Here is a 127,134-nt window from a genome sequence, read left to right as displayed (position 1 = left end):
GGCAGTGTAGGATTTGAGTCCCTGGCGGCGCATTGTGTTACTTATAGTAGCCTTTGTTACTGTGGTCCCAGCTCTCTGTAGGTCATTCACTAGGTCCCCCAGTGTGTTTCTGGGATTTTTGGTCACCGTTCTTGTCATCATTTTGACGCCACGGGGTAAGGAGGGATTTGAAAGTCTGTGTTGCCCAACGACAGCCCCAAAATATCACTACTCTAGAGGAGATCTGCATGGAGGAATGGGCCAAAACACCAGCAACAGTGTGTGAAAAGCTTGTGAAGAGTTACAAAAAATGTTTGGCCTCTGTTATTGCCAACAAAGGGTACATAACAAAGTATTGAGATAAACTTTTGGTATCGACCAAATACTTTTTTCCACCATGATTTGCAAATAAATTCTTTAAAAATCAAGCAATTAGATTGTTTGTTTGTGTTTTTTTCCCACATTCTGTCTCTCATGGTTGAGGTTTACCCATGATGACAATTACAGGCCTCTCTAATATTTTCAAATGGGAGAACTTGCACAATTAGTGGTTGACTAAATACTTATTTGCCCCACTGAATTCCATTTCATTCTGCATAATATAAGTAATTTGTACTTATTTTTTCAAAATGTATGTTACTTTTATCTTTATTATTTAAAAAAAAAAAAGTAAATGTTTACATTAACTTCAATTTTAATATATATCCTATGTTCTTAAGTAGTTAAAATTGAGATTTGGCATTTAATATGTGTGGAAATGAGGGAAAATAAAAATTAGGAGATGGAGGTTGGGGTTATTGCTGTTTTTGTTAACTTTTATTTTGCAAATCATTGAAAAAATACAATTTTGAATGAAAATCAGTTTTTGTACGAGTTATAGAAATAACTGCTCAAACCGTTTTCTTTGCATTTCAGTAGTTTAAGAGGTTTGACCACCCCCACACCCCCCAAAAAAATGAAAGAAAAAAAATAATAAATACAATTTCTGGCTCCGTGGCGACCTTCACGTCGGGGAGTTCCGGCAAGAAATTCTGGCCACTTTCACTCCTGACCTGAACCAATACATATGCACAGAAAAAACCCACCTCTTTCAACCGAAAGACCCAAAAAAACTTAAATTCCCTTGTTTTCAGTGTAAATCTACTAGAAATAAGTGAAATTATCTGCCAGTGCTTCAAGTAAATTTCTCAGATTTCTTGAAATAAAAATTGCTATCTGTTTTAGATGTATGGGCCTAATAGGAACGAATGGTAATACTAAAAGTAAGGGGAAGAATCTGATGCATTTATCTGTTAACTAGCCTTTAAAACTGAAAACAAGATAAAAAAATTACTCAACTAGATTTAAGAAAAAATATCAGATTAAGACATTATACTGTTAAATTTGCAGTGTGAAAGTTATAGTGCTGCAACGATGAATCGATTAACTCGAGTATTCGATTAGAAAAAAAAGATTTGAATTAAATTTTGCTGCTTCGAGTATTCGTTTAATTAAAGTGGTATTGTAATGGTTTGTTTTGAAAGTGTTTGCATTTAGTTTTATTGATTTGGGTGGATACACAGCCCTCTAGTCTACCTCATTTCACATGGCTGAATCCATCTGCTTCCTGTTAAGACAAACAGAAGCATTTGTTTGAGCTAATGATTTTTTTGAACGCAATCCTATTTTACTTTAAAGGTATATTTAGCCATTTTTTTGTCGGAATATGTATCTGAGCAATTTGTTAAGAGCATTGTAAAAAAGCATTAGCATTTTATAGCATTTAAGCTAGTGGACTTTTGCTATGTTAGTTAGCCAATTGTTCTTTTGTTGTTTATAGATCCTCTTTTTCTTTTTTTTTTTTGTTATATACCGTGTGAGGCTCAGCTCAGGTATTTTAATTTTTTATGTTCCTTATCGGATTACTCGATTACTCGAACTAAATAGTTCATCGATTAATCGACTACTAAAATAATCGATAGCTGCAGCCCTAGAAAGTTAGTACACGTCAATACAGATTTATTTATCATTAATCATTTAGCCTATCAATTAATTAGGTTATTACTGGTGAGAAATGTAGCCCTGGCCGCCGTTCACCTAATCTGTTTGGGCTTATTAATGTACTGTCCCCAGCAAAAAGTGTACATGCAGTTTATGCTATTATATCGTCCCTACCAATATTGAGACCAAACCTACGCCCTTGGGTATACGTACTGTAAATGATGTTACAAAATTGTTGAGGTAATTATCGAGGTTTGATTGATTAAATATTTGCTTGATTGATTGATTGAATATTTGCTTGTGCTCATATATACCACAAATAATACATATTGCCATATTTTTCTCACTAATATAACCAGTAAATGATTATTGCTTGCTATACCAGGTTGTAGTATAATGCTTAAGTGTTACAAAGAGTAAAAGAGGGTCAGGATGACAACTGCCTTGCTTCATGGCCGCATCATTGCGTAACTAGACCTTCCGAGGCATCTTCAGCACCTGACGTCTGGACTTTCGTCTAGACCTTCGAGGACAATTTTCCATCCGAGGACATCTTCCATGGCCGCAGCGTTGCATAACTGAAGTGTCTGGGTCATTTTGACTGTTTACATGATTGTTTTGACTGTTTACATGATTGTTTACATGAGCTCTTGCTTACACACATGTATTTACTTAGTTCCACCTACATGCACACACATATCCAATCGAAAACCACATGGGTGTCTCCAGCTTGCTCTCCCCTCCCTCAGGGCGGCATCCATTTTTTTAGGACAAACCCCTAAATAAAATACCAAGGAGGATTTTTTTCTTGAGATCAATTTTGGTGACTGTCACTAGTCACTCTTTTGCTCTCCTTGGCCAAGAAAACTGAGTGTCTTCTCTCCTTATTTTTGGGTAATTTTACAATGTCTACCTAAGGATCTATTTTTGAACTTGACAAAAATGGTCATCGTATATTGCATTTTTATGTTATAGCTATGTATTTCTAATAATTGAGATTTAAATTATGTTTTTTAACAGTTTGACTGCTGAAGTCCTTTTGACGATTCAAGACCATATAAATAAACAACATTTCAAATAAATATCACATATATCGTGTGCACACATAGCAACTGGGTGGTGCTTAAGCACCTGTCCCTTTACCCTGCATCAGGGGTGTCCAAACTTTTTGCAAAGGGGGCCAGATTTGGTGTGGTAAAAATGTGGAGGGCTGACCTTGGCTGACGTCCTTTACGTAGAACAATATATTTAAGCAAATTTTAGCAAGCCATTCTGTGTGTCACATTTGCTTTATTATTTTTTTAAAAATTAATTTAGGGCTGTCAAAATTATCGCGTTAACGGGTGGTAATTAATTTCTTAAATGAATCATGTTAAAATATTTGACGCAATCAACGCACATGCCCCGCTCAAACAGATTAAAATGACAGCACAGTGTCATGTCTACTTGTTACTTGTGTTTTTTTGGTGTTTTGTCGCCCTCTGCTGGTGCTTGGGTGCGACTGATTTTATGGGTTTCAGCACCATGAGCATTGTGTAATTATTGACATCAACAATGGCGAGCTACTAGTTTATTTTTTGATTGAAAATTTTACAAATGTTATTAAAACGAAAACATTAAGAGGGGTTTTAATATAAGATTTCTATAACTTGTACTAACATTTATCTTTTAATAACTACAAGTCTTTCTATCCATGGATCGCTTTAACAGAATGTTAATGTTAATGCCATCTTGTTGATTTATTGTTGTAATAAACAAATGCAGTACTTATGTACAGTATGTTGAATGTATATATCCGTCTTGCGTCTTATCTTTCCATTCTAACAATAATTTACTGAAAAATATGGCATATTTTATAGATGGTTTGAATTGCGATTAATCACCATTAATTAATTTTTAAGCTGTGATTAACTCGATTAAAAATTTTAATCGTTTGACAGACCTAAATTAATTATTTCAACAATCTCGCCACTAGCCTATTTACTACTATTTCGTGGGATGGTAAAAAAAAAAACCAACTTGTGATCACTACGAAATCTGAGTGTCAAAAATTGTTAATCGATATTTTCTGCGTCCTATATGGTATACTGGGGGTGGGTTTCAATAAGTTTCGGCTTCTCCCGTCTGCCCTTTTCTTTTCGGGTTGAATTAATAGTAAACACATATAAATTCTGTATGTTTGTTCGAATTTGTCATGCCTGAAGGGAAAATAAATAAAAATAAATTAATTTTAAAAAAGTGATTTTTTAATGTTTTTTTTCCCCACATTCTGTCTCTCGTGGTTGAGGTTTACCCATGTTGACAATTACAGGCCTCTCTAATATTTTCAAGTGGGAGGACTTGCAGAATTAGTGGTTGACTAAATACTTATTTGCCCCACTGTTTGCACTGCAAAAACACACCTCCTTAAAACTAGTTAAATTCCCTAGTTTACAGTGTAAATCTACTAGAACATTGTTTTTCAACTGGTGGCACACTAGTGTGCCGTGAGAGATCGTCAGGTGTGCCACAAGAAATGATCCAATATTGCATTTTTGTTTTTGTTTTTTTTACATCGTCGGGTGGAGTTGCAGTAGGAAGGAAGCAGTAGGTAGAAGGTTTCGGTTGTGTGCAGATGAGCGAAGTATTTCTCGTGTCACATTCAAGAACTGCTCGGATTTCTAGCAATCAGCCACCTTGCTGTCCAAGACAATGTGGACACCAGCAAGTCTACTGTACATGTCCTTTCCATTTTATCCATATGTGACGACCGTCAACCCTCCTGTTTTATTCCAACACATTGTCAAGGACAGCAAGGTGGCTGATGGCTAGAAAACCAAGATCTTCTTGAATGCGACACGAGCAGCTATCCAACAGCGCCATGGTGCCAAGCAAGCTTAAACGTCATTTCCAAACAAAACACCCGTCGCTTCAAAACAAGTCGATGGATTATTTTGTTCGCCTTTGTGAAAACACAGACAAACAGGCTAATTTTTTTTTTAGAAAAACTACAAAGGTAAATGAGAAAGCCCTCAAGCCAGTTACCTTGTTACTGAACTTGTTGCTAAATGCAAAAAGTCCCACGCTGTGGCAGAGACATTAATACTATCTGCCTGAAAAACAATTATCTGCGAGATGCTCAGCCCCGATGCAGTTAAAGACATTGCTAAAATCCCCGTCTGATAATTCTGAGCTTTTCAAGCCTAACTGCTATTTTAAAAATAAATAAATAAAGACAGAGAGAAACTGAAAGCTGTTGAAGAAGAGCTTTGTGCGTGTGTTTCTTCAATTCCTGCCAGGATATCGGCTTTGTGTTCATCTAAACAGGTTTCACACTGAGTAAGTATAAATATCGGGAAATTATTTTATAAATACTAGGGCTGTCAAAATTATCGCGTTAACGGGCGGTAATTAATTTTTTAAATGAATCACGTTAAAATATTTGACGCAACTAACGCACATGCCCTGCTCAGACAGATTTAAATGACAGTACAGTGAAATGCCCACTTGTTAATTGTGTTTTATGGAGTTTTGCCACCCTCTGCTGGCGCTTGGGTGCGACTGATTTTATAGGCTTCAGCACCCACGAGCATTGTGTAAGTAATTATTGACATCAACAATGGTGGGCTACTAGTTTATTTTTTGATTGAAAATTTTACAAATTTTGTTAAAACGAAAACATTAAGAGGGGTTTTAACATTTATCTTTTAAGAACTACAAGTCTTTCTATCCATGGATTGCTTTAACAATTAAGAGGGGTTTTAATATCAAATTTCTATAACTTGTACTAGCATTTATCTTTTAAGAACTACAAGTCTTTCCATACATGGATCGCTTTAACAGAATGTTAATAATGTTAATGCCATCTTGTTGATTTATTGTTATAATAAACAAATAAAGTCCTTATGTACCGTATGTTGAATGTATATATCCATCTTGTGTCTTGTCTTTCCATTCCAACAATAATTTACAGAAAAATATGGCATATTTTATAGATGGTTTAAATTGCAATTAATTGCGATTAATTACGATTAATTAATTTTTAAGCTGTAATTAACTCGATTAAAATTTTTAATCGTTTGACAGCCTTTATAGTTACATATTCTGTATCGAAAGTAATTTTGAAACATTTTTGGTTTGTGGTGTGCCACGAGATTTTTTCTAATGTAAAAAAGTGCCGTGACTCAGAAAAGGTTGAAAAACACTGTACTAGAAATAGGTGAAATGATCTGCCAGTACTTCAAGTAAATTTTACTCAGATTGCTTGAAAATAGTCTTTAACACTCAAAACAAGAAGGAAAAAATTATTCGACTAGACTTAAGAAAAATTATCAGACTAAGACGTTATAAATTTGCAGTGTGAAAGTTAGTATAATACAGAGTTATTTTGCATTGATCATTTAGCCCAGGGGTCCCCAAACTACGGCCCGCGGGCCGGATACGGCCCGCCTCCACATTTGGTCCGGCCCCTTGAACCCCCCCCCCACCCCACCCAATTTTTTTTTTTTTGTCCTCAATTGTGTTATTTATTTCCTGGCTTTTTTTCTGTGAAGAACCCAGAGAGGGTTATTTGGTTATTATCGATTTAATTAATAGTGTTATTATTATATTATATTATATTATTAATAGTGTTATTATATTATATTATATTATATTATATTATATTATATTATATTATATTATAATTTATTATTAGGGCTGTCAAACAATTAAAATTTTTAATCGAGTTAATCACAGCTTAAAAATGAATTCATCGTCATTAATCGTAATTCAAACCATCTATAAAATATGCCATATTTTTCTGTAAATTATTGTTGGAATGGAAAGATAAGACAGAAGACGGATATATACATTCAACATACAGTACATTAGTACTGTATTTGTTTATTATAACAATAAATCAACAAGATAGCAATAACATTATTAACTGATAAAGCGATCCATGGATAGAAAGACTTGTAGTTCTTAAAAGATAAATGTTAGTACAAGTTATAGAAATTGTATATTAAAACCCCTCTTAATGTTTTCGTTTTAATAAAATTTGTAAAACTTTCAATCAAAAATAAACTAGTAGCTCGCCATTGTTGATGTCAATAATTACACAATGGTGCTGAAACCCATAAAATCAGTCGCACCCAAGCGCCAGCAGAGGGCGACAAAACACCCAAAAACACAAGTAACAAGTGCAGATGACACTGTGCTGTCATTTTAATCTGTTTGAGCGGGGCATGTGTGTTAAATGCGTCAAATATTTTAACGTGATTAATTTTTTAAAAATTAATTACCGCCCGTTAACACGATAATTTTGACAGCCCTATATATTATATTGTATTATATTGTTATTATTATTATTTTAATTTTATTTGCTTTTGTTCCGTCAAGAATCCAGAAAGGGTTATTTGATTGTGGCTTTCTGAAAAACAATAAATGTTTACATTTAGGCACTCCTGCAATCGTCACACCTTTTCTGTTGCAAACTGACCCCGGCCCCTCATCAGAGAAGGGAAAAGTTATGTGGCCCTCACAGGAAAAAGTTTGGGGACCCCTGATTTAGCCTATCAATTAAAAATTCCTATTTGTGACAAATGTAACTCTGACCCCGGTTCACCCAATCTGTGTGGTCTTGTTATTGTCCCATCCCCAGCAAAAAGTGTACATCCAGGCTATGTTGTTATATCTTCCCTACCAATATTAAGACAAAACCTATGCCCTTGGTTTCAGTACTTAACAGTTCAAATGGAAGGGACAAAAAAGTTTGCTTTGACATAAAGTGTGGCAACATCCATATTTTAGTTCATTTTTCAAGTTCTTGTTGCAGACAAAGGGTTAACTCGGGAATCTTCCGCTTTTATGGGTGTGCCTGTCCCGTTCTTGTGAGCGCGCACTTTTTTGCTATTGACTTCCAGTCGGTTGTTCTCCTGTGTAGACCATCATAATTCAAGGGTTATCCGAGGTGACTTCAAGTCCAAAGATCATGTCAAGACCGTTCCTCTTTTTTCTACTGTCAGCTGGACTTCTGAGTTGTGGTGGGATTTCTTCCTCTCATTTTATTTTTTGCCTAATATGCGTTCAAAAAATTGATTGTCATGTTTAGAAATTATATGTCTAGTTGAGGTTTAGTGGGGTGGACCTGAACTGAATTCTTGTCTTTTATTGATGTTTTCCAGTGAAGCCCGTTGTGTGCGCGGGGGCCAAGAAGTCAAAATCCCTCCAGGTGGGACAGTCCTCTACTCTTTTTTTTCCCCTTCTTTTTGTCAGACTGTAAAGTGTACGCTGACGTCAAGGGCGTAGGTTGCATAGGGACGGTAGGGACATAACAACATAACAACAACATAACTTTTCAGGATGCTCAAATTTTCCCCACCAACTTTTAAGCTACCTTTACTGCATCATATAATAACTTCAGATATATAGGAAATATGGATTGTCTTCCCATATTTTGTAAGGATAGAATTGATCCCACCATTATTAAGTTAATTATTAATTAATTATTTTCATTATGTTCAGACTTACATGTACACTTTTTCATTTGCTGAATGTGCCGGTCCATTTTTTTCCCCCTCCTTAATGCACATTTCATTGGCTATTGACTTGATTGCCCCCCCCCCTCGCCCTCACACACACACATTAGAGCTATTAGTGATTATAGAAGTTTTTTTTTTTTTCCCCAGCCAGCAGCAGCCACTATAAGAAATGTAAAAAGAGGGTCGGTAGATGGGCGTGCGGGTGGCCCAGTGGACCACCCTGTATTCGGGGGGGGGGGGACGAGGGCTCCTTTGCTGGGTAGCGGGAGGAGGGATGGGCTGCGCCCCCCCCCCCCCGGGGCCTGTGTCGGCGCTCGTCTGCGTGGCTGCTGCGTGCCCAGCAGTGCCCGCGTGCGGCTGGATGTTATTTGGCGCGCTCGGGCGGGGGGTCCCGGTGTCGGGATTGGTGACGGGGCGGCGTAGGGTCGGTCGCCAACGGGCTTACACTCACTAGGGATTCACACGATCACTGGGTTCTAAATCACAGAGATGATTTGTGTACACTCTACCCCTTTCTATCACTTAGCTTATAGACTCCCCCACTTCTCCCCCCTCTTTCCCTGGTCAACAGGGCCCCCACATGGTGTCAACCGGAAATACATTTAGCTGACGATAGCACCAACATATTAGTAGTTAGTGTAGTTAGGCGTTTAATGTATTTCTTCTTGTTGTTTGTGTTTCTTCCCTTTCTTCTCTTGTGTTTCTTTTCTTCTGTTCCCCCTTCCTGTTCGCTGTTTTGTCATAATAAATGAGGTATGTTGAATGATCACAAAGGGAGTATATCAGACTCTCAATGTGAAACATTAAAACTGTTCAGACTATCCGGGCACTTAGACTTCCATTCTCCGTGTCAAACAACTGAACAGGACAGGTTTAAAAAAAAAAAAAAAAAAAGAAATGTAAAAAGACGACAATGTTGTGGAAGTGGGGAACACACCACAAATTTTGCCACTGAATGTCGACCTGCATCAGAGTTAGCATAATATTAAACTGCGTGAACTTGCCAACCTGCAAAACTGGAGTAAGAAGCTGCTCAGAGAGAAGTGCCCTCCTGTATGTGTTTTCAAAAGTGTGAGAAATGTTGTGAACCGAGGTTTACCCCCATTTCCTCAATTTTATTTTTTATTTATGTGGTCTTAAATCAGCACACAGGAGCTTTCATTTTTTGTTGAGTTTGGCCTATTGTGAACAAAAGTGGTAGTATTTTACCTGAAGGACGGCCCCCTTTTTATTTATTTTTGTTATTCCCTGACAACGAAGTTTTTTCAGTTATATTTAATTTCTTTATTTAAACCAAAGTGGTCTTAAGACAAATGTTTATTTTTTGCATTCATATACAGTTAAGAGATGATTAACACGCTTGTATTTATTGTATATGTTAATATAAATTATGTTCAAATAATGTCATTTAAATTTGATCATAAAATCCTGACATTTTTTCTGGAACTTTTCAAAAGCTTGAAAGCAAAGGTTTGAATTGAACGGTGTAGGCTGAACCAATACACATAAAAGTTAGTATAAGTCAATACAGTTTTTTTTTTGTTTTTTTTTTGCATTGATCATTATTAAATATGTCCCGATCGATCGGCATCTCGATCGGGTCCGATCACGTCATTTTCAAAGTATCGGAATCAGCAAAAAAATATCGGACATGCCTTTTTTTAATATGTATATATATATTTTTTAATTTAAATCGTTTTCTAATTGTTTTTAACGTTACAGACAAAATGTCTTACACTAATTCGGAATAGTTTTGGCTTAAAGTAGGGCTATCATATTTATTGCGTTAACGGCGGTAATTAATTTTTTAAAATTAATCACGTTAAATAATTAACGCATGCGCTGCACGACCCACTCACGCATGTCGCGTTCAATCTATAAAGACGCCGTTTTACCTATAGATAGTGCTAAAAGGCAGCGTATAATGAGTAGAGAGAAATTTGACAGCCTTTAGAGCTATTTTTTTATGTGGCTAAAGCCTTACAATATCTCTCTCAGCAATTAAAAATAATGTGGGAGGCAATGTAGGGAAGAAAGGTAGTAATTGATAATTTTCTTAACACTCTATGTTCTTTCCCAACGCAGAGAAGATATATCAATTGGTGCCCCTACGCAGTCATGGTTGCACTTCCCATCATGCATTTGGGCAGAAGTTAAACGGCTGCAGTATCATTTACTGAAAGCTCAACAAATACACTAGATGGCAATATTTAGTCACAATATACAAAGTCACATTTATCCTTTAAGAATTACAAGTCTTTCTATCTGTGGATCCCTCTCACAGAAAGAATGTTAATAATGTAAATGCCATCTTGAGGATTTATTGTCATAATAAACAAATACAGTACTTATGTACTGTATGTTGAATGTATATATTCGTCCGAGTTGTATTCATTTTCTTCTTAATGCTTAATGATAATTGTAACAAAAATAATAACAAAACACAAGAAGCCGAGCGTTTTTGTGTCCCACCCCCATTTCACTCCAAAAATTCCATAGGAATGCAGTCACTTCCCTACAACAGCTGTACTAACCACGATACTGTACTGTCCGATCACGTCATTTTCAAAGTATCGGAATCGGCAAAAAAATATCGGCCATGCTTTTTTCATTATATTTTATATATATATATATATATATATATATATATATATATATATATTTTTTTTTATTATTATTAAATCGTTTTCTAATTGTATTTTACGTTACAGACAAAATGTCTTACACTCATCCAGAGTCTTTAGTTTTGGCTTAAAGTAGGGCTGTCAAATTTATCGTGTCAACTGCGGTAATAACATTAAAATATTTAACGCAATTAACGCATGCGCTGCACTACCCACTCACGCATTGTCGCGTGCAATCTATAATGGCACCGTATTACGCATACATTGAACTAAAAGGCAACGTACTTGAGTAGAGAGAACTTTGGCAGCCTTTGAAGCCTTTTTTTAATTGGCTAAAGCCTTACAATCCCTCTCTCAACAACCAGAAATATCGTGGGAAGCAATGTGGGGAAGAAAGGTATTAGTTAATCTTTTTCTTAACACCCTATTTTTTTCCCCAATGCTGAGAAGATATATCAATTGGTACCATTATGCACAGTCATGGTTGCACTTCCCATCATGCATTTGGGCAGAAGTTAAATGGCTGAATTATCATTTGCTGAAAGCTCATAAAAATCCACTAGATGGCAATATTTAGTCACAATATACAAAGTCACATTTGTCCTTTAAGAATTACAAGTCTTTCTATCCGTGGATCCCTCTCACAGAAAGAATGTTAATAATGTAAATGCCATCTTGAGGATTTATTGTCATAATAAACAAATATAGTATTTATGTACTGTATGTTGAATGCATATATTCGTCCGAGTTTTATTCATTTTTTTTTTTTATGCATTGCCAAAATGTATATGATCGGGAAAAATTATCGGGAATGATTGGAATTGAATGTATAATCCGAATTGCTCGCTTCTGTAATGTAACTAATGGATATAATGCACTTTGGTAAGCGTTCCCCCATACTTCGACACAATATGAAAAGTATAGGAGTACCAAAGTGCAGTATAAAATCCAAAGTGCATTTACATCAAGGTATTGTTTTGCTTTATTTATGATTGACAGACATTTGGAGATTTTGTTTTTCGTGTGTCTGATATGGGGTCTCCATGACAGCTTGTTATCAATTGTAACACCGAGAAATTTAGCTTCATTTACATTTTCAATTGGTAGACCTTCAATTATTATTTTCAACTCAGAATTAGCTATTTGATTACCAAATAATATTGCCTTTGTTTTCTTAAAATTTAGGGATAATTTATTTATATCCATTCACTTCTTTATGGCTTTTAGTTCCTTATTCACGGTAGTTACTAGCTCGCTATAATTATCACTACTATAGAATATGTTGGCGACGTCAGCAAATAAAATAAGTTTTAATGCATTGGATACGTGGAAGATATCGTTCATATACACAATGAAAAGTTTTGGTCCCAACACAGACCCTTGAGGGACACCACAGCGAATGTGAAGTGTGCCAAATATGTTCTCGTCCATCTTAACATATTGTACCCTTTCTGATAAATAGCTTTTCACCCAGTCCCAGTCCAGTTTTTAAGTTAAAAAACGTAAATATATAAAGAGAATCGTTTTTTTTTTTTTTTTTTTTTTTTTTTTTAAATAAATGACTATAATATCAATCATTAAAAACATACTTTTTTGTTCTGTGTATGTATGTTAAATAGGATTCACATTTATCAATTTAAAATAAAGATAAAAAAGTTTTTTTTTTAATTGAAAAATTGGAGGAGCACTCAAGAGAAAACCTATAATTAGTTAGCTTAAAAAAAGTAGGGTTGGACCATTTTTAGGTCAACAATCTTTTTAAACAAAAAAAATAACTCAAAATATGTCAATTTATCTGATAATGGATACGTTGTTGATCAGTCAATTAATCACGGCAGCCTTTTTGTACAGTAATGAGTTTAGAGACACTATCAAAGCCTTTTCCCAGTTCTTTTATATGGAATTTGTGGTTTAATACGTGAATTGTTGTGGCCGTGTTCAGTAAAGAACCTCTTGGAGAAGTGAATTTTCCATCTAGTGATGACAAAAACTTTCATTCTTGAGGCTTCATATGCACACAACCCCACCTGGTGGTCAAAACCTTGACAGTCATGACAAACGTTGTGGCACAGACTTCATAACCTATTTTTGACATGACACGGGAAACGGGGCCGATTTGTAGGGGGCCTATTTTCAAAAACTTCAAATTCAAATATTTTCCAAAACCAAAGCTGCTACCGACCTAAAACCAACACAGGCCAACACCTACCATAGGCATATATGAGTCTCCAATTAGCAGCAGTATCAAAAAATTCAAAGTCGTTCCCTAATAAAATCCTGATTATTTATTTTTTATATAAGAATAACAAAACTTAAAATGGCTATGACATTCTCAGATTTTACACTAGATGCACAAAATTCATCAAATGCAAAGATGATCACCTATATTTTCATGATCAATAGCAATATTTAACATACTGTATACAGTATATACTGTATTAAGTTTTTGCCCAAAATACCAACTTATTTTTCTTCACTCAAGTTTTATATCACAAAGTTAATACTTGAGGAAAGCATCCAGAATCAATATATCAATAGATTACTGATAAATTATATATACAATCACAACTTTGTATAAAATCGAATAGCCCTTTATTGTCATTATACAGTTGTACAATGAAATTGTGGAGCTTTTCCCTTTGCAGAGCATGATAAGTTAAAATCACAAAAGTGACTTGCAGGTATAAAATCTAAATAAATAAATATAAAAAGCGTATGAGATAGCCCTATGTTCAGGCAGTGCAAATAATCGGAGGGAAGTAGCTGCAGTTTGACAGTTAAGCTTTGAATATTGCAGGTGAATAAGTATTGCACATAGAATATTGCATATAAATGAATATTGGACTTTGCCTTGGAGCATTTCCCTTTGCAGTGCATGGTAAATTAAAATCTCAAAAGTGACTTGCAAGTATAAAATCTAAATAAACAAATATAAAATGCGTATTAGATAGCCCTATGTTCAAGCAGTGCAAAAAATCGGAGCAAAGTAGCAGCAGTTTAACAGTTAAGGCTTTGAATATTGCAGGTGAGTAAGTATTGCACATAGAATATTGCATATAAATGAATATTGGACAATGCCTTGGAGCATTTCCCTATGCAGTGAATGATAAGTTAAAATTGTGTGTGACTTGCAAGTATAAAATCTAAATAAATAAATATAAAATGCATAGGAGATAGCCCTTCTTTATAGATATGGACGTAAAACAGTCTTGATTCTTGGTTAAAAGCAAAAGAAAGCGTGCAGGTAGTATAATTTTACGTAAATTTTGCGAACGTGCGGCTCATCTTTAAGTTCACTGTGGTGCCGCCTTACCACAAGTCCAGAGCAAAGAGCTTTTTACATTGAAATTCTTGTGAATAAATGCTTAAATCCCTGAATTCTTTATAGATATGGACGTAAAACTGTATTTTCTTGGTTAAAAGCAAAAAAAAAGGGCAGTTTGAATTTACTTTACTTAAATCTGTCGAAGAATGATGCTAGTCTGTTAACTCTGTTATGATAAGGGGGCTGCCACAATGGCTTTTTCCGTTCAAAATTCTTGTGAATAAATGCTTAAATCACTGAATTCTTTATAGATATGGACATAAAACTCTCGATTCTTTGTTAAAAGAGCAAAAAAATTGGACAGTTATGCATCTATTTTACGTATATATGTCGCAGAATGACGCCAATACCGTAGCGGTTTCCATTCTCCCATTGATTTTTTTTCCACAACATTTCAAAATGCATGCATGGTACGAAAAATATATTTACCTTGAATCCTTGAACAAATCACTCCTGAGACAATCCTTCCTGTTTTTATGCGGTACAGCTTTTGTAGTTCTTCAAAAATCCAAGCTGAAATCCGACGTGTGTATGCCGTCTTAAGCTATTACTAAATGAAGCTCGGCCCCCTATGATAAGGCGTGACGCAAAGAATGACGAAGTGTCAGGTCAATAGATTATGAAGTCTATGGCTGTGGCTTTCAGATGGAGGCCGTAGGAACTGAAGAATTGGACTTCAAGGAGAAACTGGTGCTGGAAGCCTTCAACAAGATGGTGGTTTCAGGAAAGGTCAAGCTTGTGAGTGGTCGTTTCCAAGAGCACGAGGACTCGAAGACGCATGATTTCACGGTGGTATTCAAGGTGTCTCGTTTTCTTTCAATCAGCAAGTAGAACCTTGCGCGGACCCGGAGAATCTACCATCAGGTTCATATGACGACATCTTGGTCTATCGCAAGCTCAAAATGAAACCAACCAAGGTGAGTTCATTGGTGTTATTATTACCATTTATTCCGCACCATGTCAGTTCAGGGCCCGATCTGGATCATGGTTTAATTGTAGACCGGTCAGAGAGGAGAGGTGGTCGGAGGACTGAGAGTGGGTCGCAGCATCGTGGTCAGAGGGCGAGTCAACCAGGATCCGGAACGGTATTAGACAGCATCCCGGATGAATGAGGCGGTAACCATGGTGACATATTTGCTCTTTGTCGTTGCAGCATAACCGTCAACCTGGTGAGCGACAAGAGCGACACCGCGCTGCACCTGGGTCCTCGTTTCAATTCGCTTGGCTACGTCAACGTGATCGTGGCTAACTCCAGGCTGGCCGGCGTGTGGGGTACGGAGGAGTCGCATCGCCAGTTCCCCTTCGCGCCTGGACAATACTTTGAGGTCACATGAATCACTATGTCTTTCGATTTTATTATCTCCAGTACCACGAAATAAGTAGTCATACACTGTTTAAAAAAAAAACATTGGCTGAACTTGAAATTTTAAGTCAATCTAGTTCACATAATTTTTCTTTTGCCTGCAATTGATGATGGTGCTAGACGTCCAATCCATTTTGACTTCTGGTAGATTTTCGGTCGCTTTCTTTTAATTTTGGGGCATTTTCGAGTCACTTCCTTGTTTACTAATTGGCTACGATTGAAGTCTAGCGGCAATGGTAGAAAAACCTGATCATTCACACCCAGCCGTGAATGAATTGGACATTTATCGGCATCAATGGCATGCAATGAGTTAAATACTCTGGAGGTTGAGCAATCAATTTTAGAATGTTACTTGGGTTAAAACCAGTGTTTCTTTTATTTTCTAATAACATTTGATTAAACTATACATTTATTTATATTATATATTTTAAAAAATAAAATAAAAATTCAATAATGATCAACATAAGCTATCGATTATTTTAGTAGTTGATTAATCGAACTAGTTAGTTCAAATAATCGAGTAATCGCTAATCGGATAAGGAACATAAAAAAATTTAAATACCTGAGCTTCAAACAGTATAAAAAAAAAAAAAAAAGAGGATCTAAGTAAACAAAAGAACAATTGGCTAATTTACTGTACATAGCAAAAGTCCATTTGCTTAAATGCTATAAAATGCTAACATTTTTTTTTACAAAGCTCTTAACAAATGGTTCAAACACATATTCCCACAACCTCCCCCCCCCCACACCACCACAATAAGACGGCTAAATATACCTATAAACTAAATTACAAATGCATTAATAAAAACATTAGCTCAAACAAAAACTTAGCCTATGTTGGTCTTAACAGGGAGAAACTGGATTCAGACATGTGAAAGGAGTTATGTCATATTCACTGTCGCCACTAGAGGGAGGTGTATCCACCCAAATCAATAAAACTAAATGCAAAGACTTTCAAAACAAACCATTACAACTCCACTTTAATTAAACGAATACTCGAAGCTGCGAAATTTAAGTTGAATCTTTTTTCTAATCGAATTACTCGAGTTCATCGATTAATCCTTGCAGCACTAATATATTGTATATGTATATGGTGGAAAACACTCAGGTGACTTGAAATTCCGCTCTGAGACCCCCAATTTGGCCAAATTTCAAAATTGTCCTAGAGTATGTGCATGTGTAATACATCATTGGAAAGCTTAAAATCAAAATTTTCTGTGGGAAGAAATATTTTGACCAGGGTTAAAAATTGAAACAGCAAAACCCTAAGTGGAGGTGAGAGCATCAGAGAGCATTATTACGCCATGATTTTAACGAGGTATTATGGTGTACTTACCTCTTTTCGATCCAAAAACTTCATATAGCATCTATCACCAAGTGTCAAGGCACAGATGTGAATGGCCACAGCTGGATTTTTTGGGAGATTTTATGGGTGAAACATGGTAATATAACTAGGGTCACGATGCCGAAATGTCAGACATCAAGGAGTGGTCGAGATCTTCTTTTTCATATATTTACCCCTTTAATTTATTTTTTTCTTTGTTTGGATCGATTATTTATCGGGGAAAATGCGACAGTAACAAAAAAAAAATACAATAAAGCAATAGTTATGAGGTAGATATCCGTGACTTATTTACAAACACAATTTTTTTCATTGTGATGTAATTTGTTTAAAAGTTTAAAATGTGCGAGTGAATAATTTTTTTAAGTGTTTTTTTTAAACAAAATATTAGACATCAATTAATGACTCTAAGCTAAAAATGACAAGCCATTTTGAATAATAAATATAATTAATTACCTTCGTTTTATGGCTGGGTTAAAACCAAAGCAGTTGCGCGACGTCTGTAAACGGGGGTCTCCAGGGTAAAATGGACAAATTAAAAATAGTTTGTGGGCTTAATGCGCCATGAAACTGCTATGGCAGCATATAGACATATTGTTCTATCAAACACAACCGTTGTTTTGGCTTAAAATTCAGCAGTTTATTTTGAAGAAGGCTGCAAGAGCATATACTGCTTTTTCAGCCTTTTCTGTGTTTTCCGCCATATACGTATACACATAATTGCTAATGTCTCATTATTAATTACTAAAAATAAGTCACTTGGGTGATTCTCATGACGCTAACCTAAACTATGTCTTTGAAGATGTTCGGGATATAGTCACAAAAAACCTGAAAAATTCATTTTTACTTGAAAGATTGTTATGTCTATTATGTGGCCCAGTCCACAATTCTTCACCAAAACAGTATTTTGTATGGTTTTTAACGGATTTTATAGTCGTAAATTCATTACTGTAATGCTTCCATGAAACGCTTTGATCTCATTGTTTCACTAAAAAATATGAATTTGTTTAAAACTATATAGTTTAGCTGATATGATATAATGGTTTCTTACTATGTATAAAAAAAAAATAAGAAAAATCATGTGTCCAAGCGTGCAGGTTCATTACTGTTGGAATTTGCCTCCCCGGCCAAGCCGCACGGAAACAGCAGCAGCCTGTGCGCCAACCGGGAAGGCGGAAATTCCGCGCGTTCACCTCTTGTGTTAACCCTTTGTACTGACCCCATGTTCCAAAAGTTTGAAGAAGGCTCACTGAAAACAGGTTGACAATTTATTCGTCGACAATGGTCAAAAACAAGGCAAAAAAAACAGACGACGGAGGAACAAGTCTGGATCCAAAACAAGGCTACATAGAAAATAATTCTGAGCAGCGAAATCTGTGTTACCTCTAGAGGCGTGCAAAATTTCCGATTCTTAGATTATTCGCGATTCGGCCGTGGAAGATTCAAGAACGATTCATAAACATCCAAATTCCGATTATTGAATTATACCAGGTAAAAGCGGAACTAAAACACAGTCAGCGCGGTCTTCGGGACGCAGTGAGGAGCGGACCGAGATTAAATATCATGTTCAACTCATGCCGTTAGATAAAAAAACAATAACCATCTGACAGCGGCCGACAGCTGCTTCAAACAGTGCCCAGTTGCTAGTTGATACAAACATACGGCCACATACGGCTATGGGAGATATCAGATATATGTAGAACTAGATGCATAATATCAGACGAAGGCGCCATTCGATAATGTAAAGAGTCTAGATGCAAAATGACAGTCTTGCCGTTTAGTAGGTGCCGCGTTAGTAAATAGCCGCCATCTTAGAGCAGTAGACTTCTCTAGAAGGCTCTGTTGTAGCGAACCTAATGTACTTTTTATGTAAAATACTCTTAAATCGGCAAAATCCTGACTTCAATCTATCTTTAAATGATGAAGCAGTTTTAAAACTTTGATATGTCGAAAGCAGACAGAAGGGAAATTATGGAATAAATTTTAACAACTTTAACGGTTGATTCACATCATTAAATAAATTGAATGTAGTTTAAAGCTGCTGATACACAATGGGGATTTGAGTATTTTATTTACTGTTTTTTACTGTTAATTTGATACTGAAATATTGGTTTGGTTTAGCCTGAGAGGATTTTTGAACAATTTTGGAACTAATGTACAAAATATTAAAAGCTGGGGGATAGGGGGAGTATCAATAATCGATTTATAATCGAATCGGAGCCTCTGAATCGTAATCGTAATCGAATCGTTAGGTGCCCAAAGATTCCCACCTCTAGTTATCTCAGTGTCCAGTGTTTTTTAAGTCCGTGGTGGAGTAGGCTGGGCTGAAGGTGTGGCTGCGTGTTGTTTCGGGACCATTCCTCTGTGGCCGGTTTTGGGCGGTTAGGTTCGTCCGTGGATGGGACGTGGTTGCCACAGCGACCCACGCTGGTCTTGACGTCCCAAGCGCCCGCTATCAACTTTGTTATCCGGGCTGGTTCTACTTGTTTTGAGACAAAGCGCGCTGCTCTTTGTTCTTGCAGAACTGATTGCGAGAGTTTGGTGCGTCAATCTTGCTCGCGACGCACACGTTGGGCTTCTGTGAGAAGATGGCATTGTGTATCTATTCTGCTTTTCGTTAAACTATGGTGTGCTGTTTATTTTATATTAGGTGTGTTTAGAGTAGTTCAGTCCTACAGTAAATATGAGAAATGATACTATTCCCTGATCTATTATATTACGTGTGTTCGAGTAATGCAAACAGTTAGACGGTGCCTATGAGAAACGGTACCATTTTTCCATCTCCCCCTCAGGAGCCCCGATAAGGTGATTCACTTTACTGTGATCACGGGCATTGAGTGAAGTCTGCCTAAACTTTAGTTAGATGAATGTGTTAGACTAATGCAAACAATTATATGGTGTGTGCGAGAACGGTACCTATTCCCTTCATTATTTTTGAACTGTGTTCACGGTCCCGTCATAATCATGGCATTATTCTTTTTCTTTTTTTTCTAAATAATGTTATTCTGACCCATAATGCACCACAAAGAAGGCAAGGCAAAAGATGACTATATGGTAAGATTGTTTGCCCTTTTTTGAGATTGTTTACATATGCCTACTTCCCCACCATCGGTGATCATTACCATAAAATGGAATGTTACATGCTCTTAGACATGAATCAATTAGATAAAGTAAAATATAAATGAACTGCAAATAAAATGTTAGGGAGCTGTTGATGAAAAAAAAAAACTGAGTCATCATAGTACATATTAGCTTTGGTAAATGTCCTTCATTACTGTAAAGTATAGCCTTCATGAGAATCACCCACTCGCTCTATAAAAGGGTTAAAGGTCTGAATGAGTTAAATGAAAAAAAAAGAATTTGAATTATCTCAACCTTAAATTCTAAATTAGCATAATTAATAGGAAGTCTGAGCGGTCATGTTTCTCAACCGTGCTTTTTTTTGTTCTTCAGTTGGTCATCTTGTGTGAAACAGACTCTTTCAGCGTGACCGTCAACGGTCAACACCAACTGGACTACAACTACCGAGTGGTCGACCTAAAAAGCATCACGGCCGTGGATGTGCACGGCGACATGACGCTCATAGATGTCAGGATGAAGTGACATCGGAAGCCTGCCGGGATGATGGCATGCGCTCTACATATTTACTGCTGCCACCTGTTGTGTCACTTGATGTTCAATGACAAACACTATTCTGCACTCGGCTTTGTGCTCATTCTATTCATTAAACAGCATGAAGAATGACGCTCTGTATTTGATGACTTTTACACTGGTTTCTCAATTTTGGTTCAATAAACCGCAATAGAAAAGTATGTAGTCATTTATGTCTCTATTTTAGCGTAAGGGCAGGACGAATGTATTGTCCAAAAATAGGTCCATGATTTACGTATACACTACATGTCTATATTTACATATAGACATAGTGGGGGAAATAAGTATTTAGTCAACCACTAATTGTGCAAATTCTCCCACTTGAAAATATTAGAGAGGCCTGTAATTGTTAACATGGGTAAACTTCAACCATGAGAGACAGAATGTGAAAAAAAAAAAAAAAAAAAAGAAAATAACATTGTTTGATTTTTAAAGAATTTATTTGCAAATCATGGTGGAAAATAAGTATTTGGTCAACACCAAAAGTTCATCTCAATACTTTGTTATGTGCATTTTGTTGGCAATAACGGAGGCCAAAAGTTTTCTGTAACTCTTCACATGCTTTTCACACACTGTTGCTGGTATTTTGGCCCCTTCCTCCATGCAGAGCTCCTCTAGAGCAGTGATGTTTTGGGGCTGTCGTTGGGCAACACGGACTTTCAACTCCCCCCGCAGATTTTCTATGGGTTTGAGACCTGGAGACTGGCTAGGCCACTCCAGGACCTTGAAATGCTTCTTACGAAGCCACTCCTTTGTTGCCCTGGCTGTGTGTTTGGGATCATTGTCATGCTGAAAGACCCAGCCACGTCTCATCTTCAATGTCCTTGCTGATGGAAGGAGATTTTCACTCAAAATCTCTCGATACATGGTCCCATTCATTCTTTCCTTTACACAGATCAGTCGTCCTGGTCCCTTTGTAGAAAAAAATGGCCCAAAGCAGGATGTTTCCACCCCCATGCTTCACAGTGGGTATGGTGTTCTTCGGATGCAATTCAGTATTCTTTCTCCTTCAAACAAGAGAACCTGTGTTTCTACCAAAAAGTTTTTTAGGGGTTTCATCTGACCATAACACATTCTCCAAGTCCTCTTCTGGATCATCCAAATGCTCTCTAGCGAACCGCAGACGGGCCTGGACGTGTGCTTTCTTCAGCAGGGGGACACGTCTGGCAGTGCAGGATTTGAGTCCCTGGTGGCGCATTGTGTTACTGATAGTAGCCTTAGGTACTGTGGTCCCAGCTCTCTGTAGGTCATTCACTTGGTCCCCCTGTGTGGTTCTGGGATTTTTGCCTACCGTTCTTGTTATCATTTTGACGCCACGGGGCAAGGAGGGAGTTGAAGGTCCGTGTTGCCCAACGATAGCCCCAAAACATTACTGCTCTAGAGGAGATCTGCATGGAGGAATGGGCCAAAATACCAGCAACAGTGTGTGAAAAGCTTGTGAAGAGTTACTTATTTTCCACCATGATTTGCAAATAAATTCTTTAAAAATCAAACAATGTGATTTTCTGTTTTTTCCCCCCACATTCTGTCTCTCAATGTTGAGGTGTACCCATGTTGATAATTACAGGACTCTCTAATATTTTCAAGTGGGAGAACTCGCACAATTAGTGGTTGACTAAATATTTATTTACCCTACTGTATTTTGTCATTTGTGTCTCTATTTTAGCATAAAGACAAGACTAATGTATTTTCCAAAAATGAGGTTTAGTATTTTTTTATCAACTACATGTGTATAATTACATATTGTTTGCTGTGAAAAAACATTTGTAACAATTGCTCAAACATGAAATCAATAATCTGAAACCAATTCTAAATGGCCTAAACCTATTTTTCAAATCAAACACTCTTTTGGCAAAACCTAAAACATAGTACTTAAGATTCCATTTACAAAATTGCTAAAATAAATTTGAGAAAATGTCATTTGCATAATAATTTATAACATTGCTATGAACAATGTGTAAAGCTGTCATGCTTTAGAGGGGACGCTGCAGGCCTCCAAAGGCTCACCTGTGCCTTAAAGTTATCCACTGACACCTAAAAACACGGAATCTGGAAACTAGAATCTTTGAACAATCTACTGGCAAAAAGAGTTGAAGATCTTTGAAAATGTCCTACTTCAGCATTCATCTCATGGCGTTTGAGTCCCTGTTCTGGAGGCACCAGGCTGATTTGAAGTTGTGATTTGCCCAAGCAGTCAGAGCGTCTGTACAATAACCGGATAAAGGAGGGACATGTGCTCGGCCCCCCGGATCGGCAGCTTGTGTGTGCTGTAGTAGTGGATGACCTCCGGGATGGTGGCGAAAGGCGGGCTGTTCTCACCCAGCACGAAGCAGCCGTCGGCGGAGCGGGTAAACTTCATGTGCATGAAGCCTTTGCAGCTCCTGTGAGATGCAACCACCAAAACACAAGAGTCAAACTGGATACAGAAAGAGCGCAACCTCCATTTTCCCCAAAAGATCCTTTGTTGAAAATCTGTTCCTCAAATAAGCATTGTAGGGGAGAGTAGGGATGGACATCACAATTTTTAAACCGATCAACAAGTCTTAAAATAGTGATTCATTTGTTACAGGGAAGCTTAATGGCTATACAGTAGTTTTGGATTTGGCTTTTAATTTTTTTCCACTTTTTCTTTTTTAAAATAAATATTATCAATTAAAGACATCCTGACATTTTGTGACAACCATCCACATTGAGGGGCAAGTTGTCCCTTGTTATTTGAATGAGATTTTCTTTAAAAAAAAAAAAAAAAAAAATGAAAAAGTACTATCTTCTGAATGACATTTAAGTATCTACAGTGCTGGCTAAAAGCATTGGTACCCCTGCAATTCTGTCATATAATGCTCAGTTTCTCCCAGAAAATGATTGCAATTACCAATGCTTTGGTAGTAATGTCTTCATTTATTTTGCTTGCAATGAAAAAACACAAAAGAGGAAAAAAAAATGTAATCATTATCATTTTACAAAAAACTCCAAAAATGGGCCGACAAAAGTATTGACACCCTCAGCCTAATACTTGGTAGCACAAGCTTTAAACAAAATAACTGCGAACAACCGCTTCCGGTATCCATCAATGCGTTTCTTACAATGCACTGCTGGAATTTTAGACCATTCTTCTATGGCCAACTGCTCCAGGTTTCTGCGATTTGAAGGGTGCCTTCTCCAAACTGCCATTATCAGATCTCTCCACAGGTGTTCTATAGGATTCAGGTCTGGACTCATTGCTGGGTACTTCAAAAGTCTCCAGTGCTTTCTCTCAAACCATTTTCTAGTGCTTTTTGAAGTGTGTTTAGGGTCATTGTCCTGCTGGAACACCCATGACCTCTGAGGGAGACCAAGCTTTCTCACATTGGGCCCTACACAGAGGCGTAGCGTTCCATTAGGCATACGCAGGCAATTGCCTAGGGCCCCCAGCCAGCAGGGGCCCCCAGACGGCCAACAAATTTGGCACACAAAGATTTAGCACACTCACCATCACTGCACTGTCGTAGCTAAAAGTATTGGATGTGGTTCAATACCATGGAACCATTTAGCAGATTATCTATTCTGTTGTCAGTCTCAATTAGCATACATGTTTAATCAAGTCCAATTAGTTTTAACTCTACAAGTACATGCTTAGAGTGAGTCATTAAAATTCTATGAGAAATCTGTTCTGTTATATACTATGATGACTTTCACAGGTCAACTCATTATTCATGTGACTACTTAAAGAAATGGGGATTTTTCCAAGAAAGTCTATTAATTGGTCTATCGTATTCCTCGTTGAATACTCTATAAGAAAAATATAACATATATGCATCTAAAATAATCCTAAACGATTTTAGTAGCAATTTTAATACTGCTTTTAGCAAGGTTTCTTGGGTATGCGGTATGCCGCTGCGTACGTTCCCATAGCAACCAGTCCTGTTATTGTCCTACGTCACAAGCGCTGCATATTCTGAGAACGAGACTAGGCGTAAGCGTAAAGTGCGCATTTCGAGCAGAGGACGGCCACCCCACCTGTTGGGGGATTAATCTGTGAGTCCATGAACGAATGTAAGTATTTCCTCTTCATGCCATAAAGTTCTTATGATAAGTTTGATAAGATTGTGCTCTTAACGTCTTTTTTTTTACCACGACTTGGAATGATATTTTTTTTGTTTGTGTTTTACAACAGATTATTTCGATGTACAAGTAGATTTTTTCGTCTGTGTTTACAAGTGACTTTTGTCTCTGAAAACGCGACAACGGGGAGACAAAACTCGTGAGGTTGTAATTGGTGGTTTTTAACCTGTAGCAAAGAAAAACACCCGTAGAACAAAAAAAATTACTTGTAAACGAAAAAAAAGACACTTGTAGAATTTTTTTTTTTTTTTTACATTGTTTTTTCATGTTTATATCACAACGCAACATTTGGAAATACAAGTTGTTTTTTTTGCTTTACAAGTTAAAATTAGTCATTTTAAGGGTATTTTTTTATTTTAAAACTAAGTTTTGAGTATCTTTTTTGGCTCATAAAACTCAAACAGAATGTGACAAAACTTGTGCACTTGTAATTGGTAATTTTTAACCCATAGTGAAGAAAAAACACCTGTAGAACAAAAAAAAAAAATACTTGCAAACAGAAAAAAAACAACTTGTAGAACAATTTATTCCTTCGAGTTTTTTTTTTCCATATTTATATTACAACGCAAAATTTGGAAATACAAGTGTTTTTTTTTGTTGTTGTTAAAATTGGTCATTTTACAGGGATATTTTCATTTTACAACCTCACTTCTTTTGGCATTATTCAATCTCCATAATAAGATGTTACATGATTCACTTCTGTGCCAGAATGTTATCCTTATTAAGTAAAAGCAATATAACTTACCAGCTAGTCAGTAGAATACGGTATGTGTAAAGGTATGTGTACTAAGCACAATAATAATAATAATAATCTGAAGTACATTTTGTTTATTAACGCAAATGTGTGTAAATAATCAAGGGTAGTGTGAAGTGAATGAATAATGCAATTTGGCACTTTTGAGTGTCCTAAAAAGCGCTCTATGAGAGCGAGGCGTTATTAGACTTTTATTAAATATGCTATTGCTCCAAGTCCAACTGTCCCCCTTACTTGCACATGCTCAAAGGGCCCCATGCTGCCTGTTGCCTGGGGCCCCCGGGGACCCTTGCTACGCCTCTGGCCCTACATTATGCTGCAAAATGCTGCAAAATGGGCTGGACAAATACTTTCGTCCGGCCCATTTTGTTTGGCCAGTTTGTGGCCAGACCAGTTTGTTTTGTGTGGAATGATAATGATTTAGTTTTTTTTCCATTCTCTTTTGTGTTTTTTCATTGCAAGCAAAATAAATGAAGATATTACTACCAAAACATTTGTAATTGCAATCATTTTCTGGGAGAAATTGAGCATTATCTGACAGAATTGCAGGGGTGCCAATACTTCTGGCCAGCACTGGCCAATCCTCGACCAAATTACTCTTGAAACACTCCTGCCTGCTTGTATGCAGTAAAACCTTTGTCCTGTTTCCACCTAAATCCGGCGTTAGAGCGCAGCATGTGTTTGAGTTTATCACAATGAAAGCCAACTCAAGGTTCTGCCTAGAGTGGCCCCCTACGGGAAGGCGTGGCGCAATGGCTGTGGGAGTTGTCAACTGAAGGTGGAGTCTATGCTATAGTTTAGCTATATCAGTTTTGAATTATAAAAAATTGCTTTATTATTTAATTCTGAAGGGTTTGCTGAATGCACATGTGAAACTTATGGGGTTCAGTACCCCTAGCAAGGTTAAGAACCGCTGCTCTAAACTGAAGGGGCCCTGTCTGTGTGGTTTTGCTTACCTGAGTGAGAGGGAAAAGTCGTTGCGGCAGGTCTGGCTGTTCCTCACCAGGTAGGAGCTTTCCTTGCACAGGGTCAGCAGAGACTCCGCCTCGGAGCGGCTTAGTGTTCCGTGGTACCACCTGTACGTGAATTTATTTTTTAAAAATTAATGCGGATTGAAAAATAGCAGTGAAAATTAAATTATTGGAAGGTGCTGAAGTGATGGCTCACACTTGTCTTTCGAGCGGTATGTAGGGGTCTACTCTCTCTCCCAGGAGGGGGAGGGCATCACAAACCAGACGCAGGGTGTTGGATTCCGCCGCTGCTGAAGCTGGCACGTTATTGGGTTTAGGGAATTTGATCTGCTCCGTCTGGACACGCGAACGCTCCCTCTCAGCGCCCTCAAACTGGACTTTGGTTCAAAAGCAACAAGTTGCAGGTCAGCATCACTTTTGAACGAGGGTCCCATGTCTATCACTTTCAATGACAGTGACTAAGGCTAGGTTCATACTACAGGCACGAATCCGATTTGTTCATGTTTTTCCGACTCGAGTGAGGCATTAATTTGACGGTCTGAACGTGACATGTCGCATAGAACGGGACCATTTCAAATCCGATCTGGGTCACTTTCGTATGTGGTCTAAATCCGATCTGGGCCACATTTTTCCAGGACGTTGTGGCGGTCTGTAATGCAAAGTCTCCCAAATCGGAATTCATGCAGCAGTTACGTCATCAAAGTGCGAGAGAGACGCTACGGTAGCGGTGCAGCTGTGCGTTATTAGCGCCTAGCTTGCATTGAACACGGCTTTTGGGGAAGGGCCTGGCTTGACAACAGTCATAAAAATATTAAAATGGGTTGAGGACAGGCCTGAGAATGATCGGTTCTCACTGCTCTCCATGAGCAATATTTCAAGATTGCTTACACGGCTGAGAGTTGGGGCAAACTGCCCGTATGTGTGTGTGACATGCACGGACAGTGCGTGCATGCTATCGATCCATATAAATTTAAAATAGAAGCCTAAATGGGGATTATTTATGTCTGTTATTTGTGTCCTCTTATTGAAAAGCAAAATATGATATCCCTTGAATGATAGATGACAGCCAGCATGTGTGGTCATTTGTTTTGATGCTTCTGCGCATCCGGGTCTTCTTGCTCAGTGCGTGTCGGACTGCGAATTAGTGCGCATGTGTAATACTTGAATGGTCTCGATGGACAAAGGCAGTCTGAACGCGCACGCCAAAAAAACAGATATGACAAAAAATCGGATCTGTGCATTAAGACCTGTAGTATGAACCTAGCCTAAGTTTAAGGACAAGTGTACGGGTTTAAAGGGACAAATACCATCATGTGCAACTAACGATACACGATAATATCGGTCAACGATAATGGCAATTATGACGTCACACAGATAATCCAGATAATAAAAAAATTCAAACCGATAATGCAATCCGATAATTATATACTTGATTTAGCCTCGAAAATGTGCGCAACCGAAGAATTCAGCACGCCGCCTCCTCAACCCCTCCCCTCTCTGAAGCCCCTGAGGGAGGAGGGGCTGAGGAGGCGGAGTTCCACGACAAGAAGCAGTAGTATATTATGGCGGCTGTTACTAAAAAAATGACGCTCTCGCCATCTGTGAAACATGCACCGCAGAAGTTCCACGAGGCGGAAAGAAAGCGTCCTCATTCAACACCACTAACCCAGCAGCCATTTAAAACTGCATCACAATGATTTTTGGAACGAATAAGAGGCTGCTGCTAGCGGGAATGCAAAAGCTATTGTTAACACAAACCAAGCTAAACTACGGTGCTTGTGACGATACAGAGTTGGGTTGTTTGGGAATGCAGCCCAAAGCGGGTGGTAAACTCGCATCAAAGGCTAAACACCGGCACGACTCGAGACCGATAGTCGACAAGTAGCCGTCTTCCGACGGAGCCCTCCGCTCTGGCCGGTCCGGCAGGCCGCGGCGGGGCGGGCCGAGCCCGGTTCCCCGGTGGCGGGACCTCCGGCGAACACCCTGGTTTCTCGAGCGTTCCCCCACGGCATGCGCCTCCGTCCGGAGCAGAGCCAGGCCCCGAATACGCCGCGGCGAACCGGCCAGGGCGGGCGGATTATCCGGTACGAACGTAGCTGCCGCCGCCGAGACAAGACACAATTTTTTTTTTTTACCGAATTGACCCGAGAGTCAAAGCCCCGGATAAAAAAATAATGCAGTTTATACGACCACCATTCTTCATGAAAAACATGCCAATCACATCATTTTCACCACGGACATTTGGACAAGTGATGTCCAGTAAGCAAGCTTATCATGACGGCACAGTGGTTAGATGATAAACATGCAGAAAACGAAGTCAGCCAGTCTGTGATGCATTCAGTAAGTAAAATGACAAGCGGTCAGATGACTTTGTAACACCGCCTTTATTTTCGGCTTAACAAAACTCGGGGACAAAACAACACGCACGGGGATACGAGCTCCAACTCCGTCCAAATAGTACTGCCGTGTATCAGTTTAGCTGCTGTGTTGTGAGTGCCGCAAATGTAAACAAAGCGGTGCAGAATGGGTACATGGCATCTCGCTCTTTTGAGTTAATCATTTTCACACTGTGCAACAAAGCATATAACATTAGCAATCACTTTTCAAATGATTTAACTTATTTGTCTGCTCAATTACAGTCACAGTAGATAATCAAACCTTATTTGCACTTATTAACACTTATCAATTTAAATATGCACATTCCTTTTGTAATGAAATAACAATAATATTCTGTAGCCACAAGTTTTTTTGTTTTTTTTTAGGATCAAGTATAATAATTTATTGCTTAAAATAAGGCTGTTAAGATTATTTTCAGCTAGCTATTTTTCTTCCAAGAAATCTGAGAGAAATGCACTTGAGGCGCTGGCAGATAATTTCACTTTTTTCCAATAGATTTACACTTAAAACTCACTAGTTTTAAGGAGGTGGGTTTTTGCAGTGTAGTAATGTTATGTTAGGAATGGCTTACTTTTAAAGGCATTTTTGTGCAACTTATGTATTTACTCTGTAATTGTTGCCAATTTATTATTTTATTTATTTATTTAGATGTTGGAATTGACGATTTGTTCATATTTTAGGTTGGAAAAAAGAGCAATAAATTATATTTTAGCACAGTAATATTTTCTCTTGTGTATACTTAAAAATTTTACATAAATCTTTTAATAGAATTATCGGCTTGACATTATCGGTTATCAGTTGAAATGAGGAGGAAATTATCGGTTATCGGTTGAAAAATGTATTATCGTGCATCACTATGTGCAACCAACTGGGTGCAAACAATTTTTTCAACTAGAATAGTGTCTATGTTGACTGAGAGAGGGTGAAAGAACGAATCCAGTCAAAATGAATTGGGGGTCGAGCACCGTCAATAGTATTTAAGCATGAGCATTCAAAGCCATTCCTCTCAGTTTTAAATGAATTGGACATTTATCATTGTCAAGAACAGGCAATGAGTTAAGAAATACTCCTTTGTTTACTAGAATGTTACAATAACATAGTGTTGCTGTATTTACTTATAGAAGTGTTACTCTGTAATATCCTCATAGCATAGGCGGAGTTTGACTTTTGGGGCAGCGGGGGCACAACATGTTGATGACCTCGAAACGCAGTGTCAACAATAAAGTTAACTTACAACAATATTTACAATAAAAAAGTTGAAAATACACATGTTTTTTCTTTCCCATCATTCTTGACGGGATTTCGAAATCAGGCTGCTTAGGACAGCTATACCTTTCGCCAAGATCGTCATCCATTGAATATGGTACGCCCGGCGTTGCCGTACCAATGTCGTCACCCCCGTCAAAAATTGTATCCCCTGGGCGGAGCCACTGCGCTGTACTGATTTGCTTGATTTCCGTGTTTTGGTGATGTAGTTATCTACGAGGTTTTAAAATATGGCCCATCCATCAAAAAAGAAAAAAAATCTGTCGTATAACGTAACATACGTACTGAACGTTAAAAAAAAGGCAACATTTTACTGTTTTACTCGTAGGATGAACTGTTATTACTGTAATTCAAGTCCTGTATGGAGTTTCTCCAGTTTAATTAACGTGATGTCCAAAATATATAACGGTGGTTCTTTTCTGGCTTCAATCAATTTTTTAAGTTGACATAACTCATAACTAATGTGTGTGTGCGCGCTCCAGCGGCCAGGGGATACAATTTTTGACGGCGGTAACTACATTGGCAAGACACCGGTGGTGGCTAGGTTGTACAATTAGCGTCTTTAGTGGGGCAAATTGAAACTCCGCTTACCGTTTTGATGGTGGTCTCTGGCGTTTCATGGTCCACATTTTCAATCCTTGGTTCGTGTTCAGTAGCTGTTGTCGCTTTTAAAAGCTTAGGTTTGAAAAAAATTACGTATATTCATCTTGCCTCTTCTGTCCCCGGGTGGTTTTGGCTAAGCAAAGCAAATGACCGGTTAAGGCGCTAGTAATTATCGGTTTACATTATCAGTTGAAATCTTTTTAATCTGGATTATCTGCGTGACGTCATGATTGCCATTATCGGCCTATAATTATCGGTAACCGATATTGTCATGCATCTTTAGTAGTTACCTTATTGTACCTCACAGTATCTTATTTTTTTTAATATTATGAATATGACTGTTCAGTCCTTTGGCGAAATGTGTATTTGATTATAATGTTGACTTTTGTGATGCATGCTTACATTTTGGCGCAGGAAGCGTAGAGCAGGTAATACTTATGCATGCAAGTGGGAGCGCATGTACACACAAAGAAGAACGTATTTGCGCAACCAAGTGAGAGAGGGATGGGAAAGATTGCAATTCAGTTCGCTGTCTAACTAGGATGTAGCCCCAACGTCTTGGCGAGGACAGTACAATGATGTAGAATATACAGTGCCTTGCAAAAGTATTCGGCCCCCTTGAATCTTGCAACCTTTCACCACATTTCAGGTTTCAAACAAAGATATGAAATTTAATTTTTTTGTCAAGAATCAACAACAAGTGGGACACAAAATTTTATATCTGTATGTTTGAAGCCTGAAATGTGGCGAAAGGTTGAAAGGTTCAAGGGGGCTGAATACTTTTGCAAGGCACAGTATGTTTTTGGAGAGTTATTTTGAGATTTAAGGGGAATTAGGGGTATTCAGAAGGACAATTCCGACTAACGCTGAAATTATGGTTATGTCGCCAGTGTAGGAATGGAACTTGCTCAAAACCCGGGGACTACCTGTACTTTGAGCAACGGTCTTTCACATGAAGGTCATTTTTACAAGGTGTTTTCTGTTAAGGACTTGGGCCATACCAGCGAGTGCTTTGGAGATGTCGTCCTTCTTCCACTCCCATGGCTGGTCGTACTCGTCCGCTGGTCTGTCGTCGTTCTGGGGTAGTCGGCTCCCCCTGTCGTCTACGGGGGAAAGTGAGCAGTCCAGCCTGTGCGAGTGCTGCTGCCGCTGTTGAGTCGGTGCGCTTGGAGCTGCTCGGGCCTGCTGTCGGTTCCTCTCCTCGTACGGATTGTCATACAGTTGGCTGCCGCTGGAACTCATGCACTTGTTGTGCTGCATTTCTGCATAGACGAGAATCTCTATTTGTTTCATACCCTTAACTCAGCAGAAGATACACACTAGGAGGGCAAAAGTCATTTGGAATATCTTGCACTTCTGCAAAAAAATGGGTCATAAATGTGGTCTGATCTTCACCAAAACTAAAAACGGGGACATGGGTAAATAGCAATATTTAACATATCATATAAGTTTTTTCCCTGAATAGTAACTTTTAGTGCAACAGCTAATAAATCACTCAAATTTCACATCAGAAACTTAATACTTGAGGAAAGCATGCAGAATCATCGCAATTTTACTCAACAAAAGCAAAATTTGTTGTTTTTTTTTATATATACAATCACAACTTATTTAGGGTGAATTCCACTATTGTGTAGAGATACAAAATCCAATATGGCGGCCGTCATGAAACAAAGAGCTTTTTAAGTTGAAAATTCTTGTAAATAAATGCTTGGTCAAGATTCTTCTTCTTGGTCAAGAGCAAAAACTGGGCAGTTATCGTTCATTTTATGTTTATATTTCAAGTAAAAGTTACAGTATTGTATAATCCAACATGGTGGCCGTCACAAAACAAAAATTATTAACAAAAATTTTCAACTTAAAAAGCTCTCTGTTTTTTAAGTTGAAAATTCTGTTAAATAAATGCTTCAATTGCGGAATTTCTAAAGATATAATTGTAAAACAGTCTAGTTCTTGGTCAAAAGCATAAAACGGGCAGTTATCATTCACTGTACGTAAATATTTCAAGCAAAAATTACGGTATTGTATAATCCAACATGGTGGCCGTCACAAAACAAAGAGCTTTTTAAGTTTAAAATTCTTGTAAATAAATGCTTAAATCGCTGAATTTCTATAGATATGCATGTAAAACTGTTCATTTTACGTGAATATTTCAAGCCAAAGTTACACTAAATTTATCCATTGATTTTTTTTCACGTTTCAAAGTGCATGCATGGTGCTATTTAATACAATGATTACCTTGAATCCTCGACCAAATCACTCGAGACACTACTGCCTGCTTGTATGAAGTAAAACCTTCGTCCTATTTCCACCTAAATCCGGTGTTAGAACGCAGCGTGTTTGATTTTATCACAGTGAACGCCAATTCAACATTCTGCCTGAGTCGGCCCTCTACGGGAAGGCATGGCGCAATGTCTGTGGGAGTTGTCTTGTCAACTGATGGTGGAGTCTATGGCTTGAGCTAATGGGTTTTAGTACAGTACAACAAAAATTGTGTTCCTGGTAGTTTCAGATTGGCTCTGACATAGGCTTCCCTGATGAAACTGTTAATTAACCTGAAATAATTTGCTGAGCCTCAAACGGCTCCATGTAGCTGCAGCTGTCTTTTGGGGCCGATTCAGTCTCCCAGCTGGGCCACGTCCTTGGGTCCGGGCGGGCGTCAAAGGGGTCAGAGTAGTCCGTGTCGGTGTCTGGGGCTTCTGGAGCAGAGGGTAGCACCTGTGACAAATCAATGGACAGGTTCTCTATTGATATCTATTCAAGGACATGCGAAATCAGGCAAAGAGGTGATCTTACAGGTTCCTCTGGAACAGAAGCGGGACTAAGGGGAATTTTACAGTGGCCGAACTCCTGAGAGTCCACTTTAATTAGCCTGTGCTTTGGAGACAACACCTTCACCTGCAAATAACACACTGCATTAATCATATGCATTTTTGTAATGGTATTTCTATAGTTGTTTAATGTTTTTAAGTTCTTGGCTAAATTGTGTTTTTAAAACAGTTTTTTCGTTATCTTTGGCGTCAAATACTTTCGGAAATTCGGTACCTCGGTGCCGTTAGACAAGCTGGGAGTGAAGGCAGGGAACGGAGGCAGGCTCATATCCACGCTACCGTTGCCACCACCGCTGCCATTTTGACGCTCCCTATCCAAGCACTGGTATGGATCCTCAAAGTCCAGGTCCTTCTGAGCTCGGTAGGCTCGCAGGATATCGCTCTCGCTGTAGTCTGGCCTCGGGGGTTGCGGAGGGTCACGCCGGTTGCCAAAGTTCAGGTAGTCCTTCAGCCACTTTGCCATGGATCTGGGAACATCAATACACGCGTTATTTGTGTGGTTTACGTGCATTTTGGTTCCTTATTTAGCTTTTTCAATTTGGGAAAATAAATATTAAATGCAGTGTATTTGACAGAGTTGTTCCGATCCGATTACATAGTCTCTCACTCTTGCTGCTGCTTCTTTTCTTAGTCAGGCAGTGCACTGGGGTTGGTTATTAAAGTTAACGATGATTGACAGACGTTAAGGTTTGATCTGGCCAGAGATGCTAGGAAGGCTGAAACTTCAACGCGCCGCATACGTCAATCATCGTTCAACATGTTAACAGTTGCTGTGGCAACTCATTGTAAGTGAACAGCTTGAGCGGATTTGAGCAGACTCACTCAATGAAGCATTTATGACAATCCTTTCTCCACTTCATTTTTGTTTAAAAATAATTAGGTAGGACAGGACATGTTTAAAACTTATAATTATTACATTTAAAGTGCATAAAAAACATTTATATATGGCAGAAAACCCTCAGGCGACTTGGAAGTTCTGCTCTGAGAACGCCAAATTGGCCAATTTTTAAAATTTTCCTATATGCATGTGTGACACATCATTGGAAAGATTAAAATCTCAATTTTCTGGGGGAAGAAAAATTTAGAACAGGAGGGCATTTTAAAAAAAAAAATTTAAACAGCAAAACCCTTACTGGAGGTGAGACACGCCATGATTTTAACGAAATATTATCGCGTACTTACCTCTTTTCGATCTAAAAACTCCATGTAGCATGTATCACCGAGTGTCATGACACAGCTGTGAATGGCCACAGACGGATTTTTGGGGGATTTTATGGGTGGAACATGGTAATATAACAAGGGTTGCGATGCAGAAATCGCAAACATCAAGGAGTGGTCGAGATTTTCTTTTTCATATATTTACCCTTTTAAACTTTTTTTCCCCCAATTTTTCTTTGTTTGGATCGATTATTTACCATCTTACATATCGGGAAAAATGCGACGGTAACAAAAAAAATCCAATTAAGCGATAGTTATAAGCAGGGGTGCACATAATTTTTTTGCCCAGGTTCTCAGAGGAGGACCTGGAGATGCGACTTGGTCCTCATTGAGCTTGAGAGCCGACCCGCCTGATGCGATAAAATTATGACAAGCTTTACTTGGAGCCAATTAACTTAAATTTTTATTTACAATTAACACTTGATTAACATCAACTGGCACAACAAAATTGCCATTACTCTGAAGTGAAATGTAAAGACATATACAGGGGTACCGCATATTTTTTTTGCCTCCCACATTAACTCAAAGCCTTTGTAAAAGTGGGATGTCCACCTCTTAAGAGCTCATTGAACGTGCATGTTTAGCTTTGTGAAATGCGAGCAAAAACACGTTTGTCAGTGCATGGCGCTGTTCTTTATTAATTTTATTCCGCCACTTGTCCATAGGGCGAGTAGGGTCCTGTCTGGCATCGATAGTTTGCTTAATTGCCATCATGCTCTCTGTTTTTTTCGTGATTTTCAAAGTTTGGATGGCTGAAATTCTTTGACCCTACATAAAATGCGCTGCTCTTATCAGCGACATTGAGATTCTCACAGCAAGTTTAGCACCACATTTCCATGACAGCATCATTTGCTTCTAGCCATGGTACCTCCTGCAGCCACTTTTCAGCAAAAGTCCTTTTTTTCGGTAGCTCTGGTGACGTCTCTGTCGTCTGCAGTGTTGTTAATTTTACTTTAAAAAAGTAATTAATTACAGTTACAAAGTACTTCTCCCAAAAAGTAATTGCGTTAGTAACTCAGTTACCTGAATGTTAGAGTAATTAGTTACTTGGAAAAGTAACTAGTGGTAATTTTCTTTTTTTTTCTCAAAAAAAACCAAAACAAAAACAGGTCATGCAATGTGAAGTTTAAAGGGTTTGGGGGACAATTGGCCCTAGCCCAATTCTTTACCCTCCACTTAACTAGACACAAGGGTATTAAGATAACTAGATAGTAACCTTTGCTATGTGTGGAAGTCATTTAAAGTTGTGAATCAATCGTTAAAGTTGTTAAAATTTCTCCCGTTATTGCATTAGTTCCCTTCTGTCTACTTTAAACATGTGTAAGTTTTAAAACTGTTTCATCATTTAAAGATAGATTTAAGTTAAGATTTTGCCGATTTAGGAGCATTTTAGATTAAAAAAAAAAAAAAAAAAAAGTTACTTAGGTTCGCTATAAAGGATCTCTACATCAGAGCCTTCCTGAGAGGTCTACTGCTTTAAGATGGCGGCTGTTTACTAACGCATGTAGTCATTAAAACATGTTGCCAATTCAGCTGTGTTTGTCAGTTGCATCTAGTTCTATAATATGATATCTACCGTGTCATGTGGGCGTAGTTTGTCGGCTATGGCTACAGTCAGGTATTATTGGAGCCACCTAGCATCGCGGTTGCAACAGCGTCTTCCCCACTCCTGCTCTGTTCTCTCGTCTCCGTGAGTCCGTTTCTCTCAGACTTTTTTTATTCAACCAACTTAGTAACGCATAGTAACGCACGCCTTTCCCGCCTCAGTAACGGTAACGGCGTTGCCAAGATAAGAAAAGCAATTAATCAGATTACTCATTACTGAAAAAAAAATAACACCGTTAGTAACGCCGTTATATTCTAACGCCGTTATTAACAACACTGGTCGTCTGTCTGTCTTTTGACGGGTGTGGGGGAACACGGAAATAATTATTCAGTGGGACCTGCCTCTTTGACATTTTGAGAATAGATTTTCTCGTGTCCGACGCCGTCAGCCATCGGTACGCAAAAGCGTATTGAAGCCGTTGAGGGCCAACGCATTTGTCTACGTCCAGTACGCATGCGCGCATGCGGACCACTTATGTGCACCCCTGGTTATAAGGTAGATATCCTTGACTTATTTACAGACACCAATTTTTTCATTGAGATGCAATTTGTTTAAAAGATTAAAATATACAAGTGAATAATTTTTAAAGTTGTTTTTTTCCTTAAACGAAATGTTAGACAGCAATGAATGATTCTAAGCTAAAAATCACAGACATTTTGAATAATAAATATAATTACTTCCCTTCTTTTTATGGCTGGGTTGAAACAAAAGCGGTTGCGCGACGTCTGTAAACGGGGGTTTCCAGGGTAAAAAGGACAAATCAAAAATAGTTCGGGGGCTTAATGCGCCATGAATCTGCTATGGCAGCATATAGACATATGGTTCTATCAAACAAAACAGTTCGTTTGGCTTACAATACAGCAGTTTATTTTGAAGAGGGGTGCAAGAGCAGAAACTGCTTTTTCAGCCTTGTCTGTGTTTTCCTCCAAATATATATATATATATAGTGGTACCTCGACATACGATCGCTTCGACACACGATCTTTTCGACATCCGACGTAAAATTTGACTTACCATTTGTTTCAACATCCAACGAAATGCTCGAAATACAACGATTTATGACAGCATCGCAATTTCATTGTTTCCCGCAAGACGCACACACGGCGGATTTTCTTGTGAGAGAGCTCAACATGGGTTCCAAGAATGTTAAAGCAGGTGGTGAAAAAAGAAAAAGGTGAGGCTTACCAATGGAAAAAATACAAGCGTTGGGTGCGCATCCGTGAACTGCTTGACAATACTCCTCCGACCTCCGTTTGCCAGTCTTTCTAAGTAAAGGTGACAACCTTCGCCAAATAGATCGCCAGCTTTGTCAGGTTTTAATTCATTTATTTCAGAACTTGTGCAACACAACATGCCATCTGCCAGCAACAATAGGACGTTAACAGTGAATAGAATATCTCAACTGCACTCTCTCACTCTGCTGTTAGCCCCGCGGTGGGTTCAGGTAAACCACACAAAATACGACTGCCACATTAGAACCTGATTTGTTCCATTATTACAGGTTCTATTATTATTATCACTATTATATTATTATTCCGATTTTTATTCATAATGTATTTGTTTTGCTCTTTGTAATTGCTATTTGCAATAGTAACAGCAGTATTTATTCAGGATTTAGTGTCGGTTTTCGGGCTGTGGAATGTATTCTTATGGGAAAATCCTGCTCGACATACGACCATTTCGACTTGCAAACAAGGACTAGGAACGAATTAACTTTGTATGTAGAGGTACCACTGTATACATAAAAGTTGTTTGTTTTTTTAATACTTTGGGGGGGGAAAGTGAAAAAAAAAAATGTCTAATATGTATCTTTTTCCAATAGTAAATCTGAATAAATACACTGAACACAAACTCTACTTCGCGGGATTTCACTTATCGCGGCGTGTACTGAGACCCAAAATCCGCGAAAAACGAGGGATCACTTTACTTTTAAAATGAAGATAAATATAGCCACATATAAGGTGGACTCTTAACAAACGTGCCATGGCTGTGGCCAAGTAAACTTTTAAGTGCATGTAAAGGTCTATATTTTTGCAAGTATTTACTTGAACAGAAATTAAATGGATACTTTGATTGAGTTAGCCTGCTAGCCTACGTTAGCAAACGCATCTGCTTATCAACACTTAAGTACATTAAAAGTATCAACTGACCAATTCGGCCGTGATCCGCGAAAGACCACGCAAAAGGAACTGTTTGTACAGTTGTAAAACGTCACATATTGACAAACTTGAAGTGGAGAGACATTTACCGAGTTAGCTCCGCTGAAACCAAGCTTGCACTTTTCTTCACATTGACGTCGGCTGCTCTCCGTTGTTAAAACGTCCCACCTCTTATTTTTTTGGACATCCGCAGTTATTTTTGGGACGTCTTCAGACAGAAATACCACGAGTTGGTTCGTGAGGTCAACTGCAGCCGGGCTGGGTTAGGGTTAGCCTGACAGCTGCTAACATTAGCCTAGCTACGGCGGTCCCCCGTGCAGTCTGCAGACAGACACTGGGGAAGAGTGACGTATTCAGACAGGATGGATTTTTTTAACATGCTTAAAATATGTCAATGTATTAGTTTCTCCTCAATTTGATGCATAATTGTTTATGATAAAACTGGACTATTTAATTATTGGGATATATTTCTTTGTCTTCATTCTTATTAATTTAGGATGACCAAACGTCCTCTTTTGCCCGGACAAGTCCTACTTTCACGAGGTATCCTCGTCGTCCGGGCGGGTTTTGTAAGTTCATAAAAACGTCCGGTTTTTATGATTTTTCACGGCACCAATTTGAAGAGAATCCCTCCGGCCGCTGGGTGGGTGGCAGCGCCTGCCTGCGATGACATGGCTCCTAGTAGTAGGGAGGGAAGAAGTAGTTCTTGTTTTTGTTGGCAGTTTACCCCAATCATTAGGCATTGCCGCCATCTACTGGGTTGACGATTTGGCCACAAAGCCTGCCCAATTGTTAAGTTTTTTACGATAAATACGTATATAATGGCAACTGTTGACTTCTGTCAGAGCTTTGACTGGAAAATCCCGTTTGGTGTCGCATCATTGCGCTGCCGATGATTGTAAACTTTTATCGCAAAGTTTGATTTTTGCCTCAGCTAGCTATCAGTAAGCTGAACCGCGCTAGGCATTATGGGAAACGTAGTTTTGAACCGCTACGTTTGGAAACATGCTGTTTGAATAGTTTGTCAGTTTATTTCGGTTTTTGTTTGTGTGCAATCTAGAACATTGAATGAGAATATCAACTGAATGGGAATAACAATTTGTCAAGGACAGTAATTTATAAAAATGTTTAGTTTGCACATAGCCTACTGTGTGTATGTGTATTGACTGGACTACATTTCTATGGGTCTGCATTATATATACACGTATATAACCCATTGGCAGTGTATCAAACACTTGTTCTCCCTATATTTAAAAGTCATTATTTTTTTTCGAACTGCATTTTTCCATCCAGAGTGAGGGGCACACTATAAATATATTAAAGTGATATAGGCGTCTTTGAGTGAACTTCGGGTAAAATTCAAGTATCTTGAGGCCGGGCTGAGTGTCCTCTTTTTTGGAAATCAAAATATGGTCACCCTAGCTTAATTAAAACAAATTGCTTATTATCTCTCATTCAGTCATTGGGAGCAATGGACGACCAATCTATTTGAATTTGCTACCAAGCCTCCCAGTTCAAATGGATTGGACGTCCATCCTGGAATATCTTTTACAATAATGTTGGTTTTTAATGTCGAGCGACTGAGGGATTGAAGATCCAATCACTTCTCCAGAAGATTGTCTTAATCTGATGATATTATGGACATTCAATGATAAAATGTCTAATTTCTTGTAATTTTGAGAAACGAGACAATGCAGTTTTCCACCCAAATTTTGCTTCAGAAATATACATATCAATAAAATGCATGTTATACTCAAAAAATTGAGGTACTTAGTAGAGCTGGGAATCTTTGGGCACCTAACGATTCGATTACGATTCAGAGGCTCCGACGATTCGATTATAAAACGATTATTGATGTACCCCCCCCCTTTTTTTTTTTTTTTTTTTTTTTTAATGTTTTGTACATTAGTTCCAAAATTGTTCAAAAATCCTCTCAGGCTTTAAGATGGCGGCTGTTTACTTACGCTGGAAAGTCTGTCATTTCGCATCTCTGTTCAATAATACATGTTCTAACACTGACGTCGTATGTCATTTTGCATCCACTTCTACATATATATGATATATACTGTAGCCGTATGTTTGTAGCAACTAGCAACTGGGCGTTGTTTGTAGCGGCTGTCAGCAGCAGTCAGGTATGATTGTTTTTTTTATCTAGCGGCATGAGTTGAACATGACATTTACTCTCGGTCCGTTCCTCATTGCGTCCCAAAGACCGCGCTGACTGTGTTTTACTTCCGCTTTACCTGGTATAATTCAATAATCGGAATTTGGATATTTGTGAATCGTTCTCGAATCTTCCACGGCCGAATCGCGAATAATCTAAGAATCGGAAATTTCGCACGCCTCTCGTACTTAGTCCTATGCTCAAGAGTCTTGTGCTCTAGAGCCACATGCGGCTCTTTAGCACTGCCCTAGTGACTCCCTGGAGCTTTGTCAAAAATGTTTGAAAATGGAAAAAGATGGGGCAGGGAAATATATTTTTTGTTTTAATACAAACATGACACAGACATTCTTCTAATTCATTAATATTGTTTTGAGGTTCAACTCGAGGCGGCAGTGTACAACAGAGTAGTCACATGGTGCATCATTCTCTATACAATGCACTGCAGGGAAAATAAACATTTAATCATGAAGATTCATTATGTATTTTTAGCCAACTTAGTCATTTTGATAGTAAGCTAATATCCAGGGCCGGCCCAGGCCATTTGGGGGGACCCTAAGCAAAATAATGCCAAGGGGCCCATATTTTTGGCCCACCATTTCGTCACTGTGTACTGTGAAACCCATACAGGCAATCCAACCCATACATCCATATTTTGTATATTAATCAGATTTTGTTGCACTGCATACTTCAAACTTCTCACCCCAAATGATTGTCAGTACTTACAGTAGATGGCGCCCAACCGTTTTCCAAAAGAGGAAAAGTTAATGAAGAACTTTTATTTTTTAAGCTTGTAATCAAGTATCAAAACTCACAAAAGTCAAATAAAGCAAACTGTAGTAAACTGATGTTTGCATAGATAAACGGCAATGCGCGCCACATTTTCACGATGCTCTATTAACAACGTATAAAATGAAGTTGCCAGATTGGGGGCCCCCTAGTGGTCAGGGGCCCTAAGCAGCTGCATAGTCTGCGTATAGGCTGGGCCAGCCTTGCTAATATCGATACATACAGCGTGTATTGCCTTCATTATAAGGCTTAATTTTTTCCGGCTCTTGACATTTTTTGTTTGTTATTTTGGTCCAATATGGCTCTTTCAGTATTTTGGGTTGCCGACCGTTACTCAAGACCAAACTATTTGGGACCAGAACTCACTTAAGTCCGAGACTTTTGGGACAAAGATGAGACCAAGAAAGTAAAAATGCATTCTAAAAAATAGAAAAATGGATATAATTTGTTAGGGTTGCAGTCATTTACAGGGGTGGTGGAGTCCTCAGTAACACAAAAATTGAAGAGAAATAGTCATGAATAATAAATATTGTTTGTCAGAAGAGTTCACAAAAATTCAGTTCCATTCATAATGAATTTATTAGAACGCTAAAAGATGTTTAATGAACCGCATGGTTCCATACGTATATACTGTATGTGCATGATGATCGTCATTCACTGTCATTGCTCTCGCTGTCAGAGTAAGCACCCAGCAGGCTGAGCGAGGAGGACCCGTTTGGGACGGCAGCAGATGGAGTTGAAAGGTTATCCGTCTTTGGGTCTATAAAGGAGAAAAAAAAATAGCAAAACAGTTTGGAGTTACAATCACTTCACGTAAATTGATAAATATTGCCATTTTGTGACAAGAGAGCAGTTGGATCTTGAAGATATAAACAAAGGGTAACTGCCGGTATGGAAAACTGAGTCCCTAGCACAAGGGTGGGCAAACTATCCCACAAAGGGCCGCAGAGGGTGGAGGTGCGACGTTTTTGCTGTAAAAAGTTTTGTTTGTGCTGCTACCGGTTTTAAGATATTTACAATTCTTTTATAGGTCGATCTGAGGTTAACCAGCCCCACATTTTGATTAAAAATGGCTCAAAATGGTGTCAATGTTTCTGCTTCGTTTGTGCTGCTGTCTTTTTTGAGATCTTAATTTCGAATGATGACGTCAAAAAGCCTCCCATTTATTGCAAAATGGAACCGAACTAAACCGGAACTGGAACCGAGCTGTCCCGACTAGTCGACATAGTCGACGTCATCGATGACGTAAATCCGTCGACGAGCACATCCCGTCGACGGTAAATGAAGGGTTAAAAAAAATATATGCGCGGAAAGTTCAGAATGTCGGATGCTCTGTATGCAATCGGGGAAAGCGGCACAAAGCCAAAAAAGCGCACCAGAGTGTCCAAAACATTGACTTATTTCAAAGAAACAAAGGAGGGTACACTCTTCTGTCCTGTCTCTTCAATGCCAAGCTTGACTGCACGTCGGCCGTGAATAAACACCTCAAGCGCCGTCACCGTTTGTAAATTTTTTTTTTTTTTTTGTACACCAGAGGGTGCTGTCGCCTTACTAAATAATAATGTTTCATTGACAATGGGCCTATAAGTGCTATAAGTATTGTTCTTAATGCTAACTGAAAGGTTTATTTCATGTTATGATATAGAAAATTATTTAAGGTTAAAAGGTCATAAATATATACTAATATATACTCAAGGGAGAGATTGTCAATGATAAGGTAATAAATTAAGGTAAAGGCAATTCATTGATATATAAATAAGGTTTAAAAGGAAAAAGGTGAAAAGTTTTCGTTAATTTCTAATTGTGTTGTTTTATTTGTGTGCACTGTAGCTCTTACGGTGTGATTACATCAAGGATGGAATAAAAGTTGTAAACCATCAGTTTAAGAGACCATGTTTTCAATCGGGATGCTACACTAGTTAATTCTATCAGCATTTGAACTCATTGTTTATTTGTGATTTATTATTGTTATTTACGTGTTTATTTGTACTTTAATAAATAATTTAAGTGTTCCAGTATGTTTTTTTGTGAACTGATAAGTGTCAACAAAAATTTCATTGCTAAATTAGTAAACAAAACAAAACAAAACAAACAAACAAACAAACAAAAAAATATATATATATATATATATTTTTTTAAATTATTAGATTAGTCGACTAATCGTAAAAATAGTCGGCTGACTAATCGGGAGAAAATTAGTCGTTTGGGACAGCCCTAAACCGAACTGGTGCCATTCGTTTATGCTGCATTTGTGCTGCAAAAAATTGTGCTGCTATCGTATTATAGATATTGAGATATTAATTTCGAGAGATGACGTGACTCGCAGCCCACCATCTAGAGCAAAATAGAAATAGCCGATAAATCGGGCCGGTATTTGGAAATTTGACGTATTTCGGTATCGGTCATTTTTTATTTAAAACTAAGGATAGGGACTAGGATTTGCACCATTTTTTAGAGGTTTGGAATTGGGTGAAGAGGATCGGGTTTTTATTTTACAGTGCTGGCCAAAAGTATTGGAACCCTTGCAATTCTGTCAGATCATGCTCAATTTCTCCCAGAAAATGATTGCAATTACAAATGCTTTGGTATCAATATCTTCATTTATTTTGCTTTCAATGAAAAAAAATAAAAAATGAAAAAAATAAAAAAATCATTATCATTTTACACGAAACTCCAAAAATGCGCCGGACAAAAGTATTGGCACACTTTGAAAAATCATATGATGCTTCTCTAATTTGTATAATTAACAGCACCTGTTACTTACCTGTGGTACATAACAGGTGGGGGCAATAACTAAATCACACTTGCAGCCAGTTAAAATGGATTAAAGTTGACTCAACCTCTGTCGTGTCCTTGTGTGTACCATATTGAGCATGGAGAAAAGAAGATGAAAGAACTGTCTGAAGACTTGAGAACCAAAATTGTGAGGAAGCATGGGCAATCTCAAAGCTACCCATCTTCAAAGACCTGAATGTTTCTGTGTATACACTGTGTGCGCAGTGTCATCAATAAGTGTGAAGCCCATGGCACTGTGGCTAAACTCCCCAGATGTGGACGGAAAAGAAAAATTGATGAGAGATTTCAACGAAAGATTGTGCGGATGGTGGATAAAGAACCTCGACTAACATCCAAACAAGTTCAAGCTGTCCTGCAGTCCAAAGGGTACAACAGTGTCAACTATCCGTCAGCGTCTGAAAGAAAAGGGACTCTACGGTGGATACCCAGGAAGACCCCATTTCTGACCCAGAGACATAAAAAGTCCGGCTGGAGTTTGCCAAAACTTACCTGAGAAAGCCAAAAACGTTTTGGAAGAATGTTATCTAGTCAGTTGAGACAAAATTAGAGCTTTTGGGAAAAGGCATCAACATAGAGTTTACAGGGGAAAAAACATGGTCCCCACAGTCAAACATGGCAGAGGTTTCCTGATGTTTTGGGGTTGCTTTGCTTCCTCTGGCACTGGACTGCTTGACCATGTGCATGGCATTATGAAGTCTGAAGACTACCAACAAATTTTGCAGCATAATGTGGGGCCCAGTGTGAGAAAGCTGGGTCTCCCTTAGAGGTCATGGGTCTTCAAGCAGGACAATGACCCAAAACAGACTTCAAAAAGCAATCGAAAATGGTTTGAGAGAAAGCACTGGAGACTTCTAAAGTGGCCAGCAATGACTCCAGACCTGAATCCCGTGGAAACCCTGTGGAGAGATCTGAAAATGGCAGTTTGGAGAAGGCACCCTTCAAATCTCAGAGATCTGAAGCAATTGGCCAAAGAAGAATGGTCTAAAATTACAGCAGAGAATTGTAAGAAACTCATTGATGGATATCGGAAGCGGTTGTTCGCAGTTATTTTGTCTAAAGGTTGTACTACGAAGTATTAGGCTGAAGGCGCCAATACTTTTGTCCGCCCTATTTTTAAGGTTTTGTGTGAAATGTTAATGATTTAATTTTTTTTTTTCATTCTCTTTTGTGTTTTTTCATTGCAAGCAAAATAAATGAAGATATTGCTACCAAAGCATTTGTAATTGCAATCATTTTCTGGGAGAAACTGAGCATTATCTGACAGAATTGCAGGGATGCCAATACTTTCGACCAGCACTGTAATTGGTCCCATAACCAGACTCCTTATTTAATCACTCATACTGTATCTCAAACTATCTTTTCCGACTGAAATGAATGGAAATGTCATTCTATTTTTAAGCTTTTTTTTTAAAAGTTCTATTATTTTGACCCATGATCCACAAAATCAGGGCTGTTACCTGATATACTCGTGGCAGAGGTCTTAATTTGACCTGTTACCACCGATTTCTTCCGCACGATGAGTGAGCCGAGAGCGTTGCCCGTGCCCAGCGTGCCCACGCTCTTCTCCCAAGTTTCCACCTTGGCCTTCTTTACCGATACGGGCCTCTGTGGGGAAAAAAAATGGAGCAATATTTTCCTGTCAGTGGCAAAAATGGCAGCGACAACAGGGTATTATTCTACCTACGTTCATTTCGGTGGCTTTTTCAGCAGTGAGGATGTCTGTGGGATTTTCACTCGTGGAGGTTTTCTGTGATCGGACGTCTGTGCCGTGTCTGTCGGTCTCCTCTTCGTTCTCGGAGTCTGAGTCTCGCAGTCTTTTCACAAGTGCTCGCTCCAACATGTCTCTGCGCAATAGAGTTCAGTTTACAAAGAGTCGGAAATGTCGACTGTAATGTCATCTGCCTTTTACTTGGTCTCCCTCTCGTCCTCCTCCTTTTCACGCTCCCTCTCTCTCTTCTCCAGCTCCCGGTACTGGCCGAGCATTCCCTCAAAGTCCACCTGGGCCTGCCTTTGGTTCAGCTCCTTCAGTTCCTGGAGGTTCTCCAGCACCTCCATCTCCATCTTGGAATCCCGCGTACGGTTCTCCAGCACCTGGCAAGCGGAACCACGGAGAACTGGTACATTAGCTCCTGTTTTGTGGCCAAAATATTTTGTGACTAAATGTAGCACTTTGACATCTTGTGTCAAAACCAACATTTTGATAGTCAAATAAAACAATTTTCTCAAAAATACACGCCAGGCCTCCAGACTAACATTTTTTACTAAGAGCACAGTGGCCCTAACTTAGAATTTTATGAGCGCAAGTGGAAGATTCAGGGCGCACACTGTAAATCGACAAGTTTTCCTCTAATGTTCAATGTTTAACCGATAAATACTTTCATAATAAATGCATAAAACTACCAACTTTTGCTTTTGTTTCAAAATTTGACCATTTTGACCTCAAAACATATTCCTAGCTTTATGCATACAAAAAAAATTAAAGGATAATTAAAGGCCGTTTACAGGTCAACAGTAACAGTAATGTCCATATTGTTTAGATAAAGGTGCTGCAAAGGCAAACATTAAAAAACTCTTGGGCTGCAGCTTTCGAATATGTTAGTAATCGAGTATTTGACTGAAAATTCTATCGATTAATCGGATAAAACTTTTAAAGTAAAGAGCAATCATAAATATACATGAGAAAACAAGACATTTCATCTAATAATGAACCATTTTCAGTCAATCAATGTCTTTATTTTCGATGTACATTGTTGAAAACAGCCAACAAATGCATCTCATATGTGACTAGAAAAAATAAATTCACTGCTTTCACTCAAAAAACTTCTAGATTTTATATAAAAAAAAAAAAAAACATCTTACGTCCCACCTAAAAACGTCATTACACTTGATAACACACATCACTTAATATCGTATTGGCCCGAATATAAGATGGTGTTTTTTTGCATTGAAATATGACTGAAAAAGAGGGGGTCGTCCAATATTCGCGGTGTGGACATTATACCCATTCGCAACGCTAGATGGCGCCAGATATCATTGAAGCAATGTTGTCCTGAGTGACAGAGCTCAGCTACGCTCCCGATTTACGACGCTAGATGGCGCCAAATATCATTGAAGCGGTGTTCTGTTATGACAGATCTCAGTTACTCTCAAATGTAACCGGTTTGCATGATTTTATTGCAATGTTTTTCCTTATTCAGATTCGTTTCAAGACTAAAGTTACAGTTAGACTTCACTTTGATGGTTAATGCAGTTATTGCAATTTTGTCGTTTATCACAATAGATTGGTTTATTTACATTTCAAAAACCAGAAGCCATTTATTTACGAATGTGATTGCACTTTAGTTTACATCAGAGCTGCAGCTATCGAATATTTTAGTAATCGAGTAATCGACTGAAAATTCTATCGATTAATCGAGTAATCGGATAAAACAAATATTTTTAGGTGAAGAGCAATTATAAATATACATGAGAAAACAAGACATTTCATCTAATTTTGAACCATTTTCAGTCAATCAATGTCTTTATTTTCGATGTACATTGTTGAAAACAGCCAACAATTGCATCTCAGATGTAACTAGAATAAAAAAATTAAAAAAAAAAGACTAATTCACTGATTTCACTCCAAAAACTTTTAGATCTTATAAAAAAATATATATATATTTCTTACCTAAAAATGCCATTACGCTTGATAACCCACATCACTTAAAAGTTAGGATTTTTTCCCCACGTGTTTCAATTGAATTTCTATTTGTGTCAAGCTATTTTTAAGTCCTAGTTAAGTTTTAAGTTAGTCTAAACTGTAAGTAGTGATAGGATTTTGAGTTTTTGCAGTGTTCAAAATAAATGTATGATACCTGCTGTATTGGAGCACATTAGGGACCAGTGGTATTTGGTGTTTTATCCAGCAATGACTACTGAGCTAAAACTGATAGCTAGCATTATTAAGTTTTTATTTTACACCCTCATCACTCCACAGCGCTATGTTATGTTAAAGCCTGTATGTAAGACGCTATAGCCACGCATCGACAGTGGTCATAATTAATAGAAACCTATCCCTCCGCAGGGTTAACGTTACGTGAGCGAGTGTCAGTATTTATTAGCGCTTAGCGCTCTTTATTAGCGCTTAGCGCTGTACTGCTTTAAGATGGCGGCTGTTTACTAACGCCGCTGACTCTGTCATTTCGCATCTAGTTCAACATACATGTGATTTCTGATAGACGCATAAGACGCTACCTGCTACCACTACAGCATCATGCGGGCTAGTTTTTAGCAACGTCGGCGTCGTTTGTAGCAGCTGTCGGCTGCAGTAAGTTTTTTTTTTTAATTGCCTCTTCCTTTACGCACGTGACATCAGCGCGTTGTCCTGCATTAAAAGTAGTCTGGGCAAAACGTGATGCTTAGAGCTGTCAAAATTAAACGATTACTCGAGGTGAATAAAATTACTCGGATCAGTTTTTAAACTCGAGTTACTCGAGTTGCTCGAGTATTTGTTTCAGCTCTAGTTTACATATTTAAATGTTCAGATATTAAGTTTTGAATGAGGCAAATAACATGCTTTTTCTCTAAATATATTGTTAAAATCATTTGTTTCGGATGTACTGTAATTATTATCTGTATAAAAATTAATTTGGTGTTCAAAAAGTCTTTTTTCAAACTTGAGTCTTGAAAAAGAGGGGGTCGTTTATAATCAGGGCCGTCTTATATTCGGGCCAATACGGTAGTTGGGTGTTTTTCCCCACATTTTTAAATTGAATTTCCATTTGTGTCAAGCTATTTTTAAGTTCGAGTTAAGTTTTAAGTTAGTCTAAACTCTAAGTCCTGAAAGGATTTTGAGTTTTTGCAGTGTTCAAAATAAATGTATGATACCTGCTGGATGGGATCACATTAGGGACCAGTGCTACTTGGTGTTTTATCCAGCAATGACTACGGAGCCAAAATTGACAGCTTTATTACGTTTTTATTTTACACCCTCATCAGTCTACAGCGCCATGTTTTTACAGATTAAATAAAGCCTGTATGTAAGACACGTTAGCCACGCATCGACAGTAGTCATAATTAATAAAAACCTAGCCCTCCGTAGGGCTGACGTTACGTGAGCATGGGACAGTAACAATAGTCTTATTCATAAACGCTGAGAAGTCTACTGCTCTAAGATGGCGGCTGTTTACTCATGCCGCCGAGTCTGTCATTTCGCATCTAGTTCTATATACATGCGATAACAATGAGATGCATAAGATGCTACCTGCTACCACCGTAGCATCATGCGGGTGTAGTTTTTAGCAATGTTGGTATAGTTTGTAGCGGCTGTCGGTTGCAGTCAGATATCATTGCTTCTTCCTCTACACATCTGCACGTTGTCCCGCTTTAAAAGTAGTCTGGGCAAAACGTGATCCTTAGAGCTGGCAAAATTAAACGATTCCTCAAGGTGAATAACATTACTCGGATCAGTTTTTAAACTCGAGTTACTCGAGTATTCGTTTAAGCTCTAAAAAACTCCTTCCATAATAGAAATAATGACAATGCTCCACTTTGTCGTCGAGGTTTACACGGTTGAATATACAAAACTTAATATTGGTGGCATCTGTCTCCGGGGTTACCAGATCGGAAAAACAGTCTCCAGTCCAATTATACCTTTAAAGGGATCCACAGATAGAAAGACTTTTAGTTCTTAAAAGAAAAACATTATTATGAGTTAAAATAATTTGATATGAAAAACCCTCTTGATGTTTTTGTTTTTAGACAATTTGTAAAATTATTTTAACTAGTAGGTCGCCATTGTTATTGACGTCGCAGGGCGGTGACGTCACATCGTTACGCTGCCGGGCTTCCAGAGTATGACTCTAGCGACATAAACATGCCCCCTGTTCAACCCTTTCAATTTGAACCCGAGAGGAACATTAATGAGCATGATACAACTGTTGATATTTGACAATGAGCAGCAAAAGCAAAATGAATAGGAAAGACGGGATGAGATCAGACGAGAGTATGACAAAACCGGTGTTCTGCCAAAATGTGCTACACCGGCGAAGACAAACTACGTCATCACCCCGAGCGTCCATTGCACGCATAAATATTATTGATTTTTAAATCCATTGCAATATTTTATGTGTTTCTGATAACATTTTAGTAAAAGAGAACAAATGTCAATTTAAATTTTTTTTTTTCAATTTGTTCCAGTTCAATTAAAAAAAACTGCCAAAATTACAACCTTTCAAGGTAAGATTTCGTCAAAAGTAGCCAGAATTATTATTATCATTATGTGTAAACTGACTTTTCTTTTGATTATTGTCCCCGATTATTGGTACCTATGTATTGAATATTCGAACTAAACATGTTCAATCAATCAATCAATCAATGAAGCCAAGTATTGTGGTTTTACATGCGCTCACCTTCATGGGATTGTTCAGTTCCTCGTCCTCTCGCTCCTGCTGGATTCGCTTCTCTTCCTCCTCAATCAGTTTCTCTGCTTGGAAGTTTCGGGTGGCACCGTGTTCCACGGCGTAGTCTGTGTTCTCCGGGTCGGTCTGGAATTACGTGTGAACAGCTTTCAACGACAGCCCTTTTCAATCGTCATGTTCACGCTTCTGCTCACCTTGAAGGTAATCTCCGCCAGGCAGCGTGTGCACTTGATGTAAAAGCGAAAGATGGGCAGTCCCATGTACAATTGATTCTGGACTGTCTCTTTACGTGCGTTGAACTTCTTTCCCTTGTAGATATACTCGCCGCATGTTTTGCACCTGTACATAATCAAAGTTATTGCAAAAAAAAATAATAAAGCTAATCACTTTGAAGACTATATCTTTTGTCTTTGTAGTAGTGTATTCGATCAAATATAGGTTTTTTTTATAATTTGCAAATCATTGTTTTCAGTTTTTATTCATGGTTTGCATAACTACCAACTTGATTTCAATAAGTCACATTTAGACATGTGCCGATTTCCAGTTTCAAGGTATGACGTGGTATGAAAATGTCAAGGTTTCAAAACAGCAAACATTTTCCGTCATACCATCTCTAAGGTATTAGCTAATTTTTATGTCCCAAAAATGCATGGAAAAACCCCTCGGTCGCAGCTGCAAGGCTCAACCCTCCCCCACCGGTTGTTGCTCAGTGTCAATGAGTCAGCTGTGCTACACGATGGCTGGAGGAGGTGAAACGTAGGAGTGGAAACTAGGGCTGTCCCAAACGACTAATTTCCTCCCGATTAGTCAGCCGACTATTTTTACGATTAGTAGACTAATCTAATATTTTTTTTTTTTTTTTTTTTTTACTAATTTAATAATGACATTTTTGTTAAAGCTTATTAATTCACAAAAAACATTTTGGAACACCTAAATTCTTTATTAACGTATGAATAAATAACATAAATATCAATAATCACAAACAATGAGGTCAAATGCTGCTGGCATTAACTAGAGCAAAAAAATGTAAACGGAAACACTGACTTCACCTTTTTAACAGGAGTCAAAACAATTCTTACTCTTTTTGCGGTATGTCATTGTCTATATTGTTCTAAACGTTAAAATGAATTGCAATGTCCCGGACAATCATTTTCAGAATACTTTGTGCGAGTTCAGATGCTCTTTCTGGTGTGCATTCCGCATTTTTGGGGGAGGGGAAAAACTGTTCAACTTTTGTTTGTTTTGACCTGAAAATAAACCAGAGGGCACACTGAAATATCACCACAATTATTTTGAATGACAGGCACATATAGTCATAGTAACAAATATTAAATATATAGTATTAATTTTATAGTATACTACTATATGTATATACACAATAATACTTTATAATATAAAGTAACTAACATTAGTGCAGTCATGGATTACAGTAAGCAGGCCAGTGCTGTGTTTCCATAAATGTCATAAATGTATGTATATACAGGATATATATATATATATTTTTTTTTTCCCCACGTGGGACCTTCCATTATCCTAATACATAAAGGCAACTTTAATTTTTAAAAAATTGTTAGAAAGTTGTATGGACTTACAATCCGCTAGCTTGTTGTTTCCTGTTGTTTTCCGAAACACACCTGGGTGACGGCGCTTCAAAAGTTCGTTCATAGCCGACGTGCTACCGTGGTATGCCAGCTCAGCTTAGCAAAGAGTACACACAGTGGCACCCTCCATATTTTCCTTGAAATAATTTCAGGCTCTGGCTAGTCTGGTCCGCTTTTTTGGCTTAATGCCGCTTTCACCGTGTTACCAATTCTGCCCTTCTTGGTAATTGGCGGTGTTTTCAACTGCTCGCCGTAGTGACGAGTGAACCGGCGATTCACTTGACTCGTTGTCGTCTGTTCGTCCGATTTCCTCCTCAGGAAGGCGGCAGCGTGCATAAAAACACCGAGAGGCGTCGGATGGCTTTTTTTGGATACTTTTATTGACCAAAACAAAAACGTGGGGGATGCAGCCACTTAACTCCGCGCTGCCCGCGCACTTTTCCAACTCTCACCGATCTCGTTCCCTCCCTCTCTCGCTCGCCCACTTTCTTTCCGTCCGCTCAATCTGACAATTCCGGTCACATTGATAATAACAGCGGCCTCCTTGGGGTGCCGGTAACAACCGCTTGCATCGCGAGCACCCGCCATTCTAAACTTTATCTGCATGTATTTTTTTTTAACCCGTCATTACCTTTCGACGGTATGTTTTGCCCGTCGCCGCATTTACGTCATCGATGACGTCGACAACGTCGACTAGTTGGGACAGCTCTAGTGGGAACCTCTTGGTACCTCACGATACGATACGGTTTGCGATACAAAGCCCATGATAACGATGACCTGACGATATGGCGATACAACGATTATCGATACATTGGTCAGGAAATCATTCTAGGATATTCTAAAATCAACTAATAAACAGAAAAATCAAGCTTCTGCTGTGAATTAGAATGAGTTTATCACTAGTAGACGTTCAATCCGTTTGAAATGGGAGGGATGGCAGCGACCCTCCCTATGGCCGTCAACAGCAGACAATGCCAGGCAATGAGGTAATTTTGGGCCACTTAAGGTCATTTACCTGTTGATTTTCAATTACTTCCTGTTGATTTTGGGGTATTTTATGGGTCACTTCCTGTTTATTTTGTGTTACAGAACAGGAAGTGACCTGGGAATCACCCAAATTAATTGGCAGTGACTCAAACTCGACAGGAAATGACCTGGAAATGCCCTAAAATGAACAGCAAGTGACCTGTAAATGCCCTGAAAATCTGACAGAATGACTGTGAATGCTTTGGTGGCTGCATACTCTAATGCTGCACTATCAAGGCAGCCTTTGAGTTAACAGAGACACTTATGGTGGAAGATTTTGGTAGCAACTTTAAAAAATTTTTTTTTTAAAAAGACATTGACACCTTTTTAAAATGATATCTCGATTCTTGTATTCTCATATCGATAACGTTTTGGGATACAAAGTATCATGATATATCACAATTTCGATATTTTTGTCACACCCCTAGTGAAACGCCTGCATTTTTCCCCCATTGAAGAAAATGACATCGCTGATATGGGAATACTTTTGCTAAAGATAAGTTACAGACGGCCGCGGCTTAAAGGAGGAGGGCCACCCGACATGTAAAACATGTTTGCGGAGGGTGGCTGCCGAGAAAGCAATACCTCCAGTTTCATTTTGCATTTATACAAAATTAAAGTTTAGTAAACACTGTTATCAATGTTTCCCACCAGCTACGAGAGTTAACTCCAACGTGTTTAGTGTGTCTAGTGGCGGTAAAATGTTTTTCTGTGTTAAGAAAGAGAGTGTGCGAATAATGTAAACATGATACGAGTCATACACACATGCATTTTATGGAAACTAATTAAATTATTTTTGTTCTGATGGTAATAATGTTGAGCTGTGGCTTTAGGCTCACCTAAAGCATTGCATTCGTTTTAATTTTAATTAGAATATTTATTTGTTTTTTGTTTTTTTTTTGTATTTTAGCTCAACATTATACTTATGTTCCAATTTTGTTATGTTTTAAAAAATAAAATTCCTGTTCGATAGAAAAAAGTTTTTTAACACATTCTAGAGCTGTAATTGCAATACCGGGATATTTTTCAACGAAAACTAGAAATTCTACTTTCGTCCTTAACGATCAACTGCTGTCCACTTACCTCATGTTGAATGGTGCCATCAATCTGACCACGTACTGACGATCTTTGGGTAGTTTAAGTTTGGGTATTTTGGCCGGATCAAAATCCGGAGGGTAGTATTTCTGTAAATGAAGTTAATACACAATCGTCAATGAAACCTGCATTGACATTTTAGTCCCATCCGAAAGTTGTTTATCGGAGCTAGCATATTGATGCAAGCCCACGAACTACTAGCACGAAACAAAATTGTTAATCATCCCCCGTGCATAACAAGCGCACACTATGAAAACAATTTAGTAGTTTAACAACTAGGCGTTTTACTTACATTTAATACTTTTCTTTCTGACATTTCTGCAGTCCCAAGATCGCCAAGTACTAAGTTATTGACGAATGTAAGCAAACTGGCCGACAGCAAACTTCCGGTTCCGCTCCTTTTTCTTCTTGTGGCTGTAAGAAACGTTGAGACACATTACCGCCACCTACTGGTACGGACGATCTCTCTTTAATGTCAATTAACTCAGACCTCAGACTAAATGAAATAAAATATTCTACTATTTAATCTTAAAAATAGTAAAAAGAAAAATGCAGTATCGTGTGATTTATTATTTTTAATGTAATAGAACAAAAAAGGGAAAACTGTAAATATCATTTTACTTGATAAATTTTAAAAATATTTTTTCATTCTAACTAGCACGATTGTGCCTCAGCACCATAGGCGGAGTTTGACTGACTGGGGCAGGGGGGGCACAACATGTTGTTGACACCGAACAGTGTCAGCAATAAAATTAACTTACAAGAATATTTATAATAACAAGTTGATAATGAGCGTTTTTTTTGTTTCCCATCATTCTTGAGGGGAATTCTAAATCAGGCTGTTTAGGCAATACTTTTCGCCAAGATCGTCATCCATTGAATATAGTACGCCCGCCGGTGCCGTGCCAATGTAGTCACCCCAGTCAAAAATTGTATCCCCTGGGCGGAGCCATATGGAGGTAGATTTGTGTCTTTATTATTCAATCACAAAAAAAGTGGCTTCAATTAAAAAAAAAAAAAACTTGCTTTAATCAAAATATATATTTTCAACCCAAAAAATGTCGCTTCAATCAAAAAAAAAAAAGTGTTTGAATGCAAAAATAAATTTGAAACTCAAAAAAATTTTTTCGTTTTTTTTTTTTTGATTGAAGTCTTTTTTTTTTTTTTTTTTTTTTTTTTTGATTGAAGCAACTTTTTGAAGCAACTTTTTGGATTGCAGTAATGTTGATTTGTGTTTGGGCCACATTTTGGCTAGGACAGTTTTGTCTTTATTATTCATTTTAAAAATATGTTGCTTCAAAAAAATATACATTTTCAAAAAGTGAAATCACTTCAATCAAAAAAAGAAACATTTCAATCAAAAAAAATTTTTTGAATGCGGAAAAATATATGAGATTGAAAATTTTGCATTTGAACACTTTATTTTCCATTGAAAAAGTTTTCTTTGTTTCAAGCAATCCTTTTTGTGCTTGGGCCATATTATGATTAGGACATTTGTGTCTAGATCATTCAATCCCCCCCAAAAAGTTGCTTCAATCAAAAAAAAAAAAAAAAAATTTCAATCAAAGAAAAAAAAAATCATTAAATTTCCCCCCCCCCCCAATGTATATATATATATATATATATATATATATATATATATATATATATATATATATATACATTTATATATTTTTTTTTATCATATGCAAAGCAATTGGCCGTCTAAGGTGCTCAAAAATAATTTTTGACCCATTATAAAAATATATTTTTTTGTTCATTTCATTCATTTTTGTTGCAGTTTTATTGCTTTACAACTTTTATATACATATAGGAAAGTCAATTACATGCAATGGAACTTTTCGGCCACCGGGGGGGGACTTGCCCCCCCCTTAAAATCCGCTTATGCTCAGCACACTAATATGCTGAAGCCCTCGACTGGTTTTGAAACTACAAGCGCAATACATCCACAACTAATTAATCAACTGTGATACAAAGAATTAAAAATTGGGCTATGAGGATGGAAAACACGCAGGAAGAGTTTTGAACCCCTCAACCTCAAAACTATGAGAAAGACAAGTGACCAAATTCTCTCTATCCTGCCCAGTTTTAAACTTTTCACTTAGAAAAATGTTTCCTGTTAAATTAAATCTTTACAATTGTAAAATACTAGTTTTGGACTGCTTCCTGTATGTAAATTGTTTTGCCAAGTTTTAACCGACATAAATTCACTCTATTAATTCCATCTGTTCAAGTACCGCAGACTCACCGATCCATCGCAACGACTCTCCACTGAGATCAGTGCTCAAACGACGGCTGCGCGCTGTAGTTCAAGTCCGGGCTGAGAAGCTGGAAGTGGTGCTCCAACGCCCTACTGGCTCCCTGGAGCTTTGTCAAAAATGTTTGAAAATGGAAAAAGATGGGGGCGGGAAATATTTATTTTTTATTTTAATATGGCCTCTGTAGGAGGACAAACATGACTCAAACATTCTTCTAATTCATTAATATTGTATTGAAGTTAAACTTGAGGCGGTATCGTACAACGGAGGAGTCACGTAGTGCGTCATTCTCTATAGGATGCACTGCAGGGAAAATAAACATTTAATCATGAAGGCTCATTATGTATTTCTAGCCAACACAGTCATTTTGATAGCTAGAATATAGCTAATATAGAGACCATAATTTTCAGACTATAAGCCGCTACCCTTTTCCCTCATTTTGAATCCTGGGACTTTTAGTCCAGTGCTGCTTATTTGATGATTTATTTGGGTTACTAGGTAACACGTTATTTGACAGTGGCGTCATAAGACTGCCATAAGACCGTCATAATTATGACATGAGACTATCATAGGCATTAATGAATACTTGTGATGGTTGTCATTTAGTTTCATCCGTCAAATTATGTCACTAACTTCATTTATGTCATCCACTCAAAAGTGAGATAATTTGCCGGATTACACAAAATGACACTGTCATAAGCATTCATTAATGGTCATGGCAGTGTCATGTCATAGTTACGATGGTCTTATGACAGTCTTATGGCGCCACTGTCAAATAAAGTGTTACCAAATACCATAGCTAGCATTCAATGGAACAACTAGAACAGTAACTGAAGAAATAATTATCACAGAACATGCATTTTGATTGTAATTGACATCTGTAGCGCTGCAATGCATACTAGGAGGCATGTTGGATGGCAAGTGTTGACAGCAGGTGGCAGCAGAGGTAGACTGTCTCTCCCAAGGGAGCAGTGATGGCCAAATGAAGCTTCTTGTAGCAATGAGTTTCATTCATCCATCATGGGTTTCATTTAGTCTTATGACAGTCTTATGATGCCGCTGTAAAATAAAGTGTTACTGGTTAATATCTTTTGGTATAAATAACCCATAATACAGTGAAGACAGCTGCGGCTTATATTCCAGTGCGGCTTATTTATGAACAAATGCGGTTTTCGTGTCAAATTTGGTGGGTGGCAGCTTATAGTCAGATGTGCCTTTTAGTCCGAAAATTATGATGCATAATGCATGTATTGCCTTCATTATAAGGCTTTTAATTTTTTGCCGCTCCAGACATTTTTTTGGGGGGTTTATTTTTTTGGTCCAATATGGCTCTTTCAATTTTTTGAGTTGCCGACCCCTTGGGCTATGCAGAGGATTAATTTGTTGGCACAGCTCCTACGGGGCCAATTCTGTGTTGTCTTTGTTGTTTGTTGTAGTTTTGTCCCTCGAGCTGTCCTGTGTTTGTACTGCCCTCTACTGGCAAATTCCTAACCTAAAGGAGGATACCTCGAACTGGTTTAAAATTCAGCAATTAATAATGATATTAAATGACAGGCCTTCAGCCTGTAAGAAAAGCAAAAAAATGTAAACAATAAGTAGATAACCTCTAATTTCTGTAAACATCGGTGAAAGCAGATGATTATCTCCTAATGAATCAAAATCCATATTGCACTTGATTTAGTAACGTTACATTTGGTCTGAGGTGGGTAGAGTAGCCAAAAATTTTACTCAAGTAAGAGGAGTGTTACTTCAAAATAGTATTACTCAAGTGCAAGTAAAAGTAGTCATCCAAAAAAATTACTCAAGTACAAGTAAAAAAAAAAGTATTTGATGAAAAAACTACTCTAGTACTGATTAATTCCTAATTGTAGGTATTTTTAAAACGATAGCATATTTTTCCTCAGCATAAGGTCATCGATATAAACTGTTATTATTATTACTATACTCTAACCTATTAGATGAGCATATTAGGCCAAAAATATACCAGAATTGTCGAACTCCGACTGACAAAATAGAAATGAAAATCACCCATCATAGATGACTGTCCTCTACATTTTCCACCATGAAACTAAAACTCGCTCTGCTTTTCTGTGGTCTGTCAGTGACAAATAAAAACATGGAGATAGTTTGAAATCCGCACTTTTATTTTTGACAGCAGCGCTCTATCTGAAATGCTTAATTTTTTTTTTTACGGTGCTTTAAAGACGCCACCTTTTGTGATGTTAGAACTCTGATGTGATCATAAGACTGGACTGGCAGCTTGTGTTGTGTGTGTTGATCAGAGGTGGATAGAGTAGCCACAAGTTTTACTCAAGTAAGAGTTGGATAACTTTAAAATAATATTACTCAAGTAAAAGTATAAATAGTCATCCAAAAATGTAATCAAGTACAATTACAAAAAAGTAGTTGGTGAAAAGAATACTCAAGTATTGAGTCACATTGTGAGTAACTGCTTACATTTTGTTTGATTTTTTTTTTTTTTTTTTTATAAACAATGGTATTTTTTTCAGCACAAAGTTATCAATATGAACTGTTGTGATAATGAGACTGTACAATAACCCATTACATAAGCACATTAAGACAAAAAAAACAACAACAAAAAAGTCATTAAATTCCGGCAAGAGAAAAAGAATGACAGAAATGAAGCATTAGTTCATCTAAAGACCATGAGTGCCCTCTAGTGGAGAAAAGACTCTCATTTGAATAGTCCCTATTATAAAATTAAACGGATCATATATCTCAGTTTTTCATGGTCAGTCGGTGCCAAATAAAAACTGGGAGAGAGGTTAAAATCTGCGCTTTGAAGTCATGTTTAGGGCGGCGCTCTATATCAAATACTTCATTTTTTACGGTGCTTTAAAGACGTCACATGAATGAACATGCTGGCGTGATCATAGAAAGGCAAGCTTGCATCTGATTGGTATAATGGAGTCATGTGTTTATTGTTGAGACGTCTCCTTGGTGAAATTGTTAAAGCTACTCTTGGCATCGCTGGCAAAAACAAAACAAAACAAATCTAATGTGTAGAATAAAGAGGAAAAATGTAATGACTCTTGTGCAGCCCAAACTATTGGATTAAGAGTGGCATTTTTTCTTCCCAAATCTATTCAGGTATAAGTAAGGCTTTGTAAAACTACTCTAACAAGTACATTTTTCTCAAAAAGTTACTCAAGTAAATGTAATGGAGTACATGTAACGCATTACTACCCACCTCTGAATAAGGTTTTGGAAATTGGTTCATGTTACTCAAAATTTGGATGGGTTACAGAGGTTGAACCCACTCAGAATTGCAGTCCATCCATTAACACATTGCTAGACGCAAAAATGATTAAATTCTCTTCAATTGTACATTTCAATGAATTTCAAAATGTTGTTTCTGACTTTTCATCTTTTCATCCGCCCCTTAATGCCAACACACCCCATCCCCGAGCAATGAAAAATAATACTCACTGTAAAGTAATATAATATTACAAATCATCACAAAGGAGCAGCCATTTGGCAAATAAATGTATATTTTTAATCAGATATTAGAGGCATTAGTACCAAAAAGGCACACAGACCGCTTGATAAAAATGATGAAAAATCTTTTTTTAAGCTACAAGTTGACAAAAACATGATTTTTTTTTTCCTGAAGAGATAGATCCTTTCACAGAAAGGATGACAGAAGAGGCGTCAAAGAGACTTAGAAAAGCATTGTGTTTCTTTTTTTAAAGGTTGTGTACCTTCATCATGACATAAGAAACCTGTCTGTTAAAAAGAGCATGTTTTAACCCACAAAATGTCAAAATAAAACACATTTTAGGAATACAGATCATAAAAAAAAGAAAAACAGCTGTTCAGACACTGCATTGTATTAAAAATGAACAATTAAAGCTGAGCAAGCTGCATGTTGACCGCTTTTGCACATTTTTGTCTTATTTATTGTACAATGACTGAAATACTCATAGATATCACAAATATACAGTGGGGCAAATAAGTATTTAGTCAACCACTAATTGTGCAAGTTGTCCCACTTGAAAATATTAGAGAGGCCTATAATTGTCAACATGGGTAAACCTCAACCATGAGAGACAGAATGTGAAAAAAAAAAACAGAAAATCACATTGTTTGATTTTTAAAGAATTTATTTGCCAATCATGGTGGAAAATAAGTATTTGGCCTATACCAAAAGTTCATCTCAATACTTTGTTATGTACCCTTTGTCCCAGATCGAGGGAGATTATCGGTGGTCTTGTATGTCTTCAATTTTCTAATAATTGCTCTTACAGTTGATTTCTTTACACCAAGCGTTTTACTAATTGCAGATTCAGTCTTCCCAGCCTGGTGCAGGTCTACGATTTTGTCTCTGGTGTCCTTCGACAGCTGGTCTTGGCCATAGTGGAGTTTGGACTGTGACTGACTGAGGTTGTGGACAGGTGTCTTTTATACCGATAATGAGTTAAAACAGGTGCCATTAATACAGGTAACGAGTGGAGCCTCGTTAGACCTCGTTAGAAGAGGTTAGACCTCTTTGACAGCCAGAAATCTTGCTTGTTTGTAGGTGACCAAATACTTATTTCCCACTCTAATTTGGTAATAAATTCTTTAAAAATCAAACAATGTGGATTTTCTGTTTTTTTCCCACATTCTGTCTCTCATGGTTGAGGTTTACCCATGTTGACAATAACAGGTCTCTTTTCAAGTAGGAGAACTTGCACAATTGGTGGTTGACTAAATACTTATTTGCCCCACTGTATATAACTAAATGCGAAAAGTAACCAGTGGCCATCTTAAATCAGCAGTTGAAAATTTTTCAATTCATAGCTACAGTGATCCCTCGCTACTTCGCGCTTTAAACATCGCGCAGAATGCAGAATTTTACAGAGACGTCCCATCTAATCACGTACAGCCGCTGACTCTCCGTCCTGAAGCTTTTCTTTCTCACCAGGAAGCTGCAGCTTGTTACAGTTAACGATGAGTGACAAGGGAGCTGCTTTGAACTTGCCACTGAACTACCTTTCAAACGCGCCGAATCGTTTAACTTATTAAACATTGGCTGCAGTGTGCTATGGCTACTCATTTTGTTGTGTTGTGTGCTGTTCTAAGGCTACGTCTACACTAGGACAGATAATGGCCTTAAACGTGTAATTCGTTAGACCTGTGGTTCTTAAGCTTGCTAAGGGTACTAAACCCTACAAGTTTCACATGTGCATACACCGAACCCTTCGGAATTCAATAGTAAAGCTTTTTTTTTTTTTCAAATTCAAAATCAATATAGCTAAGCTATAGCAAGCTAATGTCTGATTAAATTCCCATTCTGATCCCTTGGAATTTCAAATATACGACAACTAATTGTGCCTTTTGCTCTTGATTTTCACGTTGGAAAGTCAATCAATTTTTTGTTTTCATGTCTACATTCTCATTTTTGTGTTGCATCCTTGCATCACATACTATTTCATAGTGTAAAATTTGACACAAATGTTTTTCTTTTGTTATACTTTATCATACAAAGTACTGGTCAACCTTCCACTGAGCAAACCAGTTTCTCCTTCCATTAGATAAGAGGGCTAGCTGTTGAAAGAAATTGAATAATGGGGGATGGCGTGGCTCAGTGGTAGAGTAGTTGTCCCCCAACCCAGAGGTTGTGGGTTCCGCCCTGACGAAATCATGTAAGTGTCCTTGAGCAAGACACTGAACCCCACATTGCTCTTGGTGCTGCGTCACTAGTAGGTGGATGGCGAGATAGTGTAAAACGCTTTGAGCGCCTTGAAAGGTGGAAAAGCGCTGTATAAGTATAATACCAACACCAACCAACCAATAAGGTTGTAAATTGGGGTCAAACAAGTCCAAAACCTAGTCAAGAACGACACTTTGCCTTTAGTCAGTGTACAAAAATAGGGCCCTGTGTATCTTCACCAAACCCCTTAGACCAGGGGTGTCCAAACTTTTTGCAATGGGGGCCAGATTTTGTGAGGTAAAAATGTGGGTGGCCGACCTCGGCTGACGTCCTTTAAGTAGAACAATATATTTAAGCAAATTTTAGCAAGCCATTCTGTATGTCACATTTGCTTTATTATTTTTTTAAATGAATAATTTCAACAATCTCGCAATTTCGACTCTCGAGCTCTTGCGAAATACTGACTCTGTGAAACTAAACTAGCTTCAAGTTGCTTTAATTTCTTGCTGCGTATCTTCCCTGTAATCTTGTCGCACATTTCAGCGTGTCTAGTTTGGTAATATCGCCTCACATTGAACTCTTTACAAAACAGCGACTGTCTCTTTGCAAATGAGCACACAGTTTTGCGTATTTCAGTGAAGAAATAGTCTAATTTCCACCTGTCCTAGAAGCGTTGGCCGTCGCAGTCAACTTTCTTTTTTTGTTGATTATTGCCATTTTAGATAAAAATTGGAAAAAATTGGAAGGGGTAATGTAGCTTAGAGTGCTGCTGCTTTAGTGGGTAAATGAGGAGCAGCATTTAGTGTGTAAGCTACTTCATATTCTGGTAGCAGTACTGCTGACCAATTTATTAAGTCTGTGTGCGGGTCAGACATTATTGATTTTATGACAGAGGCTGGGGGCCAGATGAAATTTGACCACGGGCCGCATTTGGCGCCCGGGCCGGACTTTGGACATGTCTGCCTTAGACCTACTCACCAAACCCCTGAGTTCGAATCGAAGCCAGGTTAAGAACCACTGAATTAGACTGTACAGCATGTCGGCCACACTAGTATACCACTTGTCCGGATTAGTTGTTACACGGATAATGTCGGCGGGATACTAAGGAATTGACCTCATGTAGCGTGCCATCGCCATTTTTAGTGCGGCATGACGGCATTCTAAACAATGGAGGTGGACGGTCAAGACTTGGCATTCCTGCTCTTCTTTTCCGCAGGCGGGTTCGCTCGACTTGAACAAGCTGTGATGAGCTGATCATGCATTCATACATTTTTCTAGAACCTTCAAACATACGTCGCAATAAAATGATTCAATTCAGTGCCCATTTGTGGTCCTCCCATCGGGGATTAGTTCATCGTTAAGTCTCCAATCAGCCAGCAGCGGGGCTGGCCCCTCCCAACACAATGCCGGCCGAACTGGAGTATATAAAAATGCGTAGAGGAGAATTAAACCCCGAAAAGTGATCTGCGTGATACCCATAGTCATGGAGGCGATAGATCAGTTTCATTTTGATGACATTTCCGCCTGTCAAAACTGTCGCCACTTCCAGGAGCGCCACAATTATGCACAAGCCCTCCTGGCTATGGTTTTCCACTTCCAGGAAATATACGCAGCACCACAGCATATGTTTCTATTTGTTATTTCTCAAGTGGTCAGTGCACAACTGAGCATCAATTGTAACATCCCAAGTAACAATGTCAGGCTATCGTTTTTGTTCTTTTCTAAAGATTTATTTCAATCACAACTCGGCGACTGCTCGTGAAATAAGAGTGTGCCCTCACTCTCGCTCTTCACTGTTGCTCCCGCGTGATGCGTTCAAATGCGATCACGAAAAAAACAGGATCACAAAACAGAGTTCCCGACCCCTGGTCTAGAAGGTGTAGTAATTTAGTAATTTCCCGCCGGCGAATAATGAGTTTCCAGTTCAGCGGTAAACTGCGCGCACATGAGGCCAAAAAAATCGATTATTAGATGTATCGTGATTCGACACGTGATGATTCGATTACGATTCCTAAATGTTCAAAAACGATCATTTTCCCTAATAACTTTATGATAGCCGCTAATAGCGGAACGAAATTCAAGACACGTCTGCCGCCCGTCTTTTAACGGACCTACGTACAACGTTATGATGGATGCTGCCGGTTATTGAGCGAGAGATTCACTCCTTTTCAAACGACTGAAAAATAGATTTGTGTATGAGACAGGCAGGGCCTGGGGGTTGCGCTTCTGTGAGCAAGTTATTTTTTTGGAGCGAGAGGGGATAGATCGTTGCTCCTTGTCTTTCAGTTGACCAGCAGTAGTTTCATGTCACGTCAATTGAAAAATGTAGTGTGTTGCTAAGTCCCCTGTGTGTCTGTAAGAGGTGAGTACACGAACCCTCTTATACTGTTTAGCCTGTATTGTTGTTGTTGTTGTTTTTGAGATGTTAACAGTTAGTGCCGAGCGCTAAGCTAATTAGCGAATTTGCTAACGTGTATTTCCATGTCCATTTGTCCGTTGTTTGTTTGTGTACAAAAGTTACTCCATATGCAAAACGTGTAAAACCATGATTAAGTACAGCGATAACACTATAAACATGCGAAATAGTACAGAAATCTGTGAAAACAAAGTATATTGGTTAAAAGAAGTGTTATTTCTAAAGACACTTTGTTTCCAGAAAATGTGGAATTCATTCCACCTGTGTAAACTTTATTGTATTGTTGAGAGAAATAAGTACTGTTTTTGAAATAGCTAATGTTTTTGCACCTTCTTGTGAAAAAGAGTATCTCAAGGTCAGCTGTGTGTTGTATGTGTTGTTAAAAAAAAAAAAAAAAAAAAAAGAGAACCGTCATCATCGTCAATACCGTGATCATCGTTCAATAATCGAATCGTAGCACCCTGAATCGTAATCGAACCGAATCGTGGGGTGCCTAAGATGGCACACCCCGAATGCATAGTTTGGGCAAATGCAGGCGTACCTTGCAGATGCGGGGGGGGGGTTCAGGTATAAATATCGTCTGCAAAATACCCGGGACAAAATCTGATCTGTCTTAGTGTAGACGTAGCCTAAGCAGTATGAGTTCATTTGAGAGAATTCGCTCAATGAACCATTTAATCAAGAATTATACGTTGGGGGAAAAAAAGGGGAAAAACATGTTTTATATGTACCTCTTTTCAATGCTAAATCTGAATGAATATATTGAACACACCCAAAAAAACACAAAAAATATATATCGTTTTTAATGCGTATGTATAAGCTACACCACTACTTCGCGGATTTCCATTATCGCGCGCGTCGGGGAGGGTCCCCTTTAACCACGAAAAACGAGGGATCAGTTTCAATGTACACGGTCCATTGACTATAATGTTATGTTGATCGAACAACACTAACACAAAATGGCCATCAAGATTGGCTCACAACGTGCTTTTCGCATCTAGTTCATATACAACTGATATCTACACAAATACTCAAAGGTCTAAAAGGTTCTTTTGCTGTATTTTTTTTTTGTTCCCTTTCAGGACGGTGGTTTTAATGCCGAGCCGGGACTACACGATTGTAGCCCGATTTTGGCCCAACAAATTCGTCGAGGAGAAACATTGATCGTCATGTCTAACGTATCGAGGTCGGCGGCGCTGATCGCTTGTGTAATGTGAAATAAGCTATGTCTCCATTCAGAGGCAACTCCCTGTGAAGTGTATTTGAAGGGTGATAGATGTCCAATTCATTTGAACTGGGAGGACTGGCTGTGTGTCTTAGATGTTATTGATGGCGCAAGACGTCCAATCCATTTTGACTGCTAGGGGCAAATAAACATGAAAATAGACACATGATTGGACATCTAATCAGAACTTTTTTTTAGGTTTTCATCAAAACCAGAACCAAGTTGAAATGTCAAGTTCTGCCAATTTTTTTTTTTTTTTTTTCAGTGTTGGCACGATCATTCTTCCTGGTTGTGAAGGTTAAACACACATGCCGAATTTTGGATTTAAAAACTGGGCATTCACTGAAACATTTTGGGATGGAATATCTATGAACTGGTAAAAGACAGCATGACTTGAGTATCAAATTTGTTTGCTAGCTGAAAAATGTTCAGTCATTTTGATGTTTTGAAGTGCTCTGCATATCTTAACACTTAAAAAAATACTTTGAGTATACCATCTTTCACATGAAAGCCATTTATACTACACTGCTGGCTAAAAGTATTGGCACCCCTGCAATTCTGTCAGATAATGTTCAATTTCTCCCAGAAAATGATTGCAATTACAAATGCTTTGGTATTAATATCTTCATTTATTTTGTTTGCAATGAAAAACACAAAAGAGAATGAAAAAGAAACTAAATCATTATCATTTTATACAAAACGCCAAAAATGGGCCGGACAAAAGTATTGGCCTAATACTTGTTAGCATAACATTTGGACAAAATAATTGATCAACCGCTTCCAGTATCCATCATACAATTTCTTACAATGCTTTGCTGGAATTTTAGACCATTCTTCTTTGACCAACTGCTCCAGGTCTCTGAGATTTGAAGGGTGCCTTCTCCAAACTTCCATTTTCTGATTTCTCCACAGGTGTTCTATGGGATTCAGGTCTGGACTCATTGCTGGCCACTTTAGAAGTCTGCAGTGCTTTCTCTCAATATCCTGCTGGAAGACCAATGACCTCTGAGGGAGACCCAGCTTTCTCACACTGGGCCCTACATTATGCTGCAACATTTGTTGGTAGTCTTCAGACATCAAAATGCCATGCACACGGTCAAGCAGTCCAGTGCCAGAGGCAGCAAAGCAACCCCAAAACATCAGGGAACCTCCGACATGTTTGACTGTGGGGACCGTGTTCTTTTCTTTGAAGGCCTCGTTTTTTTCCTGTAAACTCTATGTTGATACCTTTTCCCAAAGACTCGAATTTTGTCTCAACTGACCATAGAACATTCTTCCAAACGTTATTGGCTTTCTCAGGTAAGTTTTGGCAAACTCCAACCTGGCTTTTGTATGTCTTTTGGTCAGAAGTGGGGTCTTCCTGGGCATTTTCATTCACTTTTCATTCAGACGCCGATGGATAGTACTTATTGATGACACTGTGCACGGTAGACACAGGAACATTCAGGTCTTTGGAGATGGACTGGTAGCTTTGAGATTGCCTATGCTTCCTCACAACTTTGCTTCTCAAGTCCTCAGACAGTTCTTTGATGTTCTTTCTTTTCTCCATGCTCAATGTGGTTCACACAAGGACACAGGACAGAGGTTGAGTCAACTTTAATTCATTTTAACTGACTACAAGTGTGATTTAGTTATTGCCACCACCTGTAGTAACAGGTCCTGTTAACTACACAAATTAGAGAAGCATCACATGATTTTTCAAAGGGTGCCAATACTTTTGTCCGGCCAATTTTGGGAGTTTTGTGTAAAATGATCATGGTTTATTTTTTTTCCCATCGTCTTTTGTGTTTTTTCATTCCGAGCAAAATAAATGAAGATATTACTACCAAAGCATTTGTAATTGCAATCATTTTCTGGGAGAAATTGAGCATTATCTGACAGAATTGCAGGGGTGCCAATACTTTTGGCCAGCACTGTACTTGTTGTCTGTCCGTTTAAATTGGCGTCGGGCAAACTATAAATGGCACCAGGTGATGTTGAAATAACTGGTAGAAGGCGGCGATTGTCGCGGATGAAAGGCACATCGGGTGGCACGGGTGTTGTGCACGCCACACTTTGACAAGAAGTGTGAGAATCGTCCATCTCGTCTTTGGTTACTAGTAAAACATTGGAGTCATTTGCGATCCCTTTATTGTTGCTGGTCCGTGTACCTTTTGGCCATTTGTTTTTTGCTTCTAATTTCAGAGAAAAGAAAAAAATTGAACTATTCCCGTTTTTTAGCATAAACAACAAAATCTGTTGTCCCATTCTGAGTTTATTTTACGCGTGGTAAAATAAAATACTTTTTTCCCGTTGAACCAAGTTCACATTGCCGTGGCCTGGAAGACATTTTTTTGCTGCTGCTTATTCTGCAGCAGCGGTGGGGTGTTGTGCCTCATGGTGTTAATATTGTAATTGACATTTTTTTGCAAGTGTGACGATTTTGATTGATGACCACAATGGTGTAATTAGTATTGTTTTGTGTTGGTAAAATGTTTAGCTCTACATGATGGAATGACGGTGGCGGCTTCCAGAATTTTTCAGGTGTGTTAACAAGAGGTTTTGAGATGGTAAAAATAGCTAATGTTAGTACAATGGTACCTCTACGTATGATATTATTTGGTTTTTGGAAGTACTTTCGTAACTTGAAAATTCTGTTAAGTAGAGACGCGTTTTTAATGTAAATGCCCTAATCCATTCCAAGCCCCCCAAAATTCAGACATATATCATTTATAATGCATAAAAATGCATCCAAACATTTAAGAAATACATGTTACAGTAAGATTATTGCACAATAAACATGAAATCGGAGTTGTTCATAGTGTAAAAAAAACCGAATGAAGAATAAAAGTTAATACACTCATGTAAAGGTATCGGAACACGAGGGGTGAATTAAGAGGACCTTGGGATACACACGTACACATACAATAGAACTCTCAGCGAATTGGATGCCAGGAATGCAAGGCAATAGCCAATGGCAGAGCAGCTATAAGTATGCTACGTTCAGTCAACTCTGGGAGCTGTGAGGAGCAGCCATACTATATTTTTGCCTTTCGTATCCTGAAATTTCTTTCGTAACAAGAGGGAATATTTTCCCATTGAGGTGTATCTTAACTTGAAAATTCTGGATGTAGAGATGCTCGAAAATGGAGGTACCACTGTACTAGAAGAAAGTCATGGGCCAAGGGAAAGAGAACTTGGAGAAAACAAATAATCATTTCATTTTACTCCTCAACCTTCTGTGATAATGGAACATCAGATTCTGTTTTAATTTTCTGAAATTGGAAGAACACAACAAATGGCTGAAACATACACAGACCGTTGCTCGTTATTGTTTTTTTTTTTTTTTTTTTTTTTTAAAAAGGGAGTGGAGTTCCTCACACTACAAACTCAGGCACGTCGTCGCCGGTGAGGTCCAGGGAGAAGTACTTGCTGGTTCTCTTGATCCCGGCGCACTGGTCTGCCAGACACTGATAGGCTCCGCTTCCACCATCGCTCAGCTCTTTGGCACACCCGAAAGTGTAGCTGTGTGCTGTGTCCTGGCACAGCTCAGCCCACTGAAGGCAGTCCTTCTGGTACAGGCGGACGTCGTCCAGCGACTGACTGTGGCGGTCGCCGGATGACGAAGTCTTTCGGCACGTCGACGTCTGCGAGCGGGACATAAACACTATTAATGTTCATGCTCTTAAGTCATTGTCTGCCATAAACAGCGATAGACGTCCAATCCATTTGAATTGGCAGGGCTGACAAATGGCCAAATGGATTGGACATATATCGCTGTCAATGGCAGCCGATGAATAAATTATGAAAACGTTTAAGTTAGCGCTGTCAAACAATTAAAATTCTTAATCGAGTTAATCACAGCTTAAAAATTAATTAATTGTAATTAATCGCAATTCAAACCATCTCTAACATCTGCCATATTTTTCTGTAAATTATTGTTGGAATGGAAAGATAAGACGGATATATACATTCAACATACTGTACATAAGTACCGTATTTGTTTATTATAACAATAAATCCACAAGATGGCATTAACTTTATTAACATTCTTTCTGTGAAAGGGATCCATGGATAGAAAGACTTGTAATTCTTAAAAGATAAATGTCAGTACAAGTTATAGTAATTTTATATTAAAACTAGGGCTGTCAAAATTATCGCCTTAACGGGCGGTAATTAATTTTTTTAAAATGATAGCAGTGTAATTGTCGCTTGTTACTTGTTTTTGGGTGTTTGGCGCCCTCTGCTGGCGCTTGGGTCCAACTGATTTTATGGGTTTCAGCACAATGAGTGAGCATGGTGTAATTATTGACGTCAACAATGGCGAGCTACTGGTTCTTTTTTGATTGAAAAATTTAAAAATTGTACTATAACGAAAACATTAATTAATTTTTAAGCTGTAATTAACTCGATTAAAAATTTTAATCGTTTGACAGCCCTTATTAAAACCTCTCTGTATGTTTTCGTTTTAATAAAATTTGTAACATTTTCAATCAAAAAATAAACTAATAGCTCGCCATTGTGGAAGGTAGTGATTGAAATACACCACAAGGTGTCAAGGGCGAGTTTTAAATTAATTAGAGATCTAGCCAAGTTTTTGTAGTGCGTTTTGCCCCTCGACTGATGCCGTCGTTTCTGGGTTCATTGTACCTTACGTTCATTTGAGTGTTGACTTCACAAAGTACGAGACCTCTGATAGTTTGTATATTGTGACTAAATATTGCCATCTAGTGTATATGTTGAGCTAAACGAAATGTTTGAATAGCGTTTGACCAATGTCTGAGTAATATTTTGCATAGCTATTTTGATTGGGAATGCAAGTTCTCTTTGCATTAAGCGCTTTTTTTTTTTGTTTTTTTTGTGAACATTATTTTTTTTGAGAGATAGGAATAGTATTTTTGTTGTGCTTTCAGTAAATGATACTGTAGCGACTTAACTGTCCGGCCCAAATGCATGATGGGAAGTTGGGCAACCATGACTGTCAGTGGTGGCTGCAAATGGTATATCTTCTCTGCGTTGTGTTCAATACAGGATGTTGATAAAAAGATCATCTCCTGTCATTCTTCTCCACGTGACTCGCCACAATAGTTAAAATTGTTGTGGAAGAGATGCCAAAGCTTATGCCAATAGATAGCGCGGCCCCAATGAATGCCTGTGTCCACTCCAGTCGCTTGTCTCTGCCTCTTAGCTCTCAATATACATAAAAAGGCACCATTATAGTCTGTTTGCGACAATGTATGAGTGGGTCGTTCCGCGCATGCGTTAAATATTTCAGCGTGATTAATTAAAAAAAATTAATTATCGCCAGTTAACGCGATAAATTTGACAGCCCTAGTTTGAGTGGTACAGTATTGGACATAATCATTTTTGGACCTTGGCAGAGGTCTTTGCTCTTTGTAAAGAGCGTTTACCTACCTGCGGCAGAGATTCGATGCTTTGTCCTCTCATTTTTACGACCGTCTCCGAGGAGCTTGATGTGGACGAGCTGACGTCTTTCACAATGAGACCTGCCAGAACCACATTTCAAAGAATTATATGACCTTAACAAACTCATTGGCCGCCACTGACAGAGACAGACGTCCAAATTACCAAACACCCGGGAGTCTGAGCAAATTGGAGTTTTTTGTTTTGTTTTGTTTTTTGTTTACCAGATAATCCGTTGTTGTGATCAGGGGACATGGTCAACATGTCCTCAGTGATATGGATGCACAGCTCTTGGTCCAGGGACGTCTCGCTCAGCTCTTCGTAATCTTTGGGGTCGTCCACCAGCATCTCGATCTCTGTCGGGATTTACAGGAGTCTTATTTCAACCTGTGTAAGCTTTGGTTTGCGGTGGTCTTAGCCCTTTGTTGACTAGGTGCACAAATATATCGACCACTGACAAGTGCAGAATGAGTCTTCTAAGCATTAAAACAAAGAAGACAACATTCCTTTCAGACCACAAGCACATTCACTAAGTATTCATTGGTGTGTGCCTATTAGTCACGTTACAACAAAGTAGCAAGTGAGTTTACATGCATTCCCCGTCAAGGATGTGTTATAGGCTGACGAGCGGATTTTAATGTCACATTAAACCAGGGGTGTCCAAACTTTTTGCAAAGGGGGCCAGATTTGGCGCGGTAAAAATGTGGAGGGCCGACCTTGGCTGACGTCCTTTACGTGGAACAATATATTTAAGCAAAATTTAGCAAGCCATTCAGTGTGTCACATTTGCTTTGTTATTTTTTTAATGAATAATTTCAACAACTAGCCTTCGCGGCGTTCTATTTCGACTCTCGGACTCTTGCGGATTTACTACTGCTGTGAAATTTAACTAGCTTCAAGTTGCTTCAATTTCTCGCTGCGTATCTTCCCTGTAATCTTGTCGTACATGTCAGCGTGTCTTGTTTGGTAATATCGCCTCACATTGAACTCTTTAAAAAGAGCGACTGTCTCTTTGCAAATGAGGCAAGACACAGTTGTTGTGTATTTTAGTGAAGAAATAGTCCAATTTCCACCTATCCTTGAAGCGTCAGCTGTCACAGTCAACTTTTTTTTTGTTGATTGACGCCATTTTAGGAAATTGGAAGTAGAGGGTCACACGGAGTAATGTTGCTTAGCCCTTAAATACCTGCAACATGAAGCAATTATCAGAGAATCCCAAAATTTGAAAAATAAGGTTGTAATGAAACCTTTTTTTCAAATTTGTGACAAGTCAAAATGAATATGTGTAATAAGCGCTCTAATATCTATAACCCATGCTAAATCGTTTTTTTTTTTTTTTTTTTAATGGAACCTGCAGATGCATGTGTTGACTTGCATCCATCATTTTTTTTCCCAAAAAGAAATGTCAAAATTCTAAATTAGTCTGAAAATCATGAAATTTTAGGTGTATCAAATGTGATACATTTGGAAATAAAGGGTTAAAGTGCTGCTGCCTTTTAGTGGGTAAATGAGGAGCAGCATTTTGTGTGTAAGCTACTTCATATGCTGGTTGCAGTACTGCTGACCAATTTATTAAGTCTGTGTGCGAGCCAGATGTTATTGATTTTATGACACAGGCTGGGGGCCGGATGAAATTTGTCCACGGGCCGCATTTGGCCCCCGGGCCGGACTTTGGACATGTTTGCATTAAACACAATAAAATTCTTTTACCCGCTTTTTTTGTGTATACCATTTAATAAAGAGACTGGATTTCAAGTTAATTTAGTTTTTAGCAACGCCCTGGGGAGGGGGGTGGTTATGAAGGTCATATTTTTAACAGTGCAATAACAATAAACAACCTCATTTATATATCGTAATTTTCGGACTATAAGGCGCACCTGACCATAAGCTGCCACCCACCAAATTTGACACGGAAACAGCTTTTGTTCATAGATAAGCCACAGCTGTCCTCACTGTATTATGGGATATTTACACAAACAGATAATAACCGATAACACTTTATTTGACAGCGGCATCATAAGACCGTCATAAGACCAAATGAACCACCATGAAGCTTTGAACCAATTGGCTGCAAAGCTTCATTGCTTCAAGAAGCTTCATTTGGCCACCGCTGCTCCCTTGGGGGAGACAGTCAACCTCTGTTGCCACCTGCTGTCAACACTGTTGTCGTCCAACATGTCTCCTAGCATGCATTGCAGCGCTGCAGATGTAAATAATGATCAAAATTCATGTTCTGTGCTAATTATTTCTTCCGTTACTGTTCCAGTTTCTTCATTAATTGCTAGTTTAGGGGTGCACGATATCCATTTCTTGAAACCGATACCGATAACTTCCTGCTTCTCAAGGCCGATACCGATACAATAACCGATAATATATACAGTATATATAATTTTTCAATGTCTATTCACCTGAGTTTTTGAGCACTTGTAGGTAAAAAAATACTAGTGGTTGATTCAGCATATATTTGCCTTGACCGAACCAGAATTTTCATGATGACATGAACATTATAATAATGAACAAAACGAAGACAAGCACAGTTTTGACTTCAAATAAAGTGCCCATATTAAATTTTTCAAATAAATATAAATTGAGTCAATCACAATCAATCAGTCAATATCATTGAGGATGTGTTCCCCTGAACAATGACCACTGATCTAAAACAAACATAAACCTAACAGATATTGTGCTTTGTCAGCAGATAAAACATTTGGTGCAACAGGACACATTTGTTGTCTTGGTCCATGAAACCTTCTTAACTTGGCAATTATAGAACAGCACCCCTATTAATAACCAAAATGCCTCTCAAGAACTTGTAAACATAACACTGTAAAATTCAAAAATTTGCTAATTGCCATAGTAAGGTTCACCACTCTGATGGAAAAAAATATGGCCTCTAGAACAGTAACAAAACTTTGCATACTGGCAAAACAGGAGTGGAAACAAACGCACACATCCCAATTCGACACCATGCCAAAAATATTATTAATAGTCCCGATAATATAATGATATCGGATTTATTGGGATGACGTCATAATTCCTATTATTGGCGATAATTATCGCGCACCTCTACTAGTTATGGTATTTGGTAACACTTTATTTTACAGTCGCGCTATAAGACTGTCATAATTTCAGCTGTCATATTATGTCATCTGGCAAATTATCTCATTTTTGAATGGATGTAATAGATCCGAGCTGGACATAAATGGAGTTAGTGACATAATTCGCCAGATGACAATGACATAAGCATTCATTAATGCCCATGATAGTGTTATAATTCTGATGGTGTTATGGCAGTCTTATGACGCCGCTGTCAAATAAAGTGTTGTTATTAACCCAAATAAATCAACAAATAAGCCGCATTGGACTATAAACTGTAGGATTCAAAATGAGGGAAAAAAGTATCAGCTTATAGTCCGAAAATTATGGTAGCTAATTAGTTGCAAAAACAATAAAAGCATAGTTGACTGTCAAAAGCAGCCTTAACTGAGGGAAAAGTCGCCACTTGGCTTTCTTATTTTTACAATTGAGTGACCAACGGAAAGGGTTTAAAATGGCTTGCGCAATAACAATGTCTTAACAAACGTGTTGTATTTCTTTGTTTGTTTCCTCAAAAGTGATGGTTTTGCTATAGCACAAGGATTCCATGGGAACAATAGGGATATGTAACTTTTGTGGGATGCAAAAGTAGATTTTTAACAGTTACTGTACCGTCATCATCATCCAAGATTCGCTCTTTGCCACCGCTCTCCACGCCTGATGTGCGCGAGCTGCCGTGGCTTGCGGTGGACGAGCCGCACGTCCCAAGGGGCACACGGGGGGTCGGGTGGGTCGCGCGGATGCTGTCCGCTTCGATACCAGATGTGTGCGAGCTGCCGTGGCTGGCAGTGGAGTGGCGGGACAGGCGTTTGTGGCGGGAGCTGCTACCGGCGCTGCTACCGCTGGCCCGTGAACGCTTGTCCAGGTGATCTATGTCCAGTTCCAGAGCGTCGCTGATGTAAGACTCACGGTACTGTTTCTTCTCTGGAAATGCACATATTATAGAAATTGTAGTGGCAGTGAAACCCTCCAGTTAAAGCTGCCTGATTTCATAATTTTTCAGGGATCAGTCAATCACTAAAAATACAACCGATATTGTCCTCCGATTGCATTGAGTTAGCTACAGTTAGCTACATTAGCCCGCTATCATTTGGTCGCAGACATTCGTGGTTATTAATATGAGCGTACATGTGCAATTGTTGGGTAATTTCATACTTTTACAACCCCAACTCATAATGGTTACTATTGGAACGTCTTATGCGCTTTGCTACGTCAATGAGGGAAGGAGTAAAATTTGTACTAAATCTCCATATAGCCACGTCTTGGCAATGTTGTTGACAATAACGATAAATATTTTTTTGATGATGACAAGCTAAAAATGTGTCATGGGAAACGAAAACATAACAATACGAATGCCAGTTTTGGTCTGACGAAACGAGAATGAGATGAGAATGCGCCACCGTTTCAGTCTGCCAAATTCAAAATGTGTGATATTTTTTTAGCGTATGTGTAGTTAGCACACATCATAACAGTGTTTGTGTAGCAGTGGTCGTGTCATTCATGTGACGTGCTGCGCCGCTCATAGCCTTTACAGGTCTGTGCTAAGTGATCATCAGACACTAAATGTAACTTGTAGTGTTAGCATAGCATTCGCGTTAGCGTTAGCATTTAGCTTGGTGAGCATCGTCTTAAACACTTAAAAAAAAATTTACTTACAGTTCATGGTGTCCAGGCTAATTTAATTAATTGAAAATAATGTACTGTTTTCCTGCTGAGTGTGTATTATCATCAAAGAAGATGGTGGTGTCCTTGTGGACAATTATGTATTGTACTCGTCAATGTTCATTCGAAATTGTTGGAAACCTTTTATTTATGTATTTATTGATTCATTTTATAAAACTTTTAAAGTTTATATACGAAAACATTTTGAAAAACTGTCGACTAAAACAAGACAAAATTTGTCTGAGTTTTCGCTGATCAAAACTAAGGCGGACACATTTTGAAATGACTAAAATATGACTACCACTAACAATTATTTTTGTCCAAAAGACTAAGAAGCAATTTTAAATGGCTGCCAAAAACAACACTGCTTTATGGTAATTGAGGCCTCTAGATTTGTAAAGAAAATTCATGCTGAATTTTAATTTTAGGACCGTGGAATTTAGTAGTTTGGAAAGAAGAGTACAGGTAGTCCCCGGTTAACAACGTACCTGACTTATGTGATTTCGACTTTACGACGCTGGAGTCTCGCAATTTTATCTCTATTTTTTTTTTTAAGTTGCATAAACAGTACCTTATTGTACCTCACAGTATCTTATTTTCACCTAAATTTTCTGACTATAAGGCGCACCTGACTATAAGCCACCACCCACCGAATTTGACACGAAAATGCACCGGCCTATGAGCAGCAGCTGTCCTCACTGTATTATGAGATATTTACACTAAGCCTGAACGATAAATCGTTTAAACATCGCCATCGCGATGTGCCCAAGGACATGCGATAGTTTTATTTTTTTTTTTTCCAATCCACAATCCTTTGTTCTGCTTCATTCGCTCGCACAGCCTCCCTCACTCCCTCTCCCAGCTCTCAGTCACTGTGGCACTTGCTTATTAAAGTTAACGATGGCTTTGATCTGGCCAAAGAAGCCGACTTCACACAGAGGGGGGGGGGGGGGGGGTTCGAGATATAAAATAAACGCCAGATGTGATTATGAGGAGTTTGTAATTACTGCATGTCACTCCAAGAGTCACAGCCATGTTAGGTAAACAGAAGCATTTAATAAAGCCAAGCATTTTTGTACTACAGTACTTTATTTTAGTTTAAAAATGATTCGGTGGAAGAGTTATGTTTAAAACAGATCATAATTATTACAATTGAAGAGCTTAAAAAGCTGATATATATATATATATATATATATATATATATATATATATATATATATATATATATATATTTTTTTTTTTTTTTTTTAAATCATACTTTGGAGAAAAAAAGTGAGAAAAAACATGTCTTATATGTATCTCTTTCCAGTGCTAGATCTGAATAAATACATTGAGCAAACACACACAAAAAAATGAGGGGTATGCGCTACTTCGCGGTTTGTCACTTATCGCGGCGGGTTCTGGTCCCTATTAACCGCGAAAAACAATGGAATACTGTACACTGTGGTCATGATGAGTCATCCAAAGTCTTTCCAAACAGCTATTCAAGTTATCTAGTAAAAATTTCTTTAAAAAAATAAAAAATAAAAAAATAATATCACCATATAATATCGTAATATATCACAAACCCCCCAAAAATCGCAGCAATTGTTTTTTCCAATATTGTTCAGGCCTAATTTACAACAAAATATATTACAGGTAAGAATTTATTTGACAGCGGCGTTATAAGACCGTCATAATTTTGACAAGACACTATCATGAGCAGTAATGAATGCTTCTGACAGATGTCATTTAGTGTCCTCTGGCAAATTATCTCAATTTTGAATGGATGTAAAAGATCTGAGCTGGACATAAATTGAGTTAGTGACAAAATTTACCAGATGACATCTGTCATAAGCATTCATTAATGCCCACGGCAGTGTTGTGTCATAATTATGAAGGTCTCATAACAGTCTTATGACGCCGCTGCCAAAAAAACCTATTAACCCAAATAAATCAACAAATAAACCTGGATTATAAACCGCAGGATTCAAAATGAGGGAAAAAAATAGCATTTTATAATCCGAGAATTACCGTATTAATATGATTTACAATACATGTTTTTGGATAGTTATTTTGAGATTTACGGGGTAATAAGGGGTATTTAAAGAACTGCTGCACGTGCAGTTAAAAAAACAGTCTTGATTTACAGATAATGTTCCCTGTGTTACAGTAAAACAAGATTGATTGGAATGTTGAAAATTTAGATCGGCAAGTCAGGCTTTTCAAAAAACGTTGATCAATGATCGGTTCACTTCGAACTCCACTTTCGGAATTCATATTAAAGACTTGAGAAAATGGACGCCTTTGACTGACCTTCGTGTTCCTCCAGCCGGCGGACCTGCTTGAGGACGGGCTGCAGATTCATGTACAGACGGTGGCTGTTGCTGAGCAGCTGCAAGAGGTGGCGAGAGCGTGCGGGGCACCCGGTGTAGTAGATGAGCTTCCGAGCTGAAGGCAGCCCATCTGGGAGGATCTCAAACTTCTTTCCCTAAGAAGAAGAAATCTACCCGTTGGTTTTCTAACAAAATCAAAGTTCACAGATTTACAGTCATTTAGATTTTGTAACTCTGAACTGTCCTCCATCTTCCAAGTTGGAATCATTCAAAATTGCACTGTCAGTTGAGTCTATTTCCATGTGCAGGTCCAAGCTTCGTCACTTATTCCTCCTTTGGGAATCCATGCTTTCTGAGTGTTTTACTATTGTATTTTGAATTATTATTTTTGTAAGAATAAATCAAATTTGACAGTAGTAAAATGTTAATGAAATCAAATGAATAGAAATCAAAACAGGTATACATTCGGGTTTTGTTAGGTTTTGTGTTTGTTTTCTCCTAGTGTGACTTGTCCCTCTGATTGCCCATTGATTTCACCTGATGTACCTTCTCCTAGTGTATCTTCCTGTGCTCACCTGTTCCTTGTTGTCTCGTTACCCCTTGTCTGCGTGTGTGTATAAAAGCTCCCATTTTCTTTTCACTGCTTGTTGCGTCACTGTCAAAGTCTGTCTACGTCCATGTCCACATTCTGGTCAGCATTCTCGTGTCTCTCCAAGCCCTCGTGTTCCCCTCAGTAAGTTTTGATACCCAGCCTTTTGTTAGTAACCTGAGTTTTGTTTGCCGCTGTGTTTTTTGGAATCTCGTCATTATTTGTTGGTACTTTGTTTTTCACTTGCCATAATTAAATCATTTTGCACCGTCAACCTGCATTGCCTCCTTTCCCTGCATTTGGGTCTACACACCACCTGCCTGCCCGTTTCCTGACAGGTTTAGTGAGAAAATACTCAAAATTATAATTTTTTTTGTGTTTGTATTTAACTCATTGCTTACCATTGATGGTGATAGACATCCAATTTATATGAACTGCACTGCAAAAACACACCTCCAAAAAACAAATGAAATTCCATTGTTTTCAGGGTAAATCCACTAGAAATAAGTCAAATTATCTGCCAGTGCTCAAAGTAAATTCTACCTACTTAGATTTCTTGAAATAAGAAAAATAGCTATTTTTCTTAACAGACTTATTTTAAGCAATACATTTGTATACTTAATCTTTTAATAAAGCTCGTTTGTCAGAAATGTTTTTAATTCAAGAAAAGATATTGCTCAAAACATTATTTAAAAGATTTTTTTTTTTAAATTTAGGTGAAAATTCAGAAACTTTTAGATGGGCTTGATAAGAACAAATAGTAATATTTAAAGTGGAATAATTTGACGCATTAATCTGTTAACTGGTTTTTAAAACTAAAAAAAAAGAACATTTTTGACTAGATTTAAAGCAACACTAGGTACCATTTCCAACTTTACAAAATATTTTCATAACAGTTGTAATGATATGTTGACTGAAAACTAGTTGAATGACACCTCTTTTATATCTTGAGGGTGTCTGTATCGCTTTCACCGGCACTAATTAACTTTGAGGAGGGTGGCAGGAATCCTGCCACACCAAAAAACCCACAAATGTGCTAAATGCTTTACAGCATACGTCACTTCCCCCTTTCCCCATTTATTATAAAGGCAGACGTCTATGCAAATGCTTCTGCGCGAATTCTGCAAAGATGGCAGAGCAACTGAGACAAAAAGTTTTGTCTGAGGAGGACAAAGGAAAGGTTGGCTACCAGGATATACAGAATAAACATTCGCCTGGCTTTCACTCGCTGGTGTGACACCCTGAAGGGTGGGGGGTTCGCCACACTAAGCCACATGGTTATTAACCGTCATATGCTATTGTTTAGCTACAACTGGATTCATTACCTTATTACTTTTTGTCCTTCAAACAGCCGCTGAAAACAGAAATGTTGTTTAACCCATCTGCAGGCGACCATCATGATTTTACGTGGGATTTTTATGTGGGTGTGTGCTGGTCCTCATGGGAAACGGTCTTCCCTAGGGCAAAACACTACCACTTTTGTCCACCGGCGTCGCTAAAATCGACTAAAACATAAAAGTTACCAAGTGTTGCCTTAAGAAAAATAATCTAATTAAGACGTTAAAACTTTGCAGAGTGGGAGGACGGCTGTAAATGATCATTTTTCAGTGCCATTTACTGCAATAGACGTCTAATCCATTTTGACTAGGAGGCAAATGAGTTCATTAAGTGCCCTATAAAGGGTTAAATGTTCCAAATTTGTGGGGAAAAATGCAGGACTCAACAGTGCCAATATTCGACCCAATCATGGTTTCCTTTAGGTAGTGCACATACTGTAGTGTCGTATTTTATATGTAGGTCTACTTTGTGTGTGGGCAGGAAAAGCCTTCCTAATTCCTCGATTCGTTCCAGAGGCCTCATGGGGCTGAGGCACAACACCATGAAAGAGAAACGAAGCCTCGCCAGAAGAGGCTTAGGATGATTTGATGGCATATGTGACTCACCACGAAAACGAGCTTCCCCACATTGGTCCACGGGAAGTCATACAAAAGCTGCCTCACGGAGCCGATGTTCTGCAAACATAGAGCAAAGATTAATAAGGCCGCTCACTGCTATACTTCAGGATTAAATGATCATACGCGCATAAAGCAGTGAATCCAATCCAGATGAAGGATTGTACCTGGAATATTTGAATCCCACGTAACGTCAGTCCTAAAGTGAGAGATGCCTCCACTTCTTTCTTGTCCTAAATCAAAGTTAAATCGTCAGACGATGTCAAAAAACTGAGGCTGATTAATGATTAAAGACATCCACATATCTTAAAGTGCCTAAAACAGCAAAAAGCATGTTTTTTTCATATTTTCCGCGGTATTTTATACTCCTGAATGAAATGGACCGCTTGGATGTGTGTGTGGAAGCGATCGCTATATTTATTTAGTTTTTTTTAATCCCGCACCATGAAAATGAGTGACTTCCGGCTCCAGTCTCGAGTTGAGAAAGAGGGCGCTGTGACGTGTACAATAGAAGGAGTCCTCTTCACTGTCCAGCCGTACTGTTGTATGAGAAGGACTAAGGATTCAGCTGATTTTATGGATTAATTCGTTTATTTTTCGCATCACGCCAGCCAAACAGCTGCAGAAAAATTTTCCCGCACCAGGGAGAGGCGTGTGAGCCTTTTGGGGGTTTCAAAAGGTTCCCATTCACCGGTGGATGTTAGCCAAAACAAGCCCTACTACTATGAGACCATTAGACTTACGAGGAAGTGAGTAAACATCATGTTTTGTATTATGTTAAATACTGGGATCATTTTAATACGTAGGTGGCTTGCATTTTGTGGCTGACATGCTCCTTGTCGACTCGGCTGACAACACCGGCAGCTTGTCGCACATCCCCCCGCCGGGAGAGCACTATACTCGGTTTATTGCCCTCTTCATGTGACCGGTGTTCTGTTAAATTTTCAACCCCATCAGAAATTGCAACTTTGTGTTAAAAATGGCCGCGAATACAGAGATTGCAAAAATAAAGGACTATTTACTTACCTTTCATCATGGATGGGCAGGTAGAAAAAATCTTCTAAGACACATTCTGTCTGTCATGTTAGCTGCACAACAACTGCATGCTGCTCTTTGTTTATGTCGTTGCCGTCTAATAAAGCATTATTTTTCATTATATTCGTGTTGACCATGTGGCAGCTACTCGTTCCTCCGACGTCGGCCGGTTTGTCCGGCGCTACTCCCCAGCTGCCTCCCTGGCGAGCTCTCCTGTCCGTAGTGGCAGGGGAACGAACTGTAACTTGCTCTCCGCCGGGCGGGTTGCCGATCGTCGAAGACAATTGACAACCCCGCGGCAGTGTGACATTATCCGGGCTAGTTTTGTGTGATTTTTCGCTTCGAAAGCAAAAATAAAACTTTGAGACGTCACTCAGTTCGGGTTAGTATGTCGGGTAGCTGTCACGCCTCTTGGTTTGTTTACATTCTCCGAAGCCGGGGGGCAGGGAAATGTCAAAAGCCTGACTAACTACGGCGGCATAATATAGCGTCGTGTGTAGGAGGTGCAACAGTAAAGGTGAAGTCGACAGTTTTTACCATTATTGAGTAATTTTGCCATGTCGTACTGAATAAATGCATTTTTATTATTTCATATTCCATTTAGAAGAAGATTGTCATTTGTCATGACTGTACCGTTTATTTAGCAATTTGGAAAAATACTGCGATAAAAAGAATATCCTTTAAAAATATTGGAGTAGAGAGACTGAAACAATGACATTTTGCGGCTCTCTTCGTCGCATGTTCCTCGTTATGAATAATTGCCCCTCAATGGGCTGCATACTAAATCAGATGAAACCATTCTCCCGCTGACGTCATCCACCTGTTGGGGACGCTAGAGCCCTATAATGGTAGGTCTGGCTAGACGGCAGATTAAAACACTAATTTCTCGTCATCAGCGCTTTGCCAAATTGTTGTGTATCATCGAATCGTTTCAAAATATAATTCTAATTCACATAATAATGCTATTTAAGACTTTTTTAATCCTGTCCTACACACTTTAATTCAGCACTGTCCATCTTTAATGATATTTACTTACTTTGTAGAGTCTGTAGTAATGGACGGTGACATCGTCGAGCTGCGCGCACTCCTTGATGTACTTGAGATGCGCCTCAGAGGCTGTGAGGGCAAACTGGTCCTTGTGCATGTTGGGGATATGTCTCAGAATGTAGTCGCGACCACGTTTGGTTATCACCTGGGTAAGAAGACAAGTAAAAACGTCAAATTTGGTTTTAAATTCAAGAATAGTGAAAGAAGAGAATGGGGACATGGTTTTGTTTATTCATGTGGTTGTTGAGGTTTGCCCCGGTTTCTTTCGTTTTTTTAGTCATTTCCTGTAGGGTGTTGTGATAAGAAGGGAGATTGCAGGAAGTGTGGCGCAATTAGACGGGTGTGGTTTCATGACCCAAGGAAACACATGCAAAAATAAGTGTGTCACCTCTAATGACCAAAATAAAACTTTTCAATGTCAGCCAATGAGTTAAAAATTCTGCACTCACAATGACCTGCCATACGCTAGTCTTGCCTGTCAACCATTCGTATGTCTATCACCACCAATGGGAATGAGTTAATCATCAGTGTGCTCAATGTGGCAGTACAGAATAATGAATAAGGAGGATGTGTGAGTACAAAAAAAAAACACTAGAGGTGTAACAGATCACATGGATGTATTGAACCGTTTTGGTTTTGTGTTTTCGGTTTAGTTTGGTTCACTTGCTTGCTTCGGTAGGTTGCAGGTGTGATAAATTCAAGCAGAGCTTGAAAACCCTCCCACCTCAAAACGGTCTCCTGTTTGGGAACAGTTTTTGGCCACCCTGGTAAAGTTACCAATTGATACAGGCAAAAGGATAAATCCAAAATACATAATAAAAAAATATAACAAATAAATAATACAAGCGTTTAAGTTTGTTTTTTTTGTACTGAAAATGAATCAAATAGAGTACTGCAAAAAACTGAATCAAACCATTGACACATTTCAGTGTGCTGTTACACCCCTACAAAACAAAGGGCCAGTTAGGTGCACTCACCCAGGGGGGAAAGTAAGCTTCGGGTTCAAAGTATTTGCCAAAGTGCTTGTTCCGTTTGAAGTTGCCCAAGTCAGCCTGCAGGGCGAAGGCCGCCAGTAGGAAGTATGCTTCTTCTCTCTGAATGCACTGTGAGAGTAGCACCTGTTTCCTCAGGTGCCAATAGTAATAGTACCTGGCGGCGCGGTCGCTAAAATTACACACATCACAGATCTGTTAGTGTGCTAGCGGGCAGCAACGATAATATGAGGAAGCCAGTCTTACCTGATCAAGCGTCCGTTTTCCACATAATACTGAGCTCTGAAGTGGATGATCATCGGCGGGCCAAACTGGTCGATTCCCTAGAGAAGGGTTTATTACACTATTATTCACCAGAATCTGTCCTCCTTTATTCAGGGACTCAATGAACTGCACAGTTGTAAAACGTGGTGGAAGAGTGCATCTTGACCGGAACAAGTTTATATTTGACAAAGGACAGACAACACCTACTATAAATGACCTTCATGTGAAAACAAATTATTTTGGTATACAAATAGTGATTTTTTTTAATGTTCCTGATATTTGAGAAAATAATAAAACACAAAAAAAATACATTACAAAAACTTAAAAAGTCGACCATCCTGGAGCGTAGCTGACTCATGCGTCAGAGGAATGCAGGTAGAAGATTTACAGTGTGGTTACCTTGCTGGCTTCTTTCTTCCATTCTTTGGGGCAGTACTTTGACAGTTTCTGATCCAGCTCCATGTAAATGTGTTCATTATCTGCACGAAGAAAGACACATGTTAACTTCACAACCTTTTTAGGGGTTTGTTGGTTTGATTATTTTTTTATTCCTTTCTAAAAAATTAGAAAATAACCTTAATACTCCTGGATTCAATTCTAAAACTTCATACAGTGCTGCTCAAAAGTTTGTGAACCCCCTCAACATTTTGGAATTTTCTATTATTTCAACCTGATTTCCTAATCAATCAATTCAGTAGTTTTTTTTTGTTTTTTTAACAGTTGTGTTGTCGAGACTAAATTAAAAAGAGTTTTCATCAACTGATGTAGGTGCAAAATTGAACTGTTTGGTCACAACCAAAACCGCCATGTCTGGCGAAAAGTCAACACTGCATACCACCAAAAGAACCTTCTCCCAACAGTGAAGCATGGAGGTGGGAATGTCAAGATCTGGGCTAGCTTTTCATCCTCAGGACCTGGACAACTCCACATAGTCCAGGGAATCATGAATTCTGAGGAATATTGTCAAATCCTAGAACATAACCTGACGCCATCTGTTTTGAAGTTAAAGCTTGGCAGAAGGTGGATCATGCAACATGATAATGATCCAAAGCATTCCAGCAATACAACCAAGGAATGGCTGAAAAAGAAGAAGATTCGTGTTCTGGACTGGCCCAGTCAAAGTCCTGACCTAAATCCCATTGAAATGCTGTGGCGGGACCTGAAGCGAGCAGTTCATGCCAGACGCCCATCAAACCTCTCTCAACTGACTGCGTTCTGCAAGGAAGAATGGGCAAAAATCCCCCAAAGTAGATGTGAGAGGCTGATTAGTCACTACAGAAACCGTTTGGTTGAGGTAATCTCTGCAAAAGGAGGCGCAATATCCTATTAACTGAAGGGGTTCACATACTTTTGCACACATGATATCTGAGTTTTTCTTAAATCAACCACTTTTGTTAAATAAAGAATGACAATATAACTATTTCTTTTGTTTCAGTCCATTATTTGGAATGTCAGTATTGTGGATTTGGGTATAACTTAACATTTAATAAGGTTATTTTAGTTTTTTTTACAAAAAATCTGACCATCGCTGTGGGGTTCACAAACTTTCGAGCAGCACTGTATCTAAAATATTTTTTGCACTAAACACATACTCTAGGAGCATGTTGTCTATCCAGGGTCACTTGTTGCTAGGCAGGTCTTATGAGGGCTCAATCATAACTGCCTACTGAAATTAAGGCAAATCTTTAATATAATACAAAACGAGACATATTTAAGTTAGACATTTCTTATTTAACAGCCACAATGCTATTCACGCAACATTCCCTTATAAGTATAAAATGACCAGCTCAAACTGAAAAAAAATATTTTTTTTGTTATTGTGATATGACTTGTTATTTTGTTCAAGTATATTTATCCAACAAGCAAGAATTTGTGACAGAATGCCTGATTTAGAAAAAAACTATAGAAATTGAGATACATTTTTTATTCCTAAATTTTATTGTAATTACTAATTAAGACAGTGATGATAGCATTGACACATAATGTATATCCCACAGATGAAACCAAATTAGCCTATTGTCACTTCAAGGAGTTTTATTCATTGTCAATGACAATATCTGACATGATGAAGAAAAAATAAACAGGTTTCAGATAACAAGAAAAAATGTGGTGATATAATAAGTCTTTTTATTGGACGTGTAATAATGACAACAAATGACTTTTCTCATGAAATAATTTCATCATTGCTGAAATTCCATAATCACAACTCTATTACAGTACATAAAAGTATAAACAAACTTTTTTTTTTTTTTTTTAAGTATTTATCCATGCTAGTCTGGACATAGCCACCCCGATGGTAGGTGATTTTGCGCCGGATCTGGAGTCAGCTCGCCAGATCCACATAGCAATCACGCCCGCTGAACGTCAGTGCGCCAGATGCGGCGGGGATCATCAATCTGACCGTCCAAATAATAGGTTACGCAATGATCCGGGGCAAACCGTGCAGACCGGATGCGCTAAAAATCTGAAATTTAACGGTCGACATGTGACGTCACAACAGCGCACACCTTGAAGGCGTGTGTCCACTGCGACACTAAACAGGAGAACACGCAGGATTCAGGACACATCATCTCGGCATACGGATATGTATATGTATATAAAATGGCTTGTGTATTCAAGTGATCTGCCATTTCTCCAAGTTAAGTTATTCAAAATTTGTTGCATAACAACATATGGAAGGAGAACGCATTTACTCTTGTGTTGCTGTAAATGTTTCAATGTTTGAATACTATTATTCACACTGAGCCCCTCCTCCTCGTGTTTTGTGTATCTGTGTCACTGCCTTGATTGCACAGATGTGTGAGCCTGGAACCAGGTGCCGCTGATCATCGTCAGCAGCTTACTTAAACTGGTCCTTGGCCTCACATCATCGCCAGATCAACAACTCATCGATGTGACTTTCAACTAACAAAGAATCTTGCAATCCTGATACTGAGCACATTTTTGTTTTTTTTCCCCCCTAGATCCTGTAATTTGTTTGCTCGAACGCCTGCCTGCCCGTATAACCAAACTGCCCACCCGATTCTTTGGACACTATCTGCCACTCCCTTTCATCATCAATGAACTCTTGTTACCACTGCCAGTTTGCCTGTCTCTGCACTTAGGTCCCCCGTCACCCCAGAACCTTAATAAATAGAAAAAATGGGTCATCTTTACTGTGGAGCTGCTTGTTCCAATTAAAATAGTTTCTGAAAAAACAATGTTGTATTGTTATGGTGCATTAATATGTTAGCATTAATAACTGGCATGAAAACGAAGTGTTGTCATTATTGTTTTGAATAGACGCTAGATAAATTTAATTTGCAATATAAACACATTACAATATGATACACTGAACAAAATGGACCCCAAAATTAATATTGAAAACTGTTTTGATACAAATCTGGCCCAGATTGGGTAACATGTGTGTCACATCCGGGCTATACATTAATGTAGTGTCTGCTCCTTTGGACCAGTTCTGGCCCAAAACTGGTTGCTGATCCGGCAAGTGACTCCCTACTGACTTTGAGCCACTGTTCAAAAAGACACTGGAGCGGATCCGTTTTACGAAATTGGGTTGAAATTTGCATTACATCTGGCCCATGTCCGCTCCAGTAATATTTTGTTATCTGGGCAGACAGTGGAGTCAGAAGTGAGACGGAACGGCGACTAGTGTGGTGACCCCAGCTGAGAATATGAGGTGGGCTTGAGGTGGGGTAAGGGGTCAGTGAGTGTCACAAAGCGGCTGGGTGGCCGTTGTTTGCATTGGGGATTTGACGCTGCTGAGACAAACACTTAAAGAATGTCCTACAATCAGACCCACTGGCTCCGAGCCAGTGCGCTGGCCAGCCAGTCATTGGCTCATCTGGACGCCATCTGTCTGAAAACAACATTTTTTTGTAACATTCTGTCTACCTTTGCACTTGCCCACCAGCGTCACTGTCATCTGCACACTAGGGCTGCAACCATTAATCGACTAATTGAATCATTTTTTGAGGCGCTTAACTCTTTATAGGGCAAGTGCCTGTTTAGCTGTAATTTAAAAAACTTAAAAAATAAAAATAAAAAAAAACTTTTTCTAAAATCCCAAAAACACTTACTGACTGTAGATACTGTATGCGGACACATTTGGGTCATGTCGGCCACAATATTAAAATTTGGTATAAAAGTGATATATAACCACAGATGTGCATATTTTATTATGGGATACTGTATGCGTGTGTGTAAATCCTTAGCCTGAAAAAATCCATAAATTAGCAGCACTGAATCTACTCAATAAAACCACACACTCACACACAAAACAAGACAGACACACCCACGCGCAGTGGCTGATATGACCCTTCTTGGCCGCACAATGGAGTTAGTCATGATGAGCAGGCCCGGGTACATGGAGAACACCATGACAGCTAGGTGAGACATGCTACATTTAGGGCCCATTGCGCTTTTCCCAGCCAAGAAGAAAAAATGCCACGCTACAAAAGTTTTTAACGGGTCAGTGTTCACAATGGGCATGGTTTGACCCCCCCTGAGGCCGCCTCCTGTGAGTCAAGTAAAGAGAGAGGAACAGCAGATGAATAGAATGTGGACTCACTTTGAATAACGCTGAGTCCAAATAGGTGGCAGTCCTTCAGCCTCAGAAGGTCACACACCTGGACCAACAGTTCCTGGCACAGGGTCTTTACCTAAGGAGGAGATGATTGTGTTGAGATTATAACAACCCAATCTTACAATTTCTTTTAACATTAAAAAAAAGTTACTTTTTAAAAATGATTAATGTCAGAACATTGAATTAGAGATCGTCCTTAACCCTCGACAGGGTACTCATTTAACTCATTGGCTAGCCTATCATTGCCAGTTTAAATTAATTGGATGTCTGTCCTTGTCAATGACAGGCAATGAGTTAAATTACATAGATTTTAACTCTTTATAGGGCAAAATATTAACATTTGGGATACAAGTGTGGACAACTTGGGTCAAAATCTGATGTCCACATGTGGTGGACAATGGACATGATTAATATTTTATATCTATTTTGTATGAATAAATACATTTAAAATGATTAAAATGTTAACAAAAATAACATTAATACAATTAAAATGAACAAAAACAAAAATACACTCTGTTGATGGCTTCAAATAACTCTAAAGTAGCATATTTTTGCACCTGAGTCCGAGTCCAAGTCACCAGGTTTTGAGAATCTGTCAATACAGAGTCCCAAAGTCTTTTTTTTTTTTTTTTTTTTGAACATAGGTACCAAACATGTTACAGTCCTGTAATGTTTACAGTACTTCCTCTTCCGCTTTTTTCGGGAGTGTTGTGGACTATGAAACGTATATACAGTATATATATATTATATTAGGGCTGTCAAACGATTAAAATTTTTAATGGAGTTAATCACAGCTTAAAAATTAATTAATCGCAATTCAAACCATCTCTAAAATATTCCATATTTTTCTGTAAATTATTTTCCTTTTTACTCGATGCCGATCCTCTGAAAAATTGGCCCGATTTCTGATCACTTGATCAGATCGGGGTATCTCTACTCCAACTTATACAAAATACAGTGGTGACTACACTTACGAAATTAATTGGTTCTGTAAGTAGTTTTGTAAACTGAAAGTTCTGTAAGTAGAGAAGAGTTTTCCCTGTTAATGCCCCAAACCTGAAGGAGGTGGTGACGCAATTGCAAACGGGATGTGGATTGGGTAGGTGGCTCGGAGCGTTAACATAGCATTCGTGTTCTCGTTAGCATTAGCATTCAGAGCGTCACCTGCGTATTGAAAAATATATCTACCGTAATTTTCGGACTATAAGGCGCACCTGACTTTAAGCCGCTACCCACCAAATTTGACACGAAAACGTTATTTGTTCATAGATAAGCCGCACTGGACTATATTAACTGGTAACACTTTATTTGACAGCGGCATCATAAAACTGTCATAAGACTAAATGAACCACCATGAAGCTTTGAACCAAATGGCTGCAAAGCATCATTGCTTCAAGAAGCTTCATTTGGCCATTACTGCCATGAGACAGTCAATCTCTGTTGCAACCTGCTGCCAACACTGTTGTTGTCCAACATGCCTCCTAGCATGCACTGCAGCCCTGCAGATGTAAATAACAATCAATAATCGTGTTCTGGGCTAATTATTTCTTCAGTTACTCATCCAGTTGTTTCATTAACCGCTAGCAATGTTATTTGGTAACACTTTGACAGTGACGCCATAAAACTGTCAGGGGACCATCACTGCCATTAGCATTAATGAATGCTCATGACAGATTTTCATTTTGTGTCATCCGGCAAATTATCTCACTTTTGAAAAGATGTAAAAGATCCGAGCTGAACATAAATGGAGTTAGTGGCATAATTTGCCAGATGATGCTTAATGACATGTGTCATAAGCATCCATTAATGCCCATGATAGTGTCATGTCACAGTTATGACGGTCTTATGGCAGTCTTATGACGCCACTGTCAAATAAATTGTTACCCAAATGAATCAACGAATAAGATGCACTGGACTATAAGCCACAGGTTTCAAAATGAGGGAAAAAAGAGGCTTATAGTCTTATAATTACGGTATATATATTATGGGTGTGACTATAAACACAAGTCACGGCTAAGTATGTACCTCGGTATGGGGGTCACGGTTCGGTTTGGGTTCAGTACAACAGGAAAAACAAAAAGCCGTTTTTTTTTCCCCATAGCATTTGAAAGTTAAACTTTTTAAACTTTGTCTACCATTACACTCCTATATAGGTGACATTTTTTAAAAAGAAAATGTAAAAAGTGTGACCCCCGTTTTTTGAGGGGGTTTTTTGGAACAAAAAAAAAAAATTCAATCAGTTAATATAATTTTTTTAAATGTGAAAGATGTTATAGAATGTACTAGTATAATGTAATAACGTGTAGGACATGAAAAGTAATATCAGTTACTTTGCTGCGTAGCTAATTACTCTTACAATGAGGTAACTGAGTTACTAACTCAATTAATTTTGGGGAGAAATAATTTGTAACTGTAACTACTTACTTTTTTAAAGTAAGATTAACAACCCAGCGGGTAGCAGCCCTTACTGCATTTTTGCCTTTCGTGTCCTGAAATTTCTATTGTTACAAGAGGCAATATTTTCACGTTGAGGTTTGCCGTAACCTGAAAATTCCGTATGTAGAGACGTTTGTAAGTAGAGGTACCACTGTATAAAAAGTAATGTATAGATTTTGACCACATTTTAACCACGTCGAGTGATACCGTTGAAAGCGAAGTGGTGACATATCACGGTCGATATGTGAACAAAACGTGTCCCAATTCACTGCTAACTGTATTTCAAGACTATGCTATTAGACTAAGACTATTTTTTGAAGACGTTTATATATTGCTAACAAATGGCTTATAATCTTACATGATAGTCCATTTAAAAATTTGTGTCAACTTATCATTTTTAGTTTGAAAACATTGTCTGCCATTGACAACGATGGACATCCGTTTCATATATTCTGAGAAGACTGCCTGTGAATGCTCATGTTTTGTGTCATTGACGCTAATAGACGTCCAATCCATTATAACTGGAAGTGGCTGGCAGAAAAGATCCCAATGGCAGCCAATGAGTAACTGTAAATGAGTGTCCTTTAAAGGGTCCTATTCATCAATGAAGAGCATTTTTACTCTATTTTAATTTAAACTATTATTTTGAAAGATCTGTTTTGGTTCAGGAGATATGAAGCATATCCCACAGGACCAGTCATTTTGCTATCTTTTTTTTTTTTTTTTTGGGACAGGTCAAGAGAATGGATTCCTGGTGTTTTAGAGTGTTTGCAAATCACTGAACTACGGCGTGCATGTTACACTCACACTGACTATGACATTGAGCGTATCGTCGTTGGGCAGAAAGACACAGACGCAGCGGCGGTCCTGCATGGCTTTGTTGTTGTGGAAGTTCACTTTGCTCATCTTCGTGTGACTCCACCGGCCCGCTACCACCGCCACTGATGCGACGACTTCAGCCGCGCTTCAGTACTCGCCGGGAAGAGGAGCATGGAGATACCCCGGCTGAGCTCGACCACTGTGGAGACACATTGAACGAAAGCGTGAGATGTAGATGAGCTTCCCGTACGGTGTGAAAATTCTCAGGCAGATACAAAAGAAGGTTGCGGAACAATACAGTAAGTGTTTTGACACAGACCCAACACATTATTTTGTGTTCTGTTCCACCCCGGTTCTGTTCAACAGTGGTCACGATGCCCAAATAAATAAAAAAGAAAAAGAAGAAAAAAATGCCATTAAGAGGCTGAAATACAGGATTTGGACAGTTTTTAGGCCAACAATGTCTCTAAACGATTCATCTACTATCACAGTAGTTTTTGAGTCATTTGCTAATCAAACAGTTGTGGAATAGTCATCGATTAATGGTGGCAGCTGTAGTTCAAATTTGTTAAATATTTATATGGGTTGGTCGACACAATAGCCCTCCTTAGGAAACATAATTACAATGTGGTCCACAACAGAGATGTGTTAGGCACACGTGGTATTTTGACTTTTTAGTTAATCAGACCTCCTACTTTTGGCATTACGGGGGTGTTGAAATGTCACATTGCTTTCCAACACAATGTTGAATTCTACTCTCTGAATAAACACACTATTGTAAGCGGGCACTACTGGAGGTACACCAAAATTGTTTTTTGCACAGCTGGTGTAGGATCAATTCCCCTTCAGAGGTCCTATTAAGCTGTCTTATGATCGACTTGTGACTGATCAGATCCTGTTTTATACAAAAACTGTTGTGCTGAGAATGTGTTTCTATTCATTTAACTGGTATGTATACCTCTGAGGACAGATTCTTATTAAGACAGATGAGTAACTCAAAATACAATAAAAGAAAATGCAGACACATACACAACAATCTACAGTGTGATAGACTCAGGTTATTTAACACGACTTCATCTTAGGACTCCCACGATAAATCGACCAATGGACAACTAATCGATTATCAAATTGAATTTGCACTATTTTTTTAAAATAAGAAAAGAAAATAATAAAAATGGTAAACGGGGTTACACTTGTACAGCGCCTTTCCACCAATAAGGCCCTCAAAGCGCTTTACACTGTATCCTCACTTAGCAACATGGGGTTCTTGCTCAAGGATACTTAGGCGAGTTCATCAGGGGGAAGAATCAAATCCTACACCACTGGGTTGGTGAACGACTCCACTACTACTGAGCCACCCTCATCTCCTCAAATAGGAAATAAATTAATATACACATCATACCAAGGCTGCCACAACTAATCGATTAAAATCGATTAATAAATTAGCGCCAACAAATCTGAGCATCGATTTTTGCCAGCAGAAGTCTAATTTGGGTCCTTGTTTGTATGCAATGTGAGGCTGCGCACGCCAGTGATCACAGCAAGAGACAGAGACGTTCACTGCTACACTAAGGTTGAGTTGCTGGCTTTCTTTTAATAAACAATACCACACACATAAACCCATTCATATAAAAGGGGCCGTTTACATGGTGACTCTCCGAGAAGACGAAAAATTTCATGTTTGCATTTATATGGGCCCGTCTCAATTCGAACAATGTTGCAATTCCGCATGAAAATGATGTAGTCTTCATGCCAGGCTAGGTGTAGTGCAGATTTACAAGGCGACATCGAATGATGCACTTTGACCCGATCAAAGTTCCTCAGCCCGGGAAAAAAAAATGCCCACCCACTCGAAGTGATGGCATTTTTCTTTTGTTGAAAAATACACAAAAATGGAAACATTCAACATATTTAAAGATATTATTAAAACAGTAAATTAAAGCCGAAATTCCGCCATATCTGCTGTTTTTAATGCTTACTAGCAGTGCTGCGCACGCCGAATGTGACGTGTATGAGTGCTGACGTTATCGGCGCGGATTCGCGCCGCTGGAGCCTTTGACATGCATGCGGAGGAAGCCCCCCTCAATCCCCCCAATCGAATTCTTCCACTTTGGAGGCAGGATTCAGAATTTTTCGTCTTCGCAGACACCATATGTACACAAGGCGACTCCGCAACACAGTCATTGCGTCTTTGTGTCGCAGAGTCGCCATGTAAACTGCCCCAAAGCCTAGAGTCTCCTTTCAACACAAACTCTCATTCATACAGCAAACTGTCATGGAAGAGAGTGTGCTTTGAAATTGGATTTGGATCGTACAGTGGTATCTCTACATACGAAGTTAATTCGTTCTAGGACCTTGCTTGTAAGTCGAAATGGTCGTATAACGAGCAGGATTTGCCCATAAGAATACACTATAATTCCATTAATTCATTCCACAGCCGGAAACGTTCACTAAATCTTTCATAAATACTGCTGGTACTATTGCAAATAGCAATGACACAGAGCAAAACAAATAAATTCTGACTAAAAATCAGAAAAACAATATAATAATAGTAATAATAATAATAATAATAATAATAATAATACCACCATATTGGCCCGAATATAAGACGGCCCTGATTATAAGACGACCCTGTCTTTTTCAAGACTCAAGTTTGAAAAAAGACTTTTTGAACACCAAATTAATTTTTATACAGAAAATAATTACAGTACATCCGAAACAAATGATTGTAACAATATATTTGAGAGAAAAAGCATGTTATTTTGCCTCATTCAAATCTTATTATCTGAACATTTAAATATGTAAGCTAAAGTGCAATTACATTCGTAAATTAATGGCTTCTGGTTTTTGAAATGTAAAAAAACCAATCTATTGTGATACAACAACAAAATTGCAATAACTACATTAACCATCAAAGTGAAGTCTAACTGTAACTGTAGTCTTGAAACAAATCTGAATAAGGAAAAACATTGCAATAAAACAATGGAAACTGGTTAAACTTGAGAGTAACTGATATCTGTCATGACAGAACATCGCTTCAATGATATCTGGCGCCATCTAGCGTCGTGAATGGGGAGAATAGCTGAGATCTGTCATGACAGAACATCGCTTCAATGATATCTGGCACCATCTAGCGTCGTGAATGGGTATGATGTCTAGACCGCGAATATAAGACGATCCTCTCTTTTTCAGTCTTATTTCAATGCAAAAAACACCGTCTTATATTCGGGCCAATACGGTATTAATACCTGTAATAATGTAACGAATCGGGTTCTAATGTGGCGGATGTGTTTTGCGTGGTGTACCTGAACACACCACGTGGCTGACGCGACAGAGGAAAGAGAGGTGCATTAGAGTTTTTACTTATACTCTTCGTGTTCTGTTGCTGGCGTGAGCTGTGGCGGAAAGTAAGCATGTTGTGTTGGACAAGTTCTGAAATAAATGATTAAAAACCTGACGAAGCTGGCGATTTCTTTGGCGATGTTACAATAATGATAATTGTCACCTTAAGTTATAAAGACGGGCGAGCTGAGGTCAGAGGAGGACCGTCGAGATCGTGGACATTCTACGGACGCGCACACCATGCTCATATTTTTTTCATTCATTTCCATATTCAGAGAAGATCGTGTGTCGAAGCGATCATACCACTGTATTTATTAAGAACTGTTTGATAAAGAAAATTGATTCATAACAGTCTGCCTCCTCCTCATTCGATTTTGTTGTTTAGTTTGTTTCAAGAAAATAAATTAGTCATTGACACAATTTTTATCAGCGCTTTGCCCACAAGAAAAGAAATGTCAATCAGCAGCACTTTTATTTGAATGAACAGGACTTTGGTTTGATTTGTGTACTGAGAAATTCTCTATATTTTTTATACTCAGAAACTTTATTAAACATTTTTAACTTACGTTTTATGTACTTAAACCAGTACAGCTATAAACTACAGTTAAGTCAAGAAGCTGTAATAAAATATTATTTTTGAAGGAAATAGTTATCCATTTTGTCTTCATTTTTACTTACAACATGCCTAAAACAACTTCAAGTTAAATTGTGAAGGTAATAGGAAAAAGTGACATTTATCAGATTAATCGTTTAATTAGTTGTGTGATTAATCGATTGTAAAAATAATCGTTAGTCACAACACTATATCATACATACAGTGGGGAAAATAAGTATTTAGTCAAAAACCAATTGTGCAAGTTCTCCTACTTGAAAAGAGGAGAGAAGAGAGGCCTGTAATTGTCAACATGGGTAAACCTCAACCATGAGAGAGAGAATGTGGGGAAAAAAACAGAAAATCACATTGTTTGATTTTTAAAGAATTTATTTCCAAATTAGAGTGGAAAATAAGTATTTGGTCACCTATAAACAAGCAAGATTTCTGGCTGTCAAAGAGGTCTAACTTCTTCTAACGAGTTCTAAAGAGGTCTAACGAGACTCCACTCGTTACCTGTATTAATGACACCTGTTTTAACTCATTATCGGTATAAAAGACACCTGTCCACAAGCTCAGTCAGTCACACTCCAAACTCCACAGTGGCCAAGACCAAAGAGCTGTCGAAGGACACCAGAGACAAAATTGTAGACCTGCACCAGGCTGGGAAGACTGAATCTGCAATAGGTAAAACGCTTGGTGTAAAGAAATCAACTGTGGGAGCGATTATTAGAAAATGGAAGACATACAAGACCGCTGATAATCTCCCTCAATCTGGGGCTCCATGCAAGATCTCACCCCGTGTCGTCAAAATGATAACAAGAACGGTGAGCAAAAATCCCAAAACCACACGGGGGGACCTAGTGAATGACCTACAGAGAGCTGGGACCACAGTAACAAAGGCTACTATCAGTAACACAATGCCCTGCCAGGGACTCAAATCCTGCACTGCCAGACGTGTCCCCCTGCTGAAGAAAATACATGTCCAGGCCCGTCTGCGGTTCGCTAGAGAGCATTTGGATGATCCAGAAGAGGACTGGGAGAATGTGTTATGGTCGGATGAAATCAAAATAGAATTTTTGGTAGAAACACAGGTTCTCGTGTTTGGAGGAGAAAGAATACTAAATGGCATCCGAAGAACACCATACCCACTGTGAAGCATGGGGGTGGAAACATCATGCTTTGGGGCTGTTTTTCTGTGAAGGGCCTGGACGACTGGTCTGTGTAAAGGGAAGAATGAATGGGGCCATGTATCGAGAGATTTTGAGTGGAAAATCTCCTTCCATCAGCAAGGGCATTGAAGATGTGAGGTGGCTGGGTCTTTCAGCATTACAATGATCCCAAACACACAGCCAGGGCAACAAAGGAGTGGCTTCGTAGAAAGCATTTCAAGGTCCTGGAGTGGCCTAGCCAGTCTCCAGATCTCAACCCCATAGAAAATCTGTGGAGGGAGTTGAAAGTCCATGTCGCCCAACGACAGCCCCAAAACATCACTGCTCTGGGGGAGATCTGCATGGAGTAATGGGCCAAAATACCAGCAACAGTGTGTGAAAAGCTTGTCAAGATTTACAGAAAACGTTTGGCCTCCGTTACTGCCAACAAAGGGTACATAACAAAGTATTGAGATGAACTTTTGGCATTGACCAAATATTTATTTTCCACCATGATTTGCAAATAAATTCTCTAAAAATCAAACAATGTGATTTTCTGTGTTTTTCCCACATTCTGTCTCTCATGGTTGAGGTTTACCCATGTTGACAATTACAGGCCTCTCTAATATTTTCAAATGGGAGAACTTGCACAATTAGTGGTTGACTAAATACTTATTTGCCCCACTGTATATATAGAAAAGGAATGATCAAAATCAACAACAAATAATTAAAAGTGCTATGAAATACGACAGCAATTGACGTTAAAATGAAGGTAAACCATATTTTTCACACAGAGCCAAAAAAGTGACAGAAAGGGCTTAATTATGAAAGTAGATCCTATTCCTCAGAATTGCTCCTTTCTTCACAACATTTTCCCTTCCCACTAAAAAATCTCCAAACTGAAATTGACGTTACAGCTGGAAAACGCTCCAGATTTATGAGTATACACGACTAGCACAACACGAGAATGCTAGTCGCGATAATTCCTACCGGTTGTGATGACATAAACAAATTAGCTGACTTTTGGATAATTCCCTCATTTTTTGGGTGGCTCAAAAAGTGGGTTAAACTAAAGATCATGTTGCTGGTGTGCAGTTAGAAGTGGGACAGCCATAACTGGGTGAAGTCATCTTCTAAAGCATTTAAAGGTCTGCGCACGTGACCGCAGAAGGACGTGAAAATTCTCCAACCAATTAGGGCAAGTGAGGGAGAGTGGCAGATAATCATATTAACGCCCTGCTGGAGTGTGATGCAACACTAGCGCAGGGTCATAACAAAGAGTTGCCAACTGAGCTTCCTGCAGCCCTTTCAGTCCCACAAACAGAGATTCTGTCAACGTGGCAAAGCACTCAGCCTGTCATCAAATCCTACAAAAGGGCTTCAGAGAACGAGAGGGCCTCTCTCGCAAACTATGCAGGTCTATTTCTTAGTTTCTGACACAGGATGAGTAGCTGCGCCCAGCTGCTGTAGGGACCAGCGAGTCAAAAGGAAAACTTCCTCGGCTTTGGAGATTTTTAAAAAATGGCATCTCTGGAGGAGGCTGTCACCACACTGCAGGTAGAGGAAGTGTCAATGCTGAATAAAGAGAGCGTGAGAAAGACGGAGGTGGTGTTCAAAGGCGGGGTCTTTGAGAAAAAAAATGAAAAGTGCTGCAGTCAGGAGAAATCCGTGCTCACATCTGCTTCTCATTTTGACAATGTCTACTATTGATTCGGGATGCAGCGCCCACAAACTGCATTCCTAGTTAGCGGACCACAACTGTCCAAATAACTCTGTAATAAACGGCCAAATCATGCACTCTTGTTAGTGCAGCAACCTCATTTTCACAAAATATTAATCTGCAACCGAGTTTTCAAAACTAACCTTGGCATCATTCATACTGTACGTGGGGCTGGTCGAGCTGACCCCCACAGTATTACAATCCTACCCCCATATGTACTGTATTTATTCCATAAGATTTTTAAAATTCGTTTAATCATTTATCGGACAAGTGACTATTTTTTTGTAATTTAAAATCATCCGACTGGTGTTATGTAAACCACAAAATTAACATTTAGTATAAAAGTTTGACCTACATGAGCCAAAATATGATGTCCATATATGTGGACGCCAGATCTCATACAAAGGGTGATTGAAAAGTAACTCCCTGTTTTAAAATTAGGAGTGGGAACCTCTTGGTACCCCACGATACGATACGATTTGCGATACAAAGCTCACGATAACAATGATCTGACGATATGGCGATATAACGATTATCGATACATTGGTCAGGAAATCATTCTAGGATATTCTACAAACAACTAATAAAAAGAAAAACAAGCTTCTGCTGTGAATTGGAATGAGTTTATCACTAGTAGACATCCAATCCATTTCAACTGGGAGGGTGGCAGCGAATGAATGAATGTTCATTCGCTGCCATCCCTCCCACTTCAAATGGATTGAACGTCTATGGCTGTCAGTGGCAGCCAATGCCAGGCAATGAGGTAATTTGGGGTCATTCAAGGTGATTTACCTGTTGATTTTCAGTTAGCGTAAATTTCCGAATATAAGGCGCATCGTGTATAACGCGCACCCCAAATTTACTTGTAAAATCTAGGGAAAATTATTGTACCCGTTTATAGCGCGCATCCTAATTTTAGCACCAATGAATAGAAGAATACAAGAAAACAGAGCTCGTGTACAGATGTCATTTTACTGACTGGTGAAACACAGCACAAGCATAGCACATTGGTAGTTCAAAACATTACCGTAAACTGACAATAATATGATTTGACAACTTCTCCAACTTACAGAATCCAAGAGAAAACAAAACAGATGTGGCTTTTCTTTTAAAGGCTGCTGTATAACTTGCTCGTTTCATCATGATGAATAAATGTTTCTTCCATGGATAGATACGGTAAATTAAAAGTGAGGCCAGAAGTCGGAAAACCGAAAGCACGCATCGCTTTAGACTAACAAGAGGAACTATTGTTATTTGGGTTTGAGTTTCCCGAGGGACAGATATAGTTGACGGACAAAGAAAGTCTGTGTTGTGTTACATTTGTTACGGTCCGAGTTGCGGAGCTGCAATAAACGTTGACTCAAATGAGTTCAAGAAACTAAACTAAAGCAAAATTTAACACAGACAAAATCATTCGACCAATCAGAGTGAAGTATTACTGTGTAACGAGTTATAACAGAATTCACCGGCGGAACTTATGTTGGCACGTTGTATAGTTCCCGGGGGGAGGTATTTTGTTGAAGGAACAACCGGAAAGATAATTATATTCCGCGGGTTGCATGTGAGACAGACATTGCTACCGTATTTTGTTGCAGCCTAAATGTCAATAAAGCAACGCAGATTAGCGCCGTTGTTTGATACTCCGCCTCCGACTCCTTCCCTAGCTCGCCACGACCGAAACAAAATGGTGACGTCACGTACCGTAATGGTCAGCAACGGATCGCCGCATACGTTTCTTCAACACAACATGGCCGTATCAATAATAAAAAAAAAATCGGTCTTTATATATATATATATACAGTGGTACCTCTACATACGAATTTAATTCGTTCCAGGACCTTGTTTGTAAGTCGAAATGGTCGTATGTCGAGCAGGATTTTCCCATAGGAATACATTATAATTCCATTAATTCGTTCCAAAGCCTAAAAACATACACTAAATTCTTAATAAATACTGCTGGCACTGTTACAAATGGCAATTAAACATAGAAAAACAAATAAGTTATAAATAAATAATTCAGAATAATATAATAATAATAAGAATAATTAATAATTATTCCTGTAAATAATGTAACGAATCGGATTCTAATATGGCGGACACTTTTTACTGTCCCTGAACGCACCGCGAAGGTGACGTCTCAGTGAGATAGGTCGGTGCGGTAGAGATAATACTTTCGTTTTCTTGAGAGCGGTTAACTGCTTAAGACAATGGGCGTTTTGTGTTGGATAAGTTCTTAAATAAATGATAAAAACGTGACGAAGCTGGCGATTTCCTTGGCAATGTTACCACAATAATAATTGTCACCTTAACTTATAAATAGTGGCGAACGGTGGTCGGAAGAGGACCATGGAGCTGTATTGTTGAGCCAGTTCAGGGACGCGCACCCCAAGCTCATATTTTTCTATAACTTGCATCTTCATTTCAAAGGTAAGCATCACTTTTTTCCTTGTTCCTCCAACTGTATCAACTTTTTTTGAAAACTGTGTTGATTTCTCACACAAGAAAATCCACCGTGCGTTCGTTTGCAGTGCTGTCATGTTGTCGTATTTCGAGCAACTCGTCGGATGTAGAAACAAATGGCGGCTCAAATTTTACGTCGGATGTCGAAAAGATCTCTATATATATATATATATATATATATATTTATATTTTTGTCTTCATACCTGTACCCGTTCATAATGCGCACCATGATTTTACAAGTTGATTTTGGGGGAAAAAAGTGCGCGTTACATACGGGAAATTACGGTACTTCCAGTTAATTTACGGGTATTTTATGGGTCACTTCCTGTTGATTTTGAGTTACACAACAGAAAGTGACCTTGGAATCACCCAAATGAATAGGCAATGATTCAAACTCAACAGGAAACCTGTAAATGCCCTAAAATGAACAGCAAGTGGCCTGTAAATGCCCTTAAAATCACAGAATGACTGTGAATGCTCTGGTTTAGTCTAAATGGATTGGGCGTCGAGCACCATCAATGCAGCCTTAGTGTTAACTGAGACACCATTATGGTGGAAGATTTTGGTAGCAACTTGTTTGTTCCTATTTATTTATTTTTTTAGACATTGACACCTCTTTAAAACGATATCTCGATTGTTGGCAGGAGCATATCGATAATCTTTTGGGATACAAAGTATCACGATATATCACCATTTCGATATTTTGTCACAGCCCTACTTAAAATACTATTAATTTATTCATATTTTGTAATTTTTTATTTTTTGGGGTATAATCTATGTTTATGTTTTCTTTTCAGATGCATTATTCAGTTTAAAGCTCAACAAAAATGGCTGAGAAGTCTATGTAAAATCAGTTAAAGCGGTTCCCAGGCGGCTTGAGAAACTCTTTGCTAATCCTGGTGCCCATATCAAATTTTAAATAAAACTTTGTGCAATACACTTTCTTCTCGTGTTCATTTCTTGTATGAAATATACAGTAGTACAGGAAGAAATTTCGAGTACGGTACTTAAAAATATGGTGTTAGTTTTTAATCACACTGTATAATCATTCATTCATTTTCCAAGCCGCTTATCCTCATGAAGGTCGTGGGGATGCTAGAGCCTATCCAGCTAACTATGGGCAGTAGGCGGGGTACAGCCAGCCAATCGCAGGGCACAGGGAGACGAACAACCAGTAATGCACACACTCACACCTATGGAGAATTTAGAGTGTTCGATCGGCCTACAATGCATATTTTGGGATGTGGGAGGAAACCGGAGTACCCGGAGAAGACCCATGCAGGCATGGGGAGAACATGCAAACTCCACACAGGAAGGATGGAACCCTTGATCTCAGAACTGTGTGGCGGACGTGCTAACCACTCGACCACCGTGCCGCCCTGTATTATCTTTTTTTTTTTTTTTTAATTAATATTAAGTTATTTTTTAATGCATTTATTTTTAAATTAATAAAACCATTATTAGTTAGCAGAATGTAAATAAAAACAAAATAAATACGATCAAAGTAAATAAAAACAGGAGAACACTCTGGTTATGTTTTTTTTTTTTTTTTTAATTTCTATAATACAGTATTAAACTTATTCTCTGCCAATGACAAAATAGACATCCAATTCAGTTAAACTGAGAAGACTGGCTATGAATAGGCATGTGCCTGTATGATATTCTGACGGTATGATAACCTTAAGCCAAAATATCACTGTTTCACGGAATCACAGTATTGCATTTACAGCTTTAAAATGTGTTACTCTGATATATTTGGGTTTAAAAAAAATAAATAAAATTTCATTGAACATGATTTTTATTTTCACTGAGGCGGTTGGTATGCTCCTCGGTGGCAAGGCCCCGGGGGTGGATGAGATCCGCCCGGAGTTCCTAAAGGCTCTGGATGTTGTAGGGCTGTCATGGCTGACACGCCTCTACAACATCGCGTGGACATCGGGGACAGTGCCTCTGGATTGGCAGACCGGGGTGGTGGTCCCCCTCTTTAAAAAGGGAGACCGGAGGGAGTGTTCCAATTATAGAGGAATCACACTCCTCAGCCTCCCCGGTAAAGTCTATTCAGGGGTGCTGGAGAGGAGGGTCCGTCGGGAAGTCGAATCTCGGATTCAGGAGGAGCAGTGTGGTTTTCGTCCCGGCCGTGGAACAGTGGACCAGCTCTACACCCTCAGCAGGGTCCTCGAGGGTGCATGGGAGTTCGCCCAACCAGTCTACATGTGTTTTGTGGATTTGGAGAAGGCGTTCGACCGTGTGCCTAGGGGAATCCTGTGGAGGGTGCTCCGGGAGTACGGGGTACCGAGCCCCTTGGTAAGGGCTGTTCGGTCCCTGTACGACCGGTGTCAGAGTCTGGTCCGCATTGCCGGCAGTAAGTCGAATTCGTTCCCAGTGAGGATTGGACTCTGCCAAGGCTGCCCTTTGTCACCGATTCTGTTCATAATTTTTATGGACAGAATTTCTAGGCGCAGCCGAAGCGTTGAGGGTTTCCGGTTTGGTGGCCTCAGCATTGCATCTCTGCTTTTTGCAGATGATGTGGTGCTGTTGGCTTCATCAAGCCATTACCTCCAACTCTCACTGGGAAGGTTCGCAGCTGAGTGTGAAGCGGTTGGGATAAAGATCAGCACCTCCAAATCCGAGACCATGGTCCTCAGCCGGAAAAGGGTGGCATGCCCTCTCCGGGTCGGAGATGAGATCCTGCCCCAAGTGGAGGAGTTCAAGTATCTTGGGGTTTTGTTCACGAGTGAGGGTGGGAGGGAGCGGGAGATTGACAGGCGGATCGGTGCAGCGTCTGCAGTGATGCGGACTCTGCACCGGTCCGTTGTGGTGAAGAAGGAGCTGAGCCAAAAGGCGAAGCTCTCGATTTACCAGTCGATCTACGTTCCTACCCTCACCTATGGTCACGAGCTGTGGGTCGTGACCGAAAGAACAAGATCCCAGATACAAGCGGCCGAAATGAGTTTCCTCCGCAGGGTGTCCGGGCTCTCCCTTAGAGATAGGGTGAGAAGCTCGGTCATCCAGGAGAGTCTTGGTGTCGAGCCGCTACTGCTCCACGTTGAAAGGAGCCAGTTGAGGTGGCTCAGGCATCTGGTTCGGATGCCTCCTGGACGCCTCCCTGGAGAGGTGTTCCGGGCATGTCCCACCGGCAGGAGGCCCCGGGGTCGACCCAGGACACGCTGGAGACACTATGTCACTCGGCTGGCCTGGGAATGCCTTGGAATCCCGCCGGAGGAGCTGGCTGAAGTGGCTGGGGAGAGGGAAGTCTGGGCTTCCCTGATAAAGCTGCTGCCCCCGCGACCCGACCCCGGACTAAGCGGAAGATAATGGATGGATGGATGGATGATTTTTATTTTTCAAAACATATTAGCAAATTGGAACATAAGTATAATGTAAAGTTAAATGTAAAGAATAACAAAATGTTCTAAATAAAATTAAAATAAATGCGGTCATTTAGGTGAGCCTAAACCCACAGCTCAACATTGTTACCATCAGAACAAAAATAGTTGAATTATTTTCCATAAAAAACACGTGTGTATGACTCGTATCATGTTTACATTTTACACACACACTGTCTTTCTCAACATAGACAGTTGCCAGAGAGAAAAAAAAAACGTTTTACCACCACTAGAAAACACTAAACACGCTGTTTTAACTCTTCTCGCTGCTGGGAAACGTTCATGACAGCTTATACTAACCTTTCATTTTGTGTAAATACAAAATCATATTGGAGGTATTGCCTCCTCGCCAGCCACCCTCCGCAAACATGTTTTACATGTGAGGTTGGCTGTCCTCCTCTGAGCCACGTCCGTCTGTAACTTTTCTGGAGCCTAAGTATTCAGATACCAGCGATTTCCATTTCTTCGACTTGGGAAATGGTTTGTAACACAGCTGACTCACTGACAGCGAGCAACAACCGGTGGAGGAGTGTTGAGCCTTACAGCTGCAAGCGAGGGATTTCTCCATGCATTTTTTGGGACATAAAAAATAGTGAATACCTTAGGGATGGTATGACATAATTTTTTTGCGGTTTTGAAACCTTGATGTCTTCATACCAAGGTATACCTTGAAACAGCTAATCGGCACATGCCTAGCTGTGAATGGTAATGTTTCAGTGCCTTTGACGTTGCTAAATATGGGTGTCAAAATGGATTGGACATCTAACTCATCATCTAACGGCATCAATGGCAGTTAATGAGTCAAATGAATGAATGAGAGGGTTAATCGATTCATGATCTAAATATGAGCTAGAGACTTTTTATTCATAAGAAAATGCTACCATAAAATTAGCAGCACTGAAAATTGAATGACAGTAACTTAAAGTAGTCGAACTCCTGATGAAGCTTTATTGATAAAACTTGTTCTTAGCAGCGTTTAAAAAAAGCATATGCCAAATATTAAGGCTGAACAATATTGGAAAAAACTGACACTGCGACTTTTAGCGGGTTTGTGATATATTGCGATATTAAAACTAGAAGAATCTTCACCAGCTGGCGTTGGTACTTGAATGTTAATGATGATTGACAGGTTTGTAGCTTTGATCTGGCCAGAAACTCCGAGGCCGAGTTATGCTTCCACGTCAGGCCTGCAGCGTCAATGAAGACCCGATTTACGACCCTCCGCCGTAGCCTCTCTGGGTCGTTCCTTTTTTTCTGACTTCGCGTCAGCGTGTGTGACGTGGGGGAAATGGACTATGATTGGTCCGCTCAGACTGTTGTTTCCGGTTCAGCGCGAAATCACCGGCATTGTCAAACATTATTTTTCTACACGCAAAAATGGACCAAGCCGACGAGAGTATCAACGAAGAGCAAGTACGACAACTTCTACAATGTCTCGTCAAGACATTATAAAGATTGCCAAATGGCATACAAGTCGTGGGAGGAGATTGCTAAAAATACAGGGCTGGAGGTCAGCCAGTGATTGAATTAAAAAAAATGGAAGAACCACGAGACAAGTATGTGTGTGTTCGGAATCGAGTGGCCACATGAAGCGGTGACCCAGCTGCCAAAAACTGCCAGCTTTTTATCACTTTATGTCGTATTTTTGGTCGGTGCACTTCATCATTTATTGTGTACATATGTTTGCTGTCAATCTGTGACTTATTTACGTGTCACACTTCAAGTATATGAAGAATAAAGCACAGGTTTGGTGTCAAAAGAGTTGTTTTGATGTTTAATTTTCAACAACAGACAGTTAACACACGATACGTCTTCACTGATTGAGAGTGCCTCGGTGCTTTTATGATAACGTTAACATCAAGGCTTCCAACGCAGTTTGGGAAGTTCCATAGACGCCAGAAATCTGCTATAGCTTCCAACTGGCTGCTTGTCAGACACGGCAAACAAATCGGGCTGGAGGGCTTTGCAGACCTCGGACAAAACGCTGGACGCAGTGCTCGACACCAGTTTGAAGCTAGCCACCACATCTAGCTGGTGTCCACCCGCGGCTAGAACTCTCTATGCGGCATCAAAAGTTGGACGGACCGCCTTGAAACCGTCTTCTGCATCGCCTGTGCCTCAACATTTGTATGATCAACATTTATTCAATGCTGATGAGCTGAAGATCCACATTCAAGCGTTCCATCTTGCATTGTTTATTTTTTTCTCCGTTAAATTAGACAAGAAGAAGTCAACAAGCATGCCCCAAATTCGTACAAACATAACGCCACACCCCTCTAGTGGCTTGGCGGTGAATTACAGAGCAACGCGTCACCTGGCCGCAGAAAAATGCTTTAGTAGCAGTAGTATCAGGCTTTAGTAGCTCTATGATAATAGGCAGAAATGTGTTAATCATCGTTAAGCTTGGTACACAGTCTGAAGTGTGCTGTGGCAACTCATTCATTGTATAAGTGAGAGGCTGTTCTTGGCAGCATGAGCGTCAAAGCAACCCCCCAAAAAAACTTATTTTCCCGGTATCGGATCAGGACTCGGTATCAGCAGATTCTCAAAATCAGGTGACTCGGACTTGGTGCAAAAATATGCGGTCTGGAAAGTATTTACTGTATATTATAACGTTTAATCCAGGCTAAGAGTGTTTATCTGTGAATGATGAAGATTGGTGTATGTAAAAGGGATCCAGGAAGCTGCACAATTGCTGCTTTTATGAGGAAAAACAAGTTTACAAAAAAAAAAAAAAAAGACAATCACAAGTCCTGTAATAGAACAATTGCTCATGCGCGCATTGCGATGGCGATGTTCAAACGATATATTGTGCAGGCCTACCAGATACGATTTTTTTTTTTTTGTCATTACATGTTCCCATAGCATTTGTGTGTGAATATTCATTGTTTAGAGCGTAAATTCCGCACCAGAATTCTCATTTTCGTTACCTCTCTAAAATATAGCGTGGTTATTACATTACTTTGTACGTTTAGGAAATGTGTCATGTTCATTCATGATCTTGGCAGCTAGGTGACCTTTGGCTAAAAATTGTGTTTTAATCATGCAACAAGGGTGCTATTTATGGTCCACGGAATCTGCTATACATCGTCCTACCGGAGATGTTTAAAGGGCTCTGTTGGAAAGGTCGCGACTTTTTCCCGCGGCCAGGAGAAGTGTTTATTCAGCTGAAGAGAAAATGCCGCTGAGCTTGGCGACTGGCTCTAAATCACAGCGGTCACGCGGCGGCATTAGCTTTGACGGTGATGCTCAGGGTGACTCCTTCTTCCTACCCCGTAAAGCCGCTTGCTGGTAGGCTGAGAGGCGAGATGTAAACAGGAAAAAGCCTGTTAAGCGATCCACACTTGATGTCTTTTTTGGGATGTTGAGTAGTAAACCTACTTCATTGTGTATTGTGCTATGCAAAAGTGCTGATGGGAAGCACCTGCCTCTCAATACCTCACGTGTTTTTAGCCTTTAAGCCTAATCTCTCAATGGAAGAAGACCGATTTTGTTTTGTAGACCTCGAGATCAACTACAGCAGTAGTTGTCCTAAAATCCTCACAAGTAAGTGTTTGGTCAAGGGATGGATTCTGTGTGACGTCAGGTTTACAAGCACAACACATTCATTTAAGATGCAATATGGCTACACATAGCATGGGCTCTGATTTGCTGGTCTTAAATCTAGTAATTTTCACATTTTGGGGGGTAGAACCAGAAAGAGGGGCAATCACGATTTCAATCCAACTGAACTCTAGCGATTTGTACGTTGGCGGAATTTTTTCACAATGGTTTACATATGACAAGGACCTTCAATGTCAACAATATACATGACGTTTTTAATGCACGACCTTCGACTTCACATTATGAGCATTTGGAAGGTTTATTTTGTTTAAAAGCATGGACGCTAATACAAAGAAAAGCCATTTTCTTTTCGGGTTGAATTCATTGTAAACACATATAAATGCTCTATGTTTGTTTGGATTTGTCATGCCTGAAGGGAAATAAATAAATAAATAAATAAATAAATAAATAAATAAATAAATAAATAAAACTGCATTATTTAAAAAAAAAAAAAAAAAAAAGAAAAAACTTGTGATCATTACGAAATCTGAACGTCAAAAATTTGATATTTTCTGCGTCCTTTATGGTATACTGGGGACGGGTTTCAATAAGTTTCGGCTTTTCCCTTCAGCCCTTTTCTTTTCGGGTTGAGTTAATTGTAAACACATATAAATGCTGTATGTTTGTTTGGATTTGTCATGCCTGAAGGGAAAAAAAAAATTAAAAAATTAAAAAAATTTTTTTTTTGTTTTAAGTTTTAAATTAAGCAAACTGGTATGCCTCAAAGCACAAAACGAAGATGAAGAAGCATTAAAGGGTTTTAAAAAGAATAGCTAGACATTGAATATTTATTTGTAAAATGGCTGATGGTAGTGTCAAATCATGAGGTGTTAGAGCCTAGGAGAGAGTTTCTAATCTGGTAGGTTTTGGGGATTATGCTCATTATCGGTCATATTTTCGATGTATGGGCCTAAAAAATGGCGGATAAATGTTAAACGGCAATACCAGCAAAGATTTAACGTTTTATGACCACTGACATTGAAATTAATTTTTATAAAGATATTACGTTTGTTTAGATGGAGGGGAAATCGGGATATGTCGGCCAGTGTTTTCCAACCAATGTGCCACAGTAAATAGGCCTGTCGTGCTAACAAATTTTAGTCGGCGTTATACGTCTCATAAATTATCGCTGATATGCGATAGTATTGCCTGTTTTTTTTAACCTATTCAACCACGAATATAGTGATAATATATCCTAATAAATCACCTATTCAAATGCAGTAAACTATTTTTCTTAAATAATACACAAACTATATTAAAGTTTATGAAATATAAAAAAAATAAATAAAAATAAAACGGTGCATAATGAGTCATTTTAAAGCTAGTTAAGTGCAGAATATGAAATAGGTGAGAAACCCAATGTCATTTTTGTTGTCTACCAATTAGAGCCCAATAAAAGTGTTAATTTGATCCAAAATGACTGTCATCTTGTCCTGCAAAATGCGCATGCAACAAATTTGAAGCCAAATTATTATCATTTATTACATCATATTATCATTGCCAATCAAATTTTTCATAATCGGTGTCATTTTAAATTTATTCTTAGAGTAGAATCTGAAGTATATGCGATTGCCTCCAGAAATCTGAACATGATGTGCTTTTATTTTGAAATGCTCACCGGATGTACGTTTGCTAAGCCACTAACCGTATGCTTTACACTCAGTAAAAAAAACACAAAAACAAAGTGCACTTCGCTTTCGTCAAGCATGTGGTGTCAGTAATACAATTTTTTTCTTTTGTTCACATCGCTTACAAATTCTTTAATCCAGCGAGTTTTCACGTGTGAAGTGCCACCTTTTAACCGCAGTTTTCCGTTGTAGAGATGACTGCCAATGTTTTATAGCAGGCTAAAGTGGTTAGCATATTATCTTTTTTCCATTAGCTTCAATGTAGCAATGGTAACGTTTTACAATGTTTAATACAGAAGTGTGTCCTTATTTTGTATGTCTGAACTTTAATTCTACGGTGTGTCGATAGCCAATTAACATCTGCGAAAGCTACTGGAGTCTCATATGCAATCAACACGCACCTGTGCCGAGTGCACGCAGCACACGCACGCATCGATAAATCGCAGCCAGGAAAATTACCGCCCTCATTTTTATTTACCGTGCGATAATTTGATTAATTGCATATCGTGATGGGCTTAAGTACAATTACACACTTAGAGAAATGATCTGCCTAGAAGTATAACATTCTGAGAAAAAAGTCAGAATATGAAACTTGTAATTCACAAGAATAAAATCATACATTGTAACTGTATTGGCCCGAATATTAGACGGCCCTGATTATAAGACGACCCCCTCTTTTTGAAGACTCAAGTTGGAAAAAAGACTTTTTGAACACCAAATTAATTTTTATACAGAAAATAATTACAGTAGATCTGAAACGAATGATTATAACTATATATTTGAGAGAAAAAGCATGTTATTTTGCCTCATTCAAATCTTAATAACTGAAGATGTAAATATGTAAACTAAAGTGCAATCACATTCGTAAATGAATGGCTTCTGGTTTTTGAAATGTAAATAAACCAATCTGTTGTGATAAAACAACAAAAATGCAATAACTGCATTAACCATCAAAGTGAGGTCTAACGAACTGTAGTCTTGAAACAAATCTGAATAAGGAAAAACATTGCGATAAAATAATGCAAACTGGTTAAACTTGAGAGTAGCTCAGATCTGTCATGACAGAACATTACTCCTCAAGTTCAGCATTCGCTTCAAAAATGTCTAGACCCCGAATATATTTGCACCAGAGCTAAGCTAATGTAGTAATGTGATATAATAGCCGACAATGACAGTGGACTTAATACGTTTCCTGTGTACACTTTTCCTTCCCTTTAAAATTATTAGAAACAGAAATACAGTCCGGTTCTAGCACCGAATAACACTAAAGCTGATTTTCTTTCATAGTATTTAATTCATTTTCAACTATCTGCCATTGATAACTATAGATGACCAAATAATTTAAACAGGAGGGGACTTGCTCATGTTTCAGTGCCTTTGACAGCGGTCGATGTCCTATCCATTTTCCCGCTGTCCTATCCATTTTGACAAGGACAGCAGGACAGCATTCGTTGCCATCCACTCACAGTGAAAATGGATTGGACATCTAGCGCCATCAATGGCAGCCAATGAGTTCAATGACTGCCCTGTAAAAGGGTTAGGTTACATGTTAGTATAAATAGTATTTTACCAAAATACCGTAATTTTCAAGTTAAAAAAAATCGTGTATCGAGTCAAAAATTGCGATACAAATTGAATTGTGAGTTTGTGTATCATTACAGCCATAGTCTCCGACCTCAATCTTTGAACATTTTGTATGTATAACCATAACAATTAAATCTTGTCACTAAAATGAATCAAGTTAAAGAAAAAAAAACCTCTGCTCTTTGGTAATAGCTTGTTACAAGTCTTTTACTGTATAAACAAAAGGAGCATACCTTCAATCGTGAGTGGCTGCTAACCATGTGGTTTGGATTGAAGCGAGCGCCTACAAACACACACAATTGCAAAGCAGTACATGTTAGAACAGACCCAGTTCCCCACCCAGCGCTCCAGCCCGAACCGTGTGTGAGTAATTCCCCAACACGCCGCAGCGACGTCAACCCGGCCATTAGGAGCTCTTAAAATAGAGCACGACAGCATTTAAGAAGAGGGTTAAGACACGAGCTGCAATTAGAGAAAAGCTCGTACTCTACTTTTTCTGGATCCCGGCTTGCGTTCTGACAGTTTGCTGCTGACTCCTGTGTACCATTTTCATACCTAGCAGAGGTCTCCTTTCATTGTAAAAAAAAAGTTGGATTGGAATGTTTAAAAGCTGAGCGGAATGTGTAACAGCATCCGGCTGCGTGCATCCACCTGGTATTCGGCCAGCTAATGAATCTATCAGCCAGTCATGCCGGCAGAAGCCTGGCCTCATTGGAAGGAAAAAAGTCATGATGAAAACGAGCAAGCTATCAAGTAGGGCTTGGCGGTATGGCCTAAAGTACGTATCACGGTAAATTGAGCAGATTTACCTCGATAACGATAAATGATGATAAATTCGCCCAAGCAAACTGTTATATAATTTGAAAATCTTAATCAACGGGGGAAATTCAAATTAACTTTCTCGTTGATTTATTTACCAGATTTCAATTTAACATATTTAAACAATTGTACATGCAGTCGAAACATTAAGTATATACAAATTTCTTGTAAACCATAAGTATTCAAGTATGAACAATTATAACAACTTGTATGAATTGAACAATGTACAACATTATAAAAATCAATACTACGACTGTGCAAACATCATTTGCCATGTTTACATGGAGCCAAATATTCCAATTACAATCGGAATATTTGTTCAAACCGAATAAATGTGTTCCATATAAACACCTCATTCGGAATGAACAGGCCCAAACCGAATGGAATTTCATTCCGATTCACAGGGGTGGAATATTCCTTTTCCCAAACCGATTAGAAGTAAAATTATATCATGTAAACAGGGAAGCGGAATGGTGTCTGGTTGCGTTCTCTCTGCGCATGCTCCGTACTGACGTGGTGACGTCACTTGGTGACGTAAGTAACGTCACTTGCAACATGGCTTCCAAGCACACGCACAGCGCACCCACACAACTTTTTAAATGAACGGCGTATCATTCTGAAGTTTTGTTTCCACTCGAAAAGTTAAAACAGCAGCTGATCTGACGATCGATCTCCATGTTTTGCAACGTGACACTTTGTTTTGATTAATTTGCGCATGTCAGACGGCAGTTGTCAAACGTCCTTTCGGAATAAAGGCAGTCACATGTAAACGCTGGATCGGAATAGATGAAGTGACATGTAAACAGCTGATGTGAAATTTCCATTCGGAATGATTTGAATCGGTATGAATAAAAGTCAGCATGTAAACGTGGCTAATGTAACACAAATGACTTACAGTTTGAACAAAACACTTCAAACTGACAACTTATTGTTAATGGCTGCTGTGACATAATTACTCAACACAAGTGTTTATTTCAAGATTTCAGGTTTTTTTCCCCAGAGCATTTTTTAATACATGCACGCACACATGCACCCCCCACACAGACAAACACACACACACATTAAAGCTATAGACCCTACTCACCAACGTCACAGAATGACGTGTCGCTGTATCCGGCCGCCATATTGTCCGTCTCTGCTTAGCCCTATTCTCAATGGTTTCAATTAGTCGTTCAGTTTATAGAGCAATTCATGGAAGCCTCGGTGCTTTCAGACGCTGTAAACTCATTGGATGCGTTGCATAAAAGGCGTTATGTGGAAAAGCTTCAGTCTATCCATTCGCCAGATCCATATTTGATGCCTAAATTGATATTTTTCGACCCGCTGTCTTCGCCCTCTCTGCCTGACATCTGCTACCCTGATATCTACAACTATCTTGTCCACACAAAATCAGCCTATTCTCACGAAAGTTTGAAAAACTTTAAGAGCAGCACTCTAAGCAACATTACCCTGTGTGATTTCTAAAATGGCGACAATCAAAAAAAAAAAAAAAAGTTGACTGCGATGGCCGACGCTTCAAAGATAGGTGGATATTGGACTATTTCTTCAATAAAACACGCAACAACTGTGTCTGCCTCATTTGCAAAGAGACAGTCTCTGTTTTCAAAAAGTTCGATGTGACGCGATAATGATATTACCGAACAAGACACGCTGACATGTAAGACAACATTACAGGGAAGATACGCAGCGAGAAATTATAGCAACTTGAAGCTAGTTTATTTTTTCACAGCAGCAGTATTTCGCAAGAGTCCGAGTGTCGAAAGAGAAAGGCAAAAAGACGAGACTGTTGAAATTATGAATTTAAAAAAATAATAAAGCAAATGTGACACACAGAAGGGCTTGCTAAAATTTGTTTAAATATATTGTTCTATGTAAATCAGCCAAGGTAGCCCCCCGCATTTTTACCAAACCAAATCTGGCCCCCTTTGCAAAAGGTTTGGACACACCTGTTTAACTGATGATCCGTAGACGAGGCCAGCTTCTTTCACTTGGTACCAGCTAAATATTATTCAAAATGTAATGATGGTGGAAGAAATAAGCATCTTGAATTTGAAACTGTATATTGTCGGCGATTAGCCTCGCAATGATCTTAATTGTGGTTGTCAGCCCAAAACCCTCTAAATATATATTAAATGCATCTTACCAGATATAAAATGACTACTACATAATCCGTGGTAATCGTTTGGAGCCCAGTTTTCTCGTCGAATTGCAGCAGTCCATCTCGCTCTCCTCTCCGGGTCTCTCGGAATACGGTAGAACTTCAAGTCTCTCCGTCTATCTTCTCTGTTATTGCAACCAACCGCCACACACGCCTTCACCATTTTGATTATTAATGTTAACGAGCAGAAAAATACGCCATAATAGGAGGAATTTACGTAGCGGTAATGCATCAACACGACGAGTAGACGGACAATATGGCGCGGAGGCGTGGTTGTGACATCATGTGAGTAGGGTCTATATTGATATTTTGCCAATGTAACATTTAAGATTTTATTGTGGCAGTAATGACACAGAATGAAGCAAGCACATACAGAAAAATAGCTGTGGCCATTAAACGGTCATATTATAGGCTTCACTGTTGCATTGTAATTTATGCTGAATGCTTTACCCTCATAAAATATATCAAAGAAATCACACACACACACACACAGATACAAAATAACGCGACATACTAATTGTTAGATGCAGTCCGTGCCCAATCCACTCATTAAATTCAGCCGTTTTGACAAGATTAGAGCCGCTATCCGACTTCATCGCGTTTATTTTATAGCATTAGCCGCTAGCGTTAGCCTGTGGCCTGGCTACCAGTAGAAAGCACCCTCTCCTGAAATTGTGAGAGCCAGGGAGGAAAGCGGGTGAAAGCCCGTTTGGAGGCCGCCAAGGTCTACTTAATGTCGGGTGAAAGTTTGGCGAAGCTCCCTTAAGTCCGACTCCATTACGTTTGCTTGTAGCGATAGCGGCTAGCGCTTAGCCCCTAGCGTTAGCCTACGAGGATTCTGTTTGAGTTCCTGATAATCACGTGACTTCATACATAAGCACACTGACTGCTTTCTTAAAGGGGAAGTAACATAGCCGAACAACACAGAGTCAAAGCGGGATGAAAAGACTATATTTTCTTGTTTTATTAAATTACCGAATTTACCGAGATGGTCAAAATTACGTCGGTCATCGTAAAGAATTTCGGTAATGGTAAATTTTCGGTATACCGCCCGGCTCTACTATCAAGTAGGCATGTGCCATTATGAGATTCTGACGGTATGATAACCTTAAGCCAACGGTTTCACGGTATTGCAATTACAACTCTAAAATGTGTTACTGTGATATCGGGGGTAAAAAAAATATAATTAAAAAAACTTTTTTCCATTGAACAGGATTCCTATTTTTCAAAACATATTAGCAAATTGGAACATAAGTATAATCTTAAATTAAAATAAATGAAAAAAATTACAAAAAAAATGAAATATTCTAAATAAAATTAAAATAAATGCAGTCTTCTAGGTGAGAGTAAACCCACAGCAACAGCTCAACATTATTACCATCAGAACAACAACAAAAAATCAATTATTTTCCATAAAAAGCACCTGTGTATGACTCGTATGATGTTTACATTATACACACTCTCCTTCTCAACACAGACAGTTGCCAGAGGAAAAAAAAACACGTTTTACCACCGCTAGACACACTAAACACGCTGGAGTTAACTTTTGTAGCTGGTGGGAAATGTCATGACAGTGTTTACTAACCTTTAATTTTGTATATATGCAAAATCATATTGGAGGTATTGCCTCTTCGGCAGTCACCCTCAGCGAACATGTTTTACACGACCTTCCTGTAGTCGAAGTATTCCCATATCAGCAATTTCGTTTTCTTCGATGGCGGAAAATGTTCAGGAGTTTCACCTCCTCCAGCCATCGTATAGCACAGCTGACTCATTGACACTGAATAACAACCGGTGGGGGAGGGTCAAGTCTTGCAGCTGCAAGCGAGGGATTTCTCCCTGCACTTTTGGGACATAAAAAAATAGCTAATACCTTAGGGACTGTATGACAAAAATGTTTTGCGTTTTTGAAACAGTGACGTTTTCATTCAACAGTATATCTTGAAACCAGTAATTGGCACATGTCTACTATCAAGTCAACTATCAACATTTATTACCGATTTTGTCATTGATTGGAGAGATTTTCTTTAACCTACAAATGGTTCAAATCTTCTTCAATTAACCTCTAAACTCATTTTCTGCCATTCATGGTGATAGATTTCGAATCCATTTTATCTTGCCCTTGATGAAAACAGATTGATTATTTTTTTAGTACGGCTGTCAAACGATTAAAAGTTTTAATCGAGTTAATCACAGCTTAAAAATTAATCGTAATTCAAACCATCTCCAAAATATGCCATATTTTTCTGTAAATTATTGTTGCAATGGAAAGATAAGATGGATATATACATTCAGCATACTGTACATAAGTACAGTATTTGTTTATTACAACAATAAATCCACAAGATGGCATTAACATTATTAACATTCTTTCTGTGAAAGGGATCCACGGATAGAAAGACTTGTAGTTCTTACAGGATAATTGTGAGTTTGTATATTGTGACTTAATATTGCCATCTAGTGTATTTGTTGAGCTTTCAGTAAATGATACTGTAGCGACTTAACTGTTTTGCCCAAATGCATGATGGGAAGTGGTGCAACCATGTCTGTGTGTGGTGGCTGCAAATAGTATATTTTCTCTGCGTTGGGAACAATACAGGGTGTTAAGAAAAAGAAACTCCTGTCAGTCTTCCCCCACCTCACTTCCTACAATAGATGTAGTCGTTGTGGAAGAGATGTCAAAGCTTTTATCAATTAAAAGCACGGCCTCAATGGATGTTTAAATCTTATCTACTCACTTGACGCTGCCTATTAGGTCTGTATATACCTTTGTAGTCTATTTGCGGCAATGCGTGAGTAGGTCGTTCCACGCATGCGTTAATTGCGTTAAATATTTTAATGTGATTAATTCAAAAAATTAATTACCGTCCGTTAACGTGATAAATTTGACAGCCCTATTTTTTAGTTTATAAAAAATAAGCTTTTTAATCGCCGCCTTGGGAAACAATGATATCATCACAAATGCTGTGGTAGTGATAAAATATCAAAATAGTCATATATCGTGATACTTTGTTTCCAAAAAGGTTATCGATATGCTCCTGCCAAGAATTGATATATCGTTTTAAGAGTAGTCAAACTTGCCACTGTTCCAAAATAAAAAAATAAATAAATAAGTTGCTACCAAAATCTTCCACTACAATAGTGTCCTTGTTAACTCAATGGCTGCAACTGACAGCCCAAGACGCCCAATCTCTTTAGACTGGAACAGACGAATGAAACCAGAGCATTCGCAGCCAGTCTTCGGTTTGAATGCCTGGGTCACTTCCTGTTCTGTAACCAGAAATCAAAAGGAAGTGACGCAGAAATGTATCAAAATCAACACAAAGTGACCCAGAAATGCCCCAAAATTGAGCTCATTGGTTGTCAATGACCGCCATAGACGACCAATCTATTTCAAGTGGGTGGGACGTTCATTCGCTGCCACCCTCCCAGTTCAAATGGATTGGACATCTACTAGTGAAAAACTGATTCATACTGTTTTACGGTTTATTGTAGAGTATCTTAGAATGATTTCCTGATCCATGTATCAATAAATGTTGCATCGCCTTATCGTGATATTATCGTTATTGTGAGCCTTATATTGCAAATCCTATCATTATCGTGAGGTACGCAGAGGTTCCCACCCCTAAGTGATAGTCCAACTTTGTTGGCATATATACAGGGTCAGTCAAAAAGAATGTGTCATATGTCAAAAATTCAAAATGTTACGCAACTCTAGCTTGGACTAATGTGTGTTGAATAGGGCTGCAGCCTATCGATTATTTTAGTAATCGATTAATCGATGGCTGAACTAGTTAGTTCGAATAATTGAGTAATCAGATAATACCGGAGCTCAGCCTCAAAAGGTATAAATAAATAAATGAGGATCTAAGTACAACAACAAAAAACAATTTGCTAACTTACATAGCAAAAGTCCGCAAGCTTAAATGCTATAAAGCGCCAACTTTGTTTTAAGATGCTCTTAACAAATCGTTCAAACACATATTCCCACAAAATATGGCTGAATACACCTATGAACTAAATTTCAAACGCATTAAAAAAACATTAGCTCAGACAAAAACTTACAACCTTATGTTGGACTTAACAGGGAGCAGCTGGATTCAGCCATGTGAAATGAGTTATGTCATATTCACTGTTGCCACTAGAGGGCAGTTTTCCACCCAAATCAATAAAACTAAATGCAAACACTTTCAAAACAAACCATTGCAATTTACAACGCCACTTTAATTAAACGAATACTCGAAGAAGCAAAATTCAATTCGACTGTTTTATTCTAATCGAATTACTCGATTAATGGTTGCAGCACTAGTGTTTAACATAACTTCCAAGTTTTATTTCATGTTATACAACAGCTCAAATGTGGCTAGCACCGGGAGCTAAGAGAACATCAAGCCAATATGAGAATTCCTCGCAAATGTGCCTCAGCATGTCGCAGTCCACAGTGTTGATTGCAGCTGGAAGTGGCGGGACAAAATTTGTCATGAACATACCACCAATTCCAGCAGATATCAACGACATTAAAGATCAGAAGTGATTTGATTAAACTGTATAATAACCGATTTTTTTGACAAATCGCAAAAATAATTGATGAGATGACTGTCAAAATCCTTGCGGCAATCTTGCTCTCAAGACATATGGAACAAAGGGTCTGCTTCCTTGAATAGAGCAAAGTGGAGTGAAAAAACACAATCTAAGGAAGGATAGACAAATGCAGGAAGACGGGAGACATTTTTTCTAACATTGACTTGAAGAGACAAATCCACACATTTGTCTGCAGAAGGTTTGACCTCTACAATAGTCTATTATCAATTGTCTTTTTGTTTTGTTTTATTTTTGCTGTTTTTTAAATAAATATTTGCACGTTTTTAATTTAAAAATAGGTAGAAATATGAATAAAAAATTTAAATTTTTATTGAATTGTTAACTCTTTAGCTGCCATTGACAGCGATACACTTCAATTCAATTTTATTTGTATAGTCCTATATCACAACAAGGTTGTCTCAAAGGGCTTTGCAGAGGCAATATGATACACAGTCAAAAACAACAGATGAATTAAATAAAGTTCAATTCCAATTTGTTTTGAGCAGGAAGGGTGGCATTTTCTTGACCATGCCCCTTAAATGAAATGTATACGTAGATCACACGTATACTAACTAGGGTTGGGCATCGTTTGAAATTGAACGATTCCGGTTCCGATTCCATTCCCATTCTTTTAAGAGGCAGGGTCAAAAAAAAGGCAGGGTAAAAAAATGTTGCATGGTTGATATTAAAGTCTTAACTTTTCGATGATTTTTTAAATTATATGGACTTCTCACAGGGCTAATTTTAACTTGTATATAAATATCAGTCTTTGACTTGAGCAATTTTTTCCACTCGGCAGTCAGGGCATCGAAACATAGAATCGAAATTTAAAAATTCGAACGATTCCGGGAGCATCGGAGTGTTAGAATCGGTTCCCTTCGATGCTCGATGCCCAACCCTAATAGTAACCAGTATACAAATTTACTAGAGGTGGGAATCTTTGGGCACCTAACGATTTGATTACGATTCAGAGGCTACGATTCGATTATAAATCGATTACTGATGCACACCCCCCAGCTATTATCTGCTTTTAATGTTTCGTACATTAGTTACTGAGGCTTAAAGAAACGACTATTTCAGTATCAAGTTAACAGTTCAAAGCAGTAAATAAAATACTCAAGTCCACATTTTATCAGCAGCTTTAAACTACATACAATTCATTTAATGTTGTGAATCAACCGTTAAAATGGTTAAAATTGACGCCGTTATTCCATAATTTCCCTTCTGTCTACTTTTGACGTGTGAAAGTTTTAAAACTGTTTTAAAGATAGATTCAATTCAAGATTTTGCTGATTCAGGAGTATTTTAGATAAAAAGTTAATTAGGTTCGCTTGGAAGGTTCGCTGCAACAGCATTCTAGGGAAAGTCTACAGCTTTAAGATGGCGGCTGTTTACTAACGCCGGCAAGTCTATCATTTTGCATCTAGTTTTCTATACATGTGCTGCTAACGCCGTCATCATCTGTCATTTCGCATCCAGTTCTTTATACATGTGATATCTACCGTAGCATCATGTGGACGTAGTTTGTAGTGGCTGTCGGCAGCAGTCAGGTATTATTGTTTTTTTTTTTTGTTTTTTTTTATCTAGCGGCATGAGTTGAGCCAGAGTCATGAGCTGAGCATTGTCATTACCCGAGTAATGACTAGCATGATGTTTACTCTCGGTCCGTTCCTCATTGCGTCCTGAAGACCACGTTGACTGTGTTTTAGTTCCGCTTTACTTGACATATTTCAATAATCGGAATTTGGAAATTTGTGAATCGTTCTCGAATCTTCCATGGCCGAATCGCGAATAATCTATGAATCAGAAACTTCATACACCTCTAATATTCTCTTTTTCATGTCTGTGCAATTTTTCTTTAGTGGTAACAACAACCAATGTTATTTTGAGAGGACTAAAACCAAAGAATGGTATATTTAACCCTTTATAGGGCACTGATTTTAACTCATTAGCTGCCATTGACGGCATTAGAACAATCAATTTTGACTGGGAGGCTGGTAGCGGATGATCGATAGTTACTTGCTCTACAAAGGGTTAGAACAAGATCCATGGGAAAAATTGATTTGACATAAAAGTTGAGTTAGGACAACGGTCATGGAATAAATTAAACTTTGAAGGCAGGGTAGCACTGAACATGAAGAATGTATGTATGAAGTGCGTCCCAGGTGGGAGATTTTTCATTTCAGTTTTTGCATCCATCAAAACTGACTTTAACTCATTGGTTGCCATTGACGTCAATCACCTTCGGTAGCAATAAAGAATGATCATTTAGAGCCAGATTTCGCGGCTTTACCACCCCACGTTCCAACCATTCATCTCAATGAGTCATCAAAACACACGGTGACCATACTTGTCCACATTTCCTCCTTGTTTCCTACTTCAACAGCATTGCTTCTGTCCAAGCCTAAAAAATAAAAACACTCTATTTTGACCAAAGGTTCGGAATGAGAGGTGAAATCTCCAACATTAAATATGCAACGTGAAGATTAACAACGTCAAATCAAGATAGCAATGCTACTTACATTAGGTAGCATACTGCATATATTTAATCATGTTTTTGTATTATTATTCCCTTCGTTCTTTTTTTTCTAGCTGTCCCCTAAATCCAGTGTGCCAATGAACAATCGCTGCCACTCTCCCAGTAATAAGGGATTGGACATCTGTCACTGTCAATGGCAGTGAAACATGACCACTCAATGCCAGCCATCCTAGCTGAAATTGATTTGTGTTTTACATTTTTTAAATGTCCTTTACTGGCTAACTCAGAAACGACAAACAATAATAAATCCGCAATTGATTATTGTGATTAATAGCCTTGAAACAAAAAAAAATAACAACTCCGAGAATCGATGCATATCTGTCAATGAATAACGTTGGAGTAGCAGTTTTAGTTAGTGTTCTACCTTGAGATAGATCAGCCGGTTATCGGTGCCGATATTTGGAAATTTGACATATATCAGTAAGTATCGACCACTTTTTAATTAATCCGACTGGCCGATATGAAAAAAAATCCATTTAAAACTGGGTTATTTCGGCTCAGATGCAGCCGCACCTCTCTCTTGCCTGCTGTCTCCTGCACTATTATTCACCCCATCCTCTGATTGGTTACATGGTAATGGCTTTTTAAGGCCCTCAAAGACCTTCAAACTATATCCTCATCTACCTACTGGTGACACAGCAACAGGAGCAACGTGGGGTTTAGTATCTTGCTCAAGGATACTTAGACGACATCATCAGGGCGGAGAATCTTACCCACAACCTCTGGGTTGGGGAACGACTACCACTGAACCACACCACAACCCAAGCGGCAGAGGAATTCAATAAACATGCTTTGGGCATTTCAATGAAGTTCAGTGTTTGCATTATTCATTATTTTACGTCAATTTTTACACTTTTACTGCAAATGAATATCGGCTCCAACAATCGGTTATCGGTATAGGTACACGATAATTATTGGTCCGATAATTATCGGTCCGATAATCGGAATTATGACGTCATCCCCAAAAATACAATACCATTATTAATAGGCCCGATAATATACAGTTTAATATTTTTGGCACGGTGTCGGTGGATTGGGATGTGTGCGTCCGTTTCCACTCCTGTTTTGCCAGTTCAATGTATCAGTGTGTGGTGTAAGAAGAAGGAGCTGTGCCACAAATCAAGCTCTCTTTTCTGTGACATAACGCTCAAACGACGGCAGTCTGCAGCATGGTGTCGGTAGTGTGGGAAATTGTCAGTGGAAAATGCTTCACTCACAATTTGTAACAAATGCAAAGCCGAAGTACCACGAGGAGGGAAAAAAGTCGAGCTACAACACATCTTAATAAGCCACTTAAAAGATAAAAATCACGTCGATGGTGTTTTTAAAGAGTATGAGGACGCCCGAGCTGCCAATGAAGCTCCCCATCCAATTCCAAAGCCAGCTAAGAAAGCCGGGGTTGTACCATTTACCGAGGCCTTTGAAAAGTTTCTCAAAGATGACCGAGGGCTATAGCGATCACAAACATGATCACAGAAATGATGGCTTTAGACAACCAACCCTTTTCGCTCGTCGAAGACACAGGATATAGACGGCTACTTCGTCATTTGGAGCCCAGGTTCATCATTCCAAGCCGAATGTTTACCGGCAAAGTATGATGAGATTGCCACACGCTTCCATACTTCGATCGGCAAACATGCACAGCATGTAAGTTTCACTACGGACATATGGACGTGTAATGTTAGTCCTGTCAGCAAGTGGCCGGACAAGGATTTCGTACTGTGCAGTAAAGAAACCTCATGCTTTATTGAAAATGGGTTCACTCATTGACGTTTATATGGATTATTATAAGGCAAGCCATTAATCCTTTTTGTTCTACCATATTTTTGATAATGAAGAATGAGTGGTGAACCTTACTCTCTAATGTTTGCCTTTTACAATGTTAGTTATAAGTTAGTAAGTTATTGAGAGGCCGTTTGGTTATTGATAGGCTTGCTGTCCGATAATTAGCAGTTTAAGAAAGTTGTTTTAATGGACCAAGACCACAATAGTCTCCTCTACTTTACCACCAAATGTTTTTAACTGATGACAAAGCACAATACCTGTTGGGTTTATGTTTTAGTTCAGTGCTCATTGTTCAGGGAACACCTCTTCAATGACATTGACTAATTGTGATTGACTCAAATTATATTTATTTGAAAAAATAAATATTGGCACTTTATTAGAAGTCGAGGCTGTACTTGTCTTTGTTTTGTTCATTATAATAATGTTCATGTCATCATGAAAAATCTGGTTAGGTCAAAGGCAAATCTATGTTGAATCCTCCACCCTAACCTCCAGGTGTTCAAAAACTCAGGTGAATATACATTTAAAAATTATATATTAAGGGTGTAACGGTACATGTAATAGTATTGAACCATTTCGGTATGTGGTGCTCGGTTCGGAACGGAGGCATACCGAACGAGTTTCTGACGTAATGTAACCCTTACTTTTCGAGGCTGTGAGTCGATCGGGTTACAATTTATTAGTGTAGGTTATATTTCCTCCGTCTTCTCTACTTTAATGAAGACCAACACGGTAGGACAGTATAACCCAGAAACGTCAACCGCGCGACAACGTGGCCGTCGCGAGAACGCAGTGAAACGCGGCCGTTAGTCAATCAGCCAATGCACACCAGTCGCAGTGCGGCCGCATGTTAGACCGTCCCAGAAGCGTCCCAGAAGCGTCTCAATACGACGACGCAGTTTATTATTTGACGCAAGACGCGACCCTCCTGCGTCAATACTACTACCGGTAGCTAGGATCGGGCAGACCGGAAGTCACTCGTGTAAAAATACGGTGGATCCGGTCGATTTTCAAACTAATATGCAATCGTAGCCCACTTTTTGAGTCCATCAGATCTCTTGAGTGGTAGATCGGGGCACAGTTGACTTGTCTTTGTTGATTTACTGCAAACACGACCCCGTGTTCAATACAAAACCCTCTTACCACAACAAAACAAGTAGGAACTAATATTCACATTGGAACTAAAGTTATACGACATAAAATATACAATATAAATGAATACTACATCACATTTGTAAAATACAAACACATAATAAAATAAATAATAGCCCATTTAAATAAAATAAATTGAAATGAGCTAAAACACCTGTAATTAAATAATAAGAATAACACACAGATCCTGCTTACGCAATTAAATTTATTTAACTTGAGAAAATCCACCAATAAAGCTTTTGAAAAAAATGAGTCATTGAGGCATTTCATTTGTAAAATACATGTTAAAATCTTTGTCGTTGGGATTGCTTTTCTCTTTAGCACAGGACTTCTTTTTTCTTCTTTCTTTCATAAAGAAAGCTGACCAATACGCGGTGTCTGAAAGGCAAATTTTTGTTGGTTTATCTTTAAATACCCGCCACTTTTTGAGCAGAATTCTAGGTTTATATAGGCTAATGTTCCTATTGTTGAAAGCACAAGGGTGTGTAATAAACAACTAGCACATTTATATTTTGCATTTTTTTTCTTACTGTACTGAAAATGAACCAAACCATGACCTCAAAACAGAGGTACGTACCGAACCGAGATTTTTGTGTACCGTTACACCCCTATTATATATTCATTATCGATTATCAATATCAGTATCGGCTTTAAGGAGCAGGAAGTTATCGGTATCGCTTTCAAAAAATGGATATCGTGCACCCCTAGTTATCGGCTCCTCTAACGACTAATAATCAGTATCGGTCCTGAAAAACCCATATCGGTCAATCTCCAAGAAAGTGAGCGAGAGCTTGAGACCTCCTTCCGGGCGTTCTCAAAAGTTTTTGTGGCATCTGAAAAGCTGCATAAACACCATTTTGTCCTCTTGTAACATCTGAATGACTGTTTGTGTGCGTGCTCGCGTGTGTGTGTGTGTCAGAGTAATTACACAACAACAAGGGAGGAAATTAGCACTACTCCAAAGAATGTGCTCCTGAGGGAGCACTTTAAAAAAAACGAGACTTTTCCATTGTTTCCCCATTACATATAAATCGGCAATGACACAATTAGTGGAGAGGCTAAAAAAAAAAAAAAAAAAAGCAAAAAGTTGCCAACCTAAATTCCATGGCAACATTCCCTGTGCATTAACACTGGCAGCATCATCAAGTTACGTGCCCGGACACAGATTTACACGGGTTCAAACCGCCAACTTGTCAACATAAAACCAAGTATTAAAATGAAAATGTGGGCATTGTAACAGGTTTGACGCAGTGACGTGACAACATTTAGAATTATCTTACATTATTTTTTTTTTTCTATTTAAATCTCCTCGTCAACAATCACTACACTCACCTTTTCTCGAAGAAAAATTGACGTAATTCCATAAAGTTGGGTTAATCCAAAGGCGGTGTTTTTCGTGTTTGGTGGGGGAAATAGAAAAAAAGATATCCCTGGTGCCGAGAAAGAAAACTTGATGAAGTTCGTCGGGGAAGACGTTAGCAGGTCGACTCGCACCACATTGTGCCCGAGCTCTAGCTTCTCTTCTGGGTTACATGAACTCAGCGAGAGGGGGCGTTCAGAAGGGGTGGACTGTGGAAGGAGGATGGCGTAAAATGAAGAACACAGACGCGGAATGTTACGATTTTAGTTGGGCTTAACTAGAAACATTATTTCGCCGTATAAAACTCGGTGTTATTGCAAGTTGCTAAAGTCTAACATCGTGAAACGTCTTGGCGATGACTTGAAACTCCCCCATTTGTATTTAAAGTTGGTATCGTCAACGGCTGCCTCTCATTCCTTTCCCGGCTGGATTGGAAGATTGGAGTATCCCACTGGCTGTGGAAGGGGACCAAACGGGTGGGACGCTATGCAAAGATATTAAAAGCAAGGCCAGAAAAAGTGTTGTAATGTGGGTCATCTTTTTGGTTTCTTTATTTTTTGTGTGTGTAACTTGTATCGTCGCTAAAAACGTCTCATAAAACACCAAGTCTACTCCAGAATCAAGTCACAGTACTGTAAAACTCACTGGAAACTAGCTAGGGCTGGGTAATTTTACCAGTATATTGTGATATGATGTGACACGATAAGCATATTGAGCACGTTCAGTTTCGAACATACTGCATGACTATCTTTTAATACGATAATAAAATCTTTAATACAGTTTGTTATCAACCAAACTGATTGAAAATCCATCAAGATTTTACCAAGTTAAAAGTATTTTAGTGGAGAAAATTACTCATCACAGGTTCGCTGCAAATGAGCTTGCCTGAGAAGTACATTAATTTAAGATGGCGGCTGGTTACTAATGCTGCTGAGTCTGACTTTTTGCAACTACAGTGCTGGCCAAAAGTATAGACCCTACTCACATG

At 38.7% G+C, this 127,134-nt stretch overlaps 4 protein-coding genes across 5 annotated transcripts; 1 reads left to right on the top strand and 3 right to left on the bottom strand.

Annotated features, from left to right (window-relative positions):
- The first annotated feature begins 7,822 nt into the window (after positions 1-7,822).
- LOC130930799 (galectin-8-like) lies at positions 7,823-20,910 on the top strand. Its single transcript, XM_057858950.1, has 7 exons — positions 7,823-7,964; positions 8,106-8,152; positions 15,057-15,149; positions 15,236-15,328; positions 15,411-15,496; positions 15,565-15,736; positions 20,570-20,910. The coding sequence occupies exons 1-7, from the start codon at positions 7,913-7,915 to the stop codon at positions 20,717-20,719; spliced, it is 693 nt and encodes a 230-aa protein (XP_057714933.1). The 5' UTR covers positions 7,823-7,912; the 3' UTR covers positions 20,720-20,910.
- Positions 20,911-22,418: 1,508 nt separating this feature from the next.
- Positions 22,419-39,184, bottom strand: LOC130930797 (SH2 domain-containing adapter protein F-like). Of its 2 annotated transcripts, XM_057858947.1 has the most exons (8): positions 38,760-39,092; positions 33,902-34,154; positions 33,653-33,754; positions 33,412-33,574; positions 31,861-32,121; positions 26,790-26,970; positions 26,579-26,698; positions 22,419-23,148 (listed from the first exon to the last, which is right to left on the bottom strand). In XM_057858947.1, exons 2-8 carry the CDS (start codon positions 34,148-34,150, stop codon positions 22,962-22,964), a joined length of 1,263 nt encoding a protein of 420 aa, XP_057714930.1. In that variant the 5' UTR covers positions 34,151-34,154; positions 38,760-39,092; the 3' UTR covers positions 22,419-22,961. The 2 variants fall into 2 exon arrangements, with proteins under 2 accessions (XP_057714930.1, XP_057714931.1); XM_057858948.1 differs by lacking the exons at positions 22,419-23,148; positions 26,579-26,698; positions 26,790-26,970 and adding an exon at positions 26,997-28,689 and having other exon boundaries at positions 38,760-39,184.
- Positions 39,185-41,167: 1,983 nt separating this feature from the next.
- On the bottom strand, positions 41,168-54,966 carry yju2 (YJU2 splicing factor homolog). Its single transcript, XM_057858949.1, has 8 exons — positions 54,829-54,966; positions 54,525-54,625; positions 51,009-51,153; positions 50,806-50,940; positions 46,326-46,507; positions 46,101-46,260; positions 45,874-46,021; positions 41,168-42,380 (listed from the first exon to the last, which is right to left on the bottom strand). Exons 1-8 carry the CDS (start codon positions 54,850-54,852, stop codon positions 42,271-42,273), a joined length of 1,005 nt encoding a protein of 334 aa, XP_057714932.1. The 5' UTR covers positions 54,853-54,966; the 3' UTR covers positions 41,168-42,270.
- A 12,705-nt stretch (positions 54,967-67,671) lies between these two features.
- On the bottom strand, positions 67,672-126,278 carry frmd6 (FERM domain containing 6). Its single transcript, XM_057858945.1, has 14 exons — positions 126,119-126,278; positions 92,275-92,485; positions 89,017-89,107; positions 84,846-84,925; positions 84,429-84,505; positions 84,168-84,354; positions 83,180-83,335; positions 81,276-81,341; positions 81,100-81,168; positions 78,548-78,722; positions 75,203-75,514; positions 71,719-71,850; positions 71,486-71,577; positions 67,672-69,717 (listed from the first exon to the last, which is right to left on the bottom strand). Exons 2-14 carry the CDS (start codon positions 92,371-92,373, stop codon positions 69,448-69,450), a joined length of 1,806 nt encoding a protein of 601 aa, XP_057714928.1. The 5' UTR covers positions 92,374-92,485; positions 126,119-126,278; the 3' UTR covers positions 67,672-69,447.
- Between the last annotated feature and the right edge of the window lie 856 nt (positions 126,279-127,134).

The sequence above is a fragment of the Corythoichthys intestinalis genome, chromosome 15, assembly GCF_030265065.1.
Source record: "Corythoichthys intestinalis isolate RoL2023-P3 chromosome 15, ASM3026506v1, whole genome shotgun sequence".
In the NCBI taxonomy this organism is placed as follows: Eukaryota; Metazoa; Chordata; class Actinopteri; order Syngnathiformes; family Syngnathidae; genus Corythoichthys; species Corythoichthys intestinalis.
The sequence above is the reverse complement of the archived record's forward strand: the minus strand, read 5'-3'. Positions and strand labels throughout refer to the sequence as shown.

Coding starts and splice junctions, on each gene's coding strand:
- LOC130930799 (XM_057858950.1), top strand. CDS start 7,913: ATGTCAAGACCGTTCCTCTTTTTTCTACTGTCAGCTGGACTTCTGAGT. Junction 7,965..8,105: donor AGCTGGACTTCTGAGTTGTG/GTGGGATTTCTT, acceptor GATGTTTTCCAG/TGAAGCCCGTTGTGTGCGCG. Junction 15,737..20,569: donor CGCCTGGACAATACTTTGAG/GTCACATGAATC, acceptor TTTGTTCTTCAG/TTGGTCATCTTGTGTGAAAC.
- LOC130930797 (XM_057858947.1), bottom strand. CDS start 34,150: ATGGCAAAGTGGCTGAAGGACTACCTGAACTTTGGCAACCGGCGTGAC. Junction 32,122..33,411: donor GGCTCAGCAAATTATTTCAG/GTTAATTAACAG, acceptor TCGTCTATGCAG/AAATGCAGCACAACAAGTGC. Junction 26,699..26,789: donor ATACCGCTCGAAAGACAAGT/GTGAGCCATCAC, acceptor ATTCACGTACAG/GTGGTACCACGGAACACTAA.
- yju2 (XM_057858949.1), bottom strand. CDS start 54,852: ATGTCAGAAAGAAAAGTATTAAAT. Junction 54,626..54,828: donor CAGAAAGAAAAGTATTAAAT/GTAAGTAAAACG, acceptor CTTCATTTACAG/AAATACTACCCTCCGGATTT. Junction 51,154..54,524: donor ATGGCACCATTCAACATGAG/GTAAGTGGACAG, acceptor GATTATGTACAG/GTGCAAAACATGCGGCGAGT.
- frmd6 (XM_057858945.1), bottom strand. CDS start 92,373: ATGAGCAAAGTGAACTTCCACAACAACAAAGCCATGCAGGACCGCCGC. Junction 75,515..78,547: donor CCGGCTGGAGGAACACGAAG/GTCAGTCAAAGG, acceptor GTGCATTTCCAG/AGAAGAAACAGTACCGTGAG. Junction 69,718..71,485: donor GCATCGAATCTCTGCCGCAG/GTAGGTAAACGC, acceptor TCCCGCTCGCAG/ACGTCGACGTGCCGAAAGAC.